Consider the following 144179-nt stretch of genomic DNA (forward strand, 5'->3'; position numbering starts at 1 on the left):
TACTTTAACTTCTACCCTCTTTATCAAACTCCATATTAAGCAAGTTACCTTCCTTTCTTTTCTTGGCTATCCTCACGTGTAAAAATAGCAGTGAGCAGATAAATGATCAAAAAGCCCAGCGAGAGGCAGACCTTAACTGTTTGGACCAAATAGGCTATGGACCCAATAACTGCAAAGAATCAGCTACCTTCAGCTTATGAAGCCCAGGGCATTTCTGAACTCTAGCATGTTTCCGAACTGGAGCCGCCTTGGGTGGAAGGCGACTGGTGATGTTACATTTTGATAAATTATTAATTGAAACTAGGTTTTTCTTATGTTTTAAAGAATAAATCCCTAATCTAGCATTTTATAATTAATGCCATAGGGAAGCTCCAATGAGGCCATCTGAGTCACAATCATTCTGACAAGTGTCCCTAATGGAAATACTAAAAAATTTAAGGGGCTTCCCTTGTGGCTCAAATGTCTGTATATTAAAAGCTATGGTTTTTACAATAGTCATGTACTGGATGTGAGAGTTGGACCATAAAAAAGGCTGAGCGTGAAGAATTGATGCTTTCAAGTTTTGGTGCAGGAGAAGACTCTTGAGAGTCACTTGAACAGCAAATCAGTCAATCCTAAAGGAAATCAATCCAGAATATTCACTGGAGGGACTGATGCTGAAGCTGAAGTTCTAATACTTTGGCTCCCTGATGGGAAAAGACAACTTATTGGAAAAGACCCTGATGCTGGAAAAGATTGAGGACAAGAGGAGAAGGTGATGACAGGATGTGATGGTTGGATGGCATCACCGACTTCATAGACATTAGTTTGAGCAAACTCAGGGAGATAATGCAGAACAGGGAAGTCTGGTATGGCAAAGAGTTGGGCATGACTTAGCAACTGAACAACAACCTGGTGGGTCAGTAGTAAAGAATCCATCTGTGATGCAGGAAATGTGGGTTCAATCCCTGGGTCGGGACAATCCCCTGGAGAAGAAAGTGCTACCTATTCTGATATTCTTACCTGGGAAATCCCATGGAGAGAGGAGCCTGATGGGGCACAGTCCATGGAGTCGAAAGGAACTGGACAGACTTATCGACTAAACAACAAAATTTAAATAAGACTTCAAAATTTACCTTTTTTAAAAAAAATTTATCTTGGATCCAGAACCCCAGTGATCTTTCTGGTTAACTTGTTTAAGTGACATACGATTCCATTTTGCTTGGGTACTACAACTGTACTTTAAAATATCAAGTCCATTGAATTATAGGTATTACAGATACTGCTGTACACATACATTTAACACCTTTTTATGAATTATCTGTGATTCATCTGCATTAAATAGATTAAAAAAAAAAAAAAAACTCAGAAAAAAGAGATCATATTTGCGGTTCCCAGAGGCAGGAGGTGGGAGAGAGGAACTGGAGAGAGGTGGTTAAAAGCTGCAAACTTCCAGTTATAAGAAAAGTAAGTACTAGGGAAATAATATAATACTGCTGTATGTTATCAGAGAAGGCAATGGCACCCCACTCCAGTACTCTTGCCTGGAAAATCCCATGGACGGAGGAGCCTGGTAGGCTACAGTCCATGGGGTTGCTAAGAGTCGGACACGACTGAGCGACTTCACTTTCACTTTTCACTTTCATGCGTTGGAGAAGGAAATGGCAACCCACTCCAGTGTTCTTGCCTGGAGAATCCCAGGGACGGGGGAGCCTGGTGGGCTACCGTCTATGGGGTCACACAGAGTCGGACACGACTAAAGTGACTTAGCGTAGCGTATGTTATATGGGAAAGTTAAGGGAGTAAATCCTAAGAGTTCTCATCACATGGGGAAAAAATGTTTTTTTCTCTCTCTTTACTGTATTCATATAAGATGATGAATGCCAATTAAATTCACTGCAGTAATCATTCTACAATATATGCAAGTCAAATCATTAGACTGTACACCTTAAACTTGTGCAGTGATATATATCAATTATACTTTAATAAAACTGGACAAAATGGATTGTTTTCCCACACATGCTCTGCAAGGAATGTATGGATCTTTCTTTATGCTGAAATGGCTTACTGTGACTTGGGCCTTGCCATACAAGTTTTAGGATCTACAACTCTATTAAGTGACCATACAATTAAAAAACTGAAAAACTGATTTCCAGATTTTTCTTGACCTACCCTAAATGTTAGGACCTTTTCAGATACCTAATTGTGTTAGTGTGTTTGGGTTGCCCTAAGAAAACATCACAGACTAGGCGGCTTAAACAGCAATTTATTTCTCACAGTTCTGGAGGCTGGGAAGCCCAAGATCAAGTAGGAAAGATGGAATTCTGGTGAGAGCACTCTGGGCTTGCAGACAATGAAGAGAGCTGAGTGGTGGGAGGTGGGTGGTGGGTGGGTGCAGGGTGTCAGAACTCACTCTGGTGCCTCTTCTTTATTCAAGTTAATTTTTTATTGGGGGGTATAGTTGCTTTACAGTGTGTTAGTTTCTGCTGCACATGAATCAAATCAGCCATATGTTTACATATATCCCCTCCCTGTTGAGGTGGGCCTCCCTCCCACCTTCCCCATCCTACCCCCTAAGTCATCACAGAGCACTGAGTTGAGCTCCCTGTGCTACACACCAGCTTCCCACTAGCTATCTGTTTTACACATTGTAGTATATATGTGTCAGTGCTACCCTCGCAATGCAGCCCACCCCTCCATTGTGTCCACATGTCCATTTTCAATGTCTGCGTCTCTATTCCTGCCCTGCAATGGGTTCATCTGTACCTTCTTTCTAGATTCCACATATATGCATTAATATACAATGTTTGTTTTTCTGACTTACTTCACTCTATAACAGACCCTAAGTCCATCCATGTCTGCAAATGACCTAATTTTGTTCCTGGTGCCTCATCTTATAGGGACATTCATTAATCCTGTTGGATTAGGATCCCAGCCTTTATGAACTCATTTAACATTAATTACCTCGCAAAGATGTATCTCCTACCTCCAAATACACTCATTGAATTTCAGCTTTAGTGTCTGAATTTTGGGAGAATCAGTGCAATTCCAAGCACTAGTCTTGGTCTCCTTGATACTCCGTACCTTTGAAATAGCTGCCTATCTCCTTCTTTGTCTCTAATGTCACTCTTTTGTCCTCCTGTTTTTCTGACTCTGTTTCTTGTATTGGTTCTTCTATTGTGCAGGATAGGAGGATAGAGGGCAGGAAAAGAGGGTGACAGTGGATGAGAAGGTTGGATGGCATCATTGACTCAATGGACTTGAATCTGAGCAAATTCCAGAAGATAGTGAAAGACAGAGAAGCCTGGCATGCTGCAGTCTATGGGGTCGCAAAGAGTTGAATATGACTGAGTGACTGAACAGAAATGGTGGGGGATAGTGGTATTCCCTACAGACCATTTCCTTTTCCCTGTGAAGAGGGGAAGAAAAAAAGCACTTAACACTTTTTGAATACCTATTATGTACTAGGTAATTTATATATTCATTCAGTCAGTTACCAAATTTGTATTGATTGCTACATGTGTATGCGCTTTATTCACTCAGTCATGTCTGACTCTTTTTGACCCCATGGACTGTAGCCCACCAGACTTCTCTGTCTGTGGGATTTCCCAGGCAAGTGGGGTGCCACTGCCTTCTCCAGGGGATCTTCCCAACCCAGGGATCAAACCTGGGTCTCCTGCATTGGCTGGCAGATTCTCTACCATCTGAGCTACCAAGGAAGCCCTATTGATTGCTAACTCTGTGTTAAAAACTACTTGGGTCACTAAGAAGACAGTTTCTACTTTCCTGGCACTTTCATTACAGGTGAAAAGATACACAAAATTAATGTATAACAAGTGCCATGAATTGAAAAATATGGAAAGAGGATGAGGGCTTTTTTTTCAATGGGAGATGGAGTGTGATCAGGGAAGCCTTTCTGATCAGATGACATTTGAGCAGACAGAAACTGAAGGGAGTGAAGGAGCAAGCCAGGTGGAAATCAGAAGGAAGAGGAGAGAGTCATGCAAATGCCCGGGGTTGAGATCCTGCCTGGTGTGTTCAGAGCAGCCTAATCCAGTGGGAGAAGAGGTCAGAGAAAATCAACGAGCCAGATCACATAGGTTCTGAAAGTTTAGGTGCTTTTGTGATGCTTTGAGTTGAGAATGACTTGATCTAACACTTTAAAATAATCACACACACACACACACCCTACTGTAGAGGTACATAATGGTAGAAGCTGTGAGACTGAATAGAAAAGGACCCTACATTGCTTCTCCCCGACCTCCCATGCCCTAAACCTGCCTCTTTCCTGTAGAAAAACTTGAGTCAAAGAATATATTTAATCAGAGAAGTGAGAAAATTCAGAAGCAAAGGAAAACAGTCAAACAGGACAAAATAATAACAGTTTAGTCATTAAGCTCAGTCAAAGACCTTTAGTTCATCCTCAGGGGATATAGGTAATACTCTGAGCCATATCCTGTGAACTGTCTTCAGTCAGTCAGTTCAGTCACTCAGTCGTGTCTGACTCTTTGTGACCCCATGGACTGCAGCACGCCAGGCTTCCCTGTCCATCACTAACTCCTAGAGCTTGCTCAAATGCTTTAACTGTCTTACAGGTACTAAAACCCCCACGAGGCGGAAGAGGTTAACTATCAATACATGACAACCAGACTGTGTTCATGACCTAAGTTGCCACAATTCTGAGAACTGGGAACAAACCAACTCCAGGACTGAAGATTAATTGTACCCAAAATGATCAAGATGACACTGGTCAGACCACTGATGACCAATTTCAAGATGACTGTCAGAGCTGCCTGTGCTATTTCTGCATGAAGCTCCCTCCTTCTGCCTAGAAAAGCCCTTGCCTACTGATTGTCAGTGGTGGGAGTCAGCCATTGAACAGGAGTCTCCTCTCCCCCTGACCCCCTGCAATGTTGCCAGCTTCTGAAATAAAGCAAACTTCCCACCAACCTTGCCCCTTTACTGACTTTAGAGCAGCCAGCAGCCAGACCCCACTTTCAGTAACAATGCTAGTTGGGGACTGTTAAAAGAGTCCAGATAACAGAAAGTGATGGTGGAAGCAGTCGGGGAGAGATAGTGTATGGTGGTTATGTACAAGGAAATGACAACACACCCCAGTATTCTTGCCTGGGAAATCCCATGGGCAGAGGAGCCTGGTGGGCTATAGTCCATGGGGTCGCAAAGAGTCGAAAAACGACTGAGCAACTAAACAACGTCTACAAAACTATGCCATTACCTGAGTATATGGCCCTTGAAGATAACTATTAAGTCATTTAAAACATCTTTTTCCTGAGGGGGAATTCTGGGAAGATGACAACAGCAGCATAATTTTTCAGTTTCCCCAGGAAAACAAAGGAACTATAAAGCAAAACCGAAGCCCCATGGACAACATTCACCACAAATCTAAGTGAACTGGTTTCCCCAAGATTTCCAAAATATAGGTAAGTAGGAGTAAACCACAGCACTTAAAAGATTTTTGTGATATCAGCAAAGGGAATCAATGAGGCATCTGGAGAATTCCCAAATAGCCAGAAGGTATTTACTGGCCTGGCCAGTCAAGTGGAGAAGAGCAAGTGAAGTAGAGAATGGTGTTTGGGAGTGCAGGGGCTCCTGGTGGTCTGAGGGGTAGAACTTTTGAAACTGCTAGAGGAACTCTTGAAACTGACCTACCTGGGCTTCCTTTAAAGAAAGGGAGCCACACCAAGGACAGACTGCTGGGCATGGAAACAAAACGAGCCAAGTCAAGACAAAAGAAAGGGAAGGTCCAAATAAAGATGGAGGACCAAGAATCTCTGAAAATAAGCCGACTTTACAATTTTTATGTTGTTTGCAGGGCATGTGGGAATCTTAGTTCCCTGACCAAGGACTGAACCTGTGCCCTGTGCGGTGGAAGCATGGACTCTTAACCACTGGCCCAAGGGGGAAGTCCCCTGGCTTTTACAAAATTTTAATGCCAGACTGTAAAAATAAAGAAGGTTCTCTTGTGAAGTTAGAAAAGCTATCCTGACAACTGCTGTCTTCAAAAAGTCTGAGAAAACCTATTTCACATAACAATAATCAAGGGAAAGCATGGAAGTTAAATCCCATAGACAAGTATTGTAATAAAAAAGAAGATCAGAATAACATTCCTACAGACAGTAAAAGCACACCAGGAAGACACACCCTCCATACAGATCAAAAACAACACCCAGCATTTCATGGAGCTAAAAGACACAAAGAAGATCATAGGAAACATGAATAAATTAGGTAAACCAGAATTAGACATATTGCTTTCCAGGTGGCTCAGATGGTAAAGAATCCACCTGTAATGTGGGAGACCTGGGTTCAATCCCTGGGTTAGGAAGATCCTTAGAGAAGGGAATAGCTACCCATTCCAGTATGTCAACAGGAGACTCAGTGAGACTCCTGGGGATAGATTCAGGCCCCTCATCTGAAGCAAGGTAGGAGGGACCAAGAAAGGGGGGCTGTGTAATGAGTGGACAGGTGGAGAATTCTGATGAGAAGCTTTGCCTTCTTCAAACCTGTTCTCTAGTGCTGTCAGAGGTTCTCCAGCTTATTCTGAGAAATACTTTTTTTTAGGGTGTGGCAAAGGGCTTAAGAATTGATGCTTTTGAACTATGGTGTTGGAGAAGACTCTTGAGAGTCCCTTGGACTGCAAGGAGATCCAACCAATCCATACTAAAGGAAATCAGTCCTGAATATTCATTTGAAGGACTGATGCTGAAGCTGAAACTCCAACACTGGAGACTGAACTGAACTGAACTGAAAGGGCTGAAAGTTTTCTGGGCATCCAAAGCAAAGAATTAGGAATGAGGCCAAATAGAATGGGTTTATCCTTGGGTCAAATAACACAAGAAACAGGATTGATTGAACAGTCTTGATGTAGCAATAGATAAGCAGTTGTTTTATTTATTAAATAAATGTTATCATTTATCAAATGTTATCATTTATTAAATGTCAAAGTCCCATCATCCATGCAATGGTGTAGCAGTGCTTTCTGGTAAATCCAGCCCAGTTCAGGGATTCTGATCTGCACATGAACCTCTTTAGCCTCCAGAGTCTCTCTGATCAGTATTTTTAGCACAACGGCACTGTGTCTCTCTCTCTACCTCTCTCCCCAACTCTTTGCCACTTTATGGCAATGTTATGTCTGAAATTCCAAATTGAGCCTCACCTTTTGTTTTTAGCTGTGACTCATCTTTGACACTCTTGAGAACTCCCACCTCGAACATGGATCCTTTAGATTTTAGCCACAGCTTTACACAGACCATTGCAATAGACAGAAGTACAATTAATTTGTATTTGGCATCCAGGACTATATGACAACAAGAAGATTCATATGGGACACAATTTTTACACATTAACAAAACTATTGGTCACCTTACCCTATTACAGTGTGACCTCTGATAAAATCGTGGCCTTTTTTTCTTATTGTGTAATTTTAAAACATGAAAACATAAAACAAAAACCCATAAAGAAGATATGATACTTAAGTCCCCTTTCCAGTCCTCCCTTCTTGCACCTCTTAGTTTGTTTTCTCTTCCACCCCTCCTTTTCTCATGTTTGCTTTTTCTTTCATTTCCCTTTCTCACATAGCTGCTTACTCCCTTAAATAAACTATTGGTGACACCCAAAAGCATGTCTTTGGCTGTTTTTGGTCCTCAGAAACAGAGATTGTTGTAATTGCTGTTTAGGCGCTATGTCATGTCGGACTCTTTTGTGACCCCCGAGGACTGCAGCCCCCAGGCTCCTCTGTCCATGGGATTTCCCAGGCAGGAATACAGGAGTGGGTTGTCATTTCCTTCTCCGGGGGATCTTCCTGGCCCATGGATTGAACCTGGGTCTCCTACAGTGGCAGGTGGATTCTTTACCTCTGAGCCACCTGGGAAGCCCCAAAGAGATCATAGGCTCTTGCCTATTGATTAAGCAATTGGAGTCTTCACTTTTCTTGACCCTACTCCAACTTAAAAAAGAACTAAGTTTACTAACATATGCTACCAAACTATTACTTAAAGTTTAGTGCCTTTACATTTTAAATTAATCAAAATGTAAATTAAATTAATGGTCAAAGATCTCTAATGAAAATGTTTTCAGAAACTGATGATGTTTAGATGACCAAGATGGAACTCATCTGTGGTTCTGATGTAAAAACCAAAGAAACAAAACACATTAGCACTCTGTTTCTGAGGAAGTCTTCTCTTGCTGAACCTTGGGGTCTTCCACTGTAATTCCGGACACAACTACTAAGTTACTTACACTGCTGGCATGTCCAGGTCTGTGTAAGTTGCCCTGGAGGGCTTTCACACTCCTAGGACGGCCATGTAAACTTTTTGACCTTGAAGATGGGAATCCCAAAGTTTGGTGTGTTTTCACAGACAGTAAGTTTTCCTTGTCAGTTCTGTCAGTAACAGACAAGCGAGAGATCTGAGGGGCTGTTTTAAAAACACAGTTTTCATCTTCCTTGTCTGTGAAATGTCCACAATGCTCAGCCTGCAGTGCAGCTTCGGATGCAAAGGAAGGTATTTCCGTGCTCCGAGATCGCATAATCTTTTGAACTTCATACTTCCATTCCGTGGTCCACTGCTGAACAGTTGAGGGGCATGTTGGGTCCCCGGCTGTACCCCAGTTGTTAGCCCCACCAACCACCTTTCTTCCCCGGGAATACACAAAGCTTCTGGACTTTAGAGTTTCACAAGTGCTGAACGTCTCATCAGGGTAATAGTGGCTTGTCTTTGTTTCTTCCAAGGGATAAGAAATGGTGCTTTCTACCTTTGTGGTTTCCACTGTCAGCTGAGTGCTTTTTTGAAAATCCGACTTGTCTTCTCCATGTATAGCATCTGTTTGACTTAAATTTGGGGAAGTCATTTCTTCTTTTTTAGTGTCTACCTGCCTTTCATCATTTTCAGCTGAAATCCCAGTATCTGGACCTGACTTCGGTTCCGAGCTGCTCTTGCAGTTGTCGGAGGCAAGCTGACCTCGGTCTGGGGATGCTGGCGCGCCAGTACTGGGTGGCAAGCGAAGGCTGCCCTGGCGCTCTGGGGCCAGGTACATCCTTTGGTCCTTCTCTTCCTTTCCACGGAAGGAACCGGCTTTTTTCCTGGATGCTGCCCCCGGCGGCATGCAGAAGGAAGTATCCTCATACAACAGCTCGTCCCCGTTAAAATGGTACCTATACAGGCTGTAGCCATCGGCGCTGCTGATGCTGCTCCGCCTGAGAAGGAACGTGGCATCACACTCCGAGGAGGCCCGGGACCGCGTCTGTATCAGGTCAGACTTGTCGATTCCCGCCAGGTTTTCCAGCGCATTCACCATTCTGTTAGATAGTTCTTCCAGTTGGGAGAGGCGAAGGTCCACAGTCTGTAGGGAAGTTTTCATAAAGTTTTCTCTTTCGTTGATTTCCTCCAACCTCATTGACATGTTTTCAACTCTAGTGAATACAAAGGGAAAGGTGTATTACACCGAGATGAACTAAAGATTAAAACCAAAAATTAACGTTATTGTTGTTGTATGATTTTTTCAGGCTTTGGGGAATCATGGGACTCAGGCATATTTTTAAACGTCACACACTCCTAATATAACCACCTAAAATTACCCTGAGGAACATCAGGAAACAACAGAAGTACAGTTAACACATACGGTGCTCTTTACCATTCATCACACCAAGTACCTTATATATGTATTAATACATACTCACCAAGGTCCTACTCTAGGCTTGTTTAATCTCACAGCAGCCCTATGAGGCAGGCAGTCTTTTCAACACCCCCATTTTATTGATGGGGCTTCCCAGGTGGCTCAGTGATAAAGAACCTGCCTGACAGTGTAGAAAGACACAGATTGGATCTTTGGGTTGGGAAGATTCCATGGAGAAGGAAATGGCAACCCACACTAGTATTCTTATCTGGGAAATCCCATGGACAGAGGAGTCTAGCAGCTGCAGTCCATTGGGTCACTGAAGTGTTAGTGACTGAAGAACAACAACATTTTACCCATGAGGAAATAGAGTCAAGGAGAGGGTAAGTAATCTGCCTAAGGATGCACAGCGGGCAAACACTGGGGCTCCAGCATGAGCTCCAGCTCTGCTGTCTAAGCTGGCACATCACACTGCCTCTGATGATAAAGGAAGACACTAGCACTTAGGTTCGTGAGATTTGAGTATAGCTGTCAGCAAGGAATGGTTACAATGACAAAATAAATACATTCAAATCCTTATTTGAAATTCAGGGGATTCAGAAAATACATTGTTAATAGTTAAGTTTAGGTTCATCACAAATTATTAGAGGAATGCAAATCAAAACTACAATGAGCTATCACCTTACACCAGACAGAATATCCCTCATCAAAAAGTATACAAATAACAAATGCTGTAGAGGGGTGTGGAGAAAAGGAAACTTCCTACACTGTCAATGGGAATGTAAGTTGGTGCAGCCACTATGGAAAAGAGTATGGAGGTTCCTTAAGAAACTAAAACTAGAGTTGCAATATAACCCGGCAATCCCACTCCTGGGCATATATCCAGAGAAAACCATAATTCGAAAATATACAGGAACTCCTGTGTTTATAACAGCACTAAAATAGCCAGGACATGAAAGCAACCTAAGTGTCCATCAACAGATGAATGGATAAAGAAGATGAATTACTCAGCCATAAAAAAGAATGAAATAATGGCATTTGCAGCAACGTGGATGGACTTAGAGAATATCAGACTAAGTGAACTGAGTCATATGGAGAAAGACAAATACCAAATGATATCACTTATATGTGTCATCTAAAATATGACACAAATGAACCTATCTATGAAATGGAAACAGACTCATAGACTTAGCAGATCTCCTGGATGCCAAGGGGGAAGGAGAGTGGGAGGGAAGGTTTGGGAGTTTCTGATTAACAGATGCAAACTAGTATATGTAGAATGTATAATTAAGGTCCTACTGTATAGCATGGAGAATTATATTCAATATCCTGGGTAAGCCATAATGGAAAGGAATATGAAAAATAATATATATATGTATATAAGTAAATCACTTTGAAGCAGAAATTAATACAATATTATAAATCAGTTATACTTCAATGAAATAATTTTTTAATGCAAAAATAATTAAGTTCAGATTATCAGATATTTTACTTCAGGGACAAGTAGTCATTTAGCTATCTGAGAAATACCAATGAACTTAAATTGTTAACTATATTTAATAATTGGTATTCCCTTATGGGATTGTAAGGAAGATCATGGCAGATTATAAATATCTGCTTTTGAATTTTCTTTTAATTCTTAGATGATCAGGCAATAGCCTGTGTTTAGTTCATAATGTTGCCTGAACTAAAACCTGCTAAGGTTCTACTTCTGTTGGCTGCATTGAACAGCTGTGCTCTCATGTGTGGGAGGGTCCTTGGATTCTATTCTTAATTCTTTTCATAGGGAGAGGACTATTTTTATGCCCCTTAGGAAACCACATCGTTTGAGCAGGAAGGATCTGGCTTCCTGGAAGTTTGCCACCAGGAGGACCAATTTCACCAAATTCACCATGTATGAGGAGATGTGACTTCCTCCTTTAGAAGCTTCCCTACGGGGATTAACATACACACACTAGTGTATATGAAATAGATGATCAAGATAGACCTACTGTGTAACACCAGGAACTCTACTCAATACTTTGTAATAATCTCTATAGGAAAAGAATCTGAATATATATATATATATATATATATATATACATATATAGCTGAATCGTTTTGCTGTACACTTGAAACTAACACAACATTGTGAATCAACTATGGTTCAATAAATAAATAAATCAACAAATAAATATTAAAAAAAAAAAAAAAACAAGCTTCCCTACCATTGGGCTTCCCTGGTGACTCAGTGGTAAAGAACCCACCTGCCAAGCAGGAGACATGGGTTCCATCCCTGGGTCAGAAAGATCCCCTAGAGAAGAAAATGGCTACTCACTTCAGTATTCTTGCCTGGGAAATCCCATGGACAGAGGAGCCTGGTGGGCTACAATCCATGAGGTGGCAAAGAGTTGGACACAACTTAGTGACTAAACAACTACAACAACCATAGGGAACCCAACTACAGTTTCTAAGGGTTCTCTCTCCTCCTGCATTTCAGGGACCAATAAGAACTTTTCACTCCTAATTTTCCATGACTTCAAGTCCAACTTAATTGTCTCTGTTAAATGTCATGTCTTCTCACGCCCTTCAAATCCATTGCCACGAGGATTCATTCTTTTTGTGTTAGAAACCATATTGCTTCTGGAACAGACTTGAGGTCCTTGAACAAACACAGAGTTTTGAGATAAAGCAGCTGTGCAAACTTTTAAAAATAAATAAGCCGGTAAAATAGAGATAAGTATCTTCTCAAATCTTTTCTAATTCTCTGCCTGACTTATCCCTTGTGTGACCTAATCCAGAAGACAGCATCATCAGCCACTCAGAAAAAGGAGACCTCAGACTCATCTGATTCTGTCACCTGACATCTCCCTAACCATCCCTCCTCCCCTGTGATGAATAGATAACCCCGCTGTGTGTAGGACGCCTCTTTAGGTGTCTCAGAAATGCCCCATCCCTACTGTAGCCACTCCCTTAACTGAAGCTGTGGAGGAAACAAAGCTTCAAGATGTGATTTAAGTTAAGAATATTATTTCAAAATAGATAACTGTCAAGAACCTACTGTACAGCTCAGGGCACTCTACTCAGGCTCTGCAGTGACCTAAATGGGAAGGAAATCCAGAAAAGAGGTGCTATGTGTATACATATAGCTGATGCACTTTTCTGTACAGCAGAAACTAATGCAACGTTGTATAGCAACTATACTCCAATTAAAAAGTAACTAAATAGAATGTTATTTCAAGCTCATTTTTAAATAGCTACAGTATGGAGATGGCACATTTTATGCCAAATCAAGGGAAGTTGTATTGAGTTTTTAGAGCATGTGTGAAAGAAGGAAGAAAGAACCAGGTGACATTCACTTCTCTCTGAAATGATTTAACAGAAAGGACACTTGGAAAACTATTTCCCCTTCCAGCCTTGACTTGTAACTTTTGTAACATGATGACTTAAGTGTGTTTCACAAATCTTGACATCCATGTATGGAAATCAAGGGAGGGGTTTCCATTTCAGGGGGGGAAAGAGAAGGGATGGAGGAAATCACTGGGAAAGGGTCCCATCTCTACACACTGAATGGCAGGAAAACATATAAGAAAAATCCATCATTTATAACAGAACTCACAGTGAGATACGGACTTTCCTGACTTTTGACATCTTAATTGTTTTCTTTTCAGCACAGAACAAAAAACTGTTCTAGGTCCATGGCCTACCCATGAAATAAAGTCGATTTCCTCTCGAAGACATATTTCCAATAATGTCATATTTCTAAGGTCATGTTTTCTGTTTAAAGCTATCATACAGTTAGTTGACTACTTTTTCTTTTGGTGTACAGTTCTTTTTTTTTTTTAATGTTTATTTATTTATTTGGCTGCACCAGGTCTTGTTTGTGGCATGCAACATCCCTGCACCCCCTGCATTAGAATTGTGGTTTCTTAACCACTGGACTACCAGGGAAGTTGCTGACCCATTTTTCACTGGATCATTTCCCCCTTATTATTGAGTTTTGAGAGTTCTTTAGATATCCTGTACACTAGCCCTACAGCAGATATGTGATTTGCATGTGTTTTCTCCCAGTCTGTGCCTTGTTTTTCATTGTCATAGCAGTGTCTTTGTAGAGCAAAAGTTTTTTCTTTTGATGAAATCCAGTCTATCACTTTTTCTTTTCTTTTATAGATGCTTTCTGTGAGTTGTACTTTCAGTTTAGTTTTAAAAACTTTCAGTGAAAGGATTCCCTGAACTCTAGGTGCTGAATAGGTATAGAATGACATGACCATATGGGTAGAGGTGGTTCAGTTCAGTTCAGTTCAGTTCAGTCGCTCAGTCGTGTCCGACTCTTTGCAACCCCATGAATCGCAGCACTCCAGGCCTCCCAATCCATCACCAACTCCCGGAGTTCACTCAAATTCACATCCATCTATTCGGTGATGCCATCCAGCCATCTCATCCTCTGTTGTCCCCTTCTCCTCCTGCCCCCAATCCTTCCCAGCATTAGGGTCTTTTCCAATGAGTCAGTTCTTCACATCAGGTGGCCAAAGTATTGGAGTTTCAGCTTCAACATCAGTCCTTCCAGTGAACACCCAGGACTGATCTCCTTTAGGATGGATTGATTGGATCTCCTTGCAGTCCAAGGGACTCTCAAGAGTCTTCTCCAACACCACAGTTCAAAAGCATCAATTCTTCGGCGCTCAGCTTTCTTCACCGTCCAACTCTCACATCCATACATGACTACTGGAAAAACCATAGCCTTGAGTAGATGGACCTTTGTTGGCAAAGTAATGTCTCTGCTTTTAAATATGCTATCTAGGTTGGTCATAATGGTTACAGATCTTCAAATATTTTTGTCCATATCTCAGTATATCTAATACCTAGAGGATTTAAATTTGAATCTTATACCACTAAACCTGAAAGCAGTTTAACCAAAATGCATTTTTTGTTAAGGTTCTGTGAATAATGTTTTCCATTCCATTCACATAATAGGCACAACAATCTATAAATCAGTGGAACTTTTGCAGTAACTTGGGCTTCCCAGGTGGCACTAGTGGTAAAGAATCCACCTGCCAATGCAAGAGACATAAGAGATGCAGGTTCAATCCCTGGGTCAAGATCCCCTGGAGAAGGAAACGGCAACCCATTCCAGTATTCATGCCTGGAGAATCCCATGGACAGAGGAGCCTGGAGGGCTACAGTCCATGGGGTCAAAAAGAGTCAGACTTGACTGAAATGACTTAGCATGCACCAACAGAATATATACCTAAGTAGGGCATAACTATTGACTTTCATAGACTCTTATCTATTAAATATAATGTCCAGGCTAGTGAGAAGCAGCTGTATAGCACAGGGAGTTCAGCCTGGTGCTCTGTGATGGCCTAGTGGGGTGGGATGGGAGGTGGGAGGGAGGCTCAAATGGGAGGGGGATATATGTTTACTTATAACTGATTCACTTTGCTCTACAGCAGAAACCAGCACAACATTGTAAAGCAATTATCCTCCAATTAAAAATAAAAATAAATAAAAAAATATGAGGTCCAAATTCATGTTCTCATGGTAAGAGTCCTGTGTGTCTTTGCAAAGGACAGAACACAGACATTGGGAGCTCTGTAGTAAGCCAGTTATTAAAACTCATTTTCTGTACAGTCATTTTTTTATGTGAAACAATCACCCTTTACCTGCAAGGCATCTCACAAATTATATGGGTATGTTTCCTTAATGATAGAGTTAAAAGGTAACATAAAAATATAATGTTAGTGGAGCAACCAGGTCCGGTTCCTACTTGACAAGACCCATGTTTCAAGATTGCATGGTCATCTATGTTGAGTTCTAAGACTATTCCTACACTGTCATTTCATTCCAGGTCTATAGATCATAGAGTTGTCTCATCCAGGCGAAATTCAGCTATTTTAATTCCCATCTGCTTCTTCGTATGGGGCTGCCTTTTAAGTTTAGTAATTGTAGGGAGAACACCCAGGGTGGCACCTGGTTGTGCTTACTTATGGAGTTTTTATATGTGAAAGACTAAACAAAGAACAATACTTGAGTCTTCAATCTTCTGTATTCATTCTTTTCAGTCAGCAAAAGACTTAGTAATCGCTGAAGAATATTAAGTTCTCTGGGATTCTGCCTCCATGCCACATCATTTATACACAGCAACTTGGCCAGGCAGACCTCAAAGCTCCTTGGATTCTAGAATTCAGGTCATCTAAATCATTAACCTTTCCTGACTCTGTTCTCTGCTCTGGCCAGACTCTGGTCAGGCCCTCATTGAAGGTCTTATTGATATCCTAGGTTGTCTCTCCCTTACTTCCAACATAGCAGTGACAGTCCCTAAGCCTTCATCCATCATGACCAGGACTCCAGGGCTGGGCAGGGATAAACAGGGCTGGAGGTGATGTAATATGTTTTGCTGCCATTTGTGAACCCTGACATCACCATGGTACCCGCACTGACTGGTTCTCAGCAGCCCAGGCCCCCATCGGCCTCCCTTTTGCTGTACCTCAAGCATCATTCACTTTCTGCATCCTTGCCATCAGGTTGAGAGGCATGGAGCCACACTGACTTGACACAATAAAGAGTCACAACTGGGTTGTCATTATTGCCACCAGGAAATCTCTTGGTTTTATTGGCAGGAATATGGCATTCCTACCGTATTTCCCCTCAAGATGAACTCGGATCTTCCCTCTGGCTTCAAGTCTTTAATGTTGCTGGGTCATTCTTTCTCCCCATTCCTACTGCTGCTTTCTTACATGTCTGAATTTTCCATTCATATAAAACTCTTGGCCTCTCTCTAGCCTTTCATTTACTCTTGACAAAAACTGATTTTCTGGAGTGGGGACAAGGACATGAGTGTGCTTCTTTCTCTCTCTCTCTCTTTGGGAGCCCGCTGCCTGCGGGAGTGTGGGTTCTCATTTTGTCAGGGTCATGGAATAAGCTTAGCAGGGGAGAAGGCAGCGGGGGCTATGGGCTCCTGGAGCTGCCTGTGCCTGGGTGGGGACAGGAGTGTGTATTTGGCAAGACCTGATCCACATCCTCTAGCACAAAATGTATTACTAATAAAGCTGATGTTTTTAATCTCAGTCCAATGTCTACAATGACCTCTGATTTGGCTTTCAAAGTCACATAAGGAGTGAGATTGTCATTTACCAGGCACACTGAAACTCCACCACTTCATCCCACCCCTCTTCTATCATCTAAGCATCCTTGACTCTTATGAATTTATAAGATTAAGACTTTCAGGTAAGCTCTTCCCCCACCTTCCCCACTCCTATGTGGACAGCATACTCTCCATCAGAGGAATCACCACCTCTTTTCTAAGACTGATCATTCTTTCAGGTCTTTTTGCAGTTACTGTCTTGTTTCTCTTTGTTATGTCTTTATTAGAAGCATCTTTCTTACCAGCATCTTCTTTTCCTGGTACTTGGGAAGAGGATACCAAAAGATCAATTGCTAATTTCCCGTTAAGCCGACAGGAAACCCAAGACCTTCACAGAGATCCTCTCCCCACCCAATGTTCCCCAGTCCTGGTTAAGGGTGAAGGAAAGCCACTTTCTCCTGGACCCCCTCCTCTTTCTGTCTCTGGCGTCTACCTGTGATTCAGCCAAGAAAGCGTCAACAAAGGGAAGTGGAGGGGCAGGAATGTGCTCCCGTCACCCTGAGAACACAGCCAAGGGAAATGGAAAGCATTGTGTTTTTACTATCTCCCCACCCCCTGCCACCAGCCCCAGCACACTTTCATTCCTCTTACGTGTGCGAGGAGCCCCAGGAGGAAAACGCAATTTGGCAGCAACCTGATAATCACATTCCTGGAGCCTTGATCCAAGAATGGTAAAAATCCAAACAATGCTGGGAAAGGGAGAGGGGGCCAGGCAGGGTGAAAGAGCACTGTTTCCATGGTAAATCACTGCCTGTGATTACAGTCAAGTTAACGTATAACTAAAACGTGGAAATTAGGTTATAAGATGAGGCACCTTATCCTTCTCATACAGAAACCATTTTTTATAATCTTGAAAGGTTAGTAATTACCAGTAAAACAGCAAAGAAGTGTCTCAAAGTTTTATTGAAAAGTATTAAGGCCAAAAGTTGGTGTAGATAACCCTTGAGTTTGGCTGGTAGAATTATTAATACAAGGTGACTAGGTGTATGAGTCAGGAGGGGACAGAGCCCTGCAGCTGCCTGGGGCACCATCCCTCCTGTGGCCTGGGGCAGAGTCGGTGGCCTAAACACACACCAGGAAGACTTCATTGTGTATCATGTATTCTCTTGTAATTGCTAGGGCCCCTGATTGGGAACTATGTGCTGACATATTCTTTTGACATTGTACCATGTTTTAAAGTTTCTTGGTATACACATGTATATCAGACATGAAATACATGGTTTCAGAAAACTTAAATGCTCAAGACTCCAGGGTAGAAGGGGACTTCCCCAGTGGTCCAGTGGCTAAAACTCTGCACTCACAATGAAAGGGGCCCAGGTTTGATCCCTCGTCAGGGAACTAGATCCCACGTGCCTTGATTAAGAGTTCTCGTGCTGCAGCTAAAGATCCTGCATGCTGCAATGAAGATCGAAGCTCCCCAGTGCTGCAGCTAAGACCTGTTACAGCCAAAATAAAATAAATAAATAAAATTTAAAAAGAATGATGCTCCAGAATCCCCTTAGGCATGGCTCCCTCGCTATGCTCATCCTTCTACGGACATTGTCCATTAAAGTCTTTGGAACAATGTCTTATCAATTCTCATGCACTTTAACAAGCTTCAGTTGCTTTTATGAAGTGATCAAGGTTCTCAAAGACTATAAAATGCGAAAAAAAAAAAAGTCCGTAGTGTGGGTTGATTGTTCTTGTCCACCTTTGCTAGTTGCTCTGTGGTGTGCAGCTGCAGGAAACGCAATGCTACAAAGCATGGAACAAGTCCCTCTCTGTCCCTCCCAGACCTGCCTTCCTCTGCTAATTGACTGACTCCCAAGCACAGGCAATCAGTTCATGTAGCTTGTAAGCAATGATGGTGATCTCGATGGGTAGCCAGGACAGATGACTTTGCCCTTCCTGTACCTCTGTTCCCTGAGGGTGGAAAGGTGATGGGAAGGAGCAAGGAGGGCACTAGTCAGGATGAGGAGGTCAAGCTGGGGACACACCACCCTTGGCACATATGTCAAGGGCGGGGAGAAACGTCCCCAGCAGTTACACGGCCCTGCAGCTGATGGTTCTCCCCATGTATTGCATTGTAAAGGCACCCACTTTGAGGTTGGGGAACTGTCACAGTTTTGTTTGTTTTGGTTTGGTTTTGGCCTGGGATATTTTCGATAAATGTCATCGTTCACTTCTTATACAATGTATAAGCATCATTTGAAACATTCACACTATTTCAGGGAGGGAAACGCATTCAAAAGCCAAAGTTGGGTCAACAGGAGAACTGCAAGTGAATGTTAAATTGAACTTGATGTCCCCCTCTGCCCTGATGCCCCGCTCCCCCGGTGGCCACACCCCAGGTGCACCTCTCGCAGGTTACACGGATGCGTTCCTCGCTGGAAGACTGCTGCTCGTCCTCCTTCTCCTGGAAGTGCTCCCGGACGCACTGCTCCTCAAACTCGTGCAGCCTCTTCAGCTCCTCGTCGCTGAGAAACAGCTCTAGCATAAGCAGAAGAGGTTACCACGTGAGACATCAGCCAGGTAGGTGCGTCCTTGTGAATTTCACAGGCCACCTTTAATCAAGCTCATTTCCCTATCCCTTGCAGGCAGCACCCTACCTCCTGGACTGGTTATCACACAAAGACTCTTTGTAATATCAGTGATCATCTTTCCATTGGAGATGAACGGCTCACTTTTAATAAAAATTTTTATTGAGGTATGCATGCTAAGTCACTTTAGTCATGTCTGACTCTTTGCGATCCTATGGACTGTAACCTGCCAGGTTCCTCTGTCCGGGGAATTCTCCCGGCAAGAATATTGGAGTGGGTTGCCATGCCCTCCTCCAGCGTATTGAGGTATAGTTGATTTATAATACTGTGTTAATTTCTGCTGTACAGCAGAGTAACTCAGTTATACACACATTTTTTTTCATATTCTTTTCTATTATGGTTTATCACAGGGTATTAAATATAGTTTCCTGTGCTCTACAGTAGGATCTTATTGTTTTTTCTATCCTATATATACCAGTTTGCATATGCTAATCCCAAGCTCCCAACTGGTTCCTTTCACTGGACGTTCAAATTTCAAGCACGGAGTGTCTGGCTGTGTCTGCTGGGTTGCATGACACCTAAACAGCTCACTTTTTAACACAACTCAAATTGCTGCTATTTGGAACGTGAAACCAAGCATGATTTTCTGAGAAATGTTTTCCATATATTTTATGGATAGAGGCAAGGTGGCAGGAATATTTTCCCATTCTCCTTAAGTGTAACACAGTAAAACATTTGGAAAGGAACAATGGATTTATAGAGAAAAGTTATTTTCAAGAACTCTCTCAATTTTTCATCCCCTCAGGAGTGGACTTTCAGTGATATTAATTAGTAATAAACCAACAGGTATCCAACTGTAACTCTCTTTAGAAACTCGCCCAGGATAGAAACAGAAGAATGCTGCACATACTCAATCCACGATCCTGTTCGTCTTGGTCCCCTTCTCGTTTCTTCCTGCAGCGACGGCTGAGACGCATGATGATAATATAGATGTGGCTTAAAATGATCATTGGTGGAGGCAGGACAGGCCGGTCATGAAATGTCATAATTAGCTGATAACGCTGGAATTTCCACACTTGGTTAGATATTGACTTCACTTCAAAGAAGGTATTGCTTTAAAAAGAATACAGGTTTAGTTAGCTATATTACTTAAAAAAAAATTTTATCGTGACAAAAGTCATATAATATAATCATATTGGACCTAGAGTGTGTCATACAGAATAAAATAAGTCAGGAAGAAAAACAAATACTGTGTATTTATGCATATATGTAGAATCTAGAAAAATGGTACAGAGGAACCTATTTGCAAAGTTGTATTACTTTTTTTAGCACTAGAATAATTATTTTAATTTTAAAAATTGGAGTATAATTGCTTTACAATGTTATGTATACATGTAGCTGATTCACATTGCTGTCTAGCAGAAAATAACACAAAGTTGTAAAGCAGTTGTATTACTTTTGATTGTGATTTCTCAGAACAATTACAGTTACTCACACTGAATTGAAAATATGCCATAAAATGGCCTTTTGGTTCCATTCTAGGAATTAGGGCTGACTTCTAGATGACCTGCCTTTTGGTTTATCTATCAGTGTGGCTTGTCTACATTGAAGGGCGTTTTACTTGTATAAATAATTAAGAATGAAGGGTATTGAGATTGTTATCTCCTACTCTGTTGAAAAACCACACCATAGTCTACTGACTGCTCAGGACATTTTATTTCATATAGTTAAAGATATGAGCCATTCAACTAAGCATTTTGAAGTATTTAAACTTTCAATTCAGTCATAAAACTAGTTGACTACAGTTTTTTGGAACTGAGTTCATTAATTATTGAACATTTTGATTGAAGGTGCATTATTTTGGATATTAGGTTGGTACAATCTTTGTCTTCTTTTAGCTTCCAGCAGAAGGCAGTAAGCCTAGAATTGTTGGAATCCTGATCAAGTGTGTGGTCTACACGGGGTCCTTAGAAAACCCAGTTAACCTCTGTCAACCTTCATTTTCTCATCTGTCAAGTCAGGAGTGTAACCATGTTCTCTCCAGTGCCTTGGTCAGCTCTGAGAGTCTCTATTTCTGTGAGGGATTTTTGTCTCATATTTTTCATCTTAGAAGCTAAAATAGTTTTTTTCAACATTTATTAAACATGGTCACATCCTTAATGCATCATGCCAACAGGGGCAAGTTTTACAAGAAACTGGACTGTGAATTTTAAGCCATTTCTTTCCTAGGTCACTTTATCTTCTATTCAGTAAATGATAAGAAAAATATTTCATGTAAAAAAATTGTACAATAATTGTCATGGTTGTTCATTGGCTAAGTCATGTCTGACTCTTTGTGACCCCATGGACTGCAGCACTCCAGGTTTCCCTGTCCTCCACTATCTTCTGGAGTTTGCTCAGGTTAGTATCCAATGATTGCCACAGCCTATAAAATCAGCTTTGCTTTTGTGCCTCTGATCATGAATTCAAGACTCAACTTGATAAATCTTTCTATCTCAAGAGACTTTCATCTGAGGAAATACTTTCATTAGATTAAAATTCATGCCAAAGTGTTAAAATACAAACTAAGACTGAATTTAAATATATTTAGGTGTCAACTCTTTATTTAGGAATGCATGAAGTCTGATTGTGGTTGAACAAAAAAGACTGCAAAAAAAAAATTTGTATGCATTTGAAAGCCCTAGTGGATTCCATGTAAACGCCAGGCAGCCTCAGAGGTTTCTGAGATTAGACTGAAAATCTGTAAAGTAGTAAATAGTAAGCACATGGTCATCAGCTGTGATACGCACTTGAAAACGGCGATGAGCAGGTTCACAAGCAGGATGTTGGCCACCAGCAGGTAGCAGGCCATGATGGCAGGCGTGAGCCAGGCACCCGGGATGCAAGGGGGGAGCCGCTTGCCTTCCTCATCGTACTGGTTGTCACCACAAGGAGCTGAAATGAGAGTTTGTCTTTTTGTGCTTGATTTTCACATAGAATGGAAAGATTAATAACTGACCTATGCTATTAAAGGACCGATTTCTTTTTTACTGTGATTATTTTTTTCTGATTTCCTAAGCAGTAATTTTCCATGTGAAAGATATCAACTCATACAAAGGAGATAAGAAACTCATTTCTGCACTCAGAGTGAGTCATTCTTAACCTGTCATATTTATAAATATTTTCTCATTTCTGCATTATGTTTTTCAATCTACAGTGAAAATGTATAATGAAAAAAATGTGTTCTTCATCTTTAAGCAGACACATCTGTCTTTATGTTTTGTTTTGTTTTTTTTTTACTGTTAACCATTAGAAAGTGATTGGGTCTTCTAATTATGTAATATTAACTTATGTTGTCTTCTTGATCATGAACTTTGAAAATGATTTTATTATGAGGTAGGAGGTAAGTATCCTCTCTAGGCTCAAGTTCATTAATTGACTATTCTGTGCTCCGTTTGAAAAAGAATCTTTTTTCTCTCTGCTCATTTGAAATGCTACTTTGATCCTATAGGACTTATTTTCTGAAGAAAAAGATACTGCTACTGCTGCTAAGTCACTTCAGTCGTGTCCGACTCTGTGCTACCCCATAGACGGCAGCCCATCAGGCTCCCCGTCCCTGGGATTCTCCAGGCAAGAACACTGGAGTGGGTTGCCATTTCCTTCTCCAATGCATGAAAGTGAAAAGTGAAAGTGAAGTCGCTCAGTCGTGTCCGACTCTTTGCGACTCCATGGACTGCAGCCTCCAGGCTCCTCTGTCCATGGGATTTTCCAGGCAAGAGTACTGGAGTGGGGTGCCACTGCCTTATCCAAAGAAAAAGATAGGATGATCCTAATAGTCAATGAAGTAATATCCATGAATTCACAGTCTACTTATTTTTCACTTCCTATTTAAAAAAAAAAAAAACACTGATACCAGGAAACAAGTATTTGAAACCAGCATACAACTCTGGGTAATTAGCTGAGGAAGAGATTAATTAATACACACATTCCATAGACTAGAGTCATCAATTATGTGTAAACTTACGATTAATTTCCATGGCGTAGACTATAGAGTGATTGGATAGCAGCATTTTATTTTTTTAGTTTTGACAGGAAGGAAGAAAAGAAAATAAGACAGTTGAGAGAAATGTCAAACAAATGATGAGTAATATAAGAATTGTTTTGCTGTCAAGAAATGCAAAGTATTCAAGGGAATTACACATTTACACTTGGAAACAGTGATCTACTTAGGAGAATTGTGCACATTATTAGTTCTAGGAAATATATGTATATATATTTCATGAATATTTATTTTATGATGTCATAAGCAATAGCTAAAGCTCACTAGTTAAAAAGACTTTGAAAAAGACATGAGGCTACTGACAGATGATCATTTTAACGTATAGGTAGACCAATCAAACATCCCCTGTATGCCAACCCAAATACCTTGTCAGCACAAATAAATGCAAAATTACTATGAAGTAATGAGATCAAGAATTGAAAATCTACATTTCCCACTGTTACTGAAAATACCCTCAAGTTTGCCTTTCATTTTCTGTTTCTACCCAATTTAATTAAAAAATATTACAACTTATGTCTAGATCCAGGGACTTTTTCCACATTTATGTATGTTTACTGAAGCTAATATTCTTTTGAAACCAAATTAGATTTTCATGTTCTGGTTTACCAAGCTACAAACACATCCACTAATTGACTCTGAGATAATCATGATAAAAATGTGGTCTGAATCACATGACAAGATGCAGTAGATGGAAGGCATTTGTGTGAACTGGTTATCAGTCTCACCTAATGAAGATACACTGAACAACTCTGCATCTCCTACAATGCAAAGATGTTCAAAACCTTCTATTCTAAAGAAGCTTCTGCTTCTACTGGAAGTAGTAGCCATGGTACTGTACCTGGCACTTTTTGACAGAACACAATATGCAAATTGAAATATGTGGTGTGAATATGAATATGGGTCTGAAGATACTTGTTCACTGGTAATGCAGTAACTGTCCAGGTGAAATCATGTAAGCTCATTTGAACTTCACTTCCCTACAACACAAGAGACACTGTGACCTACCAACTCAGCTTGGGCAGAGCTGGGGCCTGCATTCCCCAGAAATCCATGTAAGATTGCAGCTCATCTCCTCTGCTAACATCCATATTACTGTTGATAATACAAAAATAGCACCTCAGGAGTGAGGAGGAGATGCACAGCTACATGGACAAGGAGTTGTGAAGCCTGAAGAATGGGATGACACAAGGCACTAGTCACCTTCATGCTCACTGTCTCATTTGGCTGAAATAACACCACAAGCTCTATCTCCGGGCAGAAAGAGATTTAGGTTGAAGAAAAATTAGAATGTTGGCATTGGGACCACATTCATGTGTAGAATGTGCTCAAGGGATGTGAGTCTCAGAATTCCAGGGAATGGTTCTCAGAGTAGAAGATTGGCATCTCAAAAAATTTGTATTTCATAATCTGCACTGATTTCTTCATAAAATAATTGGATGCCTATGACAGAATAAAAAATACTTTACTCCCAAATTAACACAGGCTCTTCCATTAATTTGGAACTGATCATCTGCCTTGGGAAGCAGGGAAGAGAATCTTACTATGAATTCTATTCTTACGGTCTATCTGGTCTGCAAACACCTCCCCGTAGATCATCCAGTAGGGCATGTAGAAGATGTTCCGGGCCAGTTTCCAAGAAGGCTCCTCGTCTGGATGCAAGATGGCTTGACGGGCTACTCCAAAACTCATCAGCACCACTAGCATGATGACCACGAAATACAGCATGTCAATCATCTGAGGAGAGAGGAAATGGGCCAGGTCCGCCTGGTTCATTACTGTGTGCTCCCCTCAGAGACTTCATGAGTGCTTGATTAGGATGGAGGAAGCTTCTTTCCCCCTCTCCCTCCCCTCCATGGGCTACTAGTTCTTGTATTCCATGCAACACATACACCTTATTCTAGAATATTGCGATTCCCATCTCCTGCTCTCAATCTTTCTTCTCCTCTCTTGTGTGTGTGTTAGTTGCTCAGTCATTTCTGACTGTTTGCGACCCCACAGACTGGACCCCACCAGCCTTTTCTGTCCATGGAATTCTTCAGGCAAGAATACTTGAATGGGTAGCCATTCCCTTCTCCAGAGGATCTTCCCAACACACAGGGATCGAACTCAGGTCTCTAGCATTGCAGGTGGCTTCTCTACCATCTGAGCCACCAGTGAAGCCCCTCCTCTCTTTTTACCCATAAACAAATTCCTCTAGTAACTACAACTGCAAGTAGAGAAAGGGAACCATTATGGGAAAACAGGAATTTGTAAGAGAAACTCAGGGGTAAGAAGAGGAGATGTCTAAGGGGATAACAAGATGGTGAGTTGAGAGTGTGTACTAATGTTCATTCATTATACAAATGGTGAGTCATTACAGTGAGTAATGCTCTGGTTACTATGGATACTGGCTTTGTGTAATTCTTAATTTTGAACATCCCTGAAGATGAGAGCCCTGACTGGGACTGCCTAGACTATATGTCCCTTCCCTCAAAACCACTTGCCATACAGAGTTATTCCTAAGCTTGAAAGATGTCCTGTCTTTTAGGACCAGTCCTAACACTGAGACTATTTTAAGTGATGTAAGGATGGTTCATTCTTAGTTTCATATTTTATAGCCTCTTCTGGATAAATGTTGCCATGGATTTGTCTTGACCTCATCACCTGCATTGCCTGTGTCCACTCAATGAAGAATCTGCCTACAATGCAGGAGATGCGGAATGCAGGAGATGCAGATTCAATCCCTGGGTTGAGAAGATACCCTGGAGAAGGAAATGGCCACCCACTCCAGTATTCTTGCCTGGAAAATTCCACAGACAGAGGAGCCTGGTGGGCTACAGTCCATGGTATTTCAGTCAACCAGGACTGAGCACTGAGCAAGTTATAGGTTACTCCAGTCTAGAGTGTGTGATCTGAAAACTGTCTGGAGCTGCGGTGGGGGAGTGACTGGACCCACTTGTTTGTCTCTGGCTTCTACAACATGTTAGGAGATTAACCACTGGGTTATTGACAGAAATATATATACATACAGTAGGCCCTTAACTCTTGTTTGTCAACTGGATTTAATTAAGTGATCAATATGTAGAAGAGCTTAAAGCAAAGAACATTTCCTGTAAGAAACCAATTGCTGGGGAAAGATCAAATGAAACATCACAGAGTCATGCCTGAGGCCTGGCCCCAGGTCCTAACCAACAGCCTCTGTGCTTGCATTTCGTCATGAGCCATCAGCACTAACCATCTTTCCGATCATCATCACGTAGGGTCCCAGGTACTTGTTGACACCAAAGATGTCCAGGACACGGATGTACCAGAAGATGATGTCCACACAGTAGATCACGCGGCCGTAGCCCATGTAAGGCTGCTTCTGGAGGCGAAGGATGGCTCCGATCATGAACATGGAAATGGCCACAAGGTCTGTGATGTTCCAATACTCCTGCAGCCAAACTTTTATTTTCTGGCTTAGTTTACCCGGTTCTGACATGAGGATCTGAAAAGAAATGCCAAACAACGACAAAAACAACAACAACAAAAAAAGCAGGGAGAGTGGTTTTAGAAGCTTCACCTTAGAATCCTGGGTATGGAGGGCTGGAGCAGCATTCCAGGGGCTTCCCCTGAACCGTAGTGGCTCAGACAGTAAAGAATCTGCCTGCAATGTGGGTGAACTGGGTTCGATCCCTGGGTTGGGAAGATCCCCTGGAGGAGGGCATGGAAATCTGCTCCAGTATTCTTGCCTGGAGAATCCCACAGACAGAAGAGCCTGGTGGGCTACAGTCCATGGGGTCACAAAGAGTCAAACATGACTGAGCACCTAAGCACAGCGCAGCAGCATTCCAGGGCATCTGGTCCCCTTTCCTGCTCGAGATTTCTAAGTACTCATCTTCTTAGGCAGATAAAATATCTAGAAAGGGAAATTCCACAAGACTCCTTTGGATTCCTAGTTTCACAAACTCTCAGGAAATGCCTTCTGAGTTATGTCCCTCTGGTCGTAATGAAAGCAGCTGCCTTTTGACCCCTTTTCCAATTCTCTGGACATGTGCCGGTGAGCCCGTGTTCCAGAGTTAGTCCAGGAGGAAAACCCTAGAGCAGAGATAAACCTATGTGGTCCCACAGAGGGGCGTCCACCCACAGGAGATGGAGGGACTGGGATAGAATGGGTAACTCAGCCCAGATTCCTTTGTAACTCGGAGATGAGAAGTCAGGGGAAAGCTGAGCTTCATTTTCTCCTGCTTGAGATCTTACTCTTTCAAAGTTACCGCAGCTTAAAAGAACACTTTCTCAGAGGCTTTCCTAGTGGCCCAAAGGGTAAAGAATATGCCTGCAATGCAGGAGACCCAGGTTCAGTCCCTGGGTTGGGAAGATCCCCTGGAGAAAGGAATGGCAACCCACTCTAGTACGCTTGCCTGGAGAATTCCATGGACAGGGGAGCCTGGTAGGCTACAGTCCATGGGGTCATAAAGAGTTGGACATGACTGAGTGACTAACACACACACACTTTTGTCAGCAAAGTGATGTCTCTCCTCTAGTAAAACTGAAAATATTTAACAAGCAGCATGCAGGGGCACACACAAAGCAAACATAGGTGCAGCTGCGGTGTGCAGCAGGGTGGGGTCTTTAAAGGTGGCGCCCCTTTAGTTATGGAGTTTCTTGGTAGGTCCTGGGGACCCCAGGGGTGGAATGGGGTGGTGGCTATTCATAAGCCAACTCAGAAGGCATTCACTAATTTAAAAACTCATGTGCTCTGACTTATGCCTGCTGCTCTCTTTCCTATAACTGAGGGTGGGGGCAAGGACAGTGGGCTCTTTGCAGTAAAGAACAGTGTCTTAGCATAGGGCTGGTGCTCAGTGAGCTCACAGTGGCACTAGAGATGGCACGCAGGCCACTTGGGAAGTCCCTGTTGTAGCATGCGCAGAGTTTGAATGAAGCCCAGCCAGAAAAAAAAAGAAGTTGTAACATTTTAGACCTGGCCCTTTTCATTTGGGGCTGTCATCAGACTGACAGCATCTAATTAGCTCTCCTGGGAAGAAGTTGCCAGTAATAATTTTTCAGTTCAGTGAAAGGGTCAATACAAAAAAATATATTGCAAAATAAATAATACTGTTTCTCTATCAGTGGGAGAAAGAATACGAAATCTGCTGTGTGTTACCTCAAGTTCATTTCTTCTTGGGTGTATTGTTGCTATTTAGTCGTGCAGTTGTGCCCAACTCCTTGCGACCCCATGGACTGTAGCCTGCCAGGCTCCTCTGTCCATGGAATTTCCCAGGCAAGAATACTGGAGTGGGTTGCCATTTCCTTGGATGTAAGCTTTCCCTTTATAAGCTGATATAATGAGCTGAAACCTGTAGGTGATATTAGAAAGAAAAGGACCTGGCCCACACTTTTTCTGCCACCTGCAAAGGCTGCCCTCTCAGATACGTGAGTTTCAAGTCCCCGTGATATGAGTCGTGCATGAACTGGTGTCTGGCCTTTTTCAACACTTAGTTGAAAACCCTGTTTCCTGGGTTTGCAGCAGATGTGCTGGAAGCCTACCCAGAGGTGCTGGAGGCTTCCTCTGGGTGGAGGTGCCCAGCCCCCACCTGCTGCAAGGGCCACTGTTCCCTCCCACCTGCCCCCTTGGGCAATGGGAGCCCTTACCCAGAGGCCCCGCTGGCTGACTCATGTGGGTATGAAACTCAGGTCCCTTTGGTCAAGATGGAACAGACTCTACAGTAGTGAATACACTCAGAGTCCCCTGCCAATGAGGCCAGGGACAGATTCCACTGAAGCCACACCTCCCTCAGCCCTGTCCCCTCTCCGGCCTGACCACCCTGCTCCTTCTCCCCTCTCTCCTGAAAGCTCTCCTTTAATAAACCACTTGCACAAGAATCCCCACCTCAGATGGAGGGAGACCCAGCTAGGACAGGGTGGTTCAAAGTCCTAAGTTACAAGAAAAATGTCATCTCCTACATCTCCCTGTCTACGTTCAACTCCCAGAAAATGGAGCCCCAATTTGTACCCAGTTGGAGTCAGGTGTTTATCTCAGGTACCTGGCAGAATTCCTGCTGCTTTTACAGGCCCTCAGACTTGTTTTTATCACTAAACACCATCTACTCTGCTTTGTGTTCTGATTTCCAAGTTCAGTTTCAGTTTGAAACAGAAGGCATATAAATCTGCAAGGGAACAGAATCAACTTGGGATTGTGACACCCGGAAAGAAAACATCCAGGGCACTTGGGATTTACATGACTCATTTTTGCAATAAGAAGCAATATCTGAGGACTTCTCTGGTGATCCAGCAGTTAGGACACTGTATTCCCATTGTAGGGGGCACAAGTTCAATCCCTGTTGGGTAACTAAAGTCCTGCATGCCTTGTGGCCAAAAAGAATTCAAATAAATAAATAAAGAATCTACATCTGAATTGAAGTCATTGGTGGGTGGGGCTGGGACAGGTCTTCAGAGCATCACCTCGCGAATTTTCTCCAAGGCCAGGCTCAGGATGTAGGAGATGACGATCCACTCCTGGAGGCAAGGCCAGCGCTCCATCCGCACCAGGATGACGTAGTTGAACAGCAGTAGGTACCCCAGGTAGGATATCTGAAAGACAGAGATCGACAGCCCAGAAAAGCTCTGAAACCCTGTTTACAGGGGGACACATCTTCTAAAACAAATTTTCACTTTTAGGTGCACTGACTCTATTAGAGGAAACCTTCCACTCACATCACAGGTGCAGTCAGAGAACCTTAAGGCAGGTTGGGAGGCATTTTGTACTTTAGCATAACATGCACGCTGAAAGTCCATTCTCTAAATGAAAGTATATTTGTTACTACTGTTAGCTTCATGGGGCTTCCCTTATGGCTCAGCAGTAAAGAATCTGCTTGCCAATGCAAGAGATGCAGGAGACTCATGTTTGATCCCTGGGTCAGGAAGATCTGCTGGAAGAGGAAATGGCAACCCACTCCAGTATTCTTCTGTAGGAAATCCCATGGACAGAGGAGCCTGGTGGGCTACCATCCAAAGGGTTGCAAAGAGTCATACACATACGCATGCACGCACATCAGCTTCATGGGGAAATTATGAAGTTGCACAAAATTATGATAAATAGAGAAACTTTGAGTAGTATACTGGTATGCCTTCTACATTCCTGGAAATTGGAAAATGTTACTGACTCCTCCCTGCATTGCTAATTTCCTTCTTGAATCTTCCCACTGCTAATGGACAGGGGAGTTTCAAAAAGGGGGAGGGTGACGATGGGGAATCTGCCCAGCACACCCAGCGGGTGGTCCTGAGGCCCCTTAATTAGCATCCATTTGTCTGTGGTGTGCTGCACCCACAACAGGGTCCCTATCTTTGAGGCACGTAGAGTTGAGTGATACAGGAGTGAGGTACGAGGTTGAGGAAGGTAATCTGAAGATGAGTGAGGTTGATTCACTCCAAAGATGAAGAATCCAGCTTTAGCCCTTACCCCTCTGGTCTAGGCCCCTTCTGAAGTTTTGGTGGTGTGGGTAAGGTGTGTGCTAGCAATTGATCATTTGTGATTCCTAGTCTTTTTTTTTTTTTTTTGATGGCCCCTTCCTGATTGGTTTTTTACCAGGATACAGTCAGCATCCCATTTCTAGTCTTTGCAGGAGGATTAGAGCAAGAGTTCTCAAAGTTGAGTTGCATTGGGAACCCCTTGTACTCAGTCACGTCAGTTATGTTCAACTCTTTACAACCCCATGGACTCTAGCCTTCCAGGCTCCTCTGCCCATGAGATTCTCCAGGAAAAGAATACTGAAGTGGGTTGCCATTTCCTTTTCCAGAGGATCTTCCCAGCCCAGGGATTGAACCTGCGTCTCCTGAGCTGTAAAAGCATGCGACCCCCTCTCCTACATCTGCAGGCTACATTTAGAGGCCCTGGGGAGACACCCAAGGCTTGTCATCCTCCTGGCCCCACCCTCTTTATCCACTTGACCTCAGGTTCTGGGCCTGGGCTCAGAACCACCTGGGCCTCAGCTGGTTCTGACCAGAACAGATGGACAGCTGTGGCTTCAGGTGTGGCTACCAAGAGGTTGGGTGTCCAGGCTCTCACTGGCCTGGGTCCCCATGTAGCCCCGGGGGTGCTGTGCCCCAGAACTCTGCCTCCACCTTCTGCCTACCCACATCCATCGCCCTGTCCATGGCCTTGGACCTGGCTCCTCAGTTTCCATCACCTGCTCACACCCAGTCACTAATGGAACCACTAATGGCCAGGATCTGCCTGAGATGGGCTGTGCCCTGGTACCTGGGACTTCATGAGTAGTCTTGACCCTCCCGAAGACTGCAGTGATTTCGGGAGGCACAGTGTGCCCACCACCCCTGCTAGGACCACCCACAACCAGCCCAGTTTCCTTCAGAACCTTCCAAATTGCTCCAGTCTCTTTGCCCCACTTCTCCTGCCCATCTGCACGTGTAAGACTGGACCATTCTTGCTCCAGGCACAGTGCCCTCCTAGAGTCGTCCAGACAGTGGCCACAGATAGGGCTGGATGAGAGTATGTGGCCACAGTTCGGAGACCTTGATTCGTTCCTCAAATCCAGGATTTCATGCTTTGGATTCAACTCCACTTTGAGTGATCCCATCAGTCTTCTGAAAAATGGCATTTGTGAGCTTGCTGTCTCAATATGAGTCATCTTTATTCATTGTTGGACTAGAACTGTATTTTCCTAAGTGTGTATTACTATAAGACATTTGAAAAATCCTTCTTCTTAAGGAAATAGAATATGATTATTTGGCTTTATGAAATGGTATATTTGGTCTAGAATGATCACATTCCTGTATATAAACATTATCTATCTAGGTCCAATTTTAGTTGAAGATCTGACTTAGTCCCACTTCATGTGCATAATTCATTTTAATCCACTGATTTTTTTAACTTTTTATTTTACATTGGAGTATAGCTGATTAATAATGTTGTGATAGTTTCAGGTAAACATCAAAGGGACTTGGCCATACATATACATGTATCCATGCTCCTCCAAACTCCCCTCCTATCCAGGCTGCCACGTAAAATTGAGCAGAATTTTCCCTGTGCTATATGGTAGGTCTTTTTTGGTTATTCATTTTAAATATAGCAGTGTGTATATGTCCATCCCAAACTCCCTAACTATCCCTTCCCCCGATCCTTCCCCTCTGGTAACCACAAGTCTGTTTTTTAAGTCTGTGGATCTCTTTCTGTTTTGTAAGTAAGGTCATTTGTATCATTTCTTTTTAGATTCTGCATATTAGGGATGTTATACAATTTAATTAAGGATCTTAGTCTCACTTCTATTTGCATAATTCATCTTAATCCATTGATTTTTTTAAGAGGACTTTTTTGAAGAAGAAGAATCATTCTTCTTGATTCTCACACATCTAAAACATGCTAAGGGAGGTCTTACTGTGTAAAACCAGAACTTGACGATGGGGGCGTTGTAGAATTCACAGATCTTGGTCCCAATGGGGACACTTCGTTGCTTTTTGTGTTCGTTCTCTTCGTCCCCCTTTCTGGAGCTGGCATCTGCATTCGCATCCTGAAAACAGAGCAGAGCACATGGCAAGCAGGCTGCCAGATGGGAAACTCCCGGGACCCTAGCCCCATAATCAACAGACAGGCACCTTCCCAAATCAAGGATTATAAAAATGTTCTATATTCTTTTTCTTTTGACATATTATTGTGATTTATTAATAATTGAATTTTTCCAATGGCTAATGACAGAAAACAACAAAATTCTGTAAAGCAATTATCCTTCAATAAAAAATAAATTAAAAAAAGAGAAAAGACGTAAAAGATTTGAATAGACATTTCACCAATGAAGGTATAAGGAAAACAAATAAATACATTACGATGTTCAACCTCAAATGTTCTGTATTCCTTCAGTGTCTAAATTCACGGCAAGAGAAATAGCAACCATTTTGAAGATGAGGGTTGATGGTTGGGGGTATCACTGACCATATTCTCCTCTTCTTTTTCTTTGCCATCCTCATTTTCCTTGGATGTCTGATAGAAGTCATCATAGGTGCGAAAGTCCAAAAACAAGATGGTTGGGGGGAGAAGAATCCCCATGATAACCTAGGTATGATGAGAAAAGTGGATTTTTAAGCTATGAGAACTCGTGAAATTTTTCCCAGTATAGGTAAAATTTTAAATGACGAGCTTCAGCATTCCTCAGTAAGCTAGCAGCCCTGTCTCTGCTCTGATGGTCTGTGGCTTATTCGGTTTGGTACATGGATAGAACTGCAGACACTGAGAAATGTGAACAACCACACATTGTTCAAGATGAACAGCAAGCAGGATGGTGTGGAATCCTAACTTAAAAAGTGAAGATCTTATATTGAGTTTCAAAGCAGGTAGTTTTTTAAAGTAAAATATAGTAGGTAAAAATTAATTAATTAGACCAAAATATTTTAAATAGAAATAACTTAGATGTGAATATATGGGCCAAGAGTTGGAAGATGAATGTGACTCCTGAAAGAAGGATTTGTGAATGTACTTAGTGCCATTGAGCTGTATAGTTAGATAAGGCTAAAATAGTATCTTTTATATTATGTGACTTTTATCACAATAATAAAAAACATTAAAAAACAAAAAAAGAAAAAAAAACCCAAAGGTTTTCTGAAGAAGTAGGAATTCTGCCTCAAGAATGTAATATAGAAATCCTGATTTCTGTATTACAGATTCTGATTTACCAGTCCTCATTCTCAATCATGTGTGTTGATTCTATAAAATAAACAAATTGGTTCTGTTCTTCTGGGAAAATAAGAAAGAAGAACTTAACATGGGCTCAGCCTAGACAGCAAAAGCATCGCCTAACCTATAGATGGAGACCTCTGTCATTTTTTTAAAAAACACGTTTCTGTTTTTATTTTTTAATTTTTTAGCCATGCTGGGCAGCATGTGGGATTTTAGTTCTCTGGCCAGGGATCGAATCCCCAGCCCCTGTATTGGAATTGTGGAGTTTTGACCACTGGACCACCAGGGAAGTCCCACTCTTGCCATTTTTATCAGTGCTATGCTGTGTGTCTCCAATACTGAGCTGTTTCCAATGTTAAGTCCTAATTTTTTAAAAAAATTTCTCCTCAGCCATCCATTATTAAGAACAACACAAAGGGGCTATTTCGATCATATACTAAAAATTATATTATAAAACACTAATACTTAAAACAGTGTAGTACAGGTATATGAAGAGACCAAACAATGGAGCAGAATGGAAGAATCCAGAAAAAGATTCAAATACACGAAGGTCATTACTTGTGAGACAAACACCACATCCAATGGGAGGAGTAAAGATGACTATTTAATGCATGGTATTGAGAATCTGTGTGATCATCTATAAAATAATTACTTAGGATCCATATCTCACACAATCACTAGAATAACTTTGTCTAGCTCAATAATTTCATGAAAGAAAATAGGGGAGGGGGATGCATAGAGAGACGATTAAACAACTAAGAATCATCACATGAGAATTCTTTCATAAATGGAGGAGAAAGCCTTTCTAATGATGCTCCCGAATCAAGACACAATCAAAGCAAAGATCAATAGATTTCATACTTAAATCACAAACTTCTGCACAGCAAAACACATCACCACCACAGTAAAAAACAACTCATGGGAAATATACTTGCAGCTCTTGACACAGGCAAAGGACGAATCTTTCTAATTAGAAAAGATCTCCTAGACATCCAGAAGGAAACTTCTAACAACCCAGCAAAAAAATGGGCAAAAGCAGTAAACTTAGGGACATTTGTATTTAGAGCAAATGGGTTCATTTTCACTCATAAGAGATACTCAGGGACTTTTTGGGTGGTCCAGTGGTTTGATCCCTGGTCAGGGAACTAAGATCCCACGTGCAGCGTGGCCAAAAATAAAATAACAATAAAGAAACTGATAGCATCTTTAAAAAAGGCGGGGGTGGGGGGGAAGACATTCAAAGAAACTATGCAAAGATCTCATTTTTTACCATTAGATTATAAAAATTCCAGTGTGTGTTCACACACCATATTGGTGGGATTGTGGGAAAACTCTCTGCGCAATGGCGGGGGGGACACTTCCACAGAAGGAAAGGCTATCAAGATCACAAGTCCATATCCCCATGGGGCCAACAGCTCCCCTTCTGAATGTTCACCTAGCAGACATGTGAGGCACAATGTGTGTCCAAGAGCAGCCATGGTGGCCATGAGGGTAGCACCCCCAGGGGTGAGTGACTTGCACTCGAGACTGGCCTGAGCTATGACAGTCACTGTAAAGGAAAACAGGGGAAGCAGGTAAGAATGTAGGAATGTTCTATGTCGTAATACAGAAAGAGTTCCCAGAGAAGTGGAAAAAAGGTACATAACAACGACTATGTCAACCTTTGTGAAAAAGAAAAACAGTAAGTATATTTAATTCACCACGAAAAGAAAAGACAGTATTCATATTAGCTTTACATATGGAAATATACGCAAGAAACAAATATCAGTGGTTGCCACTGGGTGGAATAGGCCATATGAGGGACAGGAGTTAGCAGAGAGTCTTGTCACATTTTTAAACACTTTTATTTTTATTTTTTTGATGTGCACCATTTTCAAAGTATTTATTGAATGTGTTACGATATTGTTTTTGTATTATGTTTTGGTTTGGGAGCCCAGAGGCATGTGGAATCTTAGCCCCTTAACCAGGGATGGAACCAGGGATTGAACCCACACTTGAAAGGTGAAGTCTTAACCACTGGACTGCCAGGGAAGTCCCATAAACAGTTTTAATTTTTTAATATGTGCATATGATATGAACAAGTCAAAGAATTAAATTAAAAAAAAAATCCTGGCTTTACAATAATTACATATTTATGTTGCAAATTAAAAATGCTTTGAAGGAAATTTGATGCTTACAAATATTTATACCTATGGATAGACATTATATCCAAAAAAAAAAGCATTAGATTAAAAAAAGAAAAGGAAGAGATTGCAAAACACCCACCAAATCTCAAACTTAGTACAGAAAAAGAATATAGACTACCTCATTAATGATATTTTTCCTTTTCAAAACATTTTGTACCTACTGGTTTAAATCAACATATTATTAAAATTAACTTCAGGACTTCCCAGGTGGTCCAGTGGCTAAAAATCCATGCTCCCAATTCAGGAGGCTCAGGTTTTCTCCCTGGTCAGGGAACTAGATTCCACATGCTGCAACTGAAAGGTCCCACATGCCTCAGTGAAGACTGAAGATCCTGCATGCTGAACTAAGACCCGGTGCTGCCAAATAAACAAATAAGTTTTAAAAGTTAACTTCAGCTGTTTCTTTTTTACTTTTTACAATGTACTTGAAAAACTTTTTATAGCTATTAAAAATCTTTTTGTAATGAGAATATTTAAAGTTTAAATTTAAAGCACATATGTGCTTTATTTCTGTTGGACAGTGCTGCTGAAGACAGTACAGTTTAATCTCACTCTTTAAATTCTGGCATGTTTAAAAATTACTTTTTAGTATATATATTCAACTACTTTTTGTTTTTTCAGCTGTGCCAGGTAGCATGTGGGATCTTAGATCCCGACCGGGGATTGAACCAGTGCCCTCTGCACTGGGAACCTAAAGTCTTAACCACTGGACCGCCAGGGAACATATGTACCCTGTTTGTTTATGGGTTGAAGAGCTGGAACATATGGACCTGCAGACTTGATCACAGAGTGGACTTGGGGGTGCTCCTCTGCCTTTCTTATCTTCTGCCACTTGGCAGCTGCATGCTGAGGCTGGACCAGACCTTGGTTGTTGTTTTTTTTTTTTTTTAATTTTATTGAAGTATAGTTGATTTACAATATTGGGTTTAATTTTTGCTGTACAGCAAATTGACTCTGTTATACATATATTCTTTTTCATATTCTTTTCCATCATGATTTATTACAGAATATTGAATATAGTCCCCTGAGCTATACAGTGGGACCTTGTTGCTTATACATACTATATAAGCTAGTTTGCATCTCCTAATTCCAAACTCCCAATCCTTCCCTCACCCACCAGCCCATCCCCCTTGGCAACCACAAGTCTGTTCTCTATGTCTGTGAGTCTGTTTCTGGTTCGTAGATATGTTCAGCGTAGAGGTTCTTCAATAAACTAAAAATAAAGTTGCCAAATGATTCAGCAGGCCCACTCCTGGCCATATATATGAACAAAACTATAACTCAAAAAGATACATGCACCCCAATGTTTGTTCATTGCAGCACTATTAACAATAGCCAGGACATGGAAGCAACATAAATATCCATCAACAAAAAAATGGATAAAGAAGATGCAGTACATATATACAATGGAATACTATTCAGCCATAAAAAAAGAATGAAATAATGCCATTTACAGCAACATGAATGAACCTAGAGATTACATGGGCTGCTCTGGTGTCTCATCAGTAAAGAATCTGCCTGCAACACAGGAAATGTGGGTTCTATCCCTGGGTTGGGAAAATCCAGTGGTGAAGGAAATGGCAACCTGCTCCAGTATTCTTGCCTGGGAAATGCTATGGACAGAGAAACCTGGTGAGCTACAGCTGTAGCTACAGCTACAGCTACAGGGAACTATGCTCAAAAACCTATAATGGAAGAGGACATAAAAAAGGAATATGCTGCTGCTGCTGCTGCTAAGTTGCTTCAGTCGTGTCCGACTCTGCGACCCCAGAGACAGCAGGCCACCAGGCTCCCCCGTCCCTGGGATTTTCCAGGCAAGAACACTGGAGTGGGTTGCCAAAGTACTTGCTATCATTTTATTATTATTTTTCACTGAAATATAGTTGATTTACAATGTTGTGTTAGTTTTAGGTATACAGCAAAGTTAATCAGTTATATTAGTTTCAGGTATACAGCGAAGTGAATAACTGATCACTTCGCTGTATACCTGAAACTAACATATATATATATATAACTGATTCACTTCGCTGTATACCTGAAACTAACATATATATATATAACTGATTCACTTGGCTGTATACCTGAAACTAACACAACATTGTAAATCAACTATATTTCAATGAAAAATAATAATAAAATGATAGCAAGTATTTTCAGAGTCATAAGGCAATCTATAGACACAGAGCTCAGGTGCCTGCCTTAGTGGTGAGTGGATGGCCAGAGGTGCACAACTCATTAGAGTGGACTCCATGCCCACAAGCTAGTCTTGCTGCAGATTGGGCTCTGGTGTTAGACCACCCGTGTTTAGGTGCTGCCCTTCACCTTACAGCTGGGATCCTAGGTGAGTCATCTCAAAGGTTCAGGTTCTCCATCTGTAAGGCAAGGATTGCCACAGGGTCTCCCTCCTGGGGTTGTTCAGTCATGGATGAAACAATCCACAGAAAGTGTTTAGCTCAGCCAGGCAGAGAGTCAGAGCCCACAGGTGTCACTTGACACTACCTAGCCACGTCACAGGTACCTTCAGGCCAGGGTTCTTCCTCATCCGCAGCCTCCCCATCCACATGTCCGTCAGTAGCATCTGGCTGCAGGTGTGGGCGATAAAGTCCCGGTGTTTGGCTGCCACAGCAAGTTTGAGGCAGGTCGAATTGCTCCAGTTTTTCAGCTCGTATGTCAGTAGTTTCATGGCGATCTGCTCATCGTGCTTGTAGGACTGGTCCAGGAGCTCCACAGCCAGCTGGCCAAAGTCTCTGCCGAGATACAGATGGGAGCGGGTGAGGCAATGGCAGCCACACACTTTGTTAGACAGCCGTGTCCATGGGGACATCACGGAGCCACAGGACACAGAGTCCGTGACTCCCTGTCCTCTCCCAGCAGGGAGCTCCTGGGACATCCCCAAGGGGACAGCCAGGGGCCAGGGTCCATGCTCAGCCATGTTGGAGGCTGACTTCCGGAGGCCCCATGAGGACAAGTCGGCAGATTAATAAGTCTGGGGAGCCCTGGCTTAGAGAAAGAAGTGTGTCCACGCTTTCAGGAGTGTTACCTCCAGGTGCCCCACCAAGTTCTCACAGGGAAGACAGGAGGAGAATCCCCTCATGCTGCCAGCCTGGGGAGGGTCCATTCTGAACTATGCCCAGAGCACTCTGTTCTTCCTAACAAAGCCTGCCCTGGGGAAAACTAGTTAACCAGAGTTCAACCTATTGATGTTTTATCAGAGCCTGACTGAGCTGAGGGTAGGGAAATACCTAGCTCCAGCCCCCTGTAGCCATCCTGTCCAACTGTCCTTGGGAAGGTCAAGTCCAAGGGCATAGATTCACTAAGGCTGTACTCCTCTGAATGTGTTTCCTTATGAAAATCTGTTTTGTTGTCTTTGCATTTAAATTGTATTTCCCAGAAAAAGAATCATGGACATAGAGAACACAGCAGTGATTACCAACTGGAACTGAGGAAGGGAGGGGGTGGGTAGTTGAAGTTAGCAGATGTAAGCTTTTTTATATAGGATGGATAAATAACAAGGTCCTACTGTATAGCACAGGGAACTATATTCAGTATCCTATGATAAACTATAATAGAAAAGAATATTAAAAAGAATCACATATATATATGTATACACTTTGTTGTACAGCAGAAATTAACACAACATTGTAAATCAGCTACATTTCAATAAAGATATACTGTCTAAAATTGTTTTTCCACAAATATCATGTATTAATGCATATATGTGGAATCTAGAAAAATGGTATAGTTGATCTCATTTGCAAAGCAGAAATAGAGATACAGATATAGAGAAAAAATGTATGGATGCCAAGGAGGAAGGGAGGGTGAGATGAATCAGGAGATTGGGATTGACATATATACACAAATAGGTATAAAATAGATAACTAATGAGAACCTACTGTACAGCACAGGGAACTCTACTCAGTGCTCTATGGTGACCTGAATGGGAAGTAAATCCAAAAAAGAGGGGATACACATATAAGTGTAACTGATTCTCTTTGCTATAAAGCAGAAAGTAACATGACATTGTGAAGCAATTATACTCCCATAAAAATTAATTAATGAAAAATTGCATTTCCATAGTTTGCACAAGAAGACAGTCAACAAAAACAATGACAGTCCAGAAATGCCTCAGAAAGACAGAAGGAAATATATTGACACAATGGACAAAGCAGAGATGAATAAGCTTTAAATGTGATGATACTTAAGTGAGAACCACATTTGCCACCCTTCCTGGAAAAGGGGTGGTTCTCAGGACAACCAGGTCTCCCTGAGCTCTACATTCCCTCCAGACACTCACTTTGAGTTGTTGTCCAGGTCCTGGGAGATGTCGTCCACCAGCTCACTCTCGGAGGACTCGTGGGCCATGGACTTGTAGAGCTTGCATGCCACCAGGGCCTTGGCCATGCTCTCCTCCCCCCGCTGCCAGAGGAAGACCGCCATCTTTTGGCGTTTCATCAGCACAGCCCACACCATCAGCTCGTGGAAGGGGTACTGGAATCGACTCACGGCCGGGTCGTCCACATCAATGTCCAACTCCTCCTCCTTTTTCTTTTTCTTCTTTTTCTTCCCTTTGGCTGGCGGCTCGTCATCCTGAGGGGAGATAAACACCCTTACCGTGGTCCTGCCAGTAAAGGGTTTCAGGACCAACTGGAAGAAGGGAAACCTCTCTGTCTGCAGGAACAGAGAGACTTCTTAAGTACATCTATGTGTCCACCCATCTTATGAATTCTTTTGAAAAGATGCACATGTTTATTATGAGAAGTAAACCACTGAAAATCAAATGAGCTGAAAAGGCATACTACTGTTTGAAGCTTATACTCCTGGGTTGGCAGGTTTGTTTGTTTGTTTGTTTCCATAAGCCTCTAAAAATTGAAGAGAAGCTGCAAAACTGAACACAAAGAAAACACTTCAATCCAAATCACCCCATGGGAGAGATAAAGCGCAAAAGTGATTTCCTGAGGGATGTCTTTAAATACCAACACTCTGAACCAGAGATTAATAGGAAAGATGTAGAAGGAGGTGGAGGAAAATTATCTTGGTTTTCTACCAATGGTTTGGGCTTCCCAGGTGGCTCAGTGGTAAAGAATCCACCTGCCAATGCAGGAGATGCAGGAGACAGGGGTTTGATCTTTGGATTGGGAAGATCCCCTGGAGGAGGAAATGGCAACTCACTCCAGTATTCTTGGTTGAAGAATCCCATGGACAGAGGAGCCTGAAGGCCTACAGTCCATGTGATCTCAAAGAATCGGACACGACTGAGTATGCACACACGTCTACCAATAGTTTAAGGAAGCAGGAGTTCTATTTTGAAAGAGATTTGTCTTCTCATGTATGTGTTACAAATGGAAGGCCAATGCTTTCCATTTCCAAGGGATTATGAGGGGTCATCCTAATAATAGAGCAGAATCCTAAAGGAAGGCATTCATGACTGGAAGAACTGGTGGTGAAACATGCATGTGGCATGTAATCATTCAGAAAACTAAGATCATGGCATCTGGTCCCATCACTTCATGGTAAATAGATGGGGAAACAATGGAAACAGTGACAGACTTTATTTTGGGGGGTTCCAAAATCACTGACGATGGTGACTGCAGCCATGAAATTAAAAGACACTTGCTCCTTGGAAGAAAAGCTATGACCAACCTAGACAGCCTATTAAAAAGCAGAAATATTTCTTTGCCAACAAAGGTTCATCTAGTCAAAGCTATGGTTTTTCCAGTAGTCATGTGTGGATGTGAGAGTTGAACTATAAAGAAAGCTGAGTGTGGAAGAATTGATGCTTTTGAACTGTGGTGTTGGAGAAGACTCTTGGGAGTCCCTTGGTCTGCAAGGAGATCCAACCAGTCAATCTTAAAGGAAATCAGTCCTGAATATCCATTGGAAAGACTGATGCTGAAGCTGAAACTCCAGAACTTTGGCCACCTGACTCATTTGAAAAGACCCTGATGCTGGAAAAGATTGAGGGCAGGAGGAGAAGAAAATGACAGAGGATGAAATGGTTGGATGGCATCACCGACTTGATGGACATGAGTTTGAGTAACCTCCAGGAGTTGGTGACGGACAGGGAAGCCTGGTGTGCTGCAGTCCATGGGATCGGGAAGAGTTGGACACGACTGAGTGACTAAACTGAACTGAACAGACTATTCCAGGCTGAGGACCCAGTACCCAATAGGATAACAGAAATGGATCTCTGCTTTTTTGCAAATAGCTTTCTCATCAGTGACCTTCTTTTATTCTCACAGATCCTGAGGGGTTGTTAATGTCTTCTAGTCAGTCAGATGAGGAAGTTGTGGCTTAAAGTCTGAATAATTTGCCCACATTCACATGAGGCTGGGCATGGGGTGGAAAAGGGGGTGGAGCCTGAGTCTTCAATTCTTGTGGCAAGTAGTTCATGACTAAACCAAGTTTTATAACTTCGTTATGAGGTGTTCTGATATTTTTATTGAAACTATCATATCTTGCCTGGAATTTAAATGTTTTTGTTCTAATTTGTCCCAGTAAAACTGCAGTTTCAGTCATTTAGGGAATATTGAAATTAAAAAAGAAATGTAGCTTTATTTTCAAGATTATATCAAGTTAAATAAAAATCCACTAAGGACTAATGAAATATTGTAAAACAGAAAGCTTTTTTTTTTTTTGCTACACTACAAAACATTCAGGACCTCAGTTCCCTGACCAGGGATCAAACCTATGCCCCCTGCAGTGGAAGCGCAGTCCTAACCATTGGAGTCTGCCAGGGAGGTCCTGAATGGAAACCCCGTTAATCCTACCTTTCCATAGTATGTTATTAAAATATGAATTGTATGCAACTTCTCATAAAATAATTTTAATATTGCTATAGACAGAAAATAACCAACAAAGGGTTCATTTCCCTAAAGTGCATGAACAGACACAAAGCAACAAATAAAAGAGAAGCAACCCAATAAAATAACAAAAGATATGAACTGGAAGTTAAGAAGAAATGAATCCATTCACAATCACAAATCACAGTAAGAGCCTCTAAACACAGCTCGGTGAGAAATTAACTTGAAAATATTAGTACATACAGAAGCAAATTGAATAATAAAATTACTAAATTTGATCTGACAGCATGCTGAAAGCGAAAGTCATTCAGTCCTGTCTGACTCTTTGTGACCCCATGGACTATACAGTCCAGGGAATTCTCCAGGCCAGAATTCTGGAGTGGGTAGTCTTTCCCTTCTCCAGGGGATTTTCCCAACCCAGGGATCGCGCCCAGGTCTCCTGCAGAGAAGTACATAATTGTGCCCAACAAACTGAGAAAATACATTTGTTTCCACACATATGAATCATTAACAAAATTCCACCTGGCATTATTCCCCAATTCTTTTGAGATTTTCAATCTCAACAAGTTCTAGATATTGGAAATCATATAGTCTACACGCAAAGAGTAACACTAGAAATCAATGAGACTAATATAACCACAATAACAAAAGTCTGTATCTAGGCAACTTAAAATATGCTTATAAATAACTCTTGGATTAAGGAGGAAATTATAAACTGTTTAGAAATGAATATCAATAAAAGTTCTACTTACCAAAACCTGTAGGATACCATGAAAAACAATGCTCAGAGAAAAACGTATACTCTTCATGAATTTATTGAAATACAAGGAAGATTGAAAATGGGCAAACACTTCCAAATTGAGTCAATAAAAATAACACAAAAACCCCATACAAAGTGTATGGAAGGAATGAATGCAAATTAAAATATATTAATAAAATATAAAACAGAAAAAAAGAAAGTTGCTGAATTAAGCAAAAATACCAATGAAATCCAAAAACAGGTATGGTTAAGAAAAAAGGGAGAAGATATAAAAAAAAAAACTGGAATAAGAAATGGCACACAACTAAAGATACTGAGTAGATTGAAAAAATTAAAATACTCTGTAAAGGTTTATGGGGCTTCCCAGGTGACTCAGTAGTAAAGAATTCCCCTGCCAATGCAGGAGACATGGTTTCAATCCCTGGGTCAGGAAGACACCCTGGAGAAGAAAATGGCAACCCACTCCAGTATTCTTGTCCAGGAAATCTCACGGACAGAGGAGCCTGGCGGGCTACAGTCCATGGGATCACAAAGAGTAGGACCCAACTGAGAGACTAAACAACAACAAAGATTTACACCAGTGAACCTGAAAGTCTAGACGAAGTAAATTGTTTTCTATGAAAATATAACTGACCAAAGCTGACTCCAGAAAATAGAAAGCCTCGATGAACTCCTACTATTAAAGTTATTACTAAGGTGGTGAAAAATGGGCCTCTCACAGCAAGACTGGACAGGCTATTATATGGGAGAGTTCCACCAAGGCTTCACTCAGCAGATAAACCCTATGTGATACAACCAATCTGAGAGACTAAGGGATTATGCAACACTGACTTTCATAACCCTTCTAGTTATGCTGAAGGTCAGTGTCAACTGTGAACAAGAATCAAAACCTTCTACCCTGAATCCATACAGAAATTGGAATGCTACTTAACTCATGAATTTATTTGAGAAGAATCTTTACAATACTCAGTCTTAATATTGTGTTATGGTGCTTCTTCTACTCATTTATGTATTTTAATGTCTAGTGATTTGTTCTTAAGTTCCCTTGTTAGGTTATTCTGGATATTTTTGTCCCATTATGAGGAAACTTTGTTGATTTTCCTGGACTTTCTAGATACAAAATATTTTTCTGCCAATAATAATTTCCTCCTCCTTTTATATATTCTTCCTTTATTTATGTTTTCATGTCGTAAAATTTCCAGAACACTTTTAAAAACCAGAGGGAATAATGATGCCAACAATAATGGGTGAGCCTGATTTATTCTTGATTTTAATAAAAGTCAGTTGGGTGGCTTTACCTTTTAAAAAAATGTCTATGACCTTTGAATATAATCTGACTAAATCATCCAAGTAAATCTTGGTGTGTGGTGAAGTGGATTTATTCATGGAAAACAAATTCAATCAATTTTATGCTAAATACAAAATGATACCATGAAACCACTGGAACAAGTCCTACTTACTTCCATTCCCAGAAGTTTGAGAGCTTTTGGCTGCATAATGAAAAGGGAGGGGAAAAAAATTCAGTGGAATCAGATAACTGAAGTTACAATACTGTGAGTTGTACATTATTGATATTGCTAGTAGATTGATAATAGATTAAGAAGTACTTTGGGTAGGGAGGTTCAAGAGGAAAGGAACATATACATATACCTATGGTGGATTAGTGTTGATATATGGCAGAAACATTGTATTGTAATATTGTAAAGCAATTAATACTGTACAACACAATATTATAAAGTAATTATCCTCCAATTAAAAATAAAATTTTAAAAGTACTTTGTATAATTAATAATGAAGGACAAACCTAAGGAAAGCATTTGTCCTTCACAGTTAATGATATAAAGTACTCTTTTATCTATTAAAATCTATTTTCCTTTCCTCTGTTTCTGTCAGTCCAGGTCAGGTGAGGAGAGAGACATGCAGACATGGGACCCCCCACCCCAGGGAGAACCAGAGAAGTTCACCCACAGAAACGCAGACACAGAGCTATGGGGCTCTGAGTGGGGCGAGAGGAGGTCTTCATGGGAGGTCTCACACATGAGCCGGGCATGAGATACACATGGGGTTTTGAAGTGGGGAGACGTGGCTGACACATTAGTAGAGTTTGTTCTGAAAGTGGTACATGGTCACCCACAACAGGGTGTGGATAATGAGGGAGAGCCTTAGACGCTTCGATCATGAGCTTGACAGTGATTCCTCAGGCACTGGGGAGCCTTGGGAGTTTGTGAGCAAGGAATGCCCCATCAGGTTCCTCATTTTGGAGGATCAGGGTGGTTCCAGTGGTAGGATGCATGGAAGAAAGCAGAGACAAAGGATCCCAGGAGGAAGACAGTTGTGGACAAAGGATGGGGAAGACTCAAGTGCTGGGCTGTGGGCCCGATGTGTGGAGGGAAGAAATGATGCTTCACACCGAGAGCCACTGCAGGAAGATTGGAAGATGTGTAGGGGGATGGAGTGATGAGCTTGGGTTTGAACAGGCTGAGTTACTGTGGAGGTGAGCAAAGAACCATGTGTGACCCCGGGAACCACAGAAGACTGTGTGTCCACTGAGCTCTACCCTCTTGGGTCCAAACAGGTTGTTGTAGAGGGTCCGGAAGCTCTTGCGCGTGTAGTTGCAGCGGTAGGCACCACCCATGAGGTACTCCAGTACAAGCCCAATGTCTATGAGGCTGATGTGGTAGTCAGGAGGAAGGTTACCCTGTAAGGAAAGGAGCCATGTCTCAGGCCCTGTGAGAAGGTACCTGCAGCCTGGACTGCATCACACACATTGGCGTCGTGACCATCCCTGTTGGTGATGTGGGTGTTAACGGAAGCAATGGGGCATTAAACAATCTTCTATCTGTTACCACAGGATGGAGGGAGATAAGAGGGTGAACCATGTTCCAGAAAATGGGTTAAACTTCCCCATGAGATTAGTTAGAAACCCACAGGGCTATAGGGGAGAGGCCTGGGCTTGTCTGTGGGCTTGGACAGAATGACCAGTAATGTGCATTTAAACATAAAGGAAAGAGGGACCTTCCCAGTGGTCCAGAGGTTGAGACTCTGCCTTCCACCACAGGAGGCGCCAGTTTAGTCCCTGATCTGGAAACTGAGGTCCCACATGCAACAGAGTGAGGCCAAAAAATAAAAACAAAGAATATATATACATATATATATATATATATATATATATATATAAAGAATATATATGTATGTATAACTGCATCATTTTGCTGTACAGCAGAAAATAACACAACATTGTAAATCAACTATACTTCAACAAAAAATTGATTAAGGGAAAAAACCATTGAGGACAGATGGTGTAGCTGGTACAAGCCTTCCTTGATGTGAGTAGATTTGCCCTGTTGAGAAGGTGCTTTGACAGCTGCTTGTAGGGGAGAAGGTGTCTTCAGGGGCTGGTGTCCAGATTTTCTACAGAAGGTGGGCATGAGCATATGATGGGCAGGAGGACTCTGTGAAAGGTAGGGGGAGGACGGGACACTCCTGGGACTGGGGCCTTCCTGGAGAAACCTCCACGTGGTGCCCCAGGATTTTCTGAGGGACTCTGAAGGTTTCAGTAAGAACACAATCTCCCTGAGGTGGCTGGGAGTTGGTGAAGGGGCAGAGTTCTGCTGCAGAATGGATGAGGCTGTGTTAAGATGAAGGCAGGGTGTGGGCAGAAGGGAGAGGGACTGAGGGCATCCATGCACCTGTAAGCCAGTCACTCATGCCCCTGGGCAGCTGGCTGATCCAGGAGGCAGAGCTGACCCATCCATTATAAGGATGCTATGCTATGTGCTATTTCTGGCTTAGTTAACTTCCTGCAGCTGAAATGATGGCGGAAACCTGGGATCCATCCCATGGAGACTCTGTTGTTGTTATTTAGTCACTAGTCATGTTTGACTCTTTGCGACTCCATGGACTGCAGCCCACCAGGCTTCTCTGTCCATAGGATTCTCCAGGCAAGAATACTGGAGTGGTTGCCATTTCCTTCTCCACTCACGGAGACTACACTTTTTGAATGTCCTCCTTTTGCACAGGGACCTCATCCTTCACTCAGCCTTTGCAAGTTTGTTCAGCCCTCACAGTGATACTTGATCAAGTCAGGGATTTCACATGAGGGGACAAGATACAGCTCTGCCTCTGTGAGCTTGTTGTTTGTGGCAGGGGAGGGGGTTAATGGCCAAGCCACCAAATCTCAACACAGCAGCATGTTCAGACCCCCACTCTGCCTGTGTGGGCAGGTGAGAAAGGGCTTCCCGGGGAGGGTGACACTGAGGCAGAGCAGGGGCTGCTGCAGCTGAGGGCAGAAAGCACTGCGGATATGACCATGCTCGGCCCCAAGACAGAACACATGAGCGTGTGGTGGACCGTATGGTGGGCATCTAATGGGCCCAGTGGATGCAAGTGTCTTAGATTGGAGCCTTAACTTCATGAGATGTGGGAGGCTTTCAAGTGGGGTCATCCTGTGTCTGGGGAGGGCGGGAGGAGAATGATTGAAACCACTTAGGTGAGACCCAGGTGGTTGGGTCTACACTTGAGTAGCAGTGGCTTTTGACTCTCAGCGCTTCCAAAAGTAAGAAATCTGGGAAAGTGGGAAACAAGGGCATGGCAGTCCCTGGTCCCTCTTGGTTCCCAGACCCAGTGATTCTGCTCTGATCCAATGAGCATTTGTGAGATACGCTGGGACCAGGGACCCTTCGCTGCAATCCTTGCACCTGGACACACCTCTCCTTGAACAACAAAATACAAAGGAACTGTATGGGACTAAAAATAATCGCATGCATGTGCAGTTGGGGCAAATTCTGGACCCAAAAGATACAAAGAGACCAAAAATTGCAACTGCCTCTTTTGAGAAGCCTGGGGCAAAATCAGGATACTGCCCTCTTCATATAGCACCATGGTTTTTCCAGTGGTCATGTATGGATGTAAGAGTTGGACTGTAAAGAAAGCTGAGCGCCAAAGAATTGATGCTTTTGAACTGTGGTGTTGGATAAGACTCTTGAGAGTCCCTTGGACTGCAAGGAGATCCAACCAGTCCATTCTAAAGGAGATCAGCCCTGAGTGTTCTTTGGAAGGAATGATGCTAAAGCTGAAACTCCAGTACTTTGGCCACCTCATGCGAAGAGTTGACTCATTGGAAAAGACTCTGATGCTGGGAGGGATTGGGGGTAGGAGGAAAAGGGGACGACAGAGGATGAAATGGCTGGATGGCATCACCGACTCGATGGATGTGAGTTTGAGTGAACTCCGGGAGATGGTGATGGACAGAGAGGCCTGGCGTGCTGCATTTCATGGGGTTGCAAAGAGTCAGACACGACTGAGCTACTGAACTGAACTGAACTGAAGAGGTGAGCAAACCACCTAAGTCACCCTTCCAGCCCAACCCTGGACACACACCTACTCTCACTCCACTGCTTAAGGAACCAGCTTGCCCTTCCTCAGGGAGCAAGCAAGGGAAACTGTTGTTTGTTCTCACTCCCCATTGCTGCAGCAAGAACCCCAATAAAGCCTCACCTGAATTCCTTGTCTGGCCTCTAGTCAATCTCTATTGATTGGGGAAGTTCAAGAAGCCAGATTGGTAACATTTGTAGTAAAAGCCACATTCTCACATCAGTAGAATCAGATACCTGTTTGAAGTCTAACCAGTCTTTCTGGGACTCTGACTGAGGGCCCTTTTCTCCCGTTTGAGTTGTTCCCTCCTGCTCAGAACATGAACACCCATCCTGCACTCCTCATGCCAGGCATTGCGTTCTGGCCTCATGAATCATTCTATGTTAACCTGGTCTGATCCTCCAGCCTGTGGCGGACAACAGGACCCCAGAAACTCCACGACAGAACAGGGAGTAGATGGGATCCTACAAGACTGTAAGGGGTTTAGTGCTGGAAAGGACGATGGGGCCGTGAAGTGGAGGTGTCTATCACTGTCTAATGAGGAAACAGGGCCAAGAACTGTTGCGTGGGACACGCAGAATGACATGAGGCCTGTCCTGCTAGGACTTCTGGAAAGAGGCACAGGGAAGGAGTGAGGGGAAATCTGAAACCTGTAGAGCATGGGGGCCCTGGGCAGCAGAGAGGAACTTGCTATCCTCCCCCACCTCCACCCCTGGCTGGGGCCAACCTACCACCAGTCATTTAGCGTAAGCCGATTGTGTGTGGGATGAACACCACACTTGAAGAAGATGACATTTGAAAAAAGTAAACTCTTTTTATGGAGAGAGGAATTCATGATTTCTTATGCCTCCAATAAAATGACACCACATTTGGAAATTTTAAAATTGCTTTAGAAAATGTCTTATTGAAAGAAGTCAACAGGTAAAGGACTAGAGAACAGCAGACTGAGACTTGCCTGGTGGTCCAAGGGTTATGACACCAAACTCCCAATGCAGGGGGCACAGGTTCAATCCCCCATCAGGGAATTAGACCCCACGTGCTGCATGGCATGCAGCCAAAAATTAAATAAATAAAACAAGTAACGTTTGAAATAGCTCATTCAAAATATATATATACATATATATATATAAACAAAAGCAAAGACAAAAAGAGAATACTGACCTTTTTTACATCCCTCACCAGCAAATGAAGTGTATTGGGTGGACCCAGTCTCTGAAAGAGAAGCATTCAGCCATATTAAATATGTTTTTCTCTTCAACTCTTAGAGCAAAATCCGACTCTATAGAATTAATGAATTTGTGAAAGCTGGGATGTCATCCACTATCAGCCTGTGTCTTTACAACACAGGACTGGTCATGGGTAAGAAGTATCCCGCACGTTCAAAAATATGTTGAATACCGTTTATCAAATTATTTTAAAGAGAATCTCACAGGGCACCATATCGTCTTAAAAGTTCACCAAGTTTTAGCAAGTAACCTCTCAGGACCACTTCTACGTCTTAAAATTTTAGAACAGGAGAGAGAATGTACATCTCAAAATTCATATGGTAAGAATACAAGCCAAGAGGATTTCATCCAAACACTGTGATTCTCATGTCAGGCGCTCCTTGTTGTGCAAACTCAGTTTTCCATTTTTATCAAAGCCTCATAAAAAGTGGTAGTCCCCAGAAACAAATGACTGCTTACCCTGGGAACTTTTCACTCTGCTAATGACTCCAGGAGCTGGACTCTTCCTTTGTAGAAACTTGTCCTCATGCACCATCCCTGAGTTAATGGTACAGATGGGGCGGGGGGCTGGGTAGCCTGGCAGAGGTGGGTGAGAATGGGACCCTCGCCGAGCCCACTGGTCAGGCGAGAACACTGGCCCTTAAATGATTCATGCTTAGACACTCCATCATGTCCGACTCTTTGCAACCCCTAGGACTGTAGCCCACCAGGCTCCTCTGTCCCTGGGATTCTTCAGGCAAGAATAGCCGAGTGGGTTGCCATTTCCCTCTCTCTTCCACTAAAGCCGTGTTCTGATGGGGCCAGCTCCCCTCCACTCTCCCTCCTTCACAATCACTCACTGTGTTATAAAGCTCTTCCAGCCTCGGGATGGTGAGAAAGTGTTGCATGTTGACTCCATTTTCAATCAGGAGCTTCACAAAGTCCACACGGTCTAAGACCAGTGCGTCCAGCATGGCCTGCTCCAGAGCATTCACCTGCATGAGCCCAGGGGAGGGGCATGAGTACCTAGGGGGTGCTGGGTAGGGGCAAGTTCACAGGGCAGCTGAGGAGGCAGTGAGAACTTGACCTTCCCCTCGAGGAGGATGACTGGCTCCAAGGACCTGTGAGCCCAAGAAAGGGACCAGAGCCATCCCACCTACCCAGTTCAGCAGCTCAAGCTTCCGGGGGTCAGTTTCTTCCTCTACCTCCTCCTTCACCTTCCCTTTCTTCTTGCCTTTTCCTTTTCCTCTTCCCCCCTTGGTGGTCGCAGCGGGTGGCTTCTTCTCCTTCTCCGTGGCCTTGCTATCCGTTGGGGGTGCCAGGCTTCCCAGGGGCTGCAGTTCAAGCAGACAGGGTTGGGAAAGGGATTAAAGCTTCCCCTTGTCCCAGGACCAGTGCCTCCCCTCTGCATGCACATGTGCGCACACACACACACACACGTCCAGGTACACAGGAGTGCCCACATGCATGCACAGATACACAGGCACATACAGGTGCAAGCATGAGCACACAGACTCAGACATGCACACAGGCAACACAGGCACACATACTTGTGAGCACACACACACACACACACACTTAGCTGTCACAGGCCAGTTGTCTGGTGGCAAAGACCCTGATCTCGTGACCCTCTATTACTTAAATGCTTGAAGTACATTCATGTACTTTAAGTGGCTGTTTCAGTTGATGTGTGTTTTTGTCAAAGGAAAGGGTGCTGAGAGGTAAATTCAAAGGCACCAAAAAGAAGTGTCTGTGGAAAGTGATGGAAACGAGAGAAAACAATTGTGAGGGGCCGGAGATGACAGGTGAAACCACAGATGCTTGTGTGGAGAGAAGCCTGGGCTGAGGTCTCCTGGGTGTAACTGACAGGCACATGTTTCCAGAGAAACAAGGGCCTTTGAAAGATACTACAAGAAAGGGAATTCACTCAATGAACAGTAATAAAAGAATAGATAGTCTTGATGATGAAAGGAATATGCTAAGAAGAAAAGAGAGAATCAATTAGAAATGCAAGGGAGGGGCTTCCCAGGTGGCTCTGTGATAAAGAATCTGCCTGCCAATGTAGGAGATACAGGTTTGATCCCTCGTCCAGGAAGATCCCACATGCCGCAGAGCAACTAACCCCATGTGCCCCAACTACTGAGCCTGTGCTCACAGCCCGTCCTCCACAACAAGAGAAAGCACTGTAATGAGAAGCCTGTGCACCACAGCTAGAGAGTAGCCCCCACACGCTGCAACTAGACAAAGTCCACGTGCAGCAGTGAAGACCCAACACACTCAACAAGCCATAAATACATAAAATTATTCTTTAAAAAAGAAATGCAAGGGAAAGCAAACATCTATCTATTCAAATAAGGCAAGGTCCAAATTTAATTTAAATTTCGCATAATTTAAACAATGGATGGACTGTAAGAACCTTCATGCTTGTTGTGTTTTCCTTTGTAGGGCCCTGGTGACTCACCCAGGGCTACCTTTCTTTCTCTTTGAGTTCAGCTGTAATGTTAGGCTCAGCTGTGAACAATCTGTACAGAATCACAGTAAAATCTGCTGCTTTTTCCATTTTTAGAATTAACATAAAGACCTAGTATGGAGGATGGAGGAGGGCGAAATGAATAAAGATTATCGATAGGTACAAACTCCCAGTTATAAAATAAATGCCATGGGATGTCATGTACAACATGGTGACTACAGTTGATAATTCTGTGTTGTATATTTGAAAGTTGCTAAGACAGTAGATCTTAAGAGTTCTCATCACAAGAAAAAAATTGTAACTGTGTGTGGTGACAGATGGTAATTAGATTGTAGTGATTTTATAATATACACATATTGAATCATTATATTGTATACCTAAAACTAATATGTCGTATGTCAATTTATCTCAATTAAAAACAAAATATAAACAAGGACCTAATATATAGCACAGGGAGCTATATTCAATTTCTTGTAATATGCATTAAATCTTCCCTGGTGGCTCAGCAGTAAAGAACCTGCCTGCCAATGCAGGAGATATGGGTTCAATTGCTGGGGCAGGAAAATTCCCTGGAGGAAGAAATGGCAACCCACCCCAGTATTCTGGCCTAAAAAATTCCATGGACAGAGGAGCCTGATGGGCTACAGTCCATGGGGTTGCAGAAAGTTGGACATGACTGAAGCCACTGAGCACACATGCACACACTGATTGCTTAAATTCTTCACACTAATTGGATAAAAGATAACTGTGAAAATGAAATGTACTTTTAAGGTACGTGCCAGACCTGTTTTGAGAAATAAGGTTTTTAAAGTTCGACATGAATCCTCTGGATATTCCAAACCCCCTTTTGAAGCAGCAGAGCCCTAATTTTGCAAACAAAAAATTTCCCCAAGTCCCAATACACAAAACCTATAAAAGAAGCTGCTTTTTTCAAAAAAAATAATTTTAAAAAATATAAGTATAGTTGATTTACAATGTTCTGCTAATTTCTGCTGCTGCTGCTAAGTCGATTCGGTTGTGTCCGGCTCTGTGCGACCCCATAGATGGCAGCCCGCCAGGCTCCTCCGTCCCTGGGATTCTGCTATACAGCAAAGTGATTCAGTTATAAATATACACATATATTACATTTTAAAAATTCTTTTCCATTATGATTTATCCCAGGAGATTGAATAGAATTCCCTGTGCTGTACAGTAGGACCTTGCTGTTTATCCATCCTAGATATAACAGTTTGCATCTGCTAATCCCAAACTCCCAGTCCATCCTTCCCCTACTCCTCTCCCACTTGGTAACCACAAGTTGTAAAGAAGCTGCTTTGATTGAAGGAGCAGGAGGTTGCTGAGAGCTGTTCATCATGCTTGCTCATATCTGCACACACACACCCCCACACCACACCCAGGTACAACCACACACATACACAGATCCCACAGACATACACCGTATGCACGGTAAACCACACACCACACATCCACACATACATTTCACACCCTACACACATACTGCACATAGATACACATATACAATACACCAAACCACATCCACACATACCACACCCCAAAGTCTACACACAAAGGTCACACACACAGTCCCCTAGCCCTCTGGGGTTTCATGGAACATAGTTTAAAAATCAATGCTTTCAATGCAATCATTGTATTTCATTTTAAAGAGCAATCTTCTTTCTTCTTCTTAAAAGGGTAAAAACCCATGTTCACCAGCAATGATAAAATATTTAGTGCTCTTTATTCAAGAGCACTGGTTTGAATCTGAAGTTAGTGCCAGGAGCTCTTATTTCTTGCTGGTTCTTTGAAATGACACAGCAACAACTCCTAATAATCCTAACAACTAGACACTGTTGGTGTTAGTCACTCAGTCGTGTCCGACTCTGCAACACCATGGACTGTAACCTGCCAGGCTCCTCTGTTCATGGGATTCTCCAGGCAAAAATACTGGAGTGGGTTGCCGTGCCCTCCTCCAGGGGATCTTCCTGATCCAGGGATCAAAACACATCTTGTGCATCGCAGGCAGATTCAGTACCATCTGAACCACCAGGGAAGCGACCAGACATTGGGTCATCAGAAACCCCAGAAGATTTTCTGAGATCCACAGCACAAGGGAGCTTGTACTAATACACCCTCTGTACAAAGTCATGACAAACAGTATAGATTGAAAAGACTTAGTTTCACCGGCCAGCGGGGCCCAAAGACAAAGATCTGACTCCGAGCTATGTCCACACGGTTCCAAGCCAGCGCCAAGCTCAGCTGGTCCGGAGCCGATGCATTTGTTCCTGGAAGGCAAGAGACGGGGCAGTTCTCACCTCACGCCTGGACTGTGGAGGGTTGTGGGGGAAGGGCCTGGGTGGGGGGCAGGGGCTTCCATAGGCTGGCTCAGCATCTCACCCTTTTCTCTGGTCCCTGAGTGACTCAGTATTTTCAAAGAGCTGGCTGGGAGGAGGATGGAGGCAACCTCTTTCCATGTCAGGAAAGAGGTTTCTGTTCCCAGGAGGAACAGAGGAGGAAGCCAAGGACCCCAGTTTCCTATTCTGCAAGAGGGCAGAAGCCCTGGGGCCACCCAGACACCTGCCAGGCCAGGTCAAGGGGCTCTGCTCCTCCAGATCAAAGGGGAGCACAGTCCAGAGTACCAGCCTCTACTGCAGGGAGACCAGCTCAGTACCACCAGGAGGCTGACCCAGTGGTGACCCCTGCCCCTCACTCCTCCAGCACCCTCCACTTCGCAGTGGAGGAGGGAGGTGACCCCTCAAGCAGCCAGGTGGCAGCCTATCATTAGGAGAGTCTGAGAAAATTGATGGAGCGCTGTGAGACGCAGGGATCACAAATGAAAAATCATTTCATGCTTACCCTCTCTGAGCTGAAACCTGTCATGAGCTAGCTACCAGTGGAAACTGGTTCTTAGCCATCAAGAACCAGTGGTCCATTGCTCCCTCCTCCCAGAAAAGTCCCCTCCAGAGAACCCACTTGGAGCCTCATCTACCACGGCTTTAGACTACAATAACTCTAGGCAGCCTGGCCAGCTCAGGGTTCCATCCCCAGCAGACACATTTCCTGGCGGAAGGAGGTTGCAGGGGGAGGGTTTCCTGGCCAAGAGTGGGGCCTGGGGAGGCCAGCACAGAAAGGACAGGAGGGGCCATTTCTAAGAGCTCACCTTTCAGCAGGGCAGTTAAAATCGCCATCTCGATGTCTTGCTGACCCTCAGAACCCATCCTAAACACAGTGACCTGAAAATAGATTAATCGTGAAAAGACTGAATAAAGCAAAGTGGAAATTGAGAGGGAGAATTAGAGTGTTGTTTAAAAAAGGGACCTCAGAGGCCAATGCTAATACAACCATCCCTAGAGCAAGGGGATTTTCCATCAGGGCCTTCTGATTTCCAGAAGGGACAGCATTTGGAATCCTCACTTGGACTTTATTTTATTCTTCACCCCACCTGGAGCTGAGGGAGCCCATGCAGGACATGCCTGCTGATATCTAAATGGCTACTGAAAGTGACAAAAGCCTCTCTACTCAGATTTGATACATTTGTAGGAAATTTGTAGATTTAGAATTTTGAAGAGTGCCTGTCTAACAAGAGTGCCTCTTCCTTATAAGAATAATTAAGGAGGTAAAAAATCTTCCCTGGTGGCTCAGACTGTAAAGAATCTGCCTGCAAAGTGGGAGACCCAGGTTCTATCCCTGGGATGGGAAGATCTCCTGGAGAAGGGAACGGCAACCTATTGCAGTATTCTTGCCTGGAGAATCCCACGGACTCAGGAGCCTGGAAGGCTACAGTCATGGGGTCACAAAGAGTCAGACACAGCTGAGTGACTAACACTTTCACTTTCCCCTTGAAGGAGGCAAAGGGTAGAAAATAATGAGGGTATTTTGTAGAATTTTCTAAGCACATCTGCAAGCATGGTGTATGTCACTCCTCAGTGCTTTATTTAATTTTTTTTTTTTTTTTTTTTTTTTACTTTTTGGCTACACTACACAGCATGTGGGATCTTAGTTCCCTGACTAGGGATCGAATCCAACCAAGCCCCCTGCAGTGGAAGTATAAAGTCTTAAGCATAGAGATCACAAGGGAAGTCCCTGTGACGCCAACACTTTAAATCTCATTGATGACATCAGCCTCAGAACTGGTGGGATGTGGCCTGAGGTGCCCTGACACACACAAGATCTGATGCATCTGTATCCCTACTCTGAGGAGAACCTGCCTGTGCTTTGCCTGCTTCCCTCACATGGACAGAATTGCCAGCTGGGTCAGGATCTGTAAACTGCCTCTTGGAAAAGCCTGAATGAAAATAGGAACAACTTCATCCTGCACACATAGGCAGCATCAGAAAGGAAACAATTCTCTCTGTGGAGCTGCCTAGAGAATCCACTCAAGACACTTACCAGTTCTTTCTTCTTCATGCACTCCATGATCATTGCAAACAGCTGATGTGATTGTGTCTTGTTGTAATTAAACGTTTTTTGGATGGTGACTATAAGTTGATCCCTGAGGGAGTCATTGATTATCCTGTTTGAAGGGGATGGGAAAAAGAAGAAAACACAGGTGAAATCCACATGAATAAATCTGTATGAGTCAGGGGTCCCCAGCTTCCAAGACCTAATAATGCCTGATGATCTGAGGTGGAGCTGATGTAATAAATAATAAAGGGAACAATCAACATGATGTGCTTGAATCATCCCAAAACCATCCCTCTGTCCCCTGTCCGTGGAAAACTGTCTTCCACAAAACTGGTCTCAGGTGCTAAAAAGGTTGAGGACTGCTGAATGTGATACTGTCTGGTATCTTTGGTTTGAAAATTAACCATTGGAGGATATTCCAGGATACCAGGATAGGAGACCAAAAGGGACCACAGTCAACAGCTGCATTTACACTTGTCCTAAATTTCAGGCTGTGTGAGTGCTTAGTCGCTAAGTTGTATCTGACTCTTTGTGACCCCATGGACTCTAGCCCACCAGGTTCCTCTGTTCATGGGATTTCCCAAGCAAGAATACCAGAGTGGGTTGCCTTTTCCTACTCCAGGGGATCTTCCTGACCCAGGAATTGAACCTGAGTCTCCTGCATTGGCAGGCAGATTCTTTACCACTGAGCCAGCTGTGAAGCCCCAAATTTCAGGCTATTAGGTTGAAAAGCTTAGAAGGGAAAATGAAGTTGGGAGAGAACGCATACCCTCCCCCCACCCAAGAAAGAATCCATAAGAAACATTGCTTCTGAGAGCACCCTCACTTACTGACCCTGGGAAGTGGGACAGGAGAGCTAGAAAAACTACCTTCTCTTATGTTTTTGGGCCGGCTAGCCATACCACGATTCCTTCTGGCCCTCACAAGAGGCAGTTCAAACCCCACCCCCCTTCCTAACATGTCAGAGCTCCTACCCTCCTTCCTCCGAGTACTTGTGGGCAAAGGACAGGATGTCTGAGGCCCGGCCACTGCCATCGCAGACCACCACGGGGACCGGGGGCTCTTCTCGGAGATATTCCAGGACGATGGAAACCACGTTCGGGCCCCCTTCCACCACAAGGCCCACGAGGGGCACGCCCTGCCCCAGCCCTGAAACACATACCACATCCAAGTTCAGACCACTGTCAAGGCCCTATTTGACCCCTTGCTCTGATTCCTGAAACATGGGGAAGAAGGAAACCCTTAGGCCTGGACGTGCGCTTACAGAGGGTTAGTTTTCACTGGGAGAGTTGAAGGCCCTCAGGATGTGATGACTGCTCATGTTCTTTTATTCAAAGCCCACATCATAGCCTTATTGGAAAAAACAGAGCCTTAAAATGACGAGCCTGACAACATGTATGTGATTCAACTGTATGTATCACCCACGTAGCTTACAAGATGCTTCAAGGTGAGATGCAAGAAACATGGAAGATTCTTCTTGCTAAAAGAATACTTCCCTACTGCCCTGTCCTGGGTGATGTTCCCACTCTGGATGGGTGTCCCTTCAAGAATGACACTGCAGACGGTGTCTGGACCAGTGCTAGGAGAGCTCTGTTCTATAATACCAGCCTCACGTGAATTAGCCTTATGACCTGGGACTGGTCACCAGGCCACCCTGAACTGCAGTAAGAGGTGAATCACCCCAGGGCCTCCTCTATCTCCTGAAGGAGCAACGGATGTAAAGTATAAGAAACTGTGAGGCTGTCAAGTCAAGGTGTTCTGTCAACCTCAAGTGGTGTCATGATGTGCAGTGTTGTTATAATAGGTATAGTAGCTGTTGATTAGCCTCCAGTGCCTGGAATAGGCAGTGAGTTATCTAGGAGGGCAAAGCCATGGACCATCATTAGCTCCCCAGTTAATAACTTGTTCCCATAAAGAATCATATATATGTGTGTGTGTATGTATATATATATATATATATATACACACACACACACTTTGTTGTACAGCAGAAATTAACACAACATTGTGAATCAGCTATATTTCAATAAAAATATACTGATTAAAATTGTGTTTTCACAAACATCATATATATGTGGAATCTAGAAAATTGGTACAGATGATCTTATTTGCAAAGCAGAAATAGAGACACAGATTAGAGAAAAACCAAGAGGCGGGGGAGTAGGATGAATTGGCAGATTGGGGTTGACATATATATACAACTAGGTATAAAATAGGTAACTAACAAGAACCTATTGTATAGCACAGGGGACTCTACTACTCAGTGCTCTGTGGTGATCTGAATGGGAAGGAAATCCAAAAAAAGAGGGGATACCTGTATATATATAGCTGATTCACTGTGCTGTACAGAAGAAACTAACACAACCTTGTAAAGCAACTTCACTCTCATAAAAAATTAATTAAAAAAATAATTACTTCCCCCAGAGTCCTCCCTCTGCCTCTATGAGATGACAGGACTCTTCTGAACATGGTAGGACAAGCCGACTCTGGTGGCAGAACCAGAAGGTGGGCTCTGGGAAGCAGGTGGTAACAGGAGGGCCTCAAGAACCCAGGATTCTGGGTGGGAGGGGAGATAGTGGGAGTGAAGGAGCAGCTGCTGCTGCTGCCGCTGCTAAGTCGCTTCAGTCATGTCTGACTCTGTGTGACCCCACAGACGGCAGCCCACTAGGCTCCTCTGTCCCTGGGATTCTCCAGGCAAGAACCCTGGAGTGCATTGCCATTTCCTTCTCCAGTGCATGAAAGTGAAAAGTGAAAGTGAAGTCACTCAGTCGTATCCGACTCGTAGCAACCCCATGGACTGCAGCCTACCAGGTTCCTCCATCCATGGGATTTTCCAGGCAAGAGTACTGGAGTGGGTTGCCATTGCCTTCTCTGAAGGAGCAGCAGAGACCCATTTTCCTACTTCACAATTTTACCCTCAAACTGGCCAGGACAGACTATGTTCTGAGCATGTTTCCCCAGTGTCTGTTTGTTGTGATGGGAGTTATCTGATCTTGGTGAATAAGTTAGTGAATACAAGATATGTCCTTGGTCTCACGGTTCTGAAGGACTTTGGATAGGAACTGCCAGCACAGTTGGGAAAAGGTCTAAGAACTTCAAGCAGGGGAATTGAGTGTTTCTGGTTTGCTTCCACAATGCATTTCTATAGTCAGTAACTCTTAAATATTTTGAACTTTTTTTTTTTTTTGCCTGCACCTCAAGACATACAGGATCCTAGTTCCCTGACCAGGGCTAGAACCCATGTCTCCTGCAGTGGAAGCATGGAGTCCTAACTGCTGGACTGACATGGAAGTCCCATTGTGAACAGCTTTGCAGTATCCTACCAGAGTAACCTCAGTTATATTCATTTCAGAAGCTATGTGTTGAGGGTCTGGTATGTACCAGGCAGGCTCTCCAGCCAAGAGATGCTGGAGAAATGGACCAACCAAGAGATGCTGGAGAAATGGATCAACCAAGAGATGCTGAAGAAATGGACCAAAACTATGTGGACTTGCCCTTGAGATTTCCAGCCTCTGCAAGGCTTGAAATTCGAGATCTTCAGGACTCCAGGGACCCAATCACCTTCTTTTCTAGAACAGAGGAGAGCTGGTTCTTCATGGTTCAGGCTGGACTACTGAAGCTCCATGCTGTGGGAGGTGACGACTGAGCACCCCTTTGCTGTCCCTGCCCCACTCAGAACCCTGGGCAAAGGATGACAAAGGGAAGCCCACAGGTCACACAGCCAGGGGAGGTTGGGCGGTGTGAACATGCACGTGGCCAGAACAGCAAAAATGTGACAGCCATCAGCCAGGCAGCTGCTCCTTGGAAATCCACAACTTTTCATAGCACGCTGTCTCATTCCAACCACACTGCAGCCCTACAGACCCTTTAATTATGATTTACAATGACCATTTCTAAGGTCTAGACTGTCTTTTGCAATCTTACCAATAATGGTTACAACAAAATACCCTTTAAGATCATTTGATCATTGTTTGACATTAAGAATCACTGGAGTTTGAACAGTCAATTTGCTGTACAGAAGAAATTAACTTAGCATTGTAAATCAAATATACTCCCCCCCAAAATTAAAGTAACTACAGTAACTCACCACAAGAAATGAGAACCACTGACAACATAGTGGGGAATGCCATCACTGTGACAACGGCTGCGGGGCTGTTTATCAGGTCCACACTCCTTGTGAACTTGGGGCAAAGCATCCTAGTGCAGTTCAAGGAGTGGGATTTGGTTGGTGGCCAAGGAAAAGGGTCTTGCTATGGTCAAAGAGGAGTCAGGGGAAGACTGTAAATGCCTGCAGACAGTCTCTTCTCCAGCCCGGTTTGCAGGACAGCCCTGAGCCCACAGAACAACTTACTCGTGTTGATCTTCTGCAAAGAAATGTGCTTCTCTAGCTGCCGTCTCAGCATCACCTCGGCCCCGTACTTGCCCAGGGTGCCATTGTCGGCCAGGATGAAGTGCGTGTGAGAGTTGTTGAGCACGGAGAGCTTACTCAGGGGATTGGACATGGTCTGGTACACCCGTGTCACCTGATCAAATGCACAGCACAGGTCAGAGGTGCAGAACTTTGACAGTAAGACTAACAGGAGAAGCAAAAGCACTCAGATGTGGAGCTACGGCTTCATCTAATTGTACACTTCAACCTGCTCTGTCTTCCCTAGCCTCTCTATTGAAAGTTGGTGGGTTTTTTTTTTTTTTTTGCAATTTTTATATTAAATTAGAAAAAATACTTTAGTCATGACAACCCAGTATCTTAATTCTGCAATTAAAATTTTTTTTTTCATATTTTGGCCGCACCTCATGGGATGTGGGATTAGTTCCCTGACCGGAGATTGAACCCACACCCCCTGCAATGGAAGCATGGAGTGTTAACCACTGAAGCAACAGGGAAGTCCCGACATCCCAACATTTTAGATCATGCCCTTCTTCAGGGGATCTTCCTGACCCAGGGATAGAACCTTCATCTCCTGCACTGGCAGGTGGGTTCTTTACTGCTGAGGCACTGAGGGGATCAGAATCCTGCTTGAAGTCTTGTATCATCATTTTGCAAGATGTTACTGCTGGGGAAAGGGAAAAGGCTACATGAGACCTCTCTTTATTATTTCCTACAACTGCAGGTGAAATCTACGATGACATCAAAATAAAGGCTTCGATTTTTTAAAATTGCACATCTCTGGGAAAATACTTACATCCCTTCCAACCAGGTCTTCTTTGTTCTCCACAATGCCCCAGGGAGCGATTCCTATAGCACAGACCCGGCCTCTGGACTTGGAGGAGTGGTCCTTCAAGGCATCCCCCACATGGCTGATGACACCTGTGAGCAGCCGTAAGTCATATTTGCAGGCCCCATGCTGCTGCTGCTGCTGCTAAGTCACTTCAGTCGTGTCCAACTCTGTGTGACCCCATAAACGGCAGCCCACCAGGCTCCCCCGTCCCTGGGATTCTCCAGGCAAGAACACTGGAGTGGGTTGGCATTTCCTTCTCCAATGCGTGAAAGTGAAAAGTGAAAGTGAAGTCGCTCAGTCGTGTCTGACTCTTAGCGACCCCATGGACTGCAGCCCACCAGGCTCCCCTGTCCGTGGGATTTTCCAGGCAAGAGTACTGGAGTGGGGTGCCATTGCCCTTTACCTCCCATCAAATCACTTTTCAGGAACTTTAGGGCTCCCTGCTCTGAGATGCTCCACTTCTTGCAGAATAGGGTTGAATCACTGAAAGTCTGAGCGCATAAAAATTAGTCATCCTGCATTAGCTCCTAGGAAAGGGAAAATAAAAACCAAAGCAACTGTACAGGAACTTTCTTCACAAGTTTCCAAGACCTAAGGATGGATGAAGTAAGGGTCTCCCTTTGTCTGCATTCAGCTAAAGCTGAGTCAGATGGCCAGGTGTGTTTCTCAACCTCTCTGGGCCTCAGTGATGGGAAAAGGATTGTCAGAAGCCTCAGTGAAAATGAGGTATTGTCCAGTGCTCATGTCAAAGAATGGCACATAGTAGGTGCCAGAGATGTTGACCATTATCATGATCATACCAAAATAAATACCAAGATACCACATAAAAGTTTCATTTCTGCCGTAAATATTATTGTTACCAACCCGGGTTCTTGGCCTTCCCCCATCAATAGAGATTGACTAGAGGCCAGACAATGGCAGCCCACTCCAGTACTCTTGCCTGGAAAATCCTATGGATGGAGGAGCCTGGTAGGCTGCAGTCCATGGGGTCGCTAAGAGTGGGACACGACTGAGCGACTTCACTTTCACATTTCACTCTCATGCATTGGAGAAGGAAATGGCAACCCACTCCAGTGTTCTTGCCTGGAGAATCCCAGGGACAGGGGAGCCTGGTGGGCTGCCGTCTATGGGGTCGCACAGAGTCGGACACGACTGAAGTGACTCAGCAGCAGCAGCAGCAGCAGAAGCCAGACAAGATTCTGGCAAGACTTTATTGGGGTCCCTGCTGCAGCAGGGGGGATAGTGAGAACAAACAACAGGTGCCCTTGCTTGCTTCCCAAGGTGGGGTGAGCTGGTTCCTTACATGGAGTGAGGATCAGGAGTGTGTCCAGGGGTGAGGCTGAAGGGGTGACTTAGGTGTTTTGCCCACCTATTAGGTGGTGCTGTGTGCAGGGGGCATGCACAATACTCTATTTTCGCTCCTGATCCACTGCTCTTGCTCCATGCTCTTCCGAAGTGGCAGCTGTTTTTGTTTTTATTTTCGGTCTCTTTGTATCTTTTGGATCCAGAATTCATCCCAACTGTGCATACACATAGATATTTTTTAGTCCCATAAAAGTAATTTTATGAGACTCTCTCTTTAGTTCCTTTGATTTTGTATCTAAAGGAGAGGTGAGTCCAGGTGCCAGCACTGCAGCGAAGGGTCTCAGGACCCAGCCTGTCTCAATCTCAGGATGCAGCATGTTTTGTTTCTTGATCTTAATTATCCCAAAGCTTCTAGGGAACCACAGTGATCTCGGGGTCTGCACATTCACAGCCAGGGAGAGGGTCGACACTTACCCGTGCTGACGCCCCCGGTGAAGATCCAGGCCCCAGTGGTCATGGCAGCCTTGATCAGGCCTTTCCCGAAGACCTGCTTCAGCTTGGGCTGCATCTCAAAGTTCTGAAGGCCCCCATGCACGGATATTAAGAGCTTGGGGAGCTCCAGCTGCCAGTCTCTCACCATGAGATGAAGCAGCGAGTCTGGCTTGGTGTCGTAGGAGACCCGGATATACTGCAAAAGAGGGTGTGGCCCTCAGCACCCTTTCTTGGGTCTGACTCTCATGTCACTGCCATTCCGGTTCAAGTGACAGCCTCCTGCCTTTCTCTCTGGCAGGGATCTGGGGCCCTCTGTGCAAGTCCGTGGCCACACGATGGGAAGGAACACTGGAGGGTTGCCAGATTCAGCAAGTAGAAATATAGAATGCACAGCTAAACTTGAATTTTACATGAACAATGGAACATGTTTTAGTATATGTGTGCTTCCTGCAATATTTGGGGCATCCTTAAAAATTACATGTTATCTATCTGAAATTCAAATGTAATTGGGAGTCTTGTATTTTACCTGGCAAACCTTATCTTTTATTTTTTCATTGCATTGTGCTGTGTGAGTGTTAGTAGCATCAGACTCTTTGTGACCCCCTAGACTGTAGCCCACCAGGCTCCTTTGTCCATGGCATTCTCCAGGCAAGAATACTGCAGTGGATTGCATTTTTCATTGCCTTAGGATGATTTATTTTGTCAAAGTTCCCAGCCAATTTTTCTAGTATCAGAACTTCAGTAATGACAATAATTAATACTGAGAGTAAAAGGAATCCTGAAATTGTCCAATACTGAAAGATATTACTATTAGCAAAGATTTATTTTAATTATTTAACTAGTTTGTTAAAAATTATGTGCATTGCAAATAGGTTCATCTGTACCATTTTTCTAGATTCTACATATATGCATTAATATATGACATTTGTTTTTCTGTTTCTGACTTATAGCAGAAAATAACACAATATTGTAAAGCAACTATACTCCAATAAAAAATATTTTTAAAGTACATAACCCCAAAAAAATTAAGTACTGTCACACACATGCACAAATATCTGCAAATTAACAAATTTGTCAGAAATTTGTAGAAAATTTGTAGAAACAAATTTGTAGAAAATTAAACCAAAGTTCAAAGGGAACACATTCTAAAATTTCAAAGCAAAGACCATGTATAGTTCTAAACAACAATTGAAATACTTCTTCACTGTATCTAGCATTCATAGGAGCAAGAAATTACTCCAGATTTATTTTTTTTCTGGATACTTTTTGTTCATTGGAAACTTCTAGGAAATATGCCTGCTAGGTTTACAAAAATTTTAGAGCAACTTAGGAATTTATCTACTTTATGTAAAGCTTTTTAACAATTGGTCATCATTGGGCTATATTCCATGTGCTCGTGATCAGTTGCTAAATTGCATTGTTCAAGCCAGGGATTCCTCCAAACCCATGGAAGAAAGTGAAATCCAGTCTAATCCAGTGATAGTCAACTCAATCCCCCTCCCCTTCCCCCCCACCCAAATCCCAAATCTCAGTCTTCCTGGACCATCCCTCTTTTACTATTGAATCAAAAACATTTATAACAGGTCAAAGCTGACTGCAGTAAAGTTCTGCGCATGCTTATGTGCTCAGTCACTCAGTCGTGTCCGACTCTTTGCGACCCCATGGACTGTAGCCCACCAGGCTCCTCTGTCCATGGGATTTCCTAGGCAAGAATATTGGAGTGTGTTGTCATTTCCTTCTCCAGGAGGTCTTCCCAACCCAGGAATCTAACTTGAGTCTCCTGCATTGCAGGCAGATCCTTTACCACTGAGTCACCAGGGAAGCCTATAGAATCCAAGGTGTGGGGGAGGGATAAATGGGGAAATTCCAGTTGACATTTACACACAGTACTATACATATAATAGAGAACTAATAAGGACCTCCTGTATAGCACAGGGAACTTGCTCATGGTCTGTATGGGAAAAGACTGTAAAAGATTGGATATACGTATATGTATAGCTGATTCACTTTGCTGTACACCAGAAACTAACACAACATTGAAAATCAACTGTAGTCCGATAAAATTTTTTTTAAAAAAGGTCCCAAGCTGGCTCAGCTGGATGCGGGACAGGATGTCTTAGAGGGGATGGGTGCTGGAAATGGGGCTTGTAACTGATCTCGGGGCTGGACCTTTCCCTCAAGGTGAAGAAGAGGTTAATGAGTCCATGCACTGGCCCCTGTGAAACGCCTCTTTGTGTCCTGGCCAGTAGGCAGGGCGCCCTTCTGGAGGACCCAATGCTATGGTATTTGCTTGGAACACTTCTGAATTTTATCTGAACAATGATGTTGGGCCAGTGAAAGAGAATAAAATAGCAAAAATGGCCTGACAGGGACCGTGGGAGTATTATTTAGAATGGGCTGAAAGGGATCCCAGTGCTGCCGCCTCCCCTCTCTGGCAGGGCTCCTCAGAAAGGCAGAGGGCACTCCCTGTTTACATGCAAATGTGCAAGGCTGCCGTCTTCTTGTCTTTTCGGACCAGCTGAATGCCCGCCAAGGGAGGCTGGGCTTGGACTTCAGAGAGAAATATTTCCAGGCGCTCCTCACCCATGTAAGGGTGGCTCAATGCCTGCAGTTATTTAATAGAAAAGACAAAACAAAGCCCCAAACAACCCTAAAAACCAAATGACATAATTCGTCTCTTATCCCTGGAGATGGAACAGTGTCTTTGTAGAGTCCGGCTGGACTGTGATTCTTGGTATAGATTTAAAGCATATTGTGTTTCCCTGGTGGTTCAGTGATAAAGAACCCGCCTGGCAATGCAGGAGATGCATGTTCGATCCCTGATTCAGAAAGATGCCCTGGAGAAGGAAATGACAACCCACTCCAGTACTCTTGGGACTTCCCTCGTGGCTCAGACAATAAAGAATCTGCCTGCAGTGCAGGAAACCTGGGTTCAGTCCCTGGAGGAAGAAATGACAACCCACTCCAGTATTCTTGCTTGGCAAATACCATGGAAAGAGGAGCCTGGAGGGCTACAGTCCAGGGGATTGCAAAGAGTCAAACACAACTGAGCACAGCACACCATGTGTTCTTTATCATAGTGCCCAGTTTCCAAATTTCATGGCTAAAAAGTGGAGTGTGCAGATATATTTCTTGTCTTTACAATGAAAACTCTAGGAAGATTGCATCACACTCTTGAAAGAAGACCCAGCTATCTTCGGTCTCAGAGTCTGGGAGGCTGGGCCTCTGATGGAGGCTGTGGCTTAATGACACCCCTTCCCAAGGCTTCTCTTACCATGGCTTTGTTGGAGTATCCGCCACCCTGGAATTCAAGAATCCCATAGGAATCTGTGGGGTAGCTCTGGGTGTGTTTGCCAACAGACCATTTTTCAGGATGAACTTCCACCAATTTGTTTTCCTCTCCATTTTTGCTGGCTGTTACACTTGGCAGAGGAGGGATGTGTTGGTTGGTGAGCTGGCCACAGCAACACCTGAAAACAAAGACAAAGCTTGGTCTTTCTAGAACATTCTCCTCCTAATGATGTGTTAACCTGAATAGAAGCAGGCTAACACCTTCCTCATCCAGCTTTAAATGGGGACAGAAATACCCCTTATGGTGTCCTTTTCCAGATAATCATTGCATATCTATTTTAAACATATTGGATGACCACCCTTTCTTACTGAACACATCTTAATTCTTTTTTTTTTTTAAGGATTGTTGTATTTATTTTAAATTTTTTATTTATTTATTTTTGGCCATATTGGGTCTTTGTTGTTGCATCCGGGCTTTCTCTAGCTGCAGTGAGCGGGGAGTACTCTATAGTTAAGTTGAGGACTTCTCATTGCAGTGACTTCTCTTGCTGTGGAGCATGGGCTCTAGAGCACAGGCTCAGTTAGTTGTAGCACAGGGATTTAGTTGCCCCACGAATGTGCGATCTTCCCAGACCAGGGATTGAACCTGTGTCCCCTGCAGTTGGCAGGCAGATTCTTAACCACTGGACCACCAGGGAAGTCCTTTAATTCTTTTTGGTGTCTTGACAACATGATTACGGCCACCAATCACTGAGATTCTGTGACAAAGGACACTCACTCTCCACCCACCTCCCCATATAGAGTTGACCCTCAAGGATGTTTCAGTATTGCTAAATTCTTCCATTGCTTTAGTAAAACATTTCTCTACACAAGTTAACATTGAAAGTGTATTTCTTTTGCTGCTCATACTTTCGGTGTCAATTCAAAGAATCATTTGCCAAATCCAAGGTCATAAAGATTAACTTCTATGTTTTTGTCTAAGAACTTTATAGTTTTAGCCCTTACATCTGATATGTGATAGATTTGGAGTTAATTTTTATATGTGGTATGAGGTAGGGGCTTAAAGCCATTCCTTTGCACCTCGATGTCCAGTTGTTTCAGCATCATTTGATGAAGAGACTAATCTTTCTCCATCAGGTTAGATAACCTTGCCAAAAAATCATAGACAGGTCACAGACAAGTGGGTTTCTTTCTGGACTCTCAGTTCTATTACATTGGTCTTTATGTCTACCCTTATTTTAGTACTACACTACCTTGATTAGTGTAGAACTGTAGGAAGTTTTGAAATCAGGTAACATGAGCCTGGAGAATCCCAGGGACTGGGGAGCCTGGTGGGCTGCCGTCTATGGGGTCACACAGAGTCGGACACGACTGAAGTGACTTAGCAGCAGCAGCAGCAGCAACATGAGCCCTTCTACTTTGTTCTTTTTTATAAGATTGTTTTGGCTATTCTGGATCCCTTGCAATTCCATGCCAATCAGTTTGTCGATTTCTATAACGAAGTCAGCCAGAACTCTGATAGGGATTACATTGAATCTGTAGGTCATTTTGGCTGTCTGCATCCTGACAGGAGTTTATAGCCCAGGTGACTCTCTGCTTAATGACTCACATGGAGAATAAGTTCTGGGCATCCTTGACTCCTCCTCCCTTTCCCTCAAACACCAGAATAGTTGCTGGCAGCTGGTGGACAAGGGATATTTTGAATAACGTCTTAATTATGGCTTCCAATTTACCTGTTAGGGTCTTTAGTGCTGGGAATGACAAAGATACATTCTCGTTTGCAAAAGGTTTTTTCTATCCAAGCTTTCTGTCCCTAGAAGAGGAAAAAAGTGGACATTAGACTGAGATATTCCCAAACCAACCTCAGAATTCATTATTTTACTTTTATAAAATGAATAGTAACGGTGAGTCTGCCCAAAACATCTGAATAAACACCTCCAAGAACGGTGAATGCAAGCCTTTCAGGATCTTACCTCTGGTTCCTTTTAAGAGAAATGGCTCAGAAATATGCTTTTGTGGTTTCCGTAGGGCTAGGAAACCTGTGCTTTGCATGAAAATCAGAGTCTACAGAAAGGGAATGATGGTGCCCCTAGAGCCAGCCAGTGCCCTGCGGAGCCTGGTGGGACCTGAGTTATTGGAAAAGCTGACAAAATTGTCCAGTCTCTGATCAGGTCTTTGTTTTGTTTTGTTTTTCCTTAAGATGTGTGTTTGTGTGTGGACCATTTTTAAAGTCTTTACTGAATTTGCTACAATATTGTTTCCATTCATGTTTTGGTTTTTTGGCCACAAGGCATGTGCGATCTAAGCCCCTGAACCAGAGATGGAATCCATGTCTGTTGCATTGGGAAGCAAAGTCTTAACCACTGGACCATCAGGGAAGTCATTCTGATCAGGTCTTCGATTTGCTGTCAAGAACCTGGTCTCTAGACTCCCAGGCCCCATTGCACTATAGTCATTTTATAAGTAATATTTCTAACTGATGCTCAGATTCACCAACTGTTATTTTTATAATTAAAAATATTGAAGATTGTGAAGAACTGGGGCCTCATGTAACATTGATGCTGGGGCTGAAAACTGGTACATTTACCATCAAGGGTAATTTGGCAATCATTTGTTGCAGTTACAAAGCTTATATGTTTTCACTCGCCATTTTTTAGGATTTTATTCTGCAAATGTGCCTAAACAAGCTGACACAGGCCCAAGGCTATTTACTGCATCACTGTCTGTGATATCAAAAGGCTGGGAGTCACCTACTGCTTATCAGTAGGGGATTATTACCCAAATCATAGAATAGTCATCAATGCAATTCTTTGAGAAAACAAAAAAATTTTTTGAAAGAGAATAGGATGTTCTTGTTCTATCGATAGGGGAAAATCACTGAGCTATGGTAAGTGAAAAAGCAAGCCACAGGATAATTTCTAGAAAATAGACACCATGTATGGGAATGATACCCCACGAGCAGCTGGCAGTGGCTCCCCCAGAGGGAGACCTAGAGGCCTCAGAGACCTGGGTGGAAAGGAGGCGCCCATAGCCTGGCGCCCTGCTCAGTTTTTTTTAAGATTTTATTTTTTGTTAAGCTTAGTGAAGTAAGCCATAAAGAAAGACAAATATCGTATGATATTGCTTTTATGTGGAATCTAAAAATGTGATGCAAACAAACTTATTTACAAGACAGAAATGGACTTACAGACACAGAAAACAAATTTATGGTTACCAAAGGGGAAAGGTTGGTAGGGAGGGATAAATTCGGAGCTTGGGATTAGCAGATGCATACCACTATATATAAAACAGATAAAAGATAAGGACCTACTGTATAGCACACGGATCTATACTCAATATCTTGTAATAATCTATAAAGGAAAAGAATGTGAAAAAGAATATGTGGAAATTCCCTGGTTGTCCAGTGGTTAGGACTCAGTGCTGTCACCATGGGACCTGGGTTCAATTCCTGGTCAGGGAACTAAGATCCCACACACTGCACAATGTGCCAAAGATACATAGATATAGATACAGATAACTGAATCATTCTGCTGTACACCTGAAACTAACACAACATTGTAAATCAACTACACTTCTATCTTAAAAATTTAAAAATTAAAACTTTATTTTTTTTAGAGCCGTTTTAGGTTTACAACAAAATCGAAAGGGTGGTACAGAGATTTCCCATAAACTCCCTGCCCCCCATCCTTATCAACGTTCTCCACCAGGGTAGTGTGCTGCTGCTGCTGCTGTTGCTAAGTCGCTTCAGTCATGTCCGACTCTGTGCAACCCCATAGACGGCAGCCCACCAGGTTCCCCCTTCCCTGGGATTCTCCAGGCAAGAACACTGGAGTGGGTTGCCATTTCCTTCTCCAATACATGAAAGTGAAAAGTGAAAGTGAGGTCGCTCTGTCGTGTCCAACTCTAGCGACCCCACGCGACTGCAGTCTACCAGGCTCCGCTGTCCATGGGATTTTCCAGGCAAAAAGTACTGGAGTGGGGTGCCATTGCCTTCTCCCCAGGGTAGTGTATTTTTTACCAAAGTCGAATCTACATTGACAAATCATCACCACCTGAAGTGGATAATATGTGTTATTTCACTCTTGGCATCGTACAGTCTATGGTTTGACAAATTAAAATGACTTCTATCCACCATTATAGTATCATACACAGTATTTTCTGCCCCAAAAATCTTCTGTCCTCTGCCTATTCATCCCTCCCTCTTCCTAATCTCTGGAAACCACTGAATTTTTACTTTCTCCATAGTTGCACCTTTTCTAGGACGTTGTATAGTTGGAATCATCCACTCTAAAGTCCCTTTAGGTTGGCTTCTTCCACTTGCATGCGTGCTAAGTCGCTTCAGTCGTGTCTGACTCTGTGCGATGCTATGGACTATAGCCCTTCAAGCTCCTGTATCCATGGGATTCTCCAGGCAAGAATACTGGTGTAGGTTGCCATGCCTCCTCCAGGGGATCTTCCTGACCCAAGGATCAAACCTGTGTCTCTTATGTCTCCTGCATTGGCAGGCAGGTTCCTTACCAAGCAGTGTCACCTGGAAGCCCCTTCTTTCACTTAGTTGTATTCCTTTAAGCTTCTACCATGCCTTTCTGACAAATAACTCTTTTTTTAGTGTTGAATAATATTCCATGGTCTGGATGTACCACAGTTTATTTACCCATCTACCCTCTGAAGTTGGTTGCATCTAAACTGTGTCAGTTCCAAATAAAGATGCCATAAACATCTGTGTGCGGTTTTCTGTGCAGGTTTAAGTTTTCCCGTTTAAAACTCTGAATGATGGAATGTATGACCTTGGTGTGTGGCCATCCCTCAAGTGTGCCATAGACCCTCCAGGACCTGTGACTAATAAATCTTATTCCTCCAAGTTCCCTTGGTCTTGGCTGAAGTGTATTTTGCAATCAGAATAAGAACCACAAAGGCTAGGGCAGCCACATTAGTCCCAGAGGGGTGATGTCTGTGGGGCTCCCTGCAGTGAGGCCTGGGTGAATGCCCTGGGCATGCCTAGCCGGGCTTCATTGTCTACAGGCTGAGACCAACATGGTTACACAAAGCACAGAGTTCAGGAGATTGGGGATCACTGGGGATCATCGGCTGACCACACATGTACATATATGTATATTTATTTCCTGGTTCCATCCACCAAAAGGGCCTAAAAACACTCTGACAGAAATGAATATACTTAGTGTGCAAATATTTGTTTCTAAACAACATTCTCCACTAAAAAAAGCCAGGGCTCCTAGGACAAGTGACTGAATCCAGATCTGGGGCAGAGAAAGTACAAGAAGAGCTTGGAACATCTTGTGCCAGAAAGTAAGGAAGTGTTTACTTTCCACTTGGGAACTTGTCAGAAAACACAGAACCCTCTTTGAAAGGGTTCTCACTGGCTTTATCTGGGATGTGAGCATGAAACTAAATGATCACAATAAAGAACTGTAACCCTTTGGCTGAAATAACGATCCATGAACTCACAATGGCATAAATTTATACACAAATAAATGTATAGGGGAGATGGGAAATCTGTTTCTTGCATTTTTTAGTCACCCTCCCAATGCAGGGGGCCCGGGTTCCAGCCCTGGTCAGGGAACTAGATTCCACATGCCACAACTAAGACCTGGCACAGCCAAGTAAATAAATATTAAAAAAAAATAAAGAAAATAAAGAAAACCAACATTGGGCAACTGTCAAGAATCTTTGTTGAAATCTACATGCCATGGGTAAAGGACTGGAAAGTAACAGTACACTTACATAATCTCAAGGCATCTCCCACAGATATTTCTTAATCACAAAGGGGAAATGAATAACCTGACAGGTTGGGGAAATGAATAACCTGACAGGTTGGAGAAATCTGGTGAATACCACCTAAAATAAAGTGAGCTGTTACCAGCAATGAAACGAATATTCACCATGAGCCTCTAGATGAAATGCAGAGAAGAAAAATTGCCTAAAATGCAAAATCTGAATCTATAGGGAGGAAACTTTAGACAACCAAATTGAGGAGCATCCTGGAAAATAACTGAAATCACTGACCTTCAAAACTCCAAAGGCGTGAAAGACAAGTAAAGGCTGGGGAATGGTCACAGGAGCTATAGAGACATGACCTTGGAACACCCTTCAGTCTTTTGCCTCATCTTCGGCCCTGCCCCCTAGTCCCGCCCACCCTTTCTGGCTCCCACCCTCTGATCCCTGTCCAGGCCCCACTCCCTCTAATGGCTCACTGACCCTTCCTCCCAGTGCCTCCACCCCACCTCTGCATAAGAAACCAACAAGTGGGCCCTTCACAGAAAACTGTTAATGACCAGGTATGGGAAATCAGGGGAGCTTCCCAGGTGGCACAGTGATAAAGAATCCACCTGCTAATGCAGAAGACTCAGGTTCGATCCCTGGGTTGGGAAGATCCCCTGGAGGAGGAAATGGCAACCCAGTCCAGTGTTCTTGCCTGGGAAATCCCATGGACAGAGGAGACTGGTGGGCTACAGTCCATGGGGTCGCAAAGAGATGGATACAACTTAGCGACAGGGCACACATGCATGCATGCATGTGGGAAATCAGAAAGCCAGGGTCTAGCCCCTTGGAAAACTAGGCTCAGGACCCTGTCATCACAAGGTGGACGAGCCATCTGCCCTGCAGGGTCTCAAATGCTGAGGTGGGTAAGGAACTGGGCCGGCAGTAACATGCCTCAGACATAGTCACATCTATTCTGTCACAGGCAGTATTCAAACGCCCCCACCACCCAGTGCCCCAGGCACCGTTCCTGCAGGTGCAGGGCATCTGTGGGCCTCCAGGGGCATCAGCCTGGCATCTGCTCCCCCAACTCAGGAGGGGGCTTTTCAGGGCTTTTCAGCCCAGCACTGACTCTGCTTGTAGCCATGGGCGAGGGTAGCAACTGGTATCCACACAGCTCCAAGCTCAACCCACTTCCCTCTGCTTCACCAAAAATCCATTCTTTTTCTAAGGAAAAAGCTAGCATGTGATTACCATACTTTCCCTGAGGAAAGAAAGGCTTTGCTTTAGTATTAACTCTGAATTTTTCCTGTTCTTTTTTTAGTTTAGTTAGGAAGAATCCAGTTCCAAAATTCCAGTTCCTGCTTGTTGTTGTTGTTCAGTCATTCAGTTGGGTTCGACTATTTACCACCCCATGGACTACTGCAGCATTCCAGGCTCCCCTGTCCTTCACTGTCTCCTGGAGTTTACTGCAGGCACTCCTGCAGGGGACGGAGCAGGACTGTGGCTCCTGTGATTTTTGTGGGAGATTCATAGCCATCAAGTCTGTGGTGCTATGTTACTGCTTAGTCTCCAGAAATGTTCTAGAATCTTCTGAGGATGAACAAGAGGTCCCGGAAGTCACTCACTCTATGCAGGCAGTCATGCTTCACAGGGTCTAGTTTCTGTCAAGAGGCCCGGGAGGGAGGCTCTCTGGCCCCCTGCTCCCCAGCCCCTCTGGCAACCTATTCCTACACACCCTCCCTCTCTCATCTGACCCTTTTCCTCCCACAAGAATCTCAGAAGCCACAGCCCTGCTTGGTCTCCTGTGGGAGTGCCTGGTGGAAGGGTGGTGTTCACTGTCCCCTGGTGACTAAGGGGTGATTCAGAAGCCCAGGTGGAGTGTTGCCAGGGATGCGGGCAGCAGCCCATCCCTGGGCCCTTGAGGGCAGCTGGGCACACAGAGCAGGGAGTCACCCAGGTCAGCTCACGTTGCGCGAGCTCAGTCTCAGAGGCAAATTCAGGTGAGAGGCGATGGGTGGAGGGCCCCTCGGTAAACAGTCCTCCCAGCCCTCCAGAGGATGCCCCAGGCTGAGTCAGGCCAAGGGATTAAGGAAAGGCACGTGGACCGAGATGAAAGGAAGCAGAGCCTCCTGAGGTTCATTCATAAACCCTCCAAGTCCCCCCAGCCCCTAGGCTAGATCCCGCTCACTCATCTGAAGTAGTCTCTTCCATCACAAATAGTTATTTTATTTTATTTTTTTTAACAGAAATTGAGAAGCATTTTTTTTTTCAGGGTAGAAGTGGTTATTTGAAATGCCTTGGAGCAGGGTAATAGGAACCCCTGTCCTGGGGAATTGGCTCCCATCTGAAAGAGCGCAGGAAGCTGAGTAGGGGAATGTGGGAGCACTGCCCACCACACTGAGCTGCAACTTTCCTGTCTCTGAAAGGGACACTGCTTTGCATAGTTCTGAGCTTCAACTGGGATGATATTAGTGCAGTATTTGGGAAGTCCTACAGGAGACGCAGGTTCAATCCCTGGTTCAGGAAGATCCCCTGGAGAAGGAAATGGCAACCCATTACAGTATTCTTGCCTGGAGGATTCCATGGACAGAGGAGCCTGGTAGGCTACAGTTCATGGGGTCACGAAATAGTCGCACATGACCAAGCAACTAAAGGGGCACACACACACACATAAATGGAAATCCTGGTCATTCCAATAGCCCCCCTCCCTTATCTACAGAGGTTACATGCTAGGACCCCAAGTTGATGCCCAAAACCCAGACAGGACCAAATTCGGGATATACTATGCCTTTTCCCATACATACACACCTATGATAAAGTTTAATTTATACATTAGGCACAGTAAGAGATTAACAATAACTAATAATAGAATAATAACTAATAATAAAATAACACAAATGAACAGCAATTCCTAATAGTAGAAGAAAAAGCCTTGCCTGGTCTGTCCTCTAGTCAATTTCTCTTACTTGAGGAAGAAGGTTCAGTAGCAGGCAGATGGGATATTTGGTGGTGCTGGCGGGGCTGGGAAAGGACCTGATGTTAATGGGGATGGAGGAAGGGGAGGGGCCTAATCGCGAACCTAAGTTCCTGACTGGTGGAGCTGGGTGGCTGGGGGTGCAATTTATGGAGGTGGGGCCACGCAGGCCCAGGCCTGAGGAAGACAATCCAGCCCCCTGCAGTGAACACCTCAGGCTCCAGGCACCCACTGGACCTGCAGGGAGGGAAAGGGGTCATCTGGTTGCATGAATGAGACCCAGGGTATAGTGATATCTAGATAACTCTAGATAAAGGGAATCAGAGAGATTGCTGATGGAGAGACTACAGGAAGTAGAGAGGAAGGCGTCTGGCATTGAGTCCCCAGGAGCAGGGGAGAGGGCTGGGGACACAAGGTCTGGGCGGTGGAGGACAGACACAGTGTCTCAGGGGCCTGCTGAGGATCATGTGTCCTTGATGGACTAACCAGGTTTGCGGGAAGGAGGTCAGAGGCGGGCGGGTTGATGGCCCTGCCAGCTCGTCTTTTTGTTTTGTTTTCAAAGAAAGGAAAAAAAAAAAAAAGTATCTGCTATTAACAATAAAAAGCCCCAAGTAACGTTTGTACAACCTGGGGAGTAGCCACCAGATCTCACGATCAGGACATTTGCTGGACTTTCATGTGGATTTAGAGCCAAGTCCTGAGGCGCTGTAGACAGCCAGCTTCACCCTGCATCCCCACCCCCATCCAGAATAGGGGTGGCATCAGGACCTTCTGGAATGGGTTCATGTGGATGGGGAGGGGCCTCTGGGGAGGTGTAGGTGGGAGGAGCAGGGCAGGGCACAGCCTGGAGAAGGCAGAGCTGAAGTGGGGGTGCCCAGGGAAGGTGGGGAGGGTGGGGCTGGGGCGACAGGGCAGCCTGGTCTGGGCCTCAGGAAGTGGCTTCAGAACTAAGAGCTGGTTTGCTGCTGGGTGAGTCTCTGTTTACTCAGTGGCCCTGCTTCTTGGGCCAAAATTAACAGCAAAGGCCACAGTGAAATGGTGATTTGTGGACCAATTTAGCCAAAAGAAACCGCTGGTCTCATGTGTCTATTTAGAGCAGACGTCTTGCGCTCTCATCCAGGGCTGCATGGGGCCCACACGTGGACTTGGTTTGACCTTTGTATCAGGAGGAGAATTCGCTGCTGTTATTAACTGCGAGAGAGGTCCCCGTGTGAAAACCTTGACCTCTGGCTGCCCTGCACTGCCCTGGGGATGTGGGAACTCAGGCTGACAGACCTCCCGCACAGCTGCAAGAGGCGTTGAGTCCCCCGACACAGGAGAGATGAAGAAAGTGCTCTTGAAGAGGGGACAGCAGGACAGGGAAGAATGCCAGGACTCCCTTCTCTGCTGTGATGGGCACAGTGATGCCCGCTCAAACCTGGATGCATTTGGGGTGGGGGCCATGCAGAGACCATGGGCTCCTTCACTGTGGTTTCACAGATGAGGAAACAGGCAGTGGAGGAGTTAGGACTTTGGTAGGGGCTCTGGGAGGTGATGATTGGATGACTGACTCAACGACTCAATGGACATGAGTTTGAGCAAACTCTGAGAGATAGTGGTAGACAGAGAAGCCTGGCATGCTGCAGTTTATGGGGTCACAAAGAGTTTGACACGACTGAGTGACTGAACAACTGGGAAGTTAGGGGGCATTGAGACATAAGACACAATGACATGGTGAAGCCACAAGCTTGGTCAGTCTCATGGCCAGGTGGCCGGCCTGACTCCCCTGCATGGCTCTGTCCCACATCTGTCTTCTCTGGCAGATTCAAAAATTTTTCTCCAAAATGGGCAGATGCTTTTGAGGTCCTCCCTTTAAGGAGGATAGAGAACAGAACTATCTCTATTTTGAATCCAAAAAAAAGTTGTAATAAGATTTTTCTGGCACGATCTAGCTGTGCAAGAACCAACCTTGAGGTGTAAATGTTGAGTTCAACATGGCAGTCATAGAACATCTTAAATCTGGCTGGTCTGAGTTGGGATATGCTGTGAATTTATGTGTAAAACAGCAAGTTATCATTTGCCATGTCTAACAATGGACCTTAGAAAGAAAAGTGGGGACTTCCCTGAAGGTCCAGTGATTAAAACTTCACCTTCCAATGAAGGGATGTGGATCTGATCCCTGTTTGGGGAGCTAAGATCCTATGTGCTTTGCATTACTGTCACCCCACTCCTCCCACCCCAAAAAAGAAAGAAAGAAAGAAAAGAAAAAGTGTTTGGGAGGATTTTTTCCAGGTGGCTCAGTGGTAAAGAATCTGCTTGCCAATGCAGGAGATGCAGGAGAAATGGGTTTGATTCCTGAGAAGATCCCCTAGAGAAGGGAATGGCGACCCACTTCAGTATTCTTGCCTAGAGAATCCCATGGACAGAGGAGCCTTGCAGGCTACAGTCCATGGTGTCTGTGAACACAACTGGACTGTTGTTTCTACACAACAGTCAGACACAACTGAGCTACTAGGTAGAAACGCATTCAAAAACAGACAAAAAGTATCTCACTAATACGCTTTTTATGTTGACCACATTTTGAAATGATCATATTGGGGATATATTGAGTTAAATATGTTTTTATATTTCACTAATTTTTTTTTAACATGGCTCATTTTTGTTTGGATACAGCTACTCTACAATGTACAATGATGTCTGGGGACAGATCTCTCTGCATATTAATACATCCCTGGTGACTGTCTTTTTAACGGAGGTGTTTAATTGTTGATTGCCATTAATGTCTAGGACAAGGACTGAGTCTCATTAGTCCTCTGGATGAGGGCTTCTATTTTCCCAGATCTAGAACTTTAACACACACACACACACAAACGTGCACACAGGCACACAAAATTATAGGACATCTTTAAAACATTTTCAAACAAAGTAAGAGAGAATTTTCTAAGAATACCTAGTGCTCCAGGTCAAGAGGACTGTAAGTTAATAGAAAGTCTGCTTTGTTTTCACTTAGTTCAGAATGAAGACCAACCACTTAAATGCCTGCACATCTTTCTGTGCCTTGTACTTATCAACTTTGCAAAGTAAATAAATGAAGTTTCAAAGGAGCCAAACCCAACACAAGCCCTGACTTCTGCTGAAAAATAACTAATAAAACATAAACCATGACAGCAAATACCCTCGGCACTGGTTGACATTTCCAGTTACATTTTCTGGGGCCTAAAATACATGGCAGGGAATGATCACTTTATGGGACAAATATCACTGCAAATGCCATGAATCAAAACTGCTGCTTGAGGGGCTTCCCCGGGGGTTCAGTGGTAAAGAATCCTCCTGCCAATGAAGGAGACATGGATTCGATCTCTGATTCGGAAAGATCTTACATGCTGTGGAGCAACGAAGCTTGTGCTCTAGAGCCCAGGAGCCACAATTACTGAAGTCTGGGTGCCCTAGAGTCCGTGCTCTGCAATAAGAGAAGCCTGAGCGCCGCAACTAGAGAGTAGCCCCCACTGGCCACAACTAGAGTGATGCCCACACAGCAATGAAGAGCTATCACAGCCATAAATAAACAAATCAAATTATATATATTTATATATATTATATATATAAATATTTTATATAAAAATATATAAATATATTTTATATATTTAAATATAAAAAATATATTTAAATATATAAAATTATATATTTAGTTATATTTAAATATATATATTATATATTTATATATATTATATATATATATTCTTTTTTGCTCAATAGTTTGCTTTTGCAAACTAAAAATTACATTTTTGTAATTTGGTGAACATTCCCAAAGACAACCCTTTCCCAAAATCAGACCTGTATTACTAAGGTCCTCTCCCATAGAGGCCGATCGTCCCTCTTAATTCCTCCATAAATACTTACTTCAGACTCAGCAAATCTGTCTTGTCTTTTTTCTCCTGACCTCTCTCTCTTCTTTTATTCCCATCGCCTACCCCTGGTCAACCGAGAACAAATCCTGTAAATATTTTCAACCTTCCCCACATTCCCACTATTTTTGCTAATATTTGCTAAAGTTTACAAATTTTCTGGTAACAAAAGGAAAATGTATTTGTTATTGAATTTTGTTAAAGTAAAAGAAAAAGAAATGTACAAAGGAATAAATAAACATCACACATACTAACTGCATTTAAAATAATGGCTAGCATTTCAATGTATTCCTTGGCTTTTTCCTATGAATAGATAAGATGTGTGTGTGTGTGTGTGAGCGTGTGCACATGTGTGTAATGAAAACTATGATTATCCTGCTTTATCGTTATTCATTCTTCTCTGTCGTTTAAAAAGTTAATACATTACAAAGACTTCCCTGGTTGTCCAGTGGTTAAGACTTCACTTTCCAGTGCTAGAGAGGAGAGTTTTATCCCTGGTCAGGGAGCTAAAATCCTTGACGGCTCAAGGCCAAAAACCCAAAACATACAACAGAAGCAGTATTGTAACAAATTAAGTAAAGACTTTAAAAATGGTCCACGTCAAAAAAAAAAAAAAAAGACTACATTTCACCTTGTAGATAGACCATGATTATGTGTCCAGTCCTCTATTTCCCCGTTTGTTGTTCCCTGTGTCTTACTGTAGTAAACAGCGCTCTATAAATGTTGGCTTACATCTACATTAATCCATCAGGATTATTGCCTTAGGACATATCCTTAGTTGTGCAGTTGTTGGACTTGGGCATGTGTGCATGCTAAGTTGTGTCCAACTCTTTGTGACCTCATGGACTGTAGCCCGCCAGGCTCCTGTGTCCATGGGATTTCCCAGGCAAGAATACTGGAGTGGGTTGCCATGCCCTCTTCCAGGGGTCATGCCCTTCTCCAGGGATCAAACCCACGTCTCCTGGATCTCCTGCACTGGCAGGTGAACTGCCTTCTAGAAGCCAGTTCCCATTTCCCACCCCCCGCCCCCTAGCAGTGAGAAGGAATCTCCATCTTCCTTCACAGCCAATCAATCTTTCCACCGAGGTTTTAACTAACAGCTAAAATGTCAGCTAATAAAGGGTTACAGGGACATCCCGGCCAAGAGGAAGACGCACAGATGGACATTCTGCAGGAAGCAGGAAACCAAGGTAAGATGCTAGGGAGTAAAGGCCAGGAGGCCAAGCCCTGGAGCTGGAGCTTCTCAGCAGAACCCTGGCATCTGCATTTAGACACTGGAGCCTGGTGGTGGCCAGTTCCATAGGCTTGTCCCTTCAGGGAACATGGATTCACTGGCTCTTCCCACATGACCTTGTCCAGCCAGGGTCCACAGGAGAGGAGCTGGAGGTCCCAGGAAGCTGAGTCCTACACCTCCAACACTTCCCCACACCTGAGCTTACCTGCCCCAACGCGGGGCCAAGAGGGTGCAGCTGGCCTCTTTCCGCCTCCTCCTCTGGCCAGGCAGGAGGCTGGCAGAGGAGGGCCAACCCTTTAAGAGGGGGCGTCCACATGAGGAGCACGTGAGCCCCCATACTGAGCTCTCATGATCCCCATGAGGCTTGTGACCTCGCTTCCAGGCCCAAAAAGGAAGCCAAAGCCCAGCCCACCAGGCTGTTCAATGTCGATGCCACGAAAGCAGCCTTGGGGTTTGGGGAGGCGGGAGGAGGGGAGCGAGAACTTTCCCTTTGAAGTGACCCTTCCCCCCAGCTAAAAATGTCAGCACTATTTGAATAATTGAGACAATTGGACATAACTGGCTCTTTCAGCAGACTCTTGGCTTGAAGGCAGTGCCCTAATTACCCTAATCCTTTCACATCATCTGAGGCTGGGCCAGAGGTCGAGGTGGACGTGAGTCCCATGTGACTGTCAGCCTTGTCTTGGTGCCTCTGAGCCCCAGGTCCCCACTCCAACCACAGCCCAAGCGACCTATGTCCACAGTCACCTGACATTTACCCTGATGAGAGCTTCTAAGGTTTGCTGTAATGAGTAGTCCAGTGATCAAGGAGATCAAACAGGTCAGTCTTCAAGGAAATCAACCCTGAATATTCATTGGAAGGACTGATGCTGAAGCTCCAATACTTTGGCCACCTGATGGGAAGAACTGACTCATTGGAAAAGACCCTAATGGGGGGAAAGATTGAGGGCAAAAGGAGAAGGGGACAGGAGAGGATGAGATAGTTAAATAACATCACCGATTCAATGGACATGAATTGAGGAAAGAAGAAACCCGAGCCCTGAAATTCTCCCACCCATGGCCTTCCACACAAGGAACACCTCCCCAACAGAGAAGGCTGCAAGTCTCCTCAGCCTGGGTTCCATCTGTCATCACAGAGGAGCCAACAGAGATGCAGGCAGACTGGAACCGAGGGGCATTAGGGGAGTTCCCACTTTACAGATGAGTAGACTGAGGATCATGTGAGTCAAGAGGCTGTTTGCCCAGACTTTGTAAGAGGCGGGCAGGACCCTAACTGGCCCAGGCTGTCAGGTCCACCCTGTAGAGCTCCTGGGACCAGGCCAAGCCTGGGACCAGCCCCCACCGCCAGCTGCAGGAGGACATACCCACACCTGGGGGATGCCCAGAGGCTTGGGGAGCCTCTGAAGTTTGGAGGTGGATGCAGGATTGTGCAGGGGGCCTGGGGAGAGGAGGTCTATCCTTTGCTTTCAGCAGCTTGTCTCAGGTCTCTCCCCACTAAAGATTGACAGCTTTGTCCCAGCAGAGTGGGTGCCAGGGTCGGGTAAAGTGTGACTCCTGCCAAGCTTTGCCCATGCACACAGCCTGGAGTGAGTCAGCAGTGCCCGCCCTGAAGCAGCTCTGGCCTAGCAGCAGGGTTCTATGCCCTGTAGACCACATCCCTGATGGGCTCACAGCTTTTAGCAGGAGTCTTTTTGGGCAGAAGGTGGGCTGCAGGTGGCTGTAGGTCTGACTGCATGGCTCGAGGCAAAATTATGGGTGCTGGGCGCTTCTGGGGCATCAGGAATCAGACTGGAGCAACTAGGGAGGCCTCCCGCCTTCCCTGTGGCTGCCTCTATGGTCAGCCCCACCATGGCTGCAGAACGTGAAACCTGGTGATCAGTGTCAAGGACCAACCCCATCCCAGCCAGCCAGTAAGTGGCTCTCCAGTCAGTGGACACGACTGTCACTGGTCATTTAGGCCCTTCTCAGGGTCAGATAAGATGGAGAGAATGGGATCGATCCCCAGACCTCTGCAAGCCAATGCCCATCCTCCCTGGGACCAGTGTGCTGAGCCCAGCCCCCTGGGACTGCCACATGCAACACAGTGGCCCCAGCCCCATCTGCCTGCTCACTGAGAACATGAAACATGGCCCGTTCAATTTGAGATGAAATCTATGCATAAAACACATGAAATGGCCAAGACTGGTGATCGTATTTTTTACTGATTGCATGTTGAAATGATATTTTGGATGTTTGCAGTTGAATAAAACATTATTTTAAAATATTATTAATATTTTAATATATTCTATTTTAATATTTTAATTTTCAATATGATTAATACTAGGAGGAAAATATGAGTAAGTTTTATGTACAGTTTGATTCCAGCTATAAAAATATACTTAGAGAAAAAAGGACCAGAAAGGAACATGATATGCTAACAGGTTATGTTAATAAAAACATGTGATTTTTATCATATATATTAATTTAGATAATATACATAAAAGAAAATTCATCATGAGTTCATACTGATAATTTCCCATTCAGATTTAGAAACTGATTTTCTTTAAAGTTCTTGATTTTATATCTATGTCTCTTTCTTTATGCTCTCTTATCTTCAGGTCATTGACACAGTTTCTCTTTTGCTTTAACTTAGGTAAAGTTTCAGAGCAACAGTATTACTGTGACCCGTAAATTACCGAAAGCAGTTTAAAATATTGTTTTATTTTTCTTTTTGGTCTGAGGTATATCCCATCAAGGACTTCCCAGGTGGCTCAAGTGCTAAAGAACTCACCTGCCAATGTGGGAGACAGAGAGATATCAGATCTATCCCGGGTCAGGAAGATCCCCTGGAGGATGGCCTAGCAACCCACTCCAGTATTTTGCCTAGAGAATCTCATGGTCAGAGGAACCTGGCTGGCTACAGTCTATGGGGTCCCAAACAGCTGAACCCAACTGAAGACACTTAGTACACACACACACATATCTCATCAGGGTTTTCACATTACTTAAAATGATTCTGCCTTGTGTGGCTACTCAGCAAAAATGATACATAGTTGGATTCACTTATGGAATTTTCCCCTGGGTTTTTAGAGATTGGCTTCTCAATTTAATTTTGTTTTATAATTATATAAAATAGGATTGGGGGCAGGAGGAGAAGGGGACGACAGAGGATGAGATGGCTGGATGGCATCACTGACTCGATGGACATGAGTTTGGGCAAATTCTGGGAGTTGGTGATGGACAGGGAGGCCTGGCGTACTGCGATTCATGGGGTCGCAAAGAGTCAGACATGACTGAGCGACTGAACTGAACTGAAAATGATTACATTATTGCAAACTCAAAACTGCAAAGAAGGTTTTTTCTTTGTGTCTGGCTACTATATCTATTTTCTCCTAAAGTTTATTTACTTTAAAGTGTAAAGTAAACTTTAAAATATTTTTTGTTTAATCTTTCTCCTTTTGAATATTACTATATAATATTAATTCTGTGTCTATATAGACACATGTATTTTTTTTTCATGGAACTGGTAGAGGACTTTATACACTTTTTCCCACCTTGCTTTTTGTATTTATATTCTCCACTTTGGGGAGGCATTATTTAGCCGTGTCTCATTTCTTTTTTGTAGCTGTGTATTCTGAATCCTTCAGTGAATGCATGAAAATTGATTCAACCAGATGGACACTTGGGTGAGTTTTGGTCTTTACAAATCACCGAGCAGCAAAAAGCCTTGCCGTGTGTCCTTTTGTATTTTGCCAGTCATCTCTAGGCTAGTTTCCTAGAAGTGAAATTATTGGAATTAAGGGTAAATGCACACATAATTTTGCTAACATTGCAAAGTTTCCCTCCATAAAGGTTGCTGCTGTTGCTGCTGCTAAGTTGCTTCAGTCGTGTCTGACTCTGTGTGACCCCATAGATAGCAGCCCACCAGGCTCCCCCATCCCTGGGATTCTCCAGACAAGAACACTGGAGTGGGTTGCCATTGCCTTCTCTGCCATAGAGGTTGCACCATCTTGCATTTCCACCAGTATTTTATGAGAATTGTTTCCCTGCAGCTTTGTCTATATAATGTGTTATTAAACTTTTGGATTTTTTGTTCATCTTATTAAGAAATGGTGTCTTAATAAGTATAGTTTTCATTTCTTGCAATGCTTTTGTCCAGTTTTATTGTTTGTTTGCTTGTTTTTTAATCAGGATAATCCTGGCTTCACAGAATGACCTGGGAAATGTTTCACCTTCTATTTTCTGTATGAGTTGGTGAAAGATTAGTATTAATTCTTCTTTACAAGTTTGATGGAATTTACAAGTGAAACCATCTGAGCCTGGGGTTTTCTTTGTGGGAAGTTTTAAAGTTAATAGTTCAAGCTCTTTGCTTTTCATAGATCTACTCAGACTTTTCTGTTTCTTCTTGAGGCAGTCCCAATAATTTGTATCTTTTTAGGAATTTGTTCATTACAGCTGGGTTTTTAGTTGTTATACACTACAACTACACTGGCATGTAGTTGTTTATGGTTTTCCCTTAAAATTATCCTTTTTATTTCCAGAAGATCAGTGGTGGTATCCTGTCTTTCACTCTTGATTTTACTAACTTGAGTCTTCTTTTTTTTTTTCTTTGTTAGTTAACTAACTTATCAATGGTGTTCATCTTTCCAAGAAAACAGCTTTTGGTTTCATTGATTTCTTCTATTGCTTTCCTATTCTCTATTATATTTCTTTCTACTCTAATTTTATTTCCTTCCTTCTGCTTGATTCAGGTTTAGTTTGCTCTGTTTTTGTTTTTTTGTTTTTTTTAGTTTTCCAAGGCTGAAGATTAGATTATTGACTTGAGGTCTTTCATTATTAATACAGGTGTCCAGGGAGGGATGAGAAAGCCCTGGGGAGTGCCAAGTGCTTGGGCCAGCACTGGCCATTTGTGAATCCTGACCTAGAGGTCTGTCCCAAAGGCCTTCTTCTGAAAGTCTCATTTGATGCAGGACTTGTACCTGCTTGACAGACTATGCTGCTCCTGGAAATGGCTGCAGGAGTGAGCATCCACTTTCAATATTTATGAATTATTTACATACATTTTAAAACCAGGTAGTGTTGGGCTGCAGTCCATGGGGTCGCTAAGAGTTGGACACAACTGAGCGACTTCACTTTCACTTCTCACTTTCATGTATTGGAGAAGGAAATGGCAACCCACTCCAGTGTTCTTGCTTGGAGAATCCCAGGGATGGGGGAGCCTGGTGGGCTGCCATCTATGGGGTCACACAGAGTCAGACACGACTGAAGTGACTTAACAAGAGCAAGCAAGAGCAAGTGTTGACTTATGACCTATGACCCCATTGGCAGAATCTTTGAAACAAAGCTGAAATGGTAGATTTATCAAACAAATATATTTGCTTTGTAAATTAAAATTCACATGTCATCAAACAATGCCTGTATACATGAGGAAGGTCAGAGTGGACTTGAAGGCCTTTGATACTGAGATCAAGGATAGTCATAAAAATAAATGGAAAACTTGATCAGGCAGAGACTGACAGGTTCATCAAAACCTTTGATCACCATAAACTCTGACTCCATGGCTCTGGAAATCCTCCACCAACTGACAGAAGAATAAGGAAGGTTTTTCTACTTTAGGGAAAGAAGATCCTCAAACATCTGGGACACAAGCCTGGGAAGCTCACCCCTCTCCATCTGAAAAGCAGAGGGTCTTTCTGGTGAATCTCAGGGGCCACATAGACCAAAATGCATAGGTCATTCTCCAAAGGGTGCTTCTCCGATCAATAGTTGAATATTGGCAGCAGCTTTTTTACATTCCCTCCTCCTCTTCACATGGCTCTAGACTAGTGAAGACAGAGCTTTGGTCATTCTTCAGTGGAGGACACAGGCCAAGAGGGTCCAAATGGACAACAGCTTCCTATCTAATCCTGGGCGCTTTCTCTTCGTTTCTCCTTTTTCTCTTCTCTTTATTTATTTTGGCTTCTCAATGGGTTATGTTGCAATGCTGGCAGATGATATGTCCCGGAATCACAAGCACATGGGCAAAAAAAAAAAAAAAAAAAAAGACATTGACTGTATTTTAGTTTCCAGAATAATCTCTGCAGTAAAAAGAAAGCTGGTGATTTTGTGGTGGAAATGACCAACTGCCTCAGAGCTTTGTAGGAGCCTCACACTGGTGTGGTTGTTGTTCAGCTGCTAAGTTCTGTCCAACTCTTTTCAACCCCAGGGACTGCAGCATGCCAGGCTTACCTGTCCTTCACTATCACCTGGAGTTTGGTCAAATTCATGTTCATTGAGTTGGTGATGTTATCAATCCATCTCATCTTCAACCTCCCCCTTCTCCTTTTGCCTTCAATATTTTCCAATGCGTCAGCGCTTCGCATCAGGTGGCCAAAGTATTGGAGCTTCAACTTCATCATCAGTCCTTCCAATGACTATTCAGGGTTGATTTCCTTTAGGATTGACTAGTTTGATCTCCTTGCAGTCCAACGGGCCCTCAAAAGTCTTCTCCAGCACCACAATTTGAAAGCATCAATTCTTTTTTTTTTTTTAATTGGAGGCTAATTACTTTACAATATTGTAGTGGTTTTTGCCATACATTGACATGAATCAGCCATGGGTGTACACGTGTTCCCCATCCTGAACCCCCCTCCCAGCTCTCTCCCCATCCCATCCCTCATGGTCATCCCAGTGCACCACCCCTGAGCACCCTGTCTCATGCATCAAACCTGGACTGGCAATCTATTTTACATACGATAATATACATGTTTCAATGCTATTCTCTCAAATCATCCCACCCTCGCCTTCTCCCACAGAGTCCAAAAGTCTGCTCTTTACATCTGTGTCTCTTTTTCTATCTCACGTATAGGGTCATTGTTACCATCTTTCTAAATTCTATATATATACGTTAATATACTGTATTGGTGTTTTTCTTTCTGACTTACTTCACTCTGTATAATAGGCTCCAGTTTCATCCACCTCATTAGAACTGATTCAAATGCATTCTTTTTAATAGTTGAGTAATATTCCATTGTGTATATGTACCACAGCTTTCTTATCCATTCGTCTGCCAATGGCTAGATTACATCTAGGTTGCTTCCATGTCCTAGCTATTGTAAACAGTGCTGTGATGAACATTGGGGTACACATGTCTCTTTCATTTCTGGTTTCCTCAGTGTGTATGCCCAGCAGTGGGATTGCTGGGTCGTATGGCAGTTCTATTTCCAGTTTTTTAAGGGATCTCCACACTGTTCTCCATAGTGGCTGTACTAGTTTACATTCCCACCAACAGTGTAAGAGGGTTCCCTTTTCTCAGCACACTCTTGAAAGTGTCAATTCTTTGTACTCAGCCTTCTTTATGGACCAACTCTCACATCTGTACGTGACTGCTTTGACTATATGGACCTTATTGGCAGTGATGTCTCTGCTTTTTGATATGCTGTCTAGGTTTGTCATAGCTTTCCTTCCAAGGAGCAAGTGCCTTCTAATTTCATGGCTGCAGTCACCATCCATAAATTCCAGGAACTGGGGTGGCCAGTCTGGGCACAGGAGAGTATGTGCCTTGTCCTTCTGGGGGCTGGCCTGCTCATGGCTGGAGCTTCTGGGAGTCCCCAGGAGAGAACATTTTTCTGAGCTGGTTTTTCTTCTCATCAAATTCCTGACATCTAGTTAATCTGCAAACTAATCAACCACATGTAAGAAGACCCACCGTGTCTCGGTGATGGAGTCACCACACGTCTAATTCCACGATGTCATCTTCTGCTCTCTGGTGGGACTGAGGAGGGCCCTTCTTACAAATTCTGAGCACTGGTGGTTAATGCTTCTTCAGCCTTCACTCTGGAACAGTGGCACATCTCCCGAAATGTGGGTCCAATTATGTGGAAGTCAATGTGACCTTGTCTCCTTTTGAGATGTCTGTGTTTCAGAGATGTTTGGGCAGGAACCATGCAAGAAGTTGTTTTGCCTCCGTCTGACTTTGTTTATAGCAGCTGACTGCAACAGCACAGACTCGCTGGGAGACAAAAGGAGGAACTTCAGCCTCAGGAAGCCAGCTGTATCTTCTCACTGCTGGGCCCTGAAAGATGTCTTGGAACACAGACACATTCTACACATGGGGCTTCCCCTGGCCACTTGGCACCTCGGTTGTTTCTACCTCACACCTTGTTGGAAAGGGAGTGCTCAGAATGGTCTTCATCAGCGTATCTCCTACCAGCCTCATCTCTTCTGAGCAATGCTTCACAGCTACTAAAATTTGGGTTTCACCCAATTTGGTTGCAATAATCAATGAAGAAAAAAAATACACCCAAATAAAAATTTAGCCACATCCTGTAAATCTCAGTAAGGCTTCAAACAAAACATTCTGGGAATCAAGTACTCATTGTCACTTGAATCATGTTTCCATTAACAGTGACTCTTTGATTTTTAATCGTTTGATGAAAATCTCCTGAAAAGTATCTGAAAAACAGGCCCAGGCAGGATGCTCTGGAGGAAAGTGGCCAGTGTGAGAGCACAGAGCTTATGGTCTGTAAGGTTCGGTTCTAGAAACAGCAAGAAAGATTCTGGCATTTTACTTTTAAAAAATTTTTAAGTAGACTTTAATTTTAAAAACAGTTTTAGATTTATAGAAAAATTGAGAAGACAGTATACCCTGGACACAACTGAAGTGACTTAGCTGCAGCAGCAGCATACCCTGGATGGGAGGGGGATTGGGGGAGAATGGATACATGTATATGTATGACTGAGTCCCTTCACTGTTCACCTGAAGCTATCACAACATTGTTAATTGGCTATACCCCAATACAAAATGTTTTTGGTGTTAAAGAAAATAAAATGTAAAATAAATAGAAATAAAAAGAGAAAAGACAGTATAGATAGTTTCCATCTCCCCTATACTCTTTAATAATATTAACGTATTATTATGGTCCATTTATACTAGAATATAAATGTATATATGTTGTATACACTGTTGTTGTTGTTGTTTGTTTAATTGCTAAGTCCTGTCTGGCTCTGTGTGACCCCTTGGACTGTATCCCGCCAGGCTCCTCTGTCCATGAGATTTCCCAGGCAAGCATACTGGAGTGGGTTGCCATTTCCTTCTCCAATACGTTATTCTAGTAGCATATATACGACTTAATGACTGAACAACAACAACATGTACTATGGTGTTTGTGTGTGTGCACAGTCACTCAGTTATGTCCAACTCTTTGTGACCCCATGGACTGCAGCCCACCATGTTCCTCTGTCCATGAGATTTTCCAGGCAAAAATACTGGAATGGGTTGCCATTTCCTTCTCCAGGGGTTCTTCCCAACCCAGTGATCCAAGCTGTGTCTCCTGCATTGGCAGGTGGATTCTTTAAAACTGCACCACCTGGGAAAGCCCCATATACTGTGGTATATTGTTACAGTTAATGAGCCAATATCGACATATTATCACTAACTAAAGATTATGCTTTATTCAGATTTCCTTAGTTTTTTTAATTTTAATTTATTTTTATTGGAATATAATTTCTTTACAATGTTGTTAGTTTCTGCTGTACAACAGCGTGAATCAGCCATATGTATACATATATCCCCTCCCTAGTGATCCTCCCTCTCACCCCACTCCCTCCTCCCACTCCTCTAGTCATCACAGAGTACCAAGCTGAGTCCCCTGTGCAAAAAAACCAAACAACCCAATCAAAAAATGGGCAGAAGACCTAAATAGACATATCTCTAAAGAAGACATACAGATGGCCAAGAGGCACATGAAAAGATGGTCAATATAACTGAATATTAGAGAGATGCTAAAGCTGAAACTCCAGTACTTTGGCCACCTCATGCGAAGAGTTGACTCATTGGAAAAGACTCTGGTGCAGGGAGGGATTGGGGGCAGGAGGAGAAGGGAACGACAGAGGATGAGATGGCTGGATGGCATCACTGACTCGTTGGACGTGAGTCTGGGTGAACTCCAGGAGTTGGTGATGGACAGGGAGGCCTGGCATGCTGCGATTCATGGGGTCGCAAAGAGTTGGACGCGACTGAGCGACCGATCTGATCTGAGAGAGATGCAAATCAAAACTACAATGAGGTATCACCTCACACCAGTCAGAAAGGCCGTTATCAAAAAATCTACAAACAATGAATGCTAGAGAGGATGTGGAGAAAAGGGAACCCTCCTACACTGTGGGTGTGAATATAGCCAGGCCGTGTGGGGCCACCCAAGATGGCCGGACGGGTCGTGGTGGAGAGGTCTGACAGAATGTGGTCCACTGGAGAAGGGAATGGCAAACCACTTCAGTATTCTTGCCTTGAGAACCCCATGAACAGTATGAAAAGGCAAAAAGATAGGACACTGAAAGATGAACTCCCCAGGTCAGTAGGTGCCCAATATGCTACTGGAGATCAGTGGAGAAATAACTCCAGAAACAATGAAGGGATGATGGCATCACCGACTTGATGGAAATGGGTTTGGGTAGACTCCGGGAGTTAGTGATGGACAGGGAGGCCTGGAGTGCTGCGGTTCATGGAGTCACAAAGAGTCGGACACAACTGAGCAACTGAACTGAACTGAACTATAGAGAACAGTATGGAGTTTCCTTAAAAAACTAACCTTAGGTTCTTTTATCTAATTCCTTTCTCTGTTCCAAGGTCTCATATTGTTTATTTTTTCCAACTTTATTGAAATAATTAACACACAACATCGTGTAAGTAAGTGTTGATCTGTTACATTTATAAATTGCAAAATGATTACCACAATAGTATTAGCTACCATCTCCACCCTCTTCTTCTCTCTCTCTCTTTTTTTTTTTTTGTGGTGATACCACTTAAGGTCTATTTTCTTCCCAATAGGCAGGCATGTAACTCAGTATTATTCCTCTAATCACCACGCTGTACATGAGATACTCAAATGTGTTCATCTTAAACTGAAACTTTCGACCTTTCAATAGCTTCTCCCCATTCCTGCCACCACCCAGCCCGTAGTAACCACCACTAGGTTTCTCTGAGAGTCTAAAAATTCCACATATAAAGGAAATCATACATTGTCTTCCTTTATCTGACTTATTTCAATTATTTCACTTAGGGCAATTCCTTCCAGGTCCAGGGAGGGGAGAAATCATGAGATTTCCTTCTTCTCAGGACTGAATCACTCTATTTTTTTCAGGTCACCATTTCTCTCCCAGTTGATTCAGAAAGCAAGCAAACAACAAACAACGCTGGCTGTGAGATTGTTAGCAATGAGTCCGGAATTCCCTCTAGTGCTGGGAAACTTTGCTAGCTGAGATTTCTCTCCCCATCACACCCAGTTCCCTCCTCCCAAGGTACCAATTAAACTTTTTTTAAGCCCCTGAGATGAAGAGGAATATCTCTGCTGTGAGGAGTTCCTAATTCAGTGATGCTGCTCCTTAGAGAATCAAGTCTGCCCAGGAACAACATTGCCTAAACTTCTAAACTGGGCCCCTCCGAGACTGGACATTCTCAAAAAATGGTCCCACATGAATTAACTGAGACCATTTTGCAGATTGTATTTTCCTTTTAGAGATTCACATGTTAGGATGTAGAATGCTTCTGAGAAGTCCTACAACCAATAAATGTCTTTAATTTTACATAACCCAGTGTTCTCCAAACTCATTGGCCCTTAATCCCCCTTTTTCTTCTGAAGTACCTCCAAGTGTATCTCAGATCCAAAGTCACAAGGGAAGGTTTGGGAAGCCCCCTCCCCAAGTACCAGGAGCTTAACCATCTGGGGGGCTGATGACTGTTCTGAGGCAAACTGCCCCCTGCCCAGGTCCATCTGAAGGTCTGGAGATGGGATGCTAAGGATCCCTATAGAAACCTCCTTGGCTTTGGTGAGATGGGATCATCTCCCAGTGTGGATTCTGTCTGAATCACTCCCACTGTCACCCACCTTCAGTTGGGTGACAAGAATGGTACCTGATGAAAGTGTCCCAGCTAAACCAGCTGGAAATGGAGGCAGACCCCTGCCCTCTCAGACTCCAGGGTCTGCCCCCTGAACCCCCTGCCAGACAGGACCTGGAGAGTCGGGGGCAGAGGGTGGTCTGGTGACTGTCCTGTGGCCAGTTGTCACGCTCAGCATTCTGTGCAACCCTGGCTCTGTGGTCCTGCTCCCACCCTTTTAGACCAGGCAACTCTGCCCTCTCTTTGCAGGGCTCTAAAGCTTGCCCTCCTTCCCTCCTTCTCTTTCTTGCCCTTGACATTTTATCCAGCACGTTTGTGGAGCACAGGCCCCACTTTCTGTCCCAAGCTCCACAAAGGGCCAACTTCTCCAGTGGGACAAACTCCTTCCTGGGTGGTCCAGCCTGGGGACTCTGTGTCCTTCTTGGCTCCCTAGCACCTTCCATCCCAAGTGGGATGGGAGCGACTGTGCACAGGCCAGTGCTCCCTGCCAGACATGACTCCTTGGCTTGGGACATTGTCATAGCGCAGGAGTCCCCGTGGGCCTGATAGGAGTTCTCCTGAGTGTTAAATGCCCTGCGGGCCCTCACAGGGGCTACCAGCTCTACACCATGGCTGTGCTCTGGGCTTCTACTTTTCTGCTGCACCCACACTGCTGCAGCCCTTCCTGGAGTGCCCTCCCCAGGGCCCTGCTCTGGTTGTGCTCTTGGAGTCTCTAGCCACACCTGGCAGCCTTGTGCCAAAGCTCCTCTGAGGCCCCTGCCTGGTTCCATTGCCTCTGCTCCACTGGGGGCTACCCTCACCTGCCTCTGGGTCCCCATCTCTGCCCCTCTGGGGAGCTGCAGAAGGCCTGGGGTATTTCCCATTCTCCCCCTCATCTGTGGTGCCCGAAGACACCCAAACCAACTGAGGACACCAGTCCCCAGATGCAGAGTCAATGGCATCCAATTAATGTCTTTGTTGTTTTTAAAGAACACACATAAAATCACTTTTATTTGTTGTTCCTTTGCTAAGTCATGGCAGACTCTGCAACCCCATGTACTGCAACATGTCAGACTTCCCTGTCCTTCACTATCTCCCAGTTTGCTCGGACTCATACACATTGAGTTGGTGATGTCATCCAACCATCTCATCCTCTATTGCCCCCTTCTCCATCTGCCCTAAACTATATATATATAACATAAAATTTATAATTTTAACCTCCTCCAGTCTTCTTGTCTTGTGTAAGTGGGAGAAGAAAGCTGAGATGCACTTGTGAAGGTTGGAGCCCAGGGCACAGGCTCACTAAGACTGAGACCTGATCTTAGGGTAACAGAATGCTCCTGTACACCCACTGGCCCTCATATCTTCCCACGCACCACAACAGAGCTCCTGTGAAATAGAAGGGCTACAGCTGGGTGGATCACAAGGCTCAGATGCTAAGGACTCTCAAAGGAACTCAAAGACCAAAAAAAAAAACACACTAGACGAAAGTAAAAAATACACTGGATGAAAGTAAAGCCTCAGACATCTACAACCACAGTAAAGAGCAAACACAGTGTAACTGCTAGCCAAATAAATATAAAGCCTCCAACTAAAGTCATATGAACCTCAGTTCTCATTATCCAATATAACATGTCTTGCTTTCAACAATTACACGGAGTGCTGAAAGACAAGGGAAAACAGTCTGAAGAGACAAAAGAAACAACAGAACCAGACTCAGATTCAGCAGAGATTTTGGAATCATCAGACCAGGAATTTTAAACAATTATGATTTTACACTAAAGGGTCTAATGTGAAAAAAGATGACAAGCAAAAATAGAGGGGTAATACATGCAAAGAGATGAAAGCTCTAAAAAAGAAAAAGGAAATCAAATCAAACGCACTATAATAGCAATGAACAATGCCTTTGATGGGCTCACTGGCAGACTAGACCCTGGAGACTCAGTGATTTTGGAGATGTCAAAGGAAACTTTCAGTGGGGAATTCCCCAGCGGTCCAGTTGCTAAGACTTTACCTTCCAATGCAGGGGCTTTGGGTTCAATCCCTGGTCAGGAACTAAGTTCCCACATACAGCAACTAAAGATCCTTCATGCTGAAACTAAGACCCAGTGCAGCCAAATAAAAATAAATAAATAGATCTTTTTTAAAGTTACAGATGGAAGATAAGGAGAACACTTGAACACACAGAAGGAGAACTGTGTCTAGAGTGGGTTCTGCAGTAATGGCCTGAGTCCAGTCCACTGCTCTGTTTCCCCTTGGGAATGTGAAACAGGGCAGAGCCAGCCGTGATCCATTCTGCATGGTCACAGTAGGGTCCCTGTGATTTGCATTGTCTCCAGTCATCCCACAGGCCTGGTGTTTGTGCTTCTGTGGGCACCCAGAAGATGGGCTGAACTGGCATGTTATTCAAGGGGACCTAGATTAGAGGTAAATGTATACTGCTGGAGTAGAAGTGGGCAACAAAGGATGAGATGGTTGGATGGCATCACCGACTCAATGGACATGAGTTTGAGCAAGCTCTGGGACATGGTGAAGGACAGGGAAACCTGGCGTGTTGCAACTCATGGGGTCACAAAGACTCAAACAGGACTCAACGACAAAACAAGGCAAAATCTGTGGGATGTAGCAAAAGCAGTGCCGAGGTGGAAATATATAGCCTTGATGCATTTATAATTAAAAAGAAAGAATATAAAAAATGAATAGTCTAAGCTTCCACTTTAGGAAACCAGAGAAAGAACAAATTAAGCCTAATACAACTGCAAGTAAAGAAATAATAAAAATTCGAAAGGAAACCAATGAAATGAAAAACAGAGAATCAACAGAGAAAATAAATAAAACCAAAAGCTGGCTGCCGGAGCCAGTGGTTCCCTGCTTCCAGAGCCTTGGAGCCACCGCAGAGATGGATATGGAAGGCAGCTGCCCCCTCCAGAAACCCCACTTGGGACAGGATTAGGGCTCAAGAAGAAGCCAGAGGCAGCTGGCTTCGCGCATGTGGGCCGGAGCTGTGCCGGCTCAGCTCTCTGCTGCCCCCTCCTGGCCGCCTCTACAGCCCATCTGACCACACAGTCGGAGATCTGTGTGGCTCTAAATTGCCGACTCCCTGAAGCAACATGAAATTGCCGCTTGTTGGCTGATTTTGACCCATACAAATGGCAAACTTTCAGTGGTCCAACCTCATACCATGGATTAGCAGAGTCTTACTAAAAGGAATGAAGGGACATGGGTAAAAGGGTAGGGTAAAAGACATGAGTATAATGAACAATCCTACAGGGGATGGGGGGAGGGATAAATTGAGAGATTAGAACTGACATATGCACACTACAATGTATAAAATAGATAACTAATAAGAACCTACTGTACAGCACTGGGAACTCTGCTCAATACTCTGTAATGACCTATATGGAGAAAAAGCCTTTTTAAAAAAAGTGGGTATATGTGTATGTATAACTGATTCACTTTGCTGTACACCTAACACAACGTTGTAAATCAACTATACTCCAAAAAAAAATCTTGAACATCTCCCCTCCCAAAAACAAAAACAGAACAATCGTGAAGTACAGCTTTAGCACTTGCTTAGGAGGGGCCGGGAGTTTGTCAGCTCTCTGTGGTCGCTCTGGGGGCAGTTCAGACATTGGCATAGAAACTGACTGCCTGTGGGGAATGAATGGGTGCAGCAAGAACAGCATCCATCCCCTTGCCCCGAAGACCAGGAAGGGGGAAGAGGAAGGGTGTGCTCAGTGAGTGCAGCAGCCAGGTGCCCCTGGGCAAAGACAGGCAACTCACTGTTCTTGGGAGAGAATCAGCAGGCTCCTCCTGTGAGGACAGGTGGGCGGGAACAGTTGACATCTGGGTGGGGCGCCTCGCCTGGCCCAGAGGTTAACCAACATTGGAGGATGAGTGACAGCTGCCTTGGGGCAATGAGCCTTGGTTGCAGCGGGCCAATTTGGCAGAAGGGAAAGGACATGCCAAATGCAGTCAGTGCCTGGTCTGGTGGGAACACTGAATGGTGCCAATGTCCAGAGCCCTCTGAGCTTGAGTGTTCTCACCTGTGATTTTAGGAACCAAGCACCTGCCTCCTGCACAGGCAGGTGGTCACAGGCAGGGCTGGGCTTCAGCAGGAATGCACTTTCAGATGGGAAAACATCAGGATGCCTCTATACAGGTTAGGAAATAGCCATTGTCCAGAGCTGCCCAGGCATCCAAGTGCCTCTCCTGGGACCCTGGGTACTTCTCTATGACCCAGCAGCTGAAGAGTTAATGCTGGGCACACCTGAGACCGCAGGGACCTGCCTAATGCCCTGCCTGGCATCTGATTTGTCTGCACCAATCCTGCTATTTACCGGGTCCTGGTGAAATGCAAATCGATCACATGCAGAGGAAAGACATGTAGATGATGCAAAGGCAGAATGCTCCTGGTGTTACCACTGGTGCAGCCTGGAGCCATCCAGGTGGGGCAGGAGACCTGTGAGCCCAGACAAGAGGCAGTGAGAGTGTACTTGGGGCCCCAGCACCAGGCTCCCTCCTGGCCTTCTTTCTGCTCTCTCCATGAGTTCAGAGCCCCACGTCTGTTATTAGCTTTTAGTATTTCTCAGATGATGGCTTGGCCATTGTCCTCAAACAGTTGTGCTAAAATGTAAGTGGATGAAATACTCCCTGCTCCCAGCATAACCCAAAGTGATGCTCATGGCCAGGCTTAGCTGTGGCACCCACTTTCCCGGGCTCAAGGGTTTATCCACAGCCATTAATCACACGAAAGCAGATACTAAGGAGCATTAGCCCTCCAGCTGCCGTCCTGCTTCCCAGGCCATTACTTGGATTACCCTTGAACTGCACCCTCGCCCCCATCTCGGGATTGCTGGGATCCTGCAGCCCCCCAGGTGGATCCACGACCCCCCACCACCCACAGCTGCGTGGCCTCCTTCGCGCTCACCCTTCCTCCCATGGCCAATGAAGCTTCACACAGTATTAGAATGGCCACTGGGCAGCAAATGAGCACTCCCAAATCTACAGCCTCTGCCTCCTTTGCTATTAACCATGACCAGCAGTGTTAAAAAGCACATATTCTTCCATGGGCCTGAGGGGATAGGAGACCCTGGGGAAGGAGGCATGACTGGTTGTAGCATCGCTTTCCAGGAGAGATCTCTGGCTCCTCAGGTTCCTCCCAGTGGCCCAGGGGATTCAAATGCGGGTACGTTTTGCTCCTTTTTGGTCCCAGAGTGTCTTTAACCACAGAAGGACTGGAAAGGCTGATGGTGGGAATCTGGCTACAAAAAGAGGCAAGGAGGGGACTTCTCTGGTGGTCCAGAAGTTAAGATTTCACCTTCTAGTTCAGGGGTGCAGGTTCAATCCCTCCTCAGGGAGCTAAGATCTCACATGACTTGCAGCCAAAAAACCAAAGCATAAAACAGAAGCAATATTGTAACAAATTCAATAAAGACTTTTTAAAATGGCCCACATTTTTTAAAAAAAGAAAACTTTAAAAAAAAAAGGCACTGAAAGAAAAGAATACCAAGGAGTACAGTGTAAAGTCAGACCCCATGAAGGGCTCGTCTTCCACTACAGGCCCAGAGAGAACCCCTCACCACTCAGGCTGCAGTTTTGCAGAGCTAGGACACCTAGGTGGATGGAGCCCTGCTCTCTGGAGCAGTCACTCTAGTCAGACTTAATGTGAATGAACCAGCAGATTCGTCATGTAAAGAGGGAAAATTAAGGGCGTGGCTGCCACAGATGGGGTGTCTGAGGGAATGAATGAGTGAGGCTTCTGGGAAGGGCAGCCCAGGGTAGTGGACAGCCAATGCAAAGCCCTCAGGTGGCGGGACCAGTGGGCCGGAGGAGAGGAGCACTGTGTGTGGCTGGAGAGCTGAGGGGAATGGGGTGGGGCTGGGTCTTGTCGGGCAAGGGAAGCCCAGCCAAGTCCAGCAGGTCACCTTTTCTGGACCTGCTGCTGCTGCTGCTGCTAAGTCGCTTCAGTCGTGTCCGACTCTGTGCGACCCCATAGACGGCAGCCCACCAGGCCCCGCCGTCCCTGGGATTCTCCAGGCAAGAACACTGGAGTGGGTTGCCATTTCCTCCTCCAATGCATGAAAGTGAAAAGTGAAAGTGAAGTTGCTCAGTCATGTCCGACTCAGCAACCTAGGTTTTTTCAAATTATTTGGGCTGATTTCAAGAGTTTTAAATCATCTACGTCCACAAACACAAATAAACATTCATTTTCATCCCATCTTTAGAAGTAAACACTGACAAAACCCCGAGATACGGGTATTCGTTCTGCATCCACAGACTCTACTATCTGTTCATTGGAGCACAATGATCATGATGCCGTGTTACACACGCATAGCGAGTAGACAGGGAAGAGGAGGGGAGAAAAATGAAAGACCCCATTACAGGTACACATATATGGATGAAACACCCAGAAATGCAAGATAGACTTAGCTCTAGATCTGCTGGCTTATAGGGATGCTGCTGAAAGAGTACATGGACCGCTAAAGGTGTGAGTGATGAGAACTATGGGATTCTGTTTGAGTAAAGATGGCTTCCCTGGTGGCTCAGACAGTAAAGAATCTGCCTGCAATGCAGGAGACCCAGGTTTGATCCCTGGGTTGGGAAGATACCCTGGGGAAGGAAATGCCTGAAAAATCCAGTATTCTTGCCTGAAAAATCCCATGCACAGAGGAACCTGATGGGCTACAGTCCAAAGGGTAGCAAAGAATTGGACATGACTGAGCAGACACACACACACAAGGATGATTCCATCTACTAACCCCTCCATGTGTGTGTACATTCCAGTCTGAGTGTGTAGAAGCCAGTGGGGTACCAACCACCTGCCAATTATCTCCAGAGGATGGGAGGGAGCAGGGGCTTACACTGCTTCCTCTGGATGTGGGGTAAGGGAGGATGGGCAGCAGGGGACTTGTGGGTGCTGACAGACTCTAGGATGTTCAGGGGAGCAGGCGGCCCCAGTGACTGCGACACTGGCTCTGTTTCCCTATGTGTTCTCCTAGCCTGCCAGGGGAGCATACTATCATACCTGACAGTGTGAAATACATGTCACAGCACCATGTAAAATTTGAAGGCACTGAAGCACTGCATTGTTCAAGCCAGGGGTTCTTCCAGGCCCATGGAAGAATGTGAAATCCAGTCTAATCTGGTGAAATGCAGCTCAATTCCCCTCCCCTCCCCTCCCCCCCTGCCCAAATCACAAATCTCAGTCTTCTGGACCATCTTTCTTGTACTATTGAATAAAAAAACCTTCATAACAGGTCAAAGCTGACTGCAGTAAAGTTATGTGCATTTATGTGCACTTAGTCAGTCGTGTCTGACTCTTTGCGACTCCATGGACTGTAGCCTACCAGGTTCCTCTGTCCATAGGATTTCTCAGGCAAGAATACTGGAGTAGGTTGCTGTTTCCTACTCTAGGGGATCTTCCCGACCCAGGGATAGAACTCAGATTTCCTGCACTGCAGGCAGATTCTTTACCTTCTGAGCCACCTGTCCTTCAGGCCTTGCTCAGTGCCTCCTTCCCTGGGGCCAACATAGAATAGGAGCCCCTGCCCTGAGGCTCTGCCCCTCCTGCTGCTGTTGTGCTTTCATTAGCTGGCACCTTATTCGGGTGACCCTGCTGGATGTCTGCCCCTGATGTTCTGATTTGCCATCACTGGCTCCTGAGCTCCAAGAGGTCCCAGGAGGATGCAGCAGGGCTAAGATGTCCTTGCTAGGGAAGGATGGCATGCACCTGGCTTTACTAAAACACCACGGTGGGTTTGCAGAGAACAAAGAATCATGACATACTTGCACCAACAACTTCCTAGCTGATCATAATGGTGTTTTGTTTGCCTTTCAGCCAGTGTTCTAAAAATTAAACCTGTGACATGTTACAAATTGTTGTTGTTGCTGTTTTTAATGGCATAAAACATATAGAAAGTAAGAAATTTTCTAGAAAAGTCCCATCCAAAACCAGCTCATCTTTCTGATGAGGAAACCAAGGCCCAGAGAGGTTAAGTGGCTTCCCTGTGGCCACACAGCAGAACTAGGATTTGCACTGAGACCTCCCTGGCTCCAGGCTCTTTTCTAGCATTCTAGGCTGCTCTAGAGCTGAAGGTCAAGTGTGCCAGCGAGGCCCTACTGCTCAGGGTCACGTGAGCCTTTTCCAGACACTTACCTGCATTCAAAAGAGGAAATGTGTCTCAGGACACAGAAGGGCTGATGTGGGGAAAAGTATGACTTTTCTTAGCAGCTGAAAATCTCCTGGGGAGGGAATTTTGAAAGAGGCCAGGGGAGAGGGGCCATGGTTCCAGGGAGGTGGGGGTCATCTGAGCTGCTTTCTAGGGATGGGGGTTCTGGTGAAGGGCTTGGTTTGTGGCTTGATCTGCTGTGTGGACTGAAGCACAGGCCAAAGGGTAAGGGGAGGTCAGAGGTCACAGGGCTGCCACTGCGTCCCCAGCCTTCCCCTTGAACTGCTCCAAAAATGGTGACATAAAAAGGGTTTTGGTGGGGTGCTCTGAGTTAAACGGAAGTTTCTTTCATGCAAGACTTATCAGAACCTTTAACATGGCGGTGTGCACTGTGAATCTCTAACAAGGGACGCCTTGGTCCCTCTGGTTTGGGGGCTGCTCTCTCCAGGCTGTTCTTGATGTTAGGCTTCACAGGGTCCTCTTGGGGGTCATGAAGCAACAGGACATCTTGGTTGCCTACAGCCCCTCCCAACCCATCAGAGATTTTGACTCAACCTTGTGATGGCTTTCCTTCATTCTCAGGCCAACTCAACAAAGCAACCAAATGTTTCCCCACCGGCCCGGCCAGACTCCTCCTGGAATGTACAGGGGTGCCTTGTTTGGAATGCCTTCCAAGGGTCTCTTGTTTGGCATCCCCTTTACACTGGGGTGGGGGTTGGCCTGCCAGAGTCATACCTCCCCTTGAGTATTTGCCCAAAGCAAGGGCGGCAGGCTGGTTGGACAACACAGCAGTCGTGGTGGGCTCGCCAGGTCTCAGCCCCTGCTCAGCCCAGGGGTGCCCCTCAGCCCAGCCTGGACCCAACATCAGCCCTGGGGGCCTGTGAGTTATCGGGCAATGTCAGACCTGCTCGCCCCTCCCGTACTCCCCCTCCAACTTCCTCAAACACAGACCCTGCAGCCCAACCAACTCCCTTTGGCTCCTGTCACCCTGGCAGCTTCTTTCCCGGGCCCTTTCTCTGATACTTTGGGGAGAGGGAGTGGCAGGGGCAAGGAGGGGCAATGTCCTTTGAGCAAGTGACTCCAAGCCCATTCCCTGCTCTCTCCCGCCCCCAGGGTTGGATGGCATCACTGACTCAATGGACATGAATTTGGGCAAACTCTGGGAAGCCTGGCGTGCTGCAGTCCATGGTGCTGCCAAGTCAGACACTACTTAGAGACTGAATAACAGCTCCCCCACCCAGGCCTCTCAGAGTGAAAGAACCAGGCCTGTGACCTTTCTGTGTCTGGGCTAAACGTGAGGGCTACCGAACAGTGAGGAGTCCAAGTGAACCAGAAACTAGGACCTGCAGGCAAGTGGGCTACCTGACAGGCCCCAGAGAGGGGCTGGACCCCCCCATCCCTGGGAACACCTGTTGTCACGTAGGTGAAGGGTGACTGGACTGTCCACAGGCTGGGGGCCCCTGTGGCACCTTCTCCCAAACTCAAGGGCTCTCTGCCACATCACCCAGGCCCTTCTCCCATGGGTGGCTGCCTGGGGAACTCTGCTCAGGTTTGAACACGGGGTATGGAGCCTGTTCCTGGGCCTGGGGATCCCCAGAGCTCCATATTCACACAAAAGGGAACTCCCCTGCCCCATTCAGATGCTAGAGAATCAGGTACCACAGCGCCTGGGGAAAGACAGGGCCCAGATTGAGTCTCCCCTGGCTCAGCTCTGCTCTGAGAATCTTCCTCAGCCTCAAAGGGGACCACAGCACCTGCTCCCTGGGGTAGTGGCAGGGATTAAAGGGGTCGTGTAGTCTCCTGGACCCTTGTATTCAAAGTGTGCCCTGAGCACGGGGCTGTAGACCGTAAGGGCTGCCACGAGGGCCACGCCAGTGCAGCTATTTGAAGGAGTCAATGGATGTCTGTTACAGTTAATAATTTTTTAAAACCTTAAGGCTTGAATTTTGTATCTCTTTTTAAAATTTCATCACTTAATAGTTCATTTGTATTGCATTCTATGAAAGTATCAGTCTATAATGGGTTGAAGATGTAACAATTGGCTATTCACAACAGTCAGATTTCAGGTTTTGTCCCACAGATGATGGGGCAACCGTGGAGCAACCGTGGAGAGACGGGTCGTGGTAGGAGTCTGTTACCTCTATGGCCTTCATGACAGAGGAGTGGGGAGCTGGGCCCCTCCTTGCTTGGGGATGGGGATGGTTTGGATTTACATATGGAATTCTGCTGGAGGAGGAAATGGCAACCAATGGCAACCCACTCCAGTATTCTTGCCTGGAGAATCCCATGGACAGAGGAGCCTGGCAAGCTACAGTCCATGGGGTCGCAAAGAGTCGAACACAACTGAGCAACTGAAGACACACGTACTTGGAATTCTGTAAGTGAATTCCAAATGCAGGCTATGCGGGTATGCATGACACCCTAGGTTCTAGCAATGCCCTCTGAGAAGTAGGGGAGGCAGAAACCCGTGGGGCACTGGATCTGGTCATAGTGCCAAAGGTCTGCCACCACTGCTCAAGGTGAGGGGCGGCAGGATTGCAGGAGGTGAGACTGGTGGCAGTGACCCCAGCCTGCATGGTGACCTCGAGAAGGAGGCTCAGACAATCCTGGGGGCGGCTTTACAGGAGTCCCTTCTCAGCCTGGCTTTGTAATGTGCTTTGCCCTCACTCACAATTCATCCTCCATGCGCGCAGCTGGGACAACCCCAGGTCAGGACACCCGGGTTTACCCTCACTGCCCCTGAGGCCTACTTTAAAGGTATTAGCACAGTTTTTGGTTCCCTTTTGTCTGGAATGTTCTCTCAGCTCTCTGAATAGCTGAATCCTTCTGAAACTGAAGGCATGAGTATAAATGCCAGCTATTTAGACACTATCTATAAATTAGATGGCCACCTACCCAACCCTATCTTTCTCTATCCTACCCGTTTACTTCCTACCACATTCTGTTGTACTTCATCTCTTCCACTGAAATATCAGCTTCACAAAATCTAAGTCTTTGTCTATTCACAAGTCCTCACACTGTGTCTGGCATGGACTAAGCTTCCATGAACATTTGAATGAATTAAAGAAATAAAATCCTATGTTGTGACATTCGGAGAAGGCAATGCCACCCCACTCCAATACTCTTGCCTGGAAAATCCCATGGACTGGGGAGCCTGGTGGGCTGCCGTCTATGGGGTCGCACAGAGTTGGACACGACTGAAGCGACTTAGCAGCAGCAGCAGTTGTGATATTAAAAAGCAAGTATTAGCATATTTTTTAAAAAATCATGAAAACATGGTTCTGATTTCAATATCAGAGATACAGCTAATACAACAGATAAGCATAGACCCACAGTCCTGCTGTTACAGGTGTTTTGAATTTCCATATGTGCTTCGTATATTTTTATTCTCTTTAAAAAGAGGGAAGGAGGGGACGAGAGAGCACACTACAGATACAGCTAACCACCCCCACACTAAAGAAATATGTGTATTTATGTGGAATTTTCCTGTGTTCTAGAATTTCAATAAAGAGTATGCTTTCAGGGTTTGCTTTTTTATTCAGTGCATCCATGCTGAGATAACTGGCTTGGTTATTCAAGTGCTCTAGAGTGTTCCATTGTGTGAATAAACAGAAGCTGATCCTTACCCTCCTAGATGGACTGTTTGGTTCTTTCTGATTTTCCACAGCACGCAATGCTGACGCGAGCATTGTGTACCTTCCCTTGAGTACATGGACTACAGTTTTTCAAGGTTGACTCTAAGATATAATCACTGGGCCAGACTATTATTTAGTTGTGTTTAAGACCTTGGCCGTGGACTCTAAATGTCCTCTGCATCTTTCAGCTAAATAAATGTAGACGGAGACAAAAGTACAGACAAGGAGTTACACACAGAAACATTTTCTATTTCCCGTGTGAACACTTGAGGCTTTTTCAGGAAGAGAGACCGTTCTGCCAGGCAGCTGAGGATGGAGCTCCAGGGGCTCCAAAGTCCACCGAGTTTGGGTCATCGCCCAGGACTGCATGCCGGCCATCTCTGTCTGTCTAAGACCGTAGGAAGAGCCTTAGAGGTGAGAAGAGCTGGCCAGACAAGGACTAAAGGCCAAATTTGCCTTTGGCAATGGAAGGTCCAGACGAGATGACCCCAGGGAGGTTGTGCATGCTGTACCTTGTGTTGGTCTTTTTCCCTTTGGGACCCCTGGTGTGTTTCAGTGAACACCAGGCAGAAGAATGTGGGTTTGGGTTAGGAAATAGGGACCTGGCCCTGAGCTAGTGATGTCAAAGGAGGGCCAAGTGTGTAAAAAAATAGAATGGGCACAGTCCACTATCTGCCTGTGTGATTTTGGGGGTGTTTCCTAGCACCGCTTTAAAGAGTGGCTTCCTTAAAAGCCAGAGGTGTTGTTGTTCATTCTTCTGTCAGCAAGTGTACTTCTCAGTTCCAGACCCAAGGGTTGTAAATAGGGCAAACGATGACATTAAGACTTTCCACCTTAAGCGGCTTTTCTAGGAGTTTGGCACTGTCTGCTCAGAAATGAGGAGTGGGGCTGAGATCTTTGCTCTTGGACTTGTCACCGATGGCATGTCTCCTACAGCGAAGGTTGGGAGCGTGTCTATATTAGTTAGGTGCTTTTCAATCTTGAACAAAAGATGAGCACTTCCCCCTCCTCCCCTCTTGCCAAATTCCCTGAGTCTAGACCCCATCTATCACCATTTGGGACTTTCCCTGCTCCCATTCCCTCTCCAGCATGAGGCACAGGTCAAGAAGAGATATCATGTTCAAGAACAACAAAAGCCTGTTCCTTTTCAGAGTTTATCAGTGAGAACAGAGTGGACGCTTGGTTTGGGGAGAAGGGGTCACGTGGTCCCAGGTTGCACATGAGTCTCATTCCTGCCAAATGCTGTGGTGGGTTTTTGGATATTGATTTTGCACAAGACATGGTTGCTCACTGTCCCTGCAAAGAACACTGACTCATACACGCATAAAAGCAGAGAGATGCCCCCGCAGAGCCCCCAAAGGACGGATCTTTCCTATTTCTGAGACAAGTGAATTTTAACTCTTTATTTAGAAGAGAAAGCCTTTCATTTGTTTCATCTGAATCTTCAGGCTCATGGGATGTGAGAGACTGATCCATACCTGCCCACCCAGTTTGCAGCTGGGAGCCTGAAGCCTGGGGAGCCCCAAGATGACCCCTCTGCTTCCAGCCCGGGGGAAAGGCCTTTCCTGGTTCAAGTCCCAGGCCCTGGAGCCCGCCTGCATGTGGGTGCTATTGAGGGCTCGTGGGAAAGGGGTGTCCTCGCCGCCCACACAGGGCAGGCCCCTGTTTGTGCACTGTGGCACCTCTGCTGCCTCCCCTACTCCCTTCCCTCAGCGGGCATCCCCAGGGAAAACAGAGATTTCCCCCTCCCTGAGCCTCTGAGATGAGATGTCCAGAGGCCCCCAGAATGGCCCAGGCTGGGTTCCTGGCTGGGTCTCACCACCCTCTGAATGGTAAGGGTTAAGTGCTGGCCTGTCCAGGTCCCCTGAGTTCAAAGAATCATTTAAGGCCCTGGGTGCTCAGGCCCCCAGTCCAGTCACCTGGGAAAAGCACAGGTAGGGTTCAAGTCAGCACACCTCTTTGCAAGGCACTGGATGGGGCCCAGGGGCAGGCGCATCACAACCTCTTTTCATCAGTCTGCTTTGAGTCTCAGGAGCCCCCTGGCCCTCCCGGGGCCCTCTGAGGCATCTCTGATCTTCACTGAGGGTTCCCCAAAGTCCTCACAGTTATCCCGCAGACGTGTGATGAGGAACGAAGGTGAACTTTGAGGCAAGACCCCGAGAGCTAAGGGGGTGACATTACAGTGGAGGAATGGAATGTGAGACCCACACTGTCTGCACGGCTCACACTCCTAGTAGCCTCCTCGAGAGCCGTGGGGGATATGTGCATGGTGGGGGCAGCTGGGAGGGGTGGGCGTTAGATATACTGGCATGAAGGGTGAGGAGCAGTCCTGACACAGGAGCTCTAGTCTCGGATGCCCACCTCCACCCCCCAGGCACTCTGAAAGAGGGCAGTGGGAGACCAGCATCCCCTCCTCACAGGCCCTCTGCCCGCCCACTCACCTTCTGTGACCCTGACGTGGAGCTCTTGAGTGAACCCCTCTTGAAGGAGCTGCTCATCTTCCTCACGGAGCCCATGAGCCTGCTTCTCGTGTCCTGGGATGGGTGGAGGCACAGTCCCTGTGGGGGCCCCCGAAGGGCTGGTCAAAGGGGTCCAGAGTCTGGTCAGCCCAGGAGGAGCAGGTGCGGATTCCAGCTGCCCTCTTTCCAGACTCCTGCCTTGGGGCTCCGGGGCGCTTCTATAACATCTGTAATCAGGCTTAATCCCTCCATCCCCCCAAGGTTTAGAGGGGGCAGATTTAGCAAATGGCGATTGAAAGTAAATCCACTTTGAGAAAGTGGTGGCTGCAAAGGGTGGTCACACGGGAGGGATTTGGGTGTGCAGAGCGGAAAGGCTCAGATGGGGGCAGACAGCCCACAGCTGCAGGGTGGGCCACCCCCACCAAGGGCAGCACCCAGATTCCCCAGTCTGGAAGTAAGACCAGCACCAAGGCCTGGCCCCTTGGGTCACAGCTCCTTCCCCCAGCTCCAGGCACGCTCTCTCTCCGCTGTTAACATGCCGTCATGGCCTGTTACAGACATCCTTGTTGATGGTCTATCCAGTCTGGGTTGGGGCTCAGAGTGTTCTGTGAGTGCCTCTCTGTCATGGCTATTTCAGGAGTGCCGGTCTGGCCCCCCACAAAAGGGCTCAGTTTCTTAAGGGAGATGGGTTGTAAGTTCTGGCCCAGAGCTCCAGGTGGGCACGTGGTGGGTGTTCCCCATGGGGTGCTCTGTGTCAGCATCATCACCCATCTGGCTCTCTCCTCTGTGGGCACAGGTGTCATCACTCCCTGCAAACGTGGATAGTCTGTCCTCTTGAACCCAAAGACTGAGCCTCAGAGGACAGTGACGTATTCCCAAGGTCATAGGTGAATTTTTTAAGGACAGACAGGCTTTAGCTCAATAAATAAATGGTAGCTGCTGGAGCCTGCACAGCACTCTAAGCTGGACTCTCTGCTTTGGCATTTCCTTTTCCTATTAACCTCAACATGTGTGTGTTAGTCTCTCAGTCATGTCCCATTCTTTGCTACCCCATGGACTATAGCCTGCCAGGCTCCTCTGTCCATTGGATTCTCCAGACAAGACTACTGAAATGGGTAGCCATTCCCTTCTCCGGGGATCTTCCTGACCCATGGATCAAACCCATGTATCCTGCATTGCAGGCGGATTCTTTATCATCTGAGCCACCAGGGAAGCCCTAACCTTGTTAACCTTTAGTGAATTGTGAACTGCTGCAATCACTGCTGAAATCTGAGACTCACTCATCCTGACCCCTCTCTGGCTTCCCCTTGAGAAGGAATCCTGGAGCAGGACCACCCCAAATACCAGAGGATAGAAGGGAGACAAGGAGGGGGGCTGCAGGAAAAAAGGGGATGGGTAGGGAGAATGAGGAACAGGCCAGTGTGTTGAGTCAGACTCCTGGGGTATCACACACTCCTTCTTGCCCCAGGAGGTTGCTTGACCTCGGAGACAGGACCTCTTCCTCTTAGGGGGCTTAGGAGCTTGGAGAGGCCCAACTCTGGCATCTCTTCAATACACTCCCCACTCTCTCAGTGTGGACAAAGCTCCCGGGAAAGGGATGGTCTAAGCCGTACAGGAATGTGGGAGAAGGCTCCAGGCCAAGGGAGCAGTCGGGAAGAGGGGGTGAAGGGGGGAAGGGGGGTGTATGTGGGGGGATGTCTGGAAAGAGGAAGAGCCAGGAAGCATAGGTGGCTGGAAGTGGGGTCAATGTGCAGTGGGGATCGTGGAGGCCCTGGAAGCCTCCTAAGGAGCTAAAGGGTTCGCTGAGCCATATGGCCTGATTTGCAGTTGAAAAGGACCCCTGTGGTCCCTGGGAGGGCTAGCTGGGGGGGCCAGGGCAGAAGGGGAGCCCAGTCATTTAGAATGCAGGAGCAGGGTGGTGAGTGGTGGTCTGACCCTGAAGATACAGTGACAGCAGAGCTGAGGGGCTGTGTGAAGGACCAGGCCTGGGGATGACAGGGCGGGAGTGGGGACGGAGTAAAGAAAAGTCAATGTGTAGCAGGCTCAGGACCACAGCTATTGGAAGGCTGGAGTTGCCCTGGGTGACACAGAGAAGCCTGTGGGTGAAATGGTTTTGGAGAGACAATCCAGGACTTGCTGTTGCTAAGCCCTAGCCCTTTTTTTTTTTTTCTTCAGCTGTGCCTTGCATCATGTGGGATCTTAGTTCTCTGACCAGGGATCAAATCCAGACCCCCTGCACTGGAAGCACAGAGTCTTAACCACTGGACCTACCAGGGAAGTCCCCCAATAGCATTTTCAGTCCTAATTCTCCCTAGTCTTGCAGAAGCATTGGGTGCCACATCCCCATATTGCCCAAGAGTTCTGCCTCGTGCGTGCGTGCTAAGTCGCTCAGTCGTGTCCAACTCTTTGCAACCCTATGAACTGCAGCCCACCAGACTCCTCTGTCCATGGGATTCTCCAGGCAAGACTACTGGAGTAGGTTGCCATTTACTTCTCCAGGGGATCGTCCCAACCCAGGGATCAAACCCACATCCCTTATGTCTCCTGCATTGGCAGGTGGGTTCTTTACCACTAGCACCACATGGGAAGCCCCAGTGAGAAAAAAATCCCCATCAAATTGCTAAAGAAATAACAAAACACCCATCAATAAACCTAGCAACAAGTTTGTAAGTTCAGTGTGAGGAAATGATAGAATTTTACTGAAGAACATGAAAGGAGATTTTGACAAAATGTATATTCTCATTCATTGCTGCAGTACTTTTTGGAAGTCAAACTAGCTATACTATTCAAATAAATAAATAAAATACATTTAATATATTATTTTAAAAGTACACTTATTTGTTGACTAGTAACTCCTCTATGGGCTCTCTCTCACAGAAATTGAAGCTCTATGTAATGTAAAGATATATATATATATCTTTTTTTTTTTTTTTTTGCAGCTTCATTGTGACTCTTAGCTAAGAGTAATCGGTTTCCATTCAAGGGAGGAGCAAGGGTATGATTCTGGTAACACCAGCATCTATGTATCTTTTCTATATGTATATGTATGGGCTTCCCTGGTGGCTCAGACAGTAAAGAATCTGCCTGCAATGCAGGAGACCCTGGTTCAATCCCTGCATCGGGAAGATCTCTTGGAGGAGGGCTTGGCAACCCACTCCAGTATTCTTGCCTGGAGAACTCCATGAACAGAGGAGCCTGGAGGGCTACAGTCTATGGGGTCGCAAAGAGTCAGACACGACTGAGCAAATAACACTTTCTTATATATGTATACATACACATATGTATACATATGTATATATCTGTATACATATTAAATACACATTTATGTGTATATAAGGGGCTTCCCTGGTGGCTCAGAGGTTAAAGCATCTGCCTGCAATGCGGGAGACCTGGGTTTGATCCCTGAGTCGGGGAGATCCCTTGGGGAACAAAATGGCAACCTACTCCAGTATTCTTGCCTGGAGAATCACATGGAATGAGGAGCCTGGTAGGCTATGGTCCACAGGGTCCCAAAGAGTTGGACATGACTGAGCTACTTCACTTTCACTTTCATGTGTATATAAATATATATATATATATATATATATATATATATATGTATTTAAAGATGTTAACTACAGCATTTTTAGTAGTAGCAAAAAAACTGGAAACAAAATCAGTGTCATTCAAAGGAGAAATAAGTAAATCATGGTACAATATGCATACCATCATTAAAATAACCTTTGTATGGGCTTTTCTGGTTGTTGTCATGGCAACTGTCAACCCTCTTGGACTGGTGGGTGTGTCCTTTAAAGAATGTGTCACAGTGAGCCTTTGATGAGGCTCAAGCTCTACTGCAGGTTGCCAACTTGGACCTACTTGGTTCCAACCAGCTTTTATTTTTGTTTTTTGGGGTTTTTTTGCAGCTTCATTCTGACTCTTAGCTAAGAGTAATTAGTTTCAATTTGAGGGAGGGGCAGGGGTATGATTCTGGTAACACCAGCATCTGTGTATCTTTCCTATTAAGTAATTTTTGCAGAGAGAAGCCCTCTAGCCTCTGACTTGGGTGGATGAGCTTGACCCCTAAGGTTCCCTGAGCCATGGGAGGAGAGGTCCCGAGTACTTCACATCCCCTGTGTCCTGGGTCCAGAATGGATCTCGTACCCTGGGCTGTGCCTGGGGTTCCCACATCCATGGGGCTCATGGATTCAACCTCTCCAGACAGCAACTTCACCTCCTGCTGAAACCATGCAATCCAAATTGGTCTCTTAACTGAGATCACACACCTGGCCTCAAGACTTAATGGAACTCAGGTCCTTGATGTCTCTGGAGGATTGAGTGACAGACACAGTGATAGGTAATAAGTGCATTTATTTAGAGAGAAACACACTCCTCATAAAGAGTGTGGGCCATCTCTGAAGAGAACAGCCCTTGGTTACTGGGTTGTCAGTTTTTATAGGAGTGGTTAATTTCATAGGCTAATGAGTGGGAGGACTATTCCAGCTATTTGGGGGAGGGGTGGGGATTTCCAGAAATTGGTCCACTGCCCATTTTTTTACCTTAATGGTTGGCCTTGGGAATGTCACAGCATCTGTGTATGTGTCATTTAGCTAATGTGTTACAGTGAGCATATACTGAGGCTTAAGGTCTAGTAGAGTTGACCCAGTTGCCATCTTTGACTTTGTTGTTGCTGTTCAGTCTCTCGGGACACGTCCAACTCTTTGCGACCCCATGGACTATAGCACACCAGGTTTCCCTGTCTTTCACTATCTCCTGGAGTTTGCTCAAACTCATATCCATTGAGTTGGTGATGTTTGTTTCTAATCAGTTTAAGTTGTGCCCTTGGGCTCTGTCATTATTTTAAAGGTTGTACCCTCTCCCCCTTCCCTCCTGGTTTTACTACCAGGAGAGGGACGGGAAGTCACTTGAGGGGTGAAGGAGACAACCTGGAGATTCAGTTGCTTCTTAGGCTGACTTGCAGCTGCTGCTGATTTCATATTTTCCCAAAGGATCTCAGATGCCCCCCAATACTGACATTCCTGGGGTCACTGGGGGAAAATCAGCCTGTGTGCTTCCCACTGAAGGCAGCTAGGTTTTAGCTTCCCCAGCCTTGCTGAATCAAGGTCAGCAGTCAGCCCAGCTGTTTTCCTGCTTCCCAAATGTCCTGGGCATTTCTCAAGGGCTGTCCAATATTCTGCTGAGCTCTTTGTCACTTAGGGATAATGCCTTTGTCATCCATTTACTGTCATTTTAGCTGAGTTTGGGGAGGGAACAGAGGTTAATGCAACTTTCAATTCAGTATGTTTAACCAGAGGTCCATATTAGATTAAAAGAGATTAGGGAAGTGGGGAATTGGAAAAGAGAAAGTCAGAAGAAAAACACTGCATTTAAAGGATACTCGAGTTTTTTATAATAATGAATGCTGAAGAGACGCCACTAATGTAAACATGTGTGTCTGTGTGTATGTGTAAAAAATGATAATGCTTATTATCTCAGATTCTTGAGATTTCAGGTGCTATTTATTTTCTTTTTCAAAGATTTTTGGAGGGGAAAAAATTTTACATAGGCAAAGAAATTTGTTTGGTACAGAAAGCCAATGGCTGCTTCTATGAATATTCAAAATCCATTTCTTGGCCATCTACCTTCAAGACACATTTGTCCACATGGACGCAAATGCCTGAGTAAGATTCTCGGAGCAGTTCTCTCAGGGGTACTTGAAATGCTGCCTTCCGGGTTTGAAGTCTTAAAACTTCCTGCTGAATAAAACATAAGTCCCAACTTTTAGGTTTTGAATATTTTTTAAGTCAGCAGTGTGTTCCTTGGCTTGTCAGGACTCAGAAAGTCTTCACTGGCTTGGGGCCAGTGAGGGAAAATGTCTCCTCATGGCAGCACCCAAAGGATGGTCAAGGCTGCAAGTTTGGCAAGACAGCTCTTCCCAGGTGGGAGCAGCTTGAGAATGGCCAGGAAACCTGCTGCTAACACAGAGCCTAGGAGAGCCCATGTCCTTACATGTGCCGGGAGATACCTGTGCTTTCCAAAATCTCCAGACCCCAAAGAGTGGAAAGAATTAACTTCCCTCTAAGCCCAAATGTTATTACTCCTGCCCCATTCACCAGGCTTACGCATCCTGCATTGGGGTGCATCCTAAATCGGGATTAAAGGCAAAAGTGCAGGGCCAGGCAAAGCTGAGACCCTAAACGTAAGCCCGGATGATCACCTGTATTGAGAGTGCAGCCCAGGACAGCGGGGTGACTTTTGTCCTCCCTGTGGCCCATCTGGTCACCCTCCTGTCCACGTGTCACAGGGAAGACAGGTGGCCCTGCCCTCTGCCAAAGCCTGCCTACTTCTCGACAGAAGACCTGGCAGCTGTGAGCCTTTGGGAATGTTTATTTCCCACAGCATGAAAAGCCCCAGCAGTTCCCAGTCCCTTGTAAATGGCAGAATGCTCCACCATGTAGGGCCTGAGTTATGGCTGCTGTGATGGAGTTTTTAGGGTGACGAGTGGGGACCACAATCACCTATAAACACAGCCTCCTTCACTCTGCCATTTTCAACATCTATTTGTTGAGCATCTGAAATCTGCAAAGGATTGAGCACATTTGCCATTTGCTGGTTATGAATAGAAAGCAGAGGGGAAGAACAAGGTGAATTTAAAAGTGTCCCCAAAGCCAATGACAGTATAGTGTGCACAGGGCTGACGTTTATGAACAAGACAGGGAAGGACCAGCCAAGGGATCTGGGGGAACCCCTGGGAGCAGCAGAGGTGAAGCTGCAGACAGAACTCTGCGTTGGGGTCCTCGTCCTCTGTTGGGCCCATGGGGTTACTGTGATGTATCTTTCTGTTGAGAAGGGGATGCTGCCCAAGGGGCCATTGGTGCAGAACTAACAGATGAGGCCCCTGGATGGCCTCAATTACAGGCCAGGGGAGGGGGGCAGGGCAGGGCAGGGTAGGGGATGGCCCAACGTGTCAAAAGATCATCCAGGAACTAGAATAATTTGCTATGGCCGAGTTTAGGGTTGTGGGAAAAGGCTGAGCAGCCTGGAGAGACATCCAGAGTTCAAGGTCTGTATGAATTCCTTAACTGACAAATTCAAAGACGATCGTCGGACTTATTTCTGGGAGGTGGAGTCGCTGGTAGAACTTTCTCTTTTGTATCCTGATATACTTCAGCCACCTCATGCGAAGCGTTGACTCATTGGAAAAGACCCTGATGCTGGGAGGGATGGGGCAAGAGGAGAAGGGGATGACAGAGGATGAGATGACTCGATGGCATCACCAACTCGATGGACATGAGTTTGGGTAAACTCTGGGAGTTGGTGATGGACAGGGAGGCCTGGCATGCTGCCATTCATGGGGTCGCAAAGAGTCGGACATGACTGAGCAACTGAACTGAACTGAACTGATACTTCTACACGGGCTCAGCGGTAAAGAATCTGCTTGCAGTGCAGGAGACTCGGGTTTGATCACTGGGTTGGGATGATACCCCGGAAGAGGGCATGGCATCCCACTTCAGTTTTCTTGCCTGGAGAATCCCTTGGACAGAGGAGCCTGGTGGGCTACAGTCCATGGGTCCCAAAGAGTTGGACACAACTGAAGCGACTTAGCACACATGCACGCATGCTTCTAAATGTTTACAATAAATGTGTGTTTTTTTAAAGTAAAAACAACTCATAAACATGATAAACGATCAAACATCAAGGAAGGATTTAAATTGGAAAGGACCCCTTCCCCGAGGCACCCACTATGTCCATCTGGGAGTGAACCCTTTGGGGAATGTTTGCCGCTTATGCAAGCTTCTTGTTTGTAGAGCTGCCTGGACGGAATTAAGAGCTCCCAGGTGAAGCCAGCTTTCTTCACTTATCCAGATTGTTCTGACATCTTCACCCTGTCAATCAACATAATTGTGCAATTCTCTTTAATTACATGTGCAATGATATTGTTGCAATTTTCACACTTTGGTGGCCATTTTCATTGTGTTCTTTGAAAGAATCTTTAAACTACAGCACTATTGCACTCATCTCACACACTAGCAAAGTAATGCTCAAAATTCTCCAAGCTACAACACCACCTGGCTACATGAACCGCGAACTTCCAGCTGTTCAAGCTGGATTTAGAAAAGCCAGAAAACCCTGAGATCAAATTGCCGACATCTGCTGGATCATCGAAAAAGCAAGAGAGTTCCAGGAAAACATCTATTTCTGCTTTATTGAATATGCCAAAGCCTTTGACTGTGTGGATCACAACAAACTGTAGAAAATTCTTAAATAGATGGAATTACCAGACCACCTGACCTGCCTCGTGAGAAATCTGTATGCAGGTCAAGAAGCAACAGTTAGAACTGGACATGGAAAAACAGACTGGTTCCAAATCAGGAAAGGAGTACATCAAGGCTGTATATTGTCACCCTGCTTATTTAACTTAGATGAAGAGTACATCATATGAAATGCTGGGCTGGATGAAGCACAAGCTGGAATCAAGATTGCCAGGAGAAATCTCAATAACCTCAGATATGCAGATGACACCACCCTTATGGCAGAAAGTGAAGAGCAACTAAAAAGCCTCTTGATGAAAGTGAAAGAGGAGAGTGAAAAAATTGGCTTCAAACTCAACATTCAGAAAATGAAGATCATGGCATCTGGTCCCATCACTTCATGGGAAATAGATGGGGAAACAGTGGAAACAGTGTCAGACTTTATTATTTTGGGCTCCAAAATCACTGCAGATGGTGACTGCAGCTGTGAAATTAAAAGATGTTTGCTCCTTGGAAGAAAAGCTATGACCAAACTAGATAGCATATTAAAAAGCAGAGACATTACTTTGCCAACAAAGGTTTGTCTAGTCAAAGCTATGGTTTTTCCAGTAGTCATGTATGGATGTGAGAGTTGGACTATAAAGAAAGCTGAGCACTGAAGAATCGATGCTTTTAAACTATGGTGCTGGAGAAAACTCTTGAGAGTCCTTTGGACTGCAAGGAGATTCATTGTCAATCCTAAAGGAAATCAATCCTGAATATTCATTGAAAGGACTGATGCTGAAGCTGGAGCTCCAATACTTTGCCCATCTGATGGGAAGAACTGACTCAATGGAAAAGACCCTGATGCTGGGAAAGATTAAAGGTGGGAGAAGGGGATGACAGAGGATGAGTTGGTTGGATGGCATCACTGACTTGATGGACAAGAGTATGAGTAAGCTCCAGGAGTTGGTGATGGACAGGAAAGTCTGGCGTGCTGCAGTCCATGGGGTCGCAAAGAGTTGGACACGACTGAGCAACTAAACTGAACTGAACTTCGAAAAAGTTGACCAGTTCACAGGGACCAACATATTCTTGTCTAAAGAGATAAGTTGTTGCTGCTGCTGTGTTGTTTTAGTCGCTAAGTCATGTCCAACTCTTTGGGATCCCATGGACTGTAGTCCACCAGGCGCCTCTGTCCATGGCATTTCCCAGGCAAGAATACTGGAGTGGGTTGACATTTCCTTCTCCAGAGGATCTTCCTGATGAGATCTGCTACTTTCTTTCTCAGGAGCGTGTAGTCTTGCTCCCTCTGGTGTCTGCTTGTAGTACTGCACGTTCTCTGGAGCAGTGTCAAGCTGCTGAGCTTTCTCTGTGGCCCTGGGGATCTGAGCTCTCTTAGTTCCATCACTGCTCTGAGTCAGCAACGACAGAAACCAGTCTCTTGGGCAGCCCCCTGAAAAGTTGAAACACTGGACGTATGTTCTGCTCTCTTCCTCTCAAAGGAGAAGCTGGGAGTTGCACTTTCTCCTGATAGCAAGCTGTGCCTGCTTGGGGAAAGGGTTGATGTGGTTTAAATGAAATGGATTTCTCTTCCTTGTTTCAATGCAGCTCTTCTTAGCTTTCAGCTTCCTAGGATGTTATGACTTCCTAACTGGCTTATGGAGTTCTCTGAAACACTTTTTTGAACTATTTATTGTTGTTAATCTCTGTATTTGTGTCTTCCTATTACATCATCTTGCTGTCACTTCCTGGTTTGGCACCTGTTTACACAAATAAAGTTTTATTGGAACATAGTCATGTTTCTTTATTTGCACATCATCTAAGACAGCTTCCATGCTGCAGTGGCAGAGTTGAGTAGTCATGACAGACACTCTATGGCCATGAAGCCTGATGTATTTACTGATAGGTCTTTTACAGGAGAAGTTAGCTGATCTCTGTGCTATATAACAGAGATTAATCGTCTTTTAGGGCTTCCCTGGTGGCTCAGATGGTAAAGAGTCTGCCTGCAGTGTGGGAGACCCGGGTTTGATCTCTGGTTGGGAAGATCCCCTGGAAAAGGAAATGGCAACCCACTCCAGTATTCTTGCCTGGGAAATCTCATGGACAGAGGAGCCTGACAGGCTTATAGTCCATGGGTCCCAAAGAGTCGGACACAACTGAGCGACTTCACTTTCACTTTCTAATCATCTTTTAAACTTTATACAAATACATGACAAAAGAACTGCCATATAAGAAAGTCTAGCCAAAAATGTAGAAAAACAAATACTATATAATTATGTCAGGAAGTTAATTTTTTTAATGTTATGTTATATTTCTGGGTTTACAGTGTTTGGGGCATTTTTCAGCACTTTAAAGTTTCTGATTTGTTGTGATTTATTTTCTCACTCTAAATATTCACTTTTATACCTAACTTGGTTTTTGCAACATCTAATTCTTACAGGAGTCTCACAAGTCTATAATCTTCAGACCTCACAGAATCCAGATCCACCCTATCTAAATGGCTCTTAAGACCTAAGAGTATGCAGTTACATTTTAGAGAATAATACCTATATTGCATCAGGGAAAATTGTGTATTTCAACTGATCTTGCTTGCAAGGACTTGAGTGTCTTATTACTGCACTAATGACAGCACCTGAGAGATTTAAAGTTGGTGAAATGTGAAAGTAGCTATTCAAGTGACAATGAATGACAATAAAGCCATAGTGTAGCTGCTCAGACCCAAGCAAAAAGTCCTCAGAACTATTACAACTGCTCTTTATTTCTTGAGAACTCTGTCCCCTCTGCTACTGACAAAATGACCAACCTTTGGGTTTGTAAAACATTTTTAATAACAGAGATATATTTTATGCTATAAGAGTGCACACAGTCATAAAAAACTTAAAAGCAGTTACACACAAACAATACTCCATTTTATTCTGTTTTCCACTGTGGCTGCACCATATTATTTACCAGTTCTGTACAAAAGTTCCCATTTCTCCACATTTATATGAAAATGGGGGAACTCTGGATATCGTCCATATCAAAGATTTGTAGTCAATTTGGTAGGCTTTCATAACAGAATTATGGTTATATTAAAAAGGCAAAGGGTTTAGGTTTTAGGAATATATCCTTATGGTTCAGTTTAGTTCAGTTCAGTTGCTCAGTCATGTCCGACTCTTTGTGACCCCATGAATTGCAGTACGCCAGGCCTCCTATCCAACACCAACTCCCAGAGCCCACCCAAACTCATATCCATTGAGTCGGTGATGCCATCCAACCATCTCATCCTCTGTTGTCCCCTTCTCCTCCTGTCCTCAATCTTTCCCAGCATCAGGGTCTTTTCCAATGAGTCAACTCTTTGCATCAGATGGCCAAAGTATTGGAGTTTTAGCTTCAACATCAGACCCTCCAATGAACAACAGGACTGATCTCCTTTAGGATGGACTGGTTGGATCTCCTTGCAGTCCAAGGGACTCTCAAGAGTCTTCTCCAACACCACAGTTCAAAAGCATCAATTCTTCGGCACGCTGCTTTCTTTATAATCCAACTCTCCCATCCACACATGACCACTGGAAAAACCATAGTCTTGACTAGACGGACCTTTGTTGGCAAAGTAATGTCTCTGCTTTTTAAGATACTGTCTAGGTTGGTCATAACTTTCCTTCCAAGGAGTAAGCGTCTTTTAACTTCATGGCTGCAATCACCATCTGCAGTGATTTTGGAGCCCAAAAAAATAAAGTCAGTCACTCTTTCTACCGTTTCCTCTTCTGTTTGCCATGAGGTGATGGGACAAGATGCCATGATCTTAGTTTTCTGAATGTTGAATTTTAAGCAAACTTTTTCACTCTCCTCTTTCACTTTCATCAAGAGGCTCTTTAGTTCCTCTTCACTTTCTGCCATAAGGGTGGTGTCATCTGCATATTTGAGGTTATTGATATTTCTCCTGGCAATCTTGATTCCAGCTGTGCTTCCTCTAGCCCAGAGTTTCTCATGATGTACTCTTCATCTAAGTTAAATGAGCAGGGTGACAATATACAGCCTTGATGTACTCCTTTTCCTATTTGGAACCAGTCTGTTGTTCCATGTCCAGTTCTAACTGTTGTTTCCTGACCTGCATACAGGTTTTTCAAGAGGCAGGTCAGGTGGTCCGGTATTCCCATCTCTTTCAGAATTTTCCACAGTTTATTGTGATCCACACAGTCAAAGGCTTTGGCATAGTCAATAAAGCAGAAATAGATGTTTTTCTGGAACTCTCTTGCTTTTTCAATGATCCAGCGGATGTTGGCAATTTGATCTCTGCTTCCTCTGCCTTTTCTAAAACCAGCTTGAACATCAGGAAGTTCATGGTTCACGTATTGCTGAAGCCTGGCTTGGAGAATTTTGAGCATTACTTTACTAGCATGTGAGATGAGTGCAATTGTGCGGTAGTTTGAGCATTCCTTGGCATTGCCTTTCTTTGGGATTGGAATGAAAACTGACCTTTTCCAGTCCTGTGGCCACTGCTGAGTTTTCCAAATTTGCTGGCATATTGAGTGCAACACTTTAACAGCATTATCTTTTAGGATTTGAAATAGCTTAACTGGAATTCTATCACCTCCACTGGCTTTGTTCGTAGTGATGCTTCCTAAGGCCCACTTGACTTCACATTCCAGGATGTCTGGCTCTAGGTGAGTGATCATACCATTGTGATTATCTTGGTCATGAAGATCTTTTTTGTACAGTTCTGTGTATTCTTGCCACCTCTTCTTATTATCTTCTGCTTCTGTCAGGTCCATACCATTTCTGTCCTTTATTGAGCCCGTCTTTGCATGAAATGTTCCCTTGGTATCTCTAATTTTTTTGAAGAGATCTCTAGTCTTCCCCATTTTATGGTTTTCCTCTATTTCTTTGCATTGATCACTGAGAAAGGCTTTCTTATCTCTCCTTGCTATTCTTTAGAACTCTGCATTCAAATGGGTATATCTTTCCTTTTCTCCTTTGCTTTTCGCTTCTCTTCTTTTCACAGCTATTTGTAAGGCTTCCTCAGGCAGCCATTTTGCTTTTTTGCATTTCTGTTTCCTGGCGATAGTTTCGATCCCTTATGGTAGACTGCTGCAGTAACAGCCCCCAATAAATTACTTCCCCTGTTTCTCCCTCCTTGTATATCTCTCTTCCTCTCCCGTGTTGATTCTGGGCAGGGCTACACAAGACCTGTTTTGCCAAATGGGACTTTAGCAAACATGACACAAACAGCAGGCTTGGAAAGTAACTTCCCATTGAGGTTTGCCTTCTCTTGCCGCTGGAAACTCATGGAACGCTGCAACCATGACAACAAGCCCGAGCTAGCCTAACTGGAGGAGCCACGTGGACAATGGAGGCACCTAGGCCAGCTGTCAGACGCATAAAGCCATCACAGACTGTGTGGCCACAACCAATACACCAGCTAACTACTTTTAATATGAGAGAACCAGGCAGCATCAACAGAACAGTCCAGCTGGTCCCAGCCAAAACTGTCAAGCTACAGCATCTTAATCTAATAGAGTAGTGCTGTTTCAAGCAACCAGATTGCAGCGATAAATCAGATAATCCTGAAACGTATATAGATGAAATTACTGATGTTTAGGGATTTGCTTCCCAATAAGCTGGAGGGTATGGAAGCCCCAGTGGTTTATAGGTAAAGAACCCGCCTATCAATGCAGGGCTCGAATCCTGGGTGGGGAAGATCCCCTAGAAGAGGAAATGGCAACCCACTCCAGTATTCTTGTCTGGAGAATCCCATGGGCAGAAGAGCCTGGCAGGCTACCATCCATGGAGTGGTAAAGAGTCAGACATGACTGAGTGACTGAACACACATGCACAAGTTGGGGGTGGGGGGTTGAGTGGAAGCAAAGATGAAATAAGATGGGTTCTATGATGGTCACTGTTGAAGCTGGTGAGGGGGTACACGACGGCTTATTATTTCTCCATTGTTCTCTCTACAATTGGTTATCTTTGAAATGGAAAGTTTCCATAATAAAAAGTCACAGGAGGACTTCCCCCATGCTCCAGTGGTTGGGAATCCTCCTTCCAGTGAAAGGGATACAGGTTCAATTTTTGTTCTGGGAAGATCCCACATGCCGAGGGGCAACTAAGCCCATGTGCCTCAACTACCGAGCCTGCGTGCCCTAGAACCTGGGCTCCACAACAAGAGAAGCCAACACAATGAGAAGCCCAAGCACTGTAACAAGAGAGCAGCCCCCACTCACTAGAGAAAGTGTGTGCAACAATGAGGAGGACCCAGTGCAGCCAAGAAAACCCAAGAAACAAACAAATCAACCCCCCAAAAATGGAAAACAAGGAAGGGGAGGGAAGTGAAGGAGGGAAGGAGAAAGAGAGGGAGGAAGGTAGATTTCTCTCTTGTCCATTAACATATAATGCAATTGAGACCAGAGAAGGACAGCTATTTCTGCAACATAACACAGACAGCTCACAGCCAAATTCATCACTGAACATCCTGACTCCTCGGCCAGGCTCTTTCCATTCTCCCCATAGAGTCAGAGGCAGGAAAGTTCCATAGAAGAAGCAGTACAGGTAGGCGTATTTTCTCCTTTTACTTGAGAAAAAAAGCCTTGTGGCAGGTCCAAAACATTAGTCACACTGAGATCTTTAATGACAAAGGATCCTCATTTATGGTGTATGTTGTTTATCTAGTGTTTGAGGAAGAAATATGTCCTGCTGTTGTGTGTAACATTACATATAAAGCAGGCTGGGAATACCTCCCTCCATGCCCCATTGTACCGTCTGGCACCAAAAATCTTTTCTGTTTTCAAAGATGTATAGTAACCATTGCAGGGGCAACCCACACTGTATCACACTCTCAGGACAGCAACACCAACAAGTTTTCAAATCCAAATACTAACATGGTCTCTTTCCCACAGGTACAAAATGAGCAAAGCCTTCCTTAATCATCACATGGGAAAACGAAGCACTGCAATTATGTGTCTCTCGCCCCAGGACATGTTGGGCATTTAATCAGACGTTGCTACGTGGAGCCCGGCAGTAAACAGACATGAAAGGAGGGTTACTTAATGAAAAAAAAAAAAGCCGCTTCCAAGTTTTATTAACCAGTGTCTGTTCCCCTGAGAATTTCAGAGCCTCAGAACTCAGCAGGAGTTGATGGGAAGGAAGATCCTCAACAGTGATAACCTGCCCTGATAACCTGCCCGTGACCAAAGCTTCAAATAAAAACAAAACTAAACTGAATCCAAATCTGTTTCCTAACTGACTGGGCAGGGCCCACCCTGGCTTTTCTTGAGCGCTGTTTACCAAGACAGCCGCAGGGCTCCACAGATGATTTGTCTGAAGGTGGTGCAGTGGTAAAGAACCTGCCTTGACAATGCAGCAGACAGAGGTTCCATCCCTGGGTCTGGAAGATGCCCTGGAAAAGGAAATAGCAACCCACTCCAGGATTCTTGCTTGGAGAATCCCAAGGACAGAGGAGCCTGGCGGGCTAAAGTCCTTGGGGTCAAAAAGAGTCTGACATGACTGAGGACGCCAGGCAAAGTCTTTCAAACCTGGAGCCCTGTGAGGGCAGGGGTGGTGGGGGTGGGGTGGGGGATGGAGTGGGGGTGGATGGACTCTGGCAGCCTCTGACTCGGGCAGGCCTCCTGCTTCCTATATGAGAAGCTCATCTTGCTGGGGTTCACAGACACCAGCCTCCCTGACAGGCCAGCGCTCAGCCTGGTCACTGACAGATGCAAATTGTGGATCCCGGGAAACAGGGCAGGAAGCAGCATTCTGGCGACAGGGTTTGGAACGGTTCTGGGTTAAGGTGACCCACTGGTCAGGTGAACAAGGAGTAGGGCTTTCCAGGATCAGGCTTAAATCCAGGAGGAATCCAAGGCCTAGGCTGGAGAGAATTCAGAATGAGTGTACTAGGAGGTGGTAGAGCTGCGATGCCCACTGGAGAAGTCTCAGGGCAGTACAGGAGGCAGTGAGGCCCAGGGTGGGAGATTGCCGCGGAGAGACCCCAGGGCTGATGCCTGGGAGGCCAGGTCACCTCCATGGTCCCATAGCTGGTCCCCGCCGCAGGGCAGGGACCTGGATCGGATCTGCAACAGGACTTTCGGGATGCTGGGCTAGGGTGCGGCTAGACAGCGCTCAGCCGGGCTACAGGCGGGAGCACCGCCCGGAGTAGAGGCGAGAAGGCCGCTTGGGGGCTTCCTCACAGAGCAGACCCAGGGCCCCGCACACCTGGGCACAAGGGCCGGAGTCTGGGGGCGTCAGACAGATGCTCACAGGGGCGTGCTCCAGGGCTGGGCTCCAGCCTGCGCAGTCCGGGGGATGACACTAGGGGGCAGCGAGGGGTAGCGGGAACCACGTCCTGGAGGGAAGACCCTCCGACCTGCCAGATGAAGTGCGGGCGCGCTGGGCGCAGCGGCCGGGGTATCACGGAGGGAGGCAGCCTCCCGCGGGCTGAGGGGGCGAGGAGGGGCCAGCGGGCCCGCATCCTAGGCTACGCAAGCGGCCGCTTGCCGCTCCCGCGCCGGCAGAGGTCCCGGGTCCTCCATCTGCTTCCAAGCACAGGCGCAGCGGCTCCGCGTTGACCCACATTCCCTCCAGCCGCGGAGCCGGGGGCGGGGAATCCACCGGCCGCGGAGCAGGTGCGAGCGCAGGGCGGGCCCGAGCCCGGGGCCACCCAGCACGCCCGCCTCTGCTTGTAGGGGGAGGGGGCGGGGGGTGGACCGGAGATGGGGAGGATAAAGGATAAAGGCGAAGGAGGGTTGGGGAGAGGAGAGGGAGGAGGTTTGGGAGGGACAAGAAAGGGGAGAAGAAGCAAGGGGACAGGAGCGGAGAGGCGGGAGGAGAAGAAAGAAACTTAAAGGGAAATGAGAGAGAGCGAGGATTGGGAAGGGCAGGAGGGGGAGGGGAGAAGCGGGAGGAAGCTGGAGGTCGCAGGCCGCACCCCTGCCTCTTCCCCGGGCCCTAGGCTAGCCCTGCAGGGAAGTATGAAATGAATGAACGGTGTACCTGCCTTCCAGGTCTAAGGGGTGCAGGGTACAGGCTGTACCACCCTCCTCGTGTCTTGACCCCCGTCCCCCGCCTGGGGTCAGCCAGCAGCTGTCCCGAACAGTTCCTACACCGCTCCTCCCACTAAGTTGGGACCCTGGACCTTCAAGAAGGCTGTGCGTTTTCCGATGAGATCACTGTCCACTCACTGACTGTGTCCACTGGGGGGACTTGAGCCCTGGGACCTCATGGATCGAAGAGCGGGACAGAAAGGCGAGTGGCGATGATGAATGTCATGGCCCTGCTCTGTGCAGTGCCCCTTCTCCAGGGTCCACCCCCAGCTCCACCCCCCACCGCATTCCTGGGTGTCTCTCAGGGACCTGAAGAGGCTTCAGGTCCCAGGGCTCTGCCTGCGTTGTCCTGTTACATCCATTTGAGTACCTGTCACCTGTATACTTACTTGCCTACCTACAGGAGTTAGTACTTTTTAGAGGAAATTGAAAGGATTTATCCATAGACCAATGACCAATAGACACCGTATTTGTTACGGGAAGCACACTGACTGAAACTGCCCACTCTGGTCAGGCCCTTTAAACCATTCACATGAGTTGTTTTATGACAGGAGATCCTGGTAAGGAATACTGAACTAATAAGCCACCACCAACCGGAAGAGTTCGGGAAAGGTCAAATGGAGACACCGCGAGTCCGTCCACTTCCCAGAATCCCTCTGGCTAGCATCCATCTTGGCTGAGTGATGCGTGTGCCACCAGGAAAGACTCTGAATTACAATAATTGGTCAAAGACAACCCGGAAACTAATCCCATCACCATAAAACCCGAGACTGTGAGTCACATGGCGGAGCAGTTCTCCTGAGTTCCCTTACCCTACTGCTCTCAATACAATCTCTTGCTATGTCAGCACATGTGTCTCCTTGGACAATTCATTTCCAAGTGTTAGACAAGAGCCCAGTTTCGGGCCCTGGAAGGGGTCCCCCTTCCTGCAACATATTGACCCCCTTTCTCCCTCCTCACTCCCACTTCCAAGGTAGCCACTGTTTATGGCCAAGGAGGTACAGCTGGATCAATCGGCATTCATGTGTTTTAATGTGCTTGGTGTAGAAATGAGATCAGGATAGTATAAGACCTACTGGGCAGTGACTGGTCCCCAAAAGCCAAGCAGCTCTGAGCGTTTTGCATGCAGTAACTCATTTGTTCCTGTAGACTTAAAAAATAGTGACAACATAAAGTTTGACAGTTATGTTTTATTTGGTGGGAATTTTTAGGACTGACTTCCCTGGTGGACTTCCCTGGTGGCTCAGACGGTAAAGCGTCTGTCTACAATGCGGGAGACCTGGGTTCGATCCCTGGGTTGGGAAGATTCCCTGGAGAAGGAAATGGCAACCCACTCCAGTACCCTTGCCTAGAAAATCCCATGGATGGAGGAGCCTGGTGTCCATGGGGTCGCAAAGAGTAGGACACAACTGAGCGACTTCACTGTCACTTTCACTTTAGGACTTTAAGACAGGGAGACAGTGTTTCAAGTGACCCTGAGAGAACTGCTTCCAGGAGGTGAGTGGGGGAGGAGTCAGGTTATATAGAAGTTTTGCAACAAAAGGGCAGGTGGTCTGAACATCAAAAGTGAAAGTAGCTCAGTGATGTCTTTCGACCCCATGGACTATAGAATTCTCCAGGCCAGAATACTGGAGTGGATAGCCTTTCCCTTCTCCAGCGGATCTTCCCAACCCAGGAATCAAGAACTGGGGTCTCCTGCATTGCAGATGGATTCTTTACCAGTTGAGCTACCAGGGAAGCCCTGAACATCAAAAGATGATTGTTAATTAAAGAAAACCAGATATCCCAAATTAAGGAATTTGGCACTTTTCTGTGTAGGGGAGATATGCAAAAGTCTGGGCCCACTGAAATCATTCCTTTGATGTCCACCTTAGCTACCTGGAGCCAGCATCCTGTTTTCTTTTTCTGGAGGGGAGGGGCAGACCTATAGAGTCTTTATCGGGGGTGAGGAGGGCTAGGAGAGGAGCTATCCTTCCTTTCTGGCTGCATCCCCCACCCCTAAGGGCCATGCCTAGAGGTAGCCTGGTGGGGTGGCTCTAGGCTGTGGATCTCCCACAGAACCCACTCTCAACACATGGGAGCAGAATGCTGGGAGGGGGCCACTTTGAAGAGACAAAGCCTCAAACCTTTTGTTCTCACGCTGAGAAGGCCTCTGACACAGGGACATTCTGCCTCTCATTTTGCTACAGTTAAGGGATAGTGGCCCTGCTCCCTCTCTGGGATGCCCCTTGCAGCCCCCTGTCTTGTTGTAAAGCTGTTTTCTTTTTTTTATTACTATTTACTTTTGGCTGCATTAGGTCTTCGTTGCTGCTTGGGCTTTTCTCTAGTTGTGGCAAGCTGGGGCTACTGTTCGTTGTGATGCTTGGTCTTGTTGGGAAGGGCTTATTGCCGAGCATGGGCTCTAGGCACGGGCTTCAGTAGTTGCAGCATGCAAGCTCAATCAATAGTCATGGCACATCTTTCCTGGTGACTCAGAGGGTAAAGTGTCTCCCTGTAAAGCAGGGACCTGGGTTCAATCCCTGGGTCGGGAAGATCCCCTGGAGAAGGAAATGGCAACCCATTCCGGTACTCTTTCCTGGAAAATCCCATGGATGGAGAAGCATGGTAGGCTACAGTCCATGTGGTCGCAAAGAGTCAGACACGACTGAGCGAATTCACTTTGACTTTCACAGGCTTAGTCGCCTTGCAGCTTGTGGAATCTTCCCAGATGAGGGGTTAAGCCTCTGTTCACCCCTACTGATAGGCAGATTCTTATCCACTTATGCATATTTTATGCCTCTAGAGAAGCCTCTAAAACTGTCTTCTGACTTTATCCCCTGGGCAAACAGGAAACCAGCTTGGCTGCCTGGGTGGCCCTTCAGGTAACTCTCCCCATAGATGTTTGTGGCCGTGCACCCCTCCTCCCTTTCAGAAGGTGGTCCAGCCTTGTGGGTCCTCAGGGATGTTAGGTTTCACCACTAATCTGACCTCTTCTGCTAATTCTCCCATGTTCTGGTCTACTGGTGGCACTTTTTCTAGTTTTCCACGGCATCTGGGTGTTTTTTTTCTTATTTTTATTGGAGTGCAGTTGCTTTACAATGTTGTATCAGTTTCTGCTGTACACTAGAATGAATCAGCTATATGCATACATATATCTCTTTTTTGGATTTCCTTCCCATTCAGGTCACCACAAAGCAGTGAGTAGAGTTCCCTGTGCTATGCTGTAGGTTCTCCTTAATTATCTACTTTACACATAGTATAGTGTATATATGTCGATCCTAATCCCCCAGTTCATCCCACCCCTCTCCCCCTTTGGTGTCCATGTTTGTTCTCTACCCCTGTGTCTCTATTTCTGTTTTGTAAATAAGATCGTCTATACAAAGGATTTGTTTTTATATTTATCCTGCTATTTCAGAGGGTCTGAAATAGAGAGTTGGATGTTGAATGAGTCATCTTAAGTCCAATGCATGAATGAATGAATGAGCAAGGGCTCCTGGAGGAGTGGGGGTGTCGAGGAGGGCCGGGGTCTGTGCAGACACTCCTCTGAGGCAGGGATGCCATGAGGGTCAGAGGGCATGCAGTTTGGATAGGAAGTCCCACCTGTGTAAGAGCACCTGTACCTCAGGTGAGGCCAGGGTGTTCCCTGACCCTGTCTGTTGTCATCTAGGAGCTCAGCGATTGGTGGAAATGCTACAGGTCCCTGTGGGGGTGGGGGGCAGGGATATCAGCCCCTCCTTTGGGCTTAATTTAAAAGATGTGTTTAAGCCAGGGGAGGGCAGAAATAATCGCTAGAAGGAAAGAAAAGGTGATTCCCACAGGAGATGGTGAGGGACAGGGAAGCCTGGCATGCTACAGTCCACAGGGTGGCAAAGAGTTGGACACGACTGAGCGACTGAGCAGGAACACCCTGGTTTTGGTCCAGACTCTTCAGGAAAGGTCCAGCTGTGTCTCTTGGGCACCAGGCCCAACATGAAGAGGGAGGAAAGAAAAAGCTGGGGGCAGGCCAGAGACCCATCTGACCACATGCGGGGGATGCTGAGTGGAGGCTGGGAGCAGCGCCCCCCCAACATACTCACACACATACACACTCACACACCCGCCCTGGGCCTGATTGCTTGTTAACACCCAGTGGGTCCCGGCTGCCTCCTCAGGAAAAACAAACCTTTAAAGATGTGGTCCCGGCAGCTGCAGGGGGCCGGGGTGGCCACGGAGCAGATCAGGGAAGGAACCTTAGATCAGCTCATGTTTTATTTCAAACAAAACACTTTCCTCCTGAAGCCAGAGAGCTCCGTGCCTTGGCAAACTCATAAAACCAAAGCTAACGCTGTGAGGCTTCGTGGGGGAGTCTGGCCACACCCTCCGGATATGGGAAAGGCTTTCTTCTCTATTTCAAATGACCTTGTTTTGCCTCTTTTAGATGCAAATGTTTATTTGGTCTGACTTTGAAATACCTCGGTGCAGCTGAAATAATTCGAGGCAGCCCTGTGAAAAGGACCACTTCCTGATCTCCTAAATACAGACTCTTTGCAGGGACCACAGAGGGGCGGGCAAGACACCAGAGGGGCGGCACCAGCCCCCTCCCATCCCACCTCAGCAAACACAGAGGTCACTGAGTGTCTCGTGCAGTTGGGCTTTCCTGCAGGCAAGCAGTTTCAGTCCCAAGGGAGCCAGCATTTGTCAGGAACCTGATACACTTGTGCATGTCACCACCTCTAGGAAAGGGGCAAGGGACTCACCTTTCTGGTGGTGAACAGGTGCAATTTGACTTTTACCCCTAGTCCTACCTAGAGCATCCTCCAGGAGTGGGGGCGCTTGGTTCCTGGTGGCCCAGGTAAATCGTGGAGGTTCAGTTGTTGTTCAGTTTCAGTCGTGTCCAACTCTTTGCGACCCCCATGGACTGCAGCACGCCAGGCTCCTCTGTCCTTCACCATTTCCCAGAGTTTGCTCAAACTCATGCCCATTGAGTTGGTGATGCCATCCAACCATCTCATCCTCTATTGTCCCCTTCTCCTCTTGCCCTCAGTCTTTCCCAGCATAGATGTTAGCTGTGCTGAAATCTGTGATGGAGAGTTTCTCCATTTGCAGAGAAAATGTGATCCTGGATGAGTGTGTGTGGGAGGGGTGTGCACCACTGGGCTGGTGAGTGGGATCAGCTCCGCCCTCCATCTACACTCACTGAGCAGTGCTCACAGATCCAATGATTCACATGGATCACTCCTCACCCATCTCAGGGGTTGCCATAGCATTACGTGATGTTTATAGATGAGAAAACTGATAATCAGCTCTAAGTCAGAACCAGAGGCTGAGCTGCCAGCCCAAAGAGCCTGGCTGGTCCCCAAAGGCATTGGGGTCACTGAGGTCCTGGATGGGCACTGCCCTCCGAGGTGGTGGGGCATCCCTGCTAGTCTCGCCCGGGGGTGTGGGGTGCCTCCAGCTTGGTTTGGCTGGGGGGTGTTGATCCCATGGGGTCTCTGCAGTGTGTTCACGGTGGGGAGCAGCCCGGGCTCTGGTCCCCGGGTCTGGCCTCATCTGCTGCCACCTGCCTCCTGTCAGCTTTCCCTCCCAGATTCCGGGCAGCGCTCAGTGCAAGCCGCTGCTTCCCTCAGCTAAGCAGGGCCCTAACCTGGTGCTGGGAGCCTGCCCTCTGCAGACCACCAATCTCCACAGTGCAATCGTCCCAGCCCCCAGGGCAGGCCCTGACACGAAGAAGCGGCTCACTACAGTGTTTGGCAGTGTCCCGTGGGGAAGGATGGAGAATGCTGGGCAGGAAAGGCCAGGGACAGGCAGCTGGGGTGGCTGTGGACACTTCCAGCCTCGGTGGAGTGTGTGGGACCCACCCACCTGGCCTCCCACCTATCCCTCCGCCTTGAGCCTTTCTTCCTCAGCTGCAGGGGTGCTTGAAGCTGGCCTGGGCCCCTGCTCTGAGACAGTCACACCATGACGGGAGGCGGTGGGAATGCTTCCATGTGGATCAGACACTTTTTTATGTGGCAACTTTCCCATCTTAGGGACACCACTTCACAGGGATACATTGGCCACCGCCATGTCTTGAAAGGGGCTCCTGGGCTTGGAGGCTTATGTTACAAAACCCTAGGCCATAAATCACATCACTGATGCCAGATAAGAGCCAGATATTTCTGCTTGGCAGAAAACATGAGATTAAAGTAGAAAGGCAACTTTCAACTAAGAATAAAATAATGGGTCAATCCTAAAATGGAATTATCATGCAGTCATTAAATGAACAAAGTATATTTATGTCTGTAATATGAAAACAGTATCATCTGCATAATAATATACACAATTTATGTCACAAGTGCGGGACTGCTATAAATCAATACCAAAAAAAAAAAAAAAACAGGGAAGGAATTGAAAAATGGACAGAAATCCCTCACAGGAAGGGAAAAGGCTTAAGAGGCTTAATCTCACGGTAAAAGAGATGCAGACTGAAACACCTGGGAACCTTACTGTAGACCTAAATCAGATTGGCCAAACTCCAGAAACTTTGATAACTGCAATGCCAGAGGGACAGGACCTGGAAGGTTTGGGCCTTTATGTCAGAACCACCGGCCCAGCAAGCTCGCTTTCAGACTTTGTTCTGTGTGTGTTCTCAAGTACCTCTGCAAAGATGTTGATCACAGGCTCATGGAAGCATTGCTTATGATTGTAAAAGGGTGGAAACACCTTGTTATGGTTCAGCCGCTCAGTCGTGTCCGACTCCTTACATCCCCATGGACTGCAGCACACCAGGCTTCTCTGTCCTTCACTGTTTCCCGGAGTTTGTTCAAACTCATATCCATTGAGTTGGTGATGGTATCTAACCATCTCATCCTCCTCATTTAAAGAACCTAAATACTAGCAATAGTAATATTAATGAAATTATGGCACATCCATAGTATGGAATTATCAGGTTGTTTTTTTTTTTAAGGTGTGTATATAGCCTAGCATGTTGCTGTCTGTGGGGTCACAAAGTTAGACATGACTTGGTGACTAAACAACAGCAAATATATAGGTCTGTGATATGGACCAGTCTTCAAAGCATATACAAGTATACTCATGAAAAAGAGGAAGCTAGAGACAGTGTGTGTAGAATCCTTTCGTGTGTGTGTGTGTGTGTGTAGAAGCATAGAAATTAATTCCTGGCAGGATACATAAAACATGGACACTGGCATCATGGGTTTCTCTGATGTCTTGGGCTAATCGTTTTTGCCCCACTCTCCCATTCATATACTGAAATCCTAACTCACAGGTGTGAAAGTGAAAGTGTTAGTCACTCAGTAGTGTCCAACTCTTTGTGACCCCATGGATTGGAGCCCTCCAGGCTCCTCTGTCCATGGGGATTTTCCAGGCAAGAATATTGGAGTGGGTTGCCATGCTCTCCTCTAGGGAATCTTCCCGACGCAGGGATCAAACCCAAGTCTCCTGCACTGGCAGGCAGGTTCTTTACCACTGAGCCACCAGAGACCCTCCTGCCTTAGAAGGAGGCCATTACAACTAACAAATGCTTTTCTTCTACCAGCTGATGTAGGTTAAGTTTGTATTTTCCTAAATTAGCCTCTGAAAATGTCCAGGTCATCAAATGAATGACCTCAAACCCTAATGACTTCCCTGAAATACACATGTGCACTGTGACCACATACTAGGGCACAAGACAAGCTTGTCCATGTGTCTGGCCAGGCCTCCGGGCATCAAAGGCTCCAGGCAAGGCTTTCTGCCTCAACAGTCCTGGTCAGGGATGGGAGGTGGGCCAACCTGAGTCACAGGAACAGACCCAACCTGAAACAACCTGTGTGACCAACCCCTAGTGCCCGTGCTCTGCCAGGAGCCTGCTGCAACAGACAAGTTAGACCCCCACAGAACAGAACTAGGACTGCTCTGCAAGCTTGCTTCGCCCTGCAAGGGAGGGACACACATCTTTCCCACTCTGGCAATCACTCTTCCTAAAGTCAGACACCATTTCGAAGGTGGGTGAAGGTAATTTGAGGAGTAGGTGGGCAGATGGCACAGAGCTGGCTCATTCTTCTTTCAGACCGTCATTAGCCATGCAGGTCTCAGCTGCCAGCTCATGTTCTTGTCATGGTGACTTTGCACTTCTTCACATTTCTGTCTGTGGGTGTGGAGGGAGGGGGCTGAAAGGAGACTTTGGGGAGGCTGTGAAACAGCCAACGTGGCATCACTGGGTGGCACACTTGGCTGGGGGCTGGTCCTGCATGGATGGGTAGGGTTGAGGGCACGTGGAGGAGACAGTTTTCCTGGCTCTGTGCTTCCCATGGTCCCTACATGTGACTCCTCTTCCTGGGCCTGTGTGGGAGAAACAGAGTGTGCGCCAGGGACAGAGCTCACCCGAGGGGCTGCCATCATGGTCATGGTGTTTGTAGGAAGGGAGACCCCTTCCAAGGTCTGAGAGGGGGCTCTTGGCTTTCACTCAGAAATGAATTGTCCAAGGAGACACACATGCTGACTAAGCAAGAGACTTTACTGGAAAGGGTGGAGAGCAGCAGGGTAAGAGAACCCAGGAGGACTGCTCTGCCATGTGGCCCACAGTCTCAGTTTTATGGTGATGGGGTGAGTTTCCAGGTTGTCTCTGGCCAGTCATCTGACCCACGGACGTTGCTGGTGCTGTGTGCATCACTCAGCCAAGATGGATGCCAGCGAGGAGTATTCTGGGAGGTGGCAGGACACGTGGCGTCTCCTTTTGACTTCCGCAAATTCTTCCGGTTGGTGGTGGCCTGTTAGTTCCTCATTCTTTACCAGGACCTCCTTTCGTAAAATAACTCACGCAAACAGTTACTATGGTGCCTGGCCAGGGTGGGCTATTTCAGTCAGTGTGCTTCCCCTATCAATGGCACCATGGTGACCTCATTTCTGCCTTGTGAGAGCATGGGGGAGGGATCCACAGCTACCTCTGCTTTCCCGATGAGTAGGCTGAAATGTGAGGGGGTAGGATGGAGAGGAGGTAGGCTAAGATATGAGACTGTAGGATGGAGAAGAGGAAGCCAGGACCTAAGGATATGTGGGGGTGAAGTGGAGTCCACTGCCAAGGATCAGGTCTGTCCACTCTGGAACCCAGGAGCCTGGACAGTGGGTAGCAGCTGACACCACAAGAGGCAGATGATGTAAGGGTGGTCAAGGCAAGAAAAAAAGGGAGAGGTTGATTCAGACTCTGTCCAGGAAGCAGGTGGGACCCCAGGTTTCCTCTTCTGCAGTCTCCAGACAAGTCTGAAGTTTTGCTCTTTGGAGAAAGTGGAGAGGGGTGACTCTGGTCTCAGGGACTCCAGGGACAGAAGGAGGTGGGTATGGGATTCTGGACTGAGAAAGGCGAGGGTAGAAGAAGAAAGACTTCACACTAAGAGAACTGACAAAGCGCCTTCCCAGCTCTACATCCAGGAAGATGGCAGCAGGACCTCCATGCTTCAGGGAGAGCACACATCCCTAGAGAAGAGACCTGGAAACGCTCACCTATGAGGTTACCCCATAAGAAATCTGCTCTTCCCACTAGCATAAAGCCCCCTCCCACCAAGAAATCTTCAGAGGGCACTTTAGTGCTACTCTCTTGACTCTGAACAGATTGCCCAGAATCCCTGACCATGTGAATGGATGTGCCAGTGTGGAACCAAACAGAAAACAGGCAGTAGAGGACTTAGAGAGAAAGGAGCAGAAGAGAGGCTCTTAATGAAACTGTCATTAATATTCTCAGGGATGTGAGAGAGGATATTGCACCCAAGAGACAAGGAAGAGGTCATCCAAGCACTTGGATTCCTAATAGATGAGGTAGAAGGCAAGGTGGAGGAAATGTCTAGACAGAGAGAAAATGTCTATGACAGAGAGAAAAGACAACTAGAAGGTTGGTCCAGACAATTCAGTATCCTACTCTTGGAGTTGCAAAAGGAGAGAACAGAGAAAGGAGATTCATTTGCAAAGAAATAAGATAAGAAACAGAGAAGGCAATGGCACCCCATTCCAGTACTCTTGCCTGGAAAATCCCATGGACGGAGGAGCCTGGTAGGATGCAGTCCATGAGGTCACTAGGAGTCGGACATGACTGAGCGACTTCACTTTCACTTTTCATTTTCATGCATTGGAGAAGGAAATGGCAACCCACTCCAGTATTTTTGCCTGGAGAATCCCAGGGACAGAGGAGCCTAGTGGGCTGCCGTCTATGGGGTCGCACAGAGTCGGACACGACTGAAGCGACTTAGCAGCAGCAGCAGCAGCAGTTGCTTTACAGTGTTGTGTTAGTTTCTTCCGTACAGCAAAGTGAATCAGCTACACGTATACATATTTCCCCTTTCTTTTGGATTTCTTTCCCATTTAGGTCACCACAGAGCATTGAGTAGAGTTCCCTGAGCTGTACAGCGGGTTCTCATTAGTTATCTGTTTTATACATAGTAGTGTGTATATGTCAATCCCTATCTTCCAATTCGTCCCGCCTCTCTACCCACCTTGGTATCCATACATTTGTTCTCTACATCTGGGTCTCTATTTCCATTTTGAAAATAGGCTCATATCTATACCTCTTTTCATATCTATACCAACAAAGGTCTGTCTAGTTAAGGCTATGGTTTTTCAAGTAGTCATGTATGGATGTGAGAGTTGGACTATAAAGAAAGCTGAGTGCCAAAGAATTGATGCTTTTGAACTATGGAGTTGCAGAAGACTCTTGAGAGTCCCTTGGACTGCAAGGAGATCCAATCAGTCCATACTAAAGGAAATCAGTCCTGAATATTCATTGGAAGGACTGATGTTGAAGCTAAAACTCCAATACTTTGGCCACCTAGTGTGAAGAGCTGACTCATTTGAAAAGACTCTGATGCTGGGAAAGATTGAAGGCAGGAGGAGGAGGGGACGACAGAGGATGAGATGGTTGGATGGCATCACTGCCTCAATGAACATGAGTTTGAGTAAACTCCGGGAGTTGGTGATGGACAGCGAGGTCTGGCATGCTGCAGTCCATGGGGTTGCAAAGAGTCAGACACGACTGAGTGACTGAACCAAACTGAACTGATACCACTTTTCTATATTCAACAATATACATTAATATGTAATATTTGTTTTTCTCTTTCTGACTTACTGTATTCTATGTGATGGACTCAAGGTCCATCCATATCTCTGCAAATGGTACAATTTCATCTTTTTCTTGATCGGGTAATATTCTGTTGTATTGCATATATGCTGCATCTTTTTTATCCATTCCTCTGTCAGTGGATATTTAGCACAGTGCTTTTTATGACCTTTTCTTGGAAATGTTATACCCTCACTTCTGCTGTGTTCTGTTGGTCCCGGCACAGTGCAAATGGATCCTACACGAGGTTGTGGCCACCAGGGAAAGGATCCTGAGGGCCATCTCAGAGGCTGCTCCCATGGGCAGTCATGAGCACCTACTGTACGGGAGACCCTGAGCTTCGGGTTGTGGCTATCACCAGGTCTTGAAGGGGACACCAGCTCCCACGAAACTGACACTCTTAGTTTCTGATTCCCTCTCTCCCTGCCCCAACCCTAGTTTCAATAGTAGGATCACTAGCTCATATCACCTTCTCCCTTTTCAGGCTTACCTCATTCACATCCCATACTAAAGTCTCATGATGCTTCTGCCCAAGCTGGTTGGATTTGTAAATTGCTTGTCACTGCACAGAGAGGACTTCCCAGGTGGTGCTAGTGGTAAAGAACACAACTGCCAATGCAGGAGACATAAGAGATGCAGGTTCGATCCCTAGATCAGGTAGATCCCTTGGAGGAGAGCATGGCAACCCACTCCAGTATTCGTGCTTGGAGAATCCCATGGACAGAGGAGTCTGGTGGGTTATAGTCCATAGGGTTGCAAAGAGTCAGACACGACTGAAGTGGCTTAGCACGCGCACACACACATGCACTCACAGAGAAGTCCATGCAGTGAGCTTGTAGATGAGGGACAGTGAACAGAGCTGGGGGCTGTGGGTTCCCCACACGCCTGACTCTGATGGTGACATTTCACTGATGTCACCATCATAGGCTCCGGGGACAGGGCAGAGAGCTACAATCCCTTCCAAGTGGAGCTTATGGTCCAGCAGAGAGACAGATGTTAGTCCAAGTGCCTCAGAGATAAATTCGAGGTCACAAATGACAGACACTGATATGAGAGAGACTTCGGGGTGGAAGGAGGTAAGGAGCCGTGCTTGGCTTGGGGCCCAGGAAGTACCTCTGAGGAGGAGGGCGGGCTGTGAGGAATAATTCCTGGTTGTCAGCAGGATCGCAGAACAAAAGAGGGCCCAACCCTCTCATTTATGCTTCAGCTAATATTAGCTTGAGAGACAGGCAAATAATTTACTTTTTCTCAGAAATGCTGTGAATCCTTAAGGGTAAAGAGTAAAAAATGGAGCCCCCAGTCGAACAATAAAGACAGCCCTCAGGGCTGCGTTTCTGCAGCAGGCGTGGTGTCTTCTCTTGGGAAGTGCAGAATCACCCAGAAACAAGCGTCTAATTATAGCAATGCCTTCTGCAGCACCAAAATAGGGGCGATCATCAACACTATCTTTCAGGGTTTTCACTAAGTCAGAACAATTTGCTAAAAATAATCCGTACTGTATCCGCAACGCCCCCAAACAGTGTGTGTTTTCCCATCACCGCCGCCGGCCCACTGCTCCCCAAGGGCCCGGGCCCAGGGAAAGGAGATGCCGCTGACAGCAGTGTCCTTTGATTGGCTGGCTTTCGCCCCAGGCATGGCCACTGGGGCACTTGACTATGGGGTGGATGGGGTGGACAGAAGTTAAGACTGGGTCGCAACCAGCAAGGGAGAGTCACTCAGACCCTAGGATAGCAGGAGGACTTGGCGGGAGGGAGCCGGTTCATCTCCCGAGGGCCTGCGGGGGCTTCAGGGCCCAGGGTCAGTCCTCAGTTCCTGGAATCTTACTGGGTCCAGGGAGGCCGACCTCCTCCCCCAAAACACACACTCAAGGGCTACAAGTATAGTGAGTAGTGAAAGTAGCTCAGTCGTGTCTGACTCTTTGCCACCCCATGGACTGTATCCTGCCAAGCTCCTCTGTCCATGGGGTTCTTCAGGCAAGAATACTGCAGTGGGTTGTCATGCCCTCCTTCAGGAGATCTTCCCAACCCAGGGATTGAACTCAGGTCTCCTGCACTGCAAGCAAGCTCTTCACCATCTGAGCCACCAGGTAAGAGCCCAAGGGATATAAGTCAGACACCAATTCACTTGTCCATGGGGAGGTTCCCTTCTAGGTCTCTGTGCCTCTTCCCCAGATCTCCTTGCTCCTGATCAGTCCAATCACACCTCCTACCACCAGCCCTGGCTGCCCTTCTGATGACAGCCACCACCCAGCTTCTTAAGTAGGCCAGTGCCTCCTCTCTTGCCATGAATTCCTTACCATCTTGGCAAGTATCCTCCAGACCTTCCGAGGAGCAGAGTCATATGCTGGGTTTTCCAGTCTTGTAGAGCAGACCAGTTCTTTTTTCTTTTTATTAAAGCATAATTGATTTACAATGTTGTATTAGTTTCAGGCGTACAGCAAAGTGATTCCATTACACACACATGCAAATATATAGATATTGTTTTTCAGATTATTTTTCATTATAGGTTATTAGAAGATACTGAATATAGTTCCCTGTGCTATAGAGTAGATCCTTGTCATTTATCTGTTTTATATATAGTTGCATATATCTGTTAATCCAAAACTACCCCCCTCCCTGCCCCGCTCTGCCTCTTTAGTGACTGGAAGATTGTTTTCTGTGTCTGTGAGTCCTTCAGGCTGCTTCTCTGAGGCACTGATCTTTCCTCCACAGTCTGCTTTGCAAGTTCCAGCATTCCTTTCCAATTGCCCTTCTCTTAAAAAACTAGGCCATTCACTGCTTTTTTTCAAGCTTCCAAGAGCCACCCAAGAAGGAATCCTCCTAGGACACATTCCAGGATGCTGCGTTCTGTGTGAGGACAGAATACCCACATATCAACAGGTCTCTCTTACTTGCCTACACATCTGTCCCCTTTGGCTGGAGCCCCGGGTCTGTACTAGGCAGGTCCAACAGCAACTTGGGTGTGGAATTTCTCTCCTTCCCATGCAGGCCAGCAAACCTCAAGACCCAGATCAGGAAGGGCAGCCTAGGATGGGGAGATTGGGCCTTGACAGCTTTGAGCCCCAGGACCCCTGAGCCCCTCCAGGGCTCCCTCAGGTTTCACTCCCTCTCATTGAAGACAGAGCCCCCATCCACTGCTTGAAGACTGCATGCACCTCACAAGTGCCTTCTAAGATTAGGCTGGCTTCCTGGAGACCAGCCCCATCTCCCCTCCTGGGCATCAGACAAATAGAAAGCCTGGCAGCAGGCAACACAGACCAACTAGGATGACTCAGCAGAAAGGGCCTTAACTTGAAGGACACCAGGCAGCAGAGCCAAGCTTGGAAACCACCCAGGAGCCAAGAGAGCGCAGGGCAAGCACATGTGTGTGGCTGAACCTCCAGCACCGGCCAGTCAGGGAGCTGCCGCTGCTCTAAGTTCCAGGCAGCCACCGCCCTCCCAGGTGGGAAATCTAGCCATCCCTTCTCACTGCCTCCTCTCATGGGAGCCCAGGAACATCCATCAGGTCACAGGCCCATGCTGGGTGGGTAGACTGCTGAGGAAGGACAGTCTTGGTACTTTAGCTCCAAAAGCCATCTCTCACCAAACTCCCACCATGGGGGTTCCCTGCCAGGGCAGGAGATTTGGGTCATGGTTAGGTAGGAACAGATGTCCCTTACCAAAGGTTAGGTGTATGCATCTTCCCATACATAGAAAATCGATAAATTCCTTACTTGAACTATCTTTAATTAGCAGTATTCTTTTGATAAAGAAAATGAAAATATGAGTGCTGAAGAATTGATGCTTTTGAACTGTAGTGTTGGAGAAGACTCTTGAGAGTCCCTTGGACTGCAAGGAGATCCAACCGGTCCATCCTAAAGGAAATCAGTCCTGAATATTCATTGGAAGGACTGATGCTGAAACTCAATACTTTGGCCACCTGATGTGGAAAACTGACTCATTTGAAAAGACCCTGATGTGGGGAACAGATTGAAGGCCTAAGAAGGGGACAACAGAGGATGAGACGGTTGAATGGCATCACCGACTCTATGGACATGAATTCGAGTAAGCTCCAGGAGTTGGTAATGGACAGGGAAGCCTGGCATGCTGCAGTCCATGGGGTTGCAAAGAGTCAGACAGGACTGAACAACTGAACTGAAATGACTGAATCTTTTGATGTTCTGACTACCTGATCTTTTAAAAAAATTTTTTATTTGTTATTTTATTTTTGTTTATGTTGGGTCTTCATTGCTATACGAGAGCTCTCTCTAGTTGAAGCGAGCAGGGGCTACTCTTCGTGTCAGTGCACGGGCTTCTCATTGCAGTGTCTTCTCTTGTTGTAGGGTACAGGCTGTCTTCTAGGGAGCGCAGGCTTCAGTAGTGTAGGTACACAGGCTCAGTAGTTGTAGCACACAGGAATGTGGCATCTTCCTAGACCAGGGATCAAACATGTGTCCTGTGCATTGGCAGGCAGATTCTTATCCACTGTGCTACCAGGGAGGACCCTGACTACCTGATGTTGGTCGCAAAAACTCTGCTATATCCTGGCTCTGTCCCCACCCCACCCTGGCGTCTCTGGAGCGATCCCCTCAGAGCTGTCTGAGTTGCTGTGTCCTAGGCTTAAATCCTCAGTTTTGTCTGCCAAATGATACATTACTTTTAAGTCATGAATACAATTTTAATCAACAACACTAAACTCTTCTCAGCACCTGGAATCACCCCACAGTTGGTGGCAGAGGGGGGAGGTGGGGACTCCTTACCCTCTTTGAGCCCGAGGCTGGTCCCTCTGGACACTTTGCTATTGGGTTAGATGTAAGCAGACACACACTGCCCTTGGGGGCTCCTGCAGCTGGGGGTTCAAGAACGCTTCTATGTGGGGTGTCCGGATGCATCCCCTTTGCTTTTGGTGTCAGACGAAATCAGCCAGGTGTCAGCACAGAGTAGGCTGGAGACTGGAGCTCTATACTGGGTGGATAGACACTTTTCTCTAGGTTAGTAAAGTGAAGGTGGCAACATCCACTGAAATTTAGGGAAGGAGTGTCTGCCTTCAAGACGCCACCAATCCCCAGCACTGTGGGCTTTGCTGGGGAAGCATCAACAGGGCGGCAGTTCCTGCATCCTAGAGGAACACTGGATTCTGTCTGTGAAATCTCCTCCCTGCACAACTGACAGATCTGCACTAAGGCTGCTCCAGGCTCTCTCACAGAGTCATTGAGGAGAAGACAGGCTGAGAGCTCACGTCCTCTGATTCCCTCCAGAGCCTGTGTCCACCCCACCACGCTGAGAAGGAGAAGGTGACTTTCACTCTGTCCAGTGCTTTGTATGGTTGGCTGGCGTCACCAATTCAAAGGACATGAGTTTGAGCAAACTCTGGGAGATGGTGGAAGACAGGGAAGACTGGCGCGCTGCAGTCCATAGGGTCACAAAGAGTTGGACATGACTGAGTGACTGAACAACATTTACTTTAAACTTATAACTACGTTAATAATCCAAACAACACATCCTGCCTAGAGCACACTAAGCCTGTTGGGATCTTGCTGAACTTGATCGTCCACGACATGTGACACGGCCTCCTCTGAGAACCCATGGATGGGCTCCTGCACAACCTTACCTGGTTGGGTCAGGTTTCCTCTCCATCCTTTCCCTAATAAAGAGACTGAACATGGCACCACTAGGCTGGCAGATGGTAGACTGGTGCCCAGAAGGCTGCCTGATGCTTGTTTTGTGGGAGCCAGAGGTGTGCTTGTTCAGTGAGTGTATGGGGCACCGACTAAGGCTGCAGCTGGGAGGCAGAGGGTGTGCTCTGCTGGAGAAGTTGGCAAAGTGAGGTCTTCAGGAGAAATGAAGACTGGACTGCAGGAGGCCTTTGTGCCCTGGGGGTACCCCCAGCTGTCCCCTCCTCATCTGCTGCTTAGTTGCTCTGCCAGACTTCTAAGGGAGGCCTTTCTCCCCACTCCTTCATCACTACCCCTCCTTACCCTTGCCTGGTCCTACCCCAAGCACCCCAGCGTGCGTGCTCAGACACTTCAGTCATGTCTGACTCTGTGTGACCCTGTGGACTGCAGCTCGCCAGGCTCCTCTGTCCATGGGATTCTCCAGGCAAGAATACTGGAGCAGGTTACCATGCCCTCCTCCAGGGGCTCTTACTGACTCAGGGATCGAACTCTCATCTTTTGTGTCTCCTGCATTGGCAGGCAGGCTATTTACCACTAGTGTCACCTGGGAAGCCCCTCCTCCTCTGAGTACTCCAAAGCACCAAACAGTGTGCTGAGTAGAGAAGCTTCTGGAATCCTCACCTGCCCTTGACCATTCCAAACTGACCTTGCATGGCCAGGCAGAGGCACAGGCTGGCTGCACCTGGGCTGCTCTTGTGTAGCCCCTATAGTCTGTAAATTAGCTAAAAATCAGACTTTTCCATATTTAAGAAAATTGACTTTCTAGGCTGTCTAGAAAAACTGGAAAATTTGGCGTTCCCTCGGGCAGCCACTGGCAGAAGCCCCGAAGTCCCAGATTCATCAGAAGAGTAACTGATATTTTGAATTTTATGCAGCTGTTTTGAGGTGGTTCATTATGTGGTGATAAATAAATGTTACAACCACCAAAGCTGTCTAGAACTATCTTCCCCCAATTTCTTGGCAGGTCAGGGGTGATCCCTCAAATTGCCCTATTCGTGTTGGGGTCTGCCCAACTCCCCACGCAGCAAAGAAGCAAGGACAGCGTCTACCCTGTGATCTACCAGCTGAGACAGTAGGAGATTAGGGAATGCGATTCCCAAGCAGAGTCCCGGCTACTGCTGGGCTTCTAACTGGGCATGGGTCCCTGCCCTCCCATGTGCGGGCTCTGGCAGTCAGTAACCCAGGACCACCCACACCCTTTCTCTCCCCCTCCCCGCAAGCCTGCTTTGCCAGTTCTGAACGGGGCCCCTGTGTTTGATCCAGTTCCAGGGGCCGGCAGGCACTCTCCTGTCTCTCCTTCCCGTCTGTGATCACTTCTCTAGCAGCACCATCCCGCCCCGCAACCCAAGCCCTTGGCAGTTTCCTGGCCCTAAATTGATCTTAAGAGGATTTGGTCCAAAGACCTTTCGGCTTTGCTGTACTGCCCCCTGCTGGAGGATCTTGCGTGGCCAGCCCACCAGCTGAAGGGATGTGGTGAAAATCAGCAGAGCCCAGGGTGTGGGTTCTGGGGTCCGGATGCTGGACCCATTGGGCCTTGTTTGGACCGGTGCTTCTTTCCCTCTCGTTCTAGCAAACGCTGCACCTGTGGGACTCATGGGTCTGGTGTGCATCCAGTGAGACAGAGATTGTGCTTAGTCACTTAGTCATGTCTGACTCTTTGCAACCCCACAGACTGTAGCCCACCAGGCTCCTCTGTCCATGGGATTTTCCCAGGCAAGAATACTGGAGTGGGTTGCCATTTCCTTCTCCAGAGACAGAGCTTAGAGGACACCAAGAAGTGAGCACCAGATAATGGCCTTCACTTCCCTCTTTTCCTGCAATGACTGGCAGCAAATATTCTCCCCCAGCCCCAGCTTCTCCCCCAGCCTCAACTTCTCCTCCATCCCATCGAGTTGAGTGAAGCTCCTACCTTAGAGTATGGCCTTCATTAGGCCATGCTCATATTCAAAATCGGCAAAGTTCTTTAGTAACGGTAGTTACTTTTGGGGGAGTGGGCCTAGGCAAAGTGTCTGGGGTGCTGGCCGTGTTCTGTGTCTTTTATAAAAAATTAATTTTTGTTGAAGTAAAGTTGATTTACAGTGTTTTTAGTTTCAGGTGTATGGCAAAGTAATTCAATCGTACATACAAATACATTCAAAATAGATCTATTTTCTCAGATTCTTTTCCCTTTTGACAAGTTTTTATGAAATACTGAGTGTAGTTCGCTGTGCTATACCATAGGTCCTTGATCATTTTATATATAGTAGTGTGTATCTGTTAGTCCCAAGCTCCAAATTCATCCTTTCCTAACATATTCTGTGTCTTGATCTGCGTGTGGATACACAGACGTCTTCACCTGTGTGCCTCTGACTACACTTTGCATTTGTGTACTTTTCTGTGTTTCTGTTGTAATTCAATAACAAGTTTATCAACATTTTTGAAATAGGGAAGGCAAGGGGGGAAATAGCGTATATACAGCAAATATTAATGAGAAAGAGTATGTGAGTAGATTTTCATTGCTATAACTAGTCCTGAGACCTGTGGCCAATTAGGACCACCCCTCGGGGCTCTGAAGCCGCGCAGATCCACATGGCAGCTGACAGGGCCCTTTACCCAGGAAGGCTTGTCTCCTGCTATGGTTGTTGTTGGACCTTCTCCCTGACTCTGTGGTTGGACAGGAGGCCCTTAGAGGTGCCCTTGTCCCAAACCAGTCCTGCCCACCTCTGTGTATAGAGCTCCCAGCCTCCCCTTGGTGATGGGAGTGGACTATCCCATAGAGTAGCAAGTCCCCTCTTCCTCCCATTGTCTCAGGAGCCTGAGGAATCCAACACAGTAGTTAGTGTCAGTTTCCACTTCCACTCAAGAGGACTCTGGTCCTCCACCTTGGAGGGGGAGTCCCCTCATCCCCAGGGACCAAGACTATCAAACCAATGA

The 144179-nt window shown here is 45.5% G+C and overlaps 1 protein-coding gene across 1 annotated transcript; it reads right to left on the reverse strand.

The window, feature by feature from the left end:
* Positions 1 to 6862: 6862 nt before the first annotated feature.
* TRPM1 (transient receptor potential cation channel subfamily M member 1) lies at positions 6863 to 107582 on the reverse strand. Its single transcript, XM_061394619.1, has 26 exons — positions 107328 to 107582; positions 69168 to 69247; positions 67418 to 67613; positions 64126 to 64339; positions 62311 to 62435; positions 61479 to 61650; positions 58102 to 58276; positions 57113 to 57236; positions 55884 to 55956; positions 54908 to 55008; positions 51417 to 51590; positions 51117 to 51251; positions 50213 to 50263; positions 46236 to 46376; positions 45139 to 45168; positions 40413 to 40705; positions 38637 to 38865; positions 33192 to 33311; positions 32641 to 32772; positions 29711 to 29839; positions 26505 to 26756; positions 24850 to 25024; positions 22041 to 22185; positions 20162 to 20364; positions 19069 to 19201; positions 6863 to 9406 (listed from the first exon to the last, which is right to left on the reverse strand). The coding sequence occupies exons 1-26, from the start codon at positions 107400 to 107402 to the stop codon at positions 8149 to 8151; spliced, it is 4935 nt and encodes a 1644-aa protein (XP_061250603.1). The 5' UTR covers positions 107403 to 107582; the 3' UTR covers positions 6863 to 8148.
* Between the last annotated feature and the right edge of the window lie 36597 nt (positions 107583 to 144179).

This window comes from Bos javanicus, chromosome 21, assembly GCF_032452875.1.
Source record: "Bos javanicus breed banteng chromosome 21, ARS-OSU_banteng_1.0, whole genome shotgun sequence".
Taxonomy (NCBI): domain Eukaryota; kingdom Metazoa; phylum Chordata; class Mammalia; order Artiodactyla; family Bovidae; genus Bos; species Bos javanicus.

Bases quoted from the DNA above. Each gene is read 5' to 3' on its own strand.
- TRPM1 (XM_061394619.1), bottom strand. From the start codon at position 107,402: ATGGGCTCCGTGAGGAAGATGAGCAGCTCCTTCAAGAGGGGTTCACTC. The intron at 51,591-54,907 runs GTGAAACTAAGT...CTTGAACTGCAG, and splicing joins TCTTTGGGCCCCGCTGGCCG to CCCCTGGGAAGCCTGGCACC. The intron at 32,773-33,191 runs GTCAGTGATACC...CTCTGTTTTCAG, and splicing joins AAAAAGAAGAGGAGAATATG to GATGCGAATGCAGATGCCAG.